Source organism: Clarias gariepinus, chromosome 1 (genome assembly GCF_024256425.1).
Source record: "Clarias gariepinus isolate MV-2021 ecotype Netherlands chromosome 1, CGAR_prim_01v2, whole genome shotgun sequence".
NCBI lineage: Eukaryota > Metazoa > Chordata > Actinopteri > Siluriformes > Clariidae > Clarias > Clarias gariepinus.
Genome location: NC_071100.1, coordinates 42,274,246 through 42,402,069, shown reverse-complemented (window position 1 = coordinate 42,402,069; position 127,824 = coordinate 42,274,246). Strand labels below are relative to the sequence as shown.

General features: G+C 36.9%; 2 protein-coding genes and 1 long non-coding RNA gene across 8 annotated transcripts; all 3 read left to right on the top strand.

Annotated features, from left to right (window-relative positions):
* The first annotated feature begins 9,392 nt into the window (after positions 1-9,392).
* chd8 (chromodomain helicase DNA binding protein 8) lies at positions 9,393-71,867 on the top strand. 2 transcript variants are annotated; one of them, XM_053482809.1, is made up of 38 exons: positions 9,393-10,335; positions 15,212-15,490; positions 21,006-21,122; positions 23,360-23,823; positions 24,340-24,454; positions 27,147-27,350; positions 31,495-31,563; positions 31,654-31,709; positions 31,796-31,913; positions 32,652-32,735; positions 32,848-32,985; positions 33,982-34,103; positions 35,839-36,082; positions 37,183-37,359; positions 38,657-38,800; positions 38,894-38,992; positions 39,543-39,702; positions 43,745-43,955; positions 46,824-47,019; positions 47,798-47,968; positions 48,057-48,347; positions 49,372-49,592; positions 50,056-50,258; positions 61,173-61,329; positions 61,414-61,503; positions 61,596-61,699; positions 61,814-61,937; positions 62,025-62,100; positions 63,091-63,371; positions 63,482-63,714; positions 63,920-64,555; positions 64,671-64,786; positions 65,417-65,638; positions 65,740-65,835; positions 65,970-66,071; positions 67,726-67,836; positions 68,099-68,209; positions 70,954-71,867. In XM_053482809.1, exons 1-38 carry the CDS (start codon positions 9,394-9,396, stop codon positions 71,323-71,325), a joined length of 7,656 nt encoding a protein of 2,551 aa, XP_053338784.1. In that variant the 5' UTR covers position 9,393; the 3' UTR covers positions 71,326-71,867. The 2 variants fall into 2 exon arrangements, with proteins under 2 accessions (XP_053338784.1, XP_053338868.1); XM_053482893.1 differs by lacking the exon at positions 65,970-66,071.
* A 12,612-nt stretch (positions 71,868-84,479) lies between these two features.
* gpr25 (G protein-coupled receptor 25) lies at positions 84,480-86,154 on the top strand. The gene has a single exon (XM_053502961.1). It carries the CDS (start codon positions 84,517-84,519, stop codon positions 85,645-85,647), a length of 1,131 nt encoding a protein of 376 aa, XP_053358936.1. The 5' UTR covers positions 84,480-84,516; the 3' UTR covers positions 85,648-86,154.
* An 8,074-nt stretch (positions 86,155-94,228) lies between these two features.
* On the top strand, positions 94,229-98,181 carry LOC128533910 (uncharacterized). 5 transcript variants are annotated; one of them, XR_008361443.1, is made up of 9 exons: positions 94,230-94,488; positions 94,558-94,701; positions 94,925-95,073; positions 95,159-95,671; positions 95,776-95,881; positions 95,965-96,066; positions 96,215-96,270; positions 96,550-96,638; positions 97,960-98,181. It is a non-coding gene; the product is annotated as an uncharacterized LOC128533910 (long non-coding RNA). The 5 variants fall into 5 exon arrangements; XR_008361439.1 differs by having other exon boundaries at positions 94,229-94,488; positions 96,215-96,396; positions 96,550-98,181; XR_008361438.1 differs by having other exon boundaries at positions 94,231-94,488; positions 96,215-96,358; positions 96,550-98,181.
* The last annotated feature ends 29,643 nt before the right edge of the window (positions 98,182-127,824 follow it).

Here is a 127,824-nt window from a genome sequence, read left to right as displayed (position 1 = left end):
ATAGCAAATATAAAATGGTATGATGTTAATTGTGCTAGCATTTCTGTGTGATTTGTGATGTTAGTATAAGATTTAAGATTTAAAAAACTTTATTAATCCCAGAGGAAAATTGCTTATTCTTGGTTACAGTTGCTCACAGTTGTTATCCGTTGATGTAGTGTTATAGTGCTAAGATGTGGCTAAGATGTGCTGAAAGCTAATGTTAGGTGGTAGTAAATATTACATTTACTTATTATGTAGTAAATGTTACATTCAGCTTATATTTTCCAGTTGCATCAATAATATTTATGTGGTCTATGTGGTTTATCTGTCAGATTGGATCAACCTACCTCACTTATTCAAGAACAGAATAGTATTAGATTATAATGTGCATGAAATAGTGATTATGAATAATGAAAAAGTATAAAATAAATTATTTTAAAAACAAAATACTAACATTGTATTTGTTTTGTTTTTAATAATTCCTGGCTTATTCTTTTTAACTGTTTTGTAATTAAGCAAATTTGTTTATTATTGCCTGCTGGGCCCTGTTGTGGCAGGCTGTGGTGCACTGTGAGTTTTGGTGCCTTTCTGTCATGGCCAGCATGATTTCTGTGCACCATTGTTTTTTCTGTGGGCAAGGGCATGGGCATAGGCATGGGTATGCCCATGATCCTGTCACCAGTTGTGACCAACAGTGTTCATTTCACCTGTGATAAGTAATAATGCTATGGCTGATTAGTGTATGAAAAAAGTGATTGCAAAAAAAGACTTACTGACAAAGTGTCCAAGGCCACAGCCGTGTAAATTAATATATTTCAGCAGGAGAAGCACTCACACTCATTTTCTATTGTCTCATTAGAGAAATTCTCAGCTACAACTGCTGCTGAATGAGCAGGAGAGGGCACTGCAGTACATTTTTACATTTATTTAACAACTTTAAATGCATTGGTTTCTACCACAGCTGGCTTGACTTCACTCCAATTGCAGGATGTGGCTGCACCTTGTTAAGTCATGCTCATTCCTAAAAAGGAGTAACGTGTTTTACCTACAGTGGCAAGTTACTAACTTCAGTATGATAGGAATTATACAAAATTATGCGAAATTAAATATTTTTCCTGGTCTTTACAATTAAATGAATGAGTGTGACACACACATACATTTCAAGTAGATTGCAGCAGACAAAAGTAGGAGCAATGATGATACAAATTTGTTACTTAATCATTTAGAGCACAGCCTACTGTCCAACACTCTAGCGAAATTTATAACATTACTATATCTTGATATGTTCATGATAAGAGAATATATTAAACATGTTTATAATAAGGGGAAATTAGCCTACTGTTAGTCGCTTCATACAACTGCTCAAACATTATAGTGCAATGTACTGTAAAATTCCATATAATACATACCCTCAAAAGAATGAACAAGGCAGGATGTGCACTTTACAGTACATAAAATAATTATTTTCAGTATACTCACAATAATTGTATTTATTGACTTAAAATGTTTTATTTTCGATTAAGGTTCACGTAATTATGTCTCAACTCAGTGGCGGACTGGCCATCTGGAGCACCGGGAGTTTTCCCGGTGGGCCGCTGGCCAATGTGGGGCGGCTCAGTCAGTACGCAAATATATGAAAAATTACGGACACCATAATATTGCATCTCTTTTCTACGCATATGGATGAATGCGTCGATCGCACGAGCGCCGCCGACATAGAGCGCGTGTTTATGTTACTGCGCATGCGTATGTATCGCCCTTCCTCAATATTAATTAGTTTGGTCTGTTCCATCCGTGTTGAAACAAGCTCGACCTCTTCACTTTCAATTTACGGAGGGAGAGATATTTATCCTATCTCGATGCAGCGAATTTCTCTGAGCAAATTACCAATAATTTCCATGAATGAAAAGGTGGAGCTGAAACTTACACGAAAAGAAGTAAAAAGCTTTAAAGGACACTGTGAAATGCTTTTAATGAACAGATTATGGCTTTGGCGGGAAGGAACGTTTACAGTTCTGCAGGCGCTGACGGCTTTAACATTACGGTCACGGACAGCAAGGCTGGATCCAGCAGACCACCACATCCCACATCATAATACTGTACATTGGCTCATTAAAGTGGAGATTAATTTTTAAAACCACATACTAGTATAAAAAATATAACACAATACAAAAAGGTTAAAAAAAAAAAAAGGATATATCGGGTCATATTTGTAAAACAATGTTTCTCAGCATTATTTCGAATTAATATTGATTACCATAATAATTACTAGCACCAGTTGATGCTGCTTCTGATTTTATTTCAACTTACCTTTTCAGAGTTATTGCCATTTTTTTATATTGTCTTTATTTATATGTTGTTTGTCCTAATGTTCTTTCCTTTGTTTCTTTGTTTTACTGATATGGTCCAATATATGTCCAGTAATACTTCAAATAATAGCCAAATAATAATATGTTTAAATAGCATTGATTTGTATTGTATTATATTTTTATACTAGTAACTGATGTTAAAACTATCTCTACATTAATGAGCCAATGTATTATGATGTAGGCTGCTGTGGGCCAGGAAGTCTTTCCCCCCCATCCACCCCCCCCCCTCCCCCCGTCTCAACTTGACCGTACAAATTCCTAATACGTTGTCCAATCACAAGCTATTCATGTTAAGTCAAGATTTCATACAAACTGCGAGACGCCGGCTGTCGTGAAACGCTAAAGAAACAGAAGAAGAAGACGCATCAAACTACACCTGCGCTAAGTTAATTGACTGTGAATCCGTTTTGACAGAGAGGGTAACACCCGAAAAAGTTGTTTTGCATGCAATATGTTTAGAATTTGCAGAAACTTGGGGGGGAAATTTTATTTGATAGCAAAACATAGGGGTAAATCTTGTTAATTTAATGTTAATATGGTAAATTAACTAATTTGTAGTGGGTAGTATTGACCTTAAGGACAAGGTTGTGCATTTTCCTTTTACGTTTTTTTTTAAGATTCGTACAGTGAGAACCTTTTTTTATTTTTTTGTGCGTGACAGGATTTTTTTCCTTATTTGAAACATGTCCAGAATACTGTTAAAAGAAAAGTTATACCATGATAACCATGCTGTTTATTTTTTAAACACTACACATTTCCCCCCTCTTTAAATGTGTCAAAGTTGCCAGTAAAGTTGAAAAAAAATATGTTGCATTTTGTGTACAGTACTTATTTTGTATTGTTGGACCATAATATTCTCAAATTCTTGATTTCTGTGCTGCATTTCTAACAGTGCCAAATGATATTAAAATGCTTGTGACAGTAATGTTGTTGTGAATAAAGGCCCTTACAAATGTTAGTTGAGTTTACTAAAGTCATTTGTGTGGAACTTGTTGACAAATTAAAGTTAATTTAACCTAACTAATAAAAATTTAATTTAGTGAAAACATTCTGTTTTGATTGATTAAGCCTAAATTAAATGTTTTGTTGTAAAATAATTATTGTACTTTGAATTAAAAAAAAAGTATTTTATATGCAACTTACAAACAATTTTGTTTTGTCCGTACAACATGACTGACTCTTGTTAGTTAAACTCAAATTTCTTTTGTTAAGCAAAAGTTATAGATAATATTTGGCTTGAATTAAAAAGATTATTTCTCCCTAAAACAACTTCATCATATTTGATAAACTTAAAATAAATGCTTTTAACTTTCATAATTCATTTTCGTGGAACTTGGTGGCAAGAAAAATGTAAATAAACCCAACATTTAATTTTTAAAAGTGACACAGTTTCAGCAAAAAATTACACCCTGATTATCTTTTTTATGCATGTCAGCCATGTGTCCTGGCTGATGTGAAGTGTTGTTACAGGTATAGTGTCAACAATTGATAAGAATCCTAACATTACACAAATTCAGTGACCGCTAACCTTAGTTCTCATGGCAGTCATGACAATGATTTTGAAACAATAAATCCTCCTCAGTTCTCACTGGTCCGGCTGCAGCTATTGCTGTTCTACAGCAACAACATTTGAACAGACCACACACAAGTATGCAGTTTAATACTTGAAGCTGTAATAATAATAATAATAATAATAATAATAATAGGCTAATAATAATAATAATAATAATGTCTATTTGTTAAGTTAAGATATGATCGGATTACATTTGCAAATAATTAAATCAGAAGGTGGTGCGAGGGGGGGGGGGGCATTTTAAGTGTGTTTTAATATCAGGGGATGTCTCCCGAGTATATTATAATTATCGCCATGAGACTTGGATCATGTAGAATACGTTTCTGTCATTTCTACTAGTCAGAAATAGAGGTATAAACGGCAGTTGAGTCAGCATGGTCTGCATATCAATCAATCAGTCACTCAACTTCTTATCACACAAGAGATACGGTTGCATGTGTAAAAAAAATCTAGCAATAGACATCCTCCTCTTTTTAACTATTGAAGTTTTTAAAATCATATACGGTATGTTCTAAAACCTTCTGATTTATCTTGCTTTCTTCTTTTGCCTCACAGGATACTGATACTTGTGATTTATTCTCTGTTAAGGGGAGTGGTCCCAAATAAACTGACGATTGCTGAATAGTCCTACATGGTCTGTTATTTGTCTGAAGTAATAAAAGCAAGTAAATATGTAAATATAAATACATGAATATAAAAAAAATATGAAGGGTTTTCATTCCTAGCTGCTTACCCCACAAATACTCTTAGAACAAAACAAATAGTATTACTGCATGTAGTAGAACTAAATCTGAGGCTGTCTCCATACACTGCTGGTGTGATCAGTCAGTAAAAAACTTCAGCTGAGTCCTTCTCTAGTAGCAAAACAATTACTGATTTAAACACAGCGCAGCACAACTGAAAGCCTGAATCTGATTGGTCAGAAAGTGTTAATTATATATATATATATACATACATATATAGATACATTACAAAATTCTTTTTGTATAAAGCACCATAAGATCAAAGACTATATAATAATACAATACAATATTATAAACAACTTATTACACAGTATTAGCTAAAGATACAATCATAAAGTTGAACAAAACAATAAAATTATGTATTGTGTATGTATTCTCCATGCACATATTATATAATAACAGTTAACACAGTTTATGCTACACATGATGTCAGACAAATAATAATAATAAAAAAAGAGTTGTTTATTAAAGTTTTCTTGAATTAAATGACACAATTGTCATTGTCTGCATGTGTTTATGTGTGTATCTTTTAAGGAGAAAGAGAGAAATAGTAAGAGAACACAAATTAACTTGTGTCTGAACTTTCAACATTTGATTTTAGTGTCTTGTATAATTGAGTAGTAAACAATCTGTTTTATGTGCCTAAATTGTGCCTAAATATTAAAGGAAATCTTTTTTTAAAATGTGACATCATCAAAGCCTATCTTCTCCTGTGCAATTTATCTATGTGCACAGCACGTGCTAAACGAATTCTCTGAAACACCTGGCCATAGCTTATAAAATAGCAGGGCAGGAAAGAACATCATGTATTCTTGTACAGGTTGGCCAGCTGGAGGTGTAACCATACTCAGGAACACTACAAAGCAATCATGCCTATTGTAAAAACACTCTAAATCTACCGTAACTATAAACGATTGAAATGTGCAATGTCTTTCATTAATCAATCTAATATTAAAATTGATGGGAAATTACTGTGGTATCATGTTGTTCTATTATCAGATCATGCTGTTATATTAACACACTATAACACACTTCAGAAGGTTAGCAGCTTTCACCTCATGTCCCATCATATCCTTCTTAGGATGCATTATTTTTCAATAACATTGTGGCTTGTTATGTGTCATTCCTTACCTATAACTGAGGTTTAATATAGTCTGTTATATTTGGAAATAATGGACTTTAATCAGTAACTCCAACTTCCAAGAAGCCTACAAATATTACTAAATTTAATTTAATTGTATTATAACTATACAGATATAAAAATTATGGACATAAATAATATATATAAAATATAAAATATATATATAAAATATAAAACTATATATAAAAATATATCCATTTGTCCCTTACAAGCAAGCTGGAGGTGAAGATGGCAAGGAAACATGCCCTGACATGACATGAGGATGAACCGTATAGACACAACCATAACCATATAGGTGAATACACACAATCTCTACCCATTTACCCAGTTTGGCTAAGGTGCCCCTTTGAAATAAATAAATAAATAAATAAATATTTGCAAAAATATGAAAAGCCCATAATAGCTAAAGTTAAATGTTTAATGCTTTTTAAAATACATGCCATGTATGCAAGGTATACAGTATTAATTTATTAAGATATAAGTACAAGCAAATACTTGATTTAGAATGAGGCCCTTTTTTAGGGCTCTTAAAAAAATCTGTGCACAGCCCTGAACACTAATATACATTATTAAGATAGTTAATGCTTTCAATTTTACCAGCGGTAATATTTCTGTTGTGTAGTTTAATAAAATAATAATGCAGTTTGGTATCATATCCAGCTAGGAGCTAACAGCTTACATTAGGATTATGAATAAATCTAATACATATCTATTGAATTAAGCTGAGGAGTAAAAAAAAAATACAGTATATCCCTTCCAGAGACAAAATTAGCATGCTGACATACAGTTCAAGATAGATGTCTTTTACACCCACTTTCAAAAATACTAAAGTTAAGCTAAAATACGTTAGTCTTCTAGCTGACATGGAGATTAGTTTAGTAGTTTTGTCTAATAATATTTCTTTTTTCTTTTTTTGCCCAGCACATCCCACGGAAACTTGATAAGAGTGAGATCTGGAAAATTTAAAAGCTGAGTCGACACCTTAAACTCCTTGTCATCTTCCTCAAAATATATATGAACATTTGTTTGCAGTGTGTGAAAGTGCATTATCCTGCTGAAAGTGGTCACTGCCATGAAGTAATACAGTTGCATAAAAAATACACATATTTTCATGGCGGTGATACATGTCAAAGAAGCATCCACACGAATTTTAAGACCCAACATTTCCCAGCATAACATTTCCCAAAGCATCACACTGACTCTCCTAACTTGTCTTCTTCTCATCCTTGTGCTAGCGCTTACACAGGGCGCCCAAATAAAGCTTTTTCCCAATACTTTGAGACGGCACCCACTTCAGTATTGATGCCATCTACCTCCACAATGAAGGTTAGGCAGTATGGTTGTCGTGAACTGTGGATGGAAAAGATGAGAATAGGCTCAGCAGGTACTGATTGATAATTCTTATCTGTGTCTCACCTGTGTGCGGTAGCATGATTACCTATTTGTGTCTGTTTGTTCTTTCAGTGACTGCTGTAACCAGAAATTCAGTTGAAGGTTTGCAAGACTTGCTGGAACACAAAAACAAACACAAACATTGAGTTTTTAAGTGTGAACTTAAAAATTAGGATTGAATTACACCTGCCTTCCACGTTTCCCTCCACACACATACACACATGCACTCTATAGGTTTACTCAGGTCCGGATGCTTTAGAGTGTGTTCTGGAGTAAACATTTTGGAGCTTCTGCAGAGCTTGATCAGCCACTGAATTCCATGTTAACATGGCTTAGTGGTTAGCACTGCTGCCTTGCATCTTAAGGGTCCGGGTTCAAGTCCCACCTCAGGGTCTGTGTGCATGGAGTTTGTATGTTATTCCCGTGCTTGGTGGGTTTCCTCTGTGCACCTCAGTTTCCTCCCACAGTCCAAAGACTGCTAAGTAGCCTTCCTATGGAGGTCCTTCAACGGTTATAAAAATGGAAATAAATATAATGATCACCATTTGTCTCCACGGTCCCTAGCTGGACTACAGATGTTCTTAGATGAATGAATAGTTTAATCACCCAAAACAATGACTTTTAAAGCATAGGTTGCACACTGCTAACCTGGTGTGTGTATGTGTGTTTTCCAGGCCAGATATTAGCTCTGTAAATTCAGTGCAAAACTAATGACTCGATTTCTACTTTATTTGGTCAATTGTGTGCCTGATTTTGGTCTAAGTGTCTTTACTATAGTATCTATCTCTAATTTGTGCTTTTTCAAAATAACGTTGACACGGGTTACAGGTGGGAACATTGTGTTCAGTGAAGTATTATAATGTGGTTTATACTATAACATATAATACCGGCTTGAGATCTATATGGTATATATTCAAGGAAAACCAACGACGATAAGCCGACTGCTCTTACTGCTTTGTCAACCAAACTTTGGTCCTGGGCAGAATTCGTTTACGCGTCCCACCCAGTAATTTCACGCACCACAATGATGGACATTTGTTATAACCAATGAGAAAGGACTATGTAGCCGGCCCCTCGTGCTATTGGCCAATCAACGTGAAAGACTGAGGATCGGGCACGCGCTTTTCCGACGTTGGTGTTGGCAGGGTAGTTCCTGCTCTACGCTAGCTGTTTCCAGTAATCGTGTTGTGAGAGGGAGAAAGCCATGTGTGTCGATGCAAAGGTAAATTACTATAGTGAAATTATAATAGATGACATTTTATAAGTGATCGTTGGCGTATTTGTCTTATTTAAATGAAAAAAGTCTCTGGCCGATCGTTACAGCCATGCGGCCTTGTTCATGTATCTACTCATGCTATGTTTTTTGTAGCACGTTGTCTTTGGTCCGGTTTGTTGATGAGACGAATTGAAAGAGTCCGAGTGAAAGAGCGGTGAAAGTAAACGATGAAAAGTTACATTTAAACATCAATCATCAACTAAAACAAAAGCAATCTCCAGCAATTTTACTGAACATAAACAATGATCGTCCCCTGAATGGAAATAGGAAACATTTAATAGATTTGTGTATTGTCGGTGTGTTAATTTTAGCCCGGGATCTTGCTAGTCATTGCCTGGATCTTACTGTGAGTTCATTACAGGTAGTCTAATTTTATATATATATATATATATATATATATATATATATATATATATATATGTGTGTGTGTGTTGAATCTGAAAGTGTTCCATCATGTTCGATCCTTGAGACGAGGCAGGGTCATATCGCTGTGCGGTGCTATGTACTTATCACTCAGGTAACATGTAATATTGTATCTTTTGTGTTCCGCTCTCAACCTGAATCTCATTCTTATTTGTTAGCGCATCTAAGGAGACTTTTGCTTTTGAGCAGCAGCGTGTACACTGAGGGGAAAGTGAAGAAAGTAGGTTTGAGGAAGTAGGTTTGGGGTACGGGGGGGGGCGCTTGGACTCACTACCCCCCCCAACGTTTTCATACACACCTGCCGTTCACCCCTGTTTACAAGATGGATGGGTAAATGACTGTAGGGCTGGATTTACCATCAGAATAAAAAAAACGTAAGTATACCCCAGCCTATACTGGGTTACATTTGTTGCATTGAATTTTTGTATTAAGCGATTTACATTTTAGTCGTTTTTCCTGATTTGGAATTTTATTTCCATTTCTCTTTTTACAACATGTTTGAAAAGATGGCAGATCCCATTATGGACCTATTTGATGATCCATCACTGTTTAATCTGGATTCCTTGCCAGAAGACACCTTTTCCCAGGGTTCTTCCGACCCGGTTGAAGAGGCTCTGAAGTTGGCCCTTGGCCAAGTGGATCACTCGTTAGTTTCAGATTCAACCCTGGAGACCAGTATCCCCAGTGTCCTTAGTGACAGTGCCCAAGCAACAGCACCACCACCACCAATAACCATCTCTTCTGTTGCTTCTAAGACACAACCAGTAAGTCAGGTGCCGCTTTCATCCGTCGTTTCAACTTCAGTTCCCATACAGACAATACCTCAGACCTCTGTTTCAATGGTTAGTAGTAGCAGTGGTTCGACTGCTGTTCTTTTGAGTTCCCCTTTGGCAGTGTCAGGGTCTCAAGTTGCTACACAACAGCTGCAACCACAGCATCTTCTTACACAGCAGACAGCAGGGCAGGCAGCCCCCAAAATAGTGATTCTGAAGAGCCCCCAGGGTCAGACCCAAGTACTACAGAGTGTTGCAGGAACAGCAGGCACTCCTGGGAAGCTAACTATTGCGAGAGTTCTGACTGGCACACCAGTAAGACCTGGAATGTCAATTGTTTCAGGAGGGACAGTATTAAATGCTACACAGCCTGCACAGGGACAGGTTAAGGTGGGGACAGGTGTCCAGAGGTTGGTCCAGACACCTAATGGACCTGTAAAGCAGGTGCTTTTGACCTCTTTGCCCCAGACACATGTCCAGCTGCCTGCACAGACACAGATTACCCAAGCACAGACAGAGATGCCGAAGCTGCAGCTTCAGACTCAAGTACAGCCAACCCAAGTCCCGATACAGGCACAGGTCCAAGAGCAGGTTACTGCATCGACTGGAAGTACAGTGGCAGCCCAAACGCAAGGTGTCACTTTGTCTACAGTAGCACAACAGGTAAGACAGTTTTTTTTCCCCCTTTTCTTTTTCTTTTTACAATCTACTATATTTCTATATACAGTACTTACTCATAAAAGAACGTTCAAGGGAACTAATATCTAACCTTAAATAATGAGAATTGTGTATTAAACAAACTATTTGTTTTTGTAGCTTTTGACAGTCCATGTCACACCACATTTTGCATGGCTATATAGCGATTGCAACTAATGAGGTATAATTAAATAACAGATCACTAAATGGACTACAACATTGCTTAATCTGTTTTTGCAAGTGTACCTAAAGCATAAGAGTGCGCTCCTTTTTTTTTTTTTTTTTTTTTTTTTTTTTTTAACTAAAACTAAATGTTTTGCTTCCTTTTACAGAGAAATGAGCGTGTGCAATGAACAGTGCTATTTTAGCGTATTCATGTACAACACTAGCATTCTCTGGTCGAAAGCTAAAGCAACATGCAAACAATATCTAAAGTTACATGAGAATCAAAGTTTAACTGACCAGCAGCACAACTAATACATCAACGTTAAATTTAGTAAATAACCGTTTACAGATTAGTCAAGTTGGCTAAACATTACCTGCTAAACCAACAGTCACTGCGTCGTTTTTAATGTTTTGTGAATATGAATTATGAGAGGAACATGGCTGTGGGGGTGTTTTGTTCTTGCTGTTGAACATGGAGCAACATGCTGCTCTTAAAGTTATTCCACAGATTTTCAGGTGGTATTAATGTCATTGTGTTGACGGTCAGGAAAGTGATGTCCTTGTATATACAGTGGAACCTTGGATTATGAGCATAATTCGTTCCGAAAGTGTGCTTGTAAACCAAATAAAATTTTCCCACAAAAAATAATGGAAGCAGGCACGGTGCCCAATGACGTACATACACACAGACACAAAGAGCAGGCTGATAGAGAGAGAGAAAATTGATTTTTAACCCCTCCAATGAGACTTGCTTTTGCTTTACACGCGCACATGTGGTCACAGTCTTATAGTAAACAGTACACGCGTGCACGGATGTTGATTATACCAGTAAAAGGCGCGCACTAAGACCCAGCAGGGAAGGCGATTACCCACAATTCCACAGCACAAGAGAGTGAAAAACTGTTGGCTCAGTTGTGATCACGTTACGCTCAGCATCAAAACAAGAAGCGCATGCCTGATTCATGATACTCGGTACTCATAAACCAAGTCTTGTTTAAGTCAAAATTTATAAAACAAATCTTTGCTCGTCTTGCAGAACACTCGCAAACCGCGTTACTCGCAATCTGAGGTTTCACTGTATTGCATTACGCACAGTGTGGTCAAGCCTCTTAAAACATAGCACATGTGAGACTTGTCTCTGAGCGCTTAAATCAGCATGCTAAGTGCTCACTAATTCTGATGAAACATACTCCTAAGCTATAAAAATTCCGTATCTAATGATGAGGTAGTTGTTTCAAAGCATTTTGTTAAATGCTCTAAAGGTATTAAAGTTTGATCCCAGCTCTGGACATGGTTGTCCTGAGGATACTATTTTACATATTCCGTTGGGTTAATAAAGCATTTAGGTCTTTTTATTGTTAAATTTTAAATCTTTGCATTTCATACATTGGAGGACCCAAAACCAGTCTCAGAAAAATTTGTCTGTCCGGCTAAATTACACAGTCACAGCATCTAGCGGGCTAAGCTGTAATTTGCCATTTGTAATTATTTAAAACCTTGGCATGTCTGACAAAAGAAGTTGGGGAAACTAGCCGAGGTATTCTCATTTGCACAAACATTTTCGTTTGCTCTTTTAATTATGATTTTTTTTATTTATTTATTTATTTATTTATTTAATACTTTGGCTTGCTGTTCTCGATAAAGTATAGAGGGCAGCATTAGTCTTAAAAAAAAATCTCATATCATTCATAAATTTGCAGTGGGGGATGGGTAGGATCAATTCCTTTAGGATCAAAAACGAAATTCAAGCCTAATTGGGATGCAGTTTTAACCAGGCACATGCTTTATAAGACATAACATGTATATGTTTATATATAAAACATTGCTTTAAAAGAATGCATGGCAAAACAAAGATGATGCTAAGTATGTACTGTACAGGAAAGTTAGTTGATCACCACCTGCGAAATTCACCCACTAAAACCTGTTAAGCTTGGCAGAGATGGGAAGGGAGTCACTTGGTGCTTTCACAGTAATTACGGTCCTATGGCTAATCAGAGCGCCTGTAAGCTCACGCCAGCGAAAGGAACGAATAGTGCTGTCCTCAGAGTGTGTTTCGCTGCCCCCAACGATGCGTGTGCGAGCAGTTCGAAAAAAATGCAGTCTGTTGGTGTCACGTGGTTCGGAGAAAACCCGTCACAGTCTTCGGCCCTCCTACATGAGTGGTCGTAGTAACCTTAATGTGGAAGCTTCTAGTCCCGGGGAGGAATTGGACACGACTAAATTAGTGAGAAAATTGTGGGGAAATAATAATAAAGACCATTAAGCCTTTAATGTAAGTAACATCTAAGTAAAAGGAATTGGGTGGATGCTTAAAGAATAATGAGGGCATGTAAAAAAATTTTGTTTGTTGAGTCCGAACTCGTGTATGTATTATTTCTATATATTTTTTGTTGGTTTATGATTTGCTTATTATAATGTGGTGTTATTGTTCTGCATTGTTATCGTTAAATCTTTTAGGGTGACATTTTATTGTTCAGGGACTGCAAATGAAAAATTTGGCCCAGGAACACCCGTCATATTGAGAAAAGGGTCAATGCAGCCAAATAACAAAGCCACCATAGGCGATAACTGACTAGGGTGAATGTTCACTTTAAACCATGAGAATATCCCAAAGCATACGTAGTGTATGCTTTGGGATATTCTCATGGTTTAAAGTGAACATTCACCCTAGTCAGTAACATGGTGCTAAGCAACATGGTGCTAAGTGGCTTCTTAACCAGCCTTTGAATTAGCATAGTCAACGCCCAGACTCGAACCTCATAGAAAACCTGTAGAACTACTTAGAAATGAGTCAATCGATGACTGAGTCCAGTAATTTGAGTTTAAGAATGACACAAATAATGATTGAAAATTTAAATCCAAGAGCACATAAATCTGTAAATGCATTTAAAGTTCCTTAAGTTAAGCCTTTATTTATCATATAAACATTACTGCACAGTGAAATTCTTTCTTCGCATATCCCAGCATAATTGGGGTCAGAGCACAGGGTCAGTCATGATTGAGCACCCCGGGAGGGTTAAGGGTCTTGCTCAAGGGCCCAACATGGCAACCTGGTGGAGATGGGGATTGATCTGCCAATCCTCCGATCAGTAACTTGGTGCCTTAGCCTTCTGTCCCACCACTGTCCCACACTTTTACTAAATGTTAACAACGGCCCTAAATGCAAAATTTTGTTTTTAATTTTGTAACTTCATAAATAAATTTGAATAACTTTTTTTTACTGCGTTGTTCTCATGGGTTGTGTGTATATTTATGGCAAAAATGTGCATTTATCTAATTTAAAATCAATCTATAAAGAAATAGGGTACAAGAACTGTTCTAACTAGTCTAAATCCCCTTTTCTGACTAATATTGTATATTTATTGTTTTCCTTGAACTTGAGCACAGAATTTGGCATTATGACAAGTTAGCAAATATTAATTCATAAACAGTATTCATTAATACAATATTAAGTTCTTGCATCTATAGCTTTACAGAACAAATACACTTCTTATATATAAATTTTAATATTGTATACATTGTTAATCCACCCCATGCTTTGGATAGAAAAAAAATCCCCCCTTGGTTGTAACTGATAATTTAATCACGCAGACAGAAAAAGAGATTTTAACACAGGTGGTTATACATTTTTCCACTGGGGTAAGATGCTGTTAAGTAATAATTATAAATAGAATATAAAATAATTATTTTATTTATGCAGCACTTTTACATGCATATTTATGCTCTAATTTGACCCTTTTTTTTTCTTTTCTTTTTTTTTTACACTTGCATTTTTGTCTCATATGCCATGTTAATCCTTTTTTCCATATTGCACTTAGTAAACCTGTCAGGATTTTACCTGCTTAACTGGAGTAACAAGGAACATGTAATGTACAAAACCATAACTTGAGACTAGATGAATAGACATTTAACAATGAGTCAAAAGTGTGAAGCAAAAGTGTCTGAGGCCATCTAGTGGCTGGCTGCAATACACATTTCTTAACCCTGCCTTTATTCATTCCTTTTCAGAAATACTTTTTTTTTTTTTTTTTTGAAAATAAAAGGTGGTGTTAATGGGGGTATTGTTTTTATCAGTAAACATTTCCCCAGCGCACTGCAAAAAATATCATGAAAATAGTGGTCAAGTTTCAGTTAGTACTTACATCAAACATCAGAATGAGAAAAATGTGATCTTATTTGGTTTAAAAGCTTAGCATTAGGAGACGATTGGTGTGTCTCAGTCAGGCGGCTGCATCTGTTGAATGATTTATTTAAAGGCAGCTGTGTCTAAGTTGTATAGGAGAAAAGTTCCAATCAAAACTGGGAATACAAGAAGTGGATTTCACCTTTAACATTGTATTTGTTGTGTTAATGAGTTTAAATTTCTAATATCTATTGCATCTTATTGATGTTATGTGAATATACCAACTGATTTTCTTTATTTGCTTGCTTTATTTAATGTTACTCAAGGTAAGATCATTCTATTATTCGTATTTATTGTTATTAACTGATTCGGTTGACTAATGGAGTTTTGTCTTACTCTTTGTGAGATGTTGTCCCCCCCCAAGTTTGAAGCAAGTTTTTGAAAATTTCTGCATATGTTTGTGGAACACTGTTCTGTTGTCAGTGAGAGTGAACAATCTTTATAGCTACTTTCTTTTCTCTCTTTTTGTTCTGCTATTGCTTCGCCACCACATAGGCTGAGCCTAAAAGAATCACACTGGTGCTGCAGCCACCTTCTCAGGGTGGGACAAACCAGGCTGGCACAGTGACAGTTGCTGGCAATCCATCAGCAGGAGTTGGACAACAGGACCAGCAGCCCAGGCTTGTATTGGGATCTCTGCCGGGGAAATTAGTTCTTCAGGGTGGCCAGCTGGCAGCACTTACCCAGGCTAGAGCAGGCCAGACAGGGGCACAACCGAAGGTGCTCACTATCCAGCTTCAAGTACAACAACAGCCCAACCAGCAGGGAGCAAAGGTGAGTCAATACCTTTACAGTGGAACCTTGGATTACGAGCATAATTCACTCTGGAAGCGGCCTTGTATTTAAAACATTTAAAAATCAAAGAGAATTTTCCCATAAAAAATAATGAAAATTAAATAGTCTAATAAAAAATTAGGAAATTAATGGTTCCACAGTTCAAAAAAGTAAATACATAAAAATAATTAATACAAAATATAAAGTAAAAATAAAACAAATTACCCTGCACTTTACCTTTTAAAAAAAGTGTGTGTGTGTGTGTGTACACACAGTGCATCCGGAAAGTATTCACAGCGCATCACTTTCCACATTTCATGTCACAGCCTTATTCTAAATGGATTTAATAAATTTTTTTTTCTCAGAATTCTACACACAACACCCCATAATGACAAGGTGAAAAAGTTTACTTGAGATTTTTTGCACATTTATAAAAAAAGAAAAAGAAGCAAGCACAAGTACATAACTATTTACAGCCTTTGCAATATTGAGCTCAGGCGCATCCTGTTTGCCCTGATCATTTTTTAGATGTTTCTACAGCTTAATTGGAGTTCACTTGTGGTAAATTTAGTTGTTCGGACTTGATTTGGATTTAGAAATTTTTCTGTAACCTTCCCCAGATTTGAACCTCGACACAATCCTGTGTCGGAGGTCGACAGACAATTCCTTTGACTTCATGCTTGGTTTGTGCTCTGACTGTCAGCTGTGGGATCTTATATAGACAGGTGTGTGCCTTTCCAAATCATGTCCAATGAAGACGATTACCCACAATTCCACAGCACAAGAGAGAGAGAAAAATGACCATGCTAAAAGCGCTATACAAATAAAATTGAGTTGAATTGAAATTGTCTCCGTTGTGATCACGTTGGAAAAGTTTTTATTTTTTTATTTAATTTTTTTTTAAATACCCACTTCAAGATTCCATATTAACAAACTAAGTTTGGCAAGCCAGTATGGCCATTTACTTCAGGCATGACCCTTTTTCCAGTTTTTTACAAAAACATTATTTCAATAAAAATTCACTATGTAATGATTCCTTATGTAATGAGTCTTTAAAGAGCTTAGAAAAGAAAAAGGCATGGCTTTATATTCATAGTAAAATGAGACATACTAACACAACCTGAAACACTCCTCTAAAACTGAGGCGGGGGTGAGCTGAGTGCGGTGCGAGCAAGGAGGTTTACAAACCTGACCCAGTTACACCAGTTATGTCGGAGGACTCGGCTAAAATTCCAGCCATTTATTGTAACAAGCTTGTGGGAACCTGTGTGAATGTTAAACAATTTAAAGGCATATAAGCAGATGAAAGTTAGCCAAATAAATTTACCTTATTACTGTACTGATGTTCATATTTGATGTATCTGTATTTTACTTTAACATTTTTATTAGTGGATTCTTTTTACTTGTACTCCTTTACATCCTACAGAAATATATATTCTTTGTACTCCAGTACATTTCTACATAGTATTAAGTTACATAACCACAGTGACGTGTAGTATTAATTAGTGTTAGTATTAATTAGATGAAGTGTTAATATCGCCATCTGGTGACTATTCTGTATACTTTTTTTCCTTTTGATTAAGTAATATATTTTATCTAGGGTATCTCTACTTGTACTTAAGTAAATTAAGTACATTTTAAAAATTAAAATTCAAAGTTTTTAAGAAAAGAAGCAAAAACAGTTTTTTTCAGATTCAACATCACACTCTTTTACACAGACTAATTATATCAAAGATTATTTAATAAAAATACTTAAAAATAATAATAAAAGTACTCAAGGTAGTTTTTGTCGTTAGTGTAGCCTAATGGAAAGCTTCTTTAATGGAATATCTGCCGTGCATGTTTGATTTTAATCATGTATGTGCCCATGAGCATGTTATGTGCACTCCTGCTTATATAAACTCAGCAAAAAAAGAAACATCCTCTGACTTTCAACTGTTTTTACTTTCAGTAAACTTAATGTGTAAATATTTGTATGAACACTAAAAGAGTCAACACCATAAGACATAAACTAAAAATGTTTCACAATGTGTCCCTGAATGAAGGGAGGCTCAAAATCAAAAGTACCAGTCAGTATCTGGTGTGACCACCAGCTGCAGGAAAAGTACTGCAGTGCATCTCCTCCTCATGGACTGGACCAGATTTGTCAGTTCTTGCTGTGAGATGTTACCTCACTCATCCACTAAGGCACCTGCAAGTTCGTGGCCATTTCTGGGGGGAATGGCCCTAGCCCTCACCCTGCGATCCAACAGGTCCCAGACGTGCTTAATGGGATTGAGATCCGGGCTCTTCGCTGGCCATGGCAGAACACTGACATTGCTGTCATGCAGAAACTCACGCACAGAACGAGCAGTATGGCTGGTGGCATTGTCCTGCTGGAGGATCATGTCCGGATGAGCATGCGTAAAGGGTACCACATGAGGAAGGAGGATGTCTTCCCTGTACCGCAAGGCATTGAGATTGCCTGCAATGACAACAAGCTCAGTCTGATGGTAATGTGATATACCACCCCAGACCATGACGGACCCCCCACCTCCAAATCGATTCAGGGTACAGGCCTCGGTGTAACGCTCATTCCTTCGACGATAAAAACGAATCCGTCCATCACCCCTGGTGAGACAAAACCGTGGTTCATCAGTAAAAAGCACTTTTTTGCCACTCCTGTCTGGTCCAACCCTGGGCATCTTTCTTTGGGTGTTTTTCACAGTCGGTAGACAAGTCTCTTTAGTGTCCTGCGCTTTTAGAACTGTGACCTTAAATGCCTACTTTCTGTAAGCTGTTAAGGGTTTAACGACCATTCCACAGGTGCATGTTAATTAATTAATTATGGTTAATTGAACATGCATGGAAAACATTGTTTAAACCCTTTACAATGAAGATCTGTAAAGTTATTTGGATTTTTACAACATTATTGTTAAAATACACAGTCCTGAAAAAGGGGTGTTTCTTTTTTTGCTGAGTTTATGACTGAACTAGTTACAGTTGCTCTTGTAACCCGTGTTGTCAACCATGCACCATGCTATTGTCAAAATCTGTAGTTGGACAGAGATTTATGAAAAATGGGGTCTCTCTAATGCCGTGGTTCTCAAAGTGGATTACAGACATGACAGGTGGGGCGCAATGATCGGGAGGGAATTAGTGGAAAATAATAGCAAAGTACCTATTCTAATTCATGCTTTTCTTTATTGACAATAAAGATCAGACACTCGAAACTAAACAATCACACGCAAAGAAATGGATCATTAATACAAGTAAATTAAAATAACATCAGAGAAATAGTGGAACCATAGTAACGGTTAACGTAGTAAACAATAACGGTTTAATGTTGGCATGTTAATTGCAGAGAAACAATATATAAGGAAACATTCGGTATTATATATGTCATTTCATTTATTCCTATGTGTATGCTGATGTTTCTGTATTTTTGTTAAAAATTAATATTTTATCAGGCAGTACTAGTCTGGCAACAAAGGGTCAGTAGCGAACTGTATGTAGTGAGCATATTAACGTTAATGGATACATTTGTTACATGGACCACAAAAAAGCAGGCGATTCAGCACTATCAGCCTAATCAACCAAAATGCCAGCTGAAAGGAAAATATGATGAAGCCTATGTTGCGCTTTGATTCATGGTGGTGATGGTGAGGGCAGAGGAGAGACCCGTGTGTTTTGTGTCTTAAATCGCTGGCAGCAGACAGCACGAGACCCAACAAAGTAGGAAGACACTTAGAGACAACACACCCCAGTCACGTTAATAAGCCACTCGACCTCTTTAAAGGAAAGCTCTAGATGAGTGACGAAGTAAGCCTGTTATAACAATTGCACGTGTATTCTATCTGATTTGAACTTGGTATTAATTGATCTTTTTGGTTTAGAAACTGATATTTCAATAAATAGTAAACTTGGCCAATTTCGTTATCATTTTGTTGAGAAGTGGGGCTTGAAAATTCTCCCACCCCCTTAAGTTGGAAATGACAGAAAATGTTTGAGAACCACTGCTCTTATGGCTTAAATGTGGTTGTTGTGAAAAACATTAAGCTAGGATGACCAGATTGGTTCAAGCCGACCAGAAGTCTTTACAGTGTAAAAAAAAAAAAACTTGTTCATTGTTAATAAGGAATGGAGCCCGATGGGGTATTCTGCTGTTGAAACACATTCATAGCATGGTTTGTTGTTTTATTCATACTAAGATTTACCATTTACCAAGGTAATGGTGATTGGGTTACAGTATTCTTCCTGGTGGCTCTAACCAATAACACCACTTTTTTTTTTTTTTTACCTTTTTAATCAACAGTGCTACTCTGTTGCTGTTGCTCTTTTACTGCTTTTTGTTTTTTATTTGAACAATTTTGTTTAAATTCTAGGGACTGATCTGCATGAAATTTCCAAGAGGTCGGCAGTATCTAAAATACTGAAACCAACTTTGGTACCAGCAACCATGCAATTATGAAAGGGATTACATTCTTTACACATTTCTGTCCATCTACAGATTTTGACAACATCGTGCCAAACAATTCAACCTCTTTTAATTATATGGAATTGTTTTGAAGCTTTATGCAAGGTCACAACATTTTACTTTCATCCAGAGTTGTGTAAAAGTCAAAACACTATATAAACGCTTTTTCAACACATTCCAAGGACTTTCAGGTGGGGTTAGTGTTCCCACATATGACAGCCACGTCTAGACCTGTTGAAGCGAACCCAGATCAAGCCACTTCCTCCTGAGCTTGTACGGACACTATGCCTGATAAGTGCATCGCTTCGTTCTTACTGTGACACACATGCTTCACTCTGGAATGGGGTCAGAGTGGACTCATCAGACCACCTAATCATTTTCAAAAGTCCAATCTTTTTGCTTCCCAGCAACCTGAAGTTTTTTTTTTTTTTTTTTACTAACAAAAACTTTCCTTATGGTGTCACAGCTGTTTAGTCCAAATTCTGAGAGTTCTCGTCATACATAATATATTAAATATAGCTGTGATTTCTACTGTCAGTTTTTTTACAATGCTATTTTAACCTGATTCCATCATTAATATCCATAGTTGTTTTCTTTTCTTGATGCAGGCCAATAATTTGACACTTTTAAAATACATTAACATCTTTTCTATGGCCATGTGCACATATCTTGTGAAATAGTCATTTAAAGGTGTGTTCGGATCTCTTGGTTCAGACCTGTCCAACTTTACCAGCTGAAAATTTAAAATAAGAGTTTATAAAATCTAATGTTATACATTTGAAAACAACACTAGCATGGCTCCAGATGGTGAATAGAATGACTCCATTGCGCTAAATGGTTTTATTTTGTGTCCACCTTTTATCTGGACAGCAGTCAGTGATGACCGCCCCCCCCCCCCACACACACACAAAATAAAATAAAACAAATATTAAAAGATGCAACACCCATTAAGAAATGCAGACCCTGACTACATCAGTTAGAATTGCACTACATACTTTCTGTAATATGAGCCAGAAGCTATTTAGACATGAACCCCAATTTATGATTGTTATTTTTCAGTTTCAGCTACTATCTGGTACCACAAATGCAAGTGGCTGCCACCAAGTGGTCCAGGTTTCTCAAGGCCAAGGAGGACAAAGACTGGCAGTGCCTGTTAAACTCCTGCTGCAGCAGCAGGTATGTGAGACAGTTTATACATGTTATAATAGAATCAACTACAATAAGTAGTTTTTTTTTTTTTTTTTTTTTTTTTTTTTAATAAATCAAATCTCAATAAGAATTGGAATATTAATTCAAGCATGGATTTTCAATTAAATGTTCCTTATGATTGTGTGCAGTTGACTGATGCGTTTAGATGTGCAGTGCCTGGCATGCTTATTTCTTTATTCATTAATTGCTAGAAATCTCTCCCAATGAAATTTTAAGGAGTGGTGTGTGTGTATATACACTACCGTTCAAAAGTTTTAGAACACTTTCTTACTCCATGATCGTTCCTGATTTTTATTTCTTTCTACATTGTAAAGGAATGCTAAAGGCGTCCAAAAATGCATTTATCTCCTTTGAACAGTTAATGGTGAGATGTGTCTGCTACTTCTGCTCTGTAAAGACTTCATAACGCCTCTAATCTGAGGTGCTGTTAATCGGTCATTTTTCAGGCTGATAACTCTAAATGAACTTTTCGTCTGCGGCAGAGGTAGGTTTTGGTCTCACCCTTCTGGGATGGCCTTCATGAGAGCCAGTTTCATTATGGTGCTTGACGGATTTTGCAAATGCACTTGACAATACTGTTCTTGCAAGAACTATTACAGAAAGGCTGACCTCTGTGTATTAAAATAACAACTAACTCTTGTTTTTCTTGGTATGTAATTACCTAATCCCATATGTGTTATTTTATAGTTTTAAAATCCCCAGTATTGTTGTAAAATGTAGAAAATAAATCACTAAACAAAAACAAAGAAATGTGCAAATAATCTAAAACTTTTGAACGGTAGTGTATATAATATATATATATATATATATATATATAGAGAGAGAGAGAGAGAGAGACAAAAGTTAACGTAATTGAGAGAATGTGAAAAGCAGTGAAAAGACAGACGTTGCTTGTTCTTTTAACATGAATTGTTCAACTATCGGCACGTTTCGAAAAAAACAAGATCATGGAACTTGTTAGTTTTGTACTGTGTATAGCCAATTGTGTTGCTCTCCTAATATGTAGACAATGTTTATTAGACTTACGGACTAGCTCTTGAATCAGAACTTATTCGTATGTGGGGATTTACTGTATGTTGGGGCCTTTTTTTCTATTAGCCTCACTGGTTTTCTTAAGGCAACACACCTGTTTAGTCCCAATTCCTTTCTCCTTTCTCCTCCTTTAACCTTGTGTGTGTGGAAATGCATTTGTTTTAGTTTTTTTGTTTGTCTGTTTATTTATTTAGGCTAATAATTTAATCTTTTTGAAACAGAGTAACATATTTGGCACAACCACAGGATATGTCTTCTGACATTTTTTATTTAATGTTTTTAAATTTTTTTGATTTCCCCCAATTTTCTCCCTATTTTTACTTGTCCAAATCCTCCCCGTCACTAGGGGGCTCCCATGTTAAGCTACAACTGCCACTCAGTCGGGAGAGCCAAAGACTATAACGTGTTTCCTCTGAACCACGTGACATCACTGACCGCATCTTTTCGACCTGCTCACTCACACACTGCTGGGGGCAGCGTAACACATTCAGAGGAAAGTGCTATCCGCTCCTTCCGTTCGCGTGAGTTTACAGACACCCCTGATTGGCTGTAGAGCCATGATAAATGTAGGACCACTAAGTACCCCTCATCCCCCCCCCCCCTCCGGCTGTGAGAGATTTCAGCATCACCTGGGGATCGAACTCGCGATCTCCCTTCTCCCATATTTAAGAAATAAGAAACTATTCACTGCATCAGTTAGTGTAAAATAACTTGGTCCAAGTACTGGAGAAACAGGGAATGAATGTTTGGCTGCTTTTGTGCCTTTTAGGAAGGCATTCCAATAAAATGTGATGTTGCTTCAACAGTCTTCCTATAAACTTGGATTGACAAGTGTAGCTTGTTAACCAAAAAAAAATGTGAATGTGCTTACAGTGAAGTTTACATCAGGATAAAAGTGCAAAATAAATAAACAATTATTGCTATAACTTTCAGTTGGCATTTATACACTGAAAATAAAGCCTCAAATTGACTTTCTGTTTAATTTTGGCAGTCACTGTAACAGGATTTTTGCAAACTGTGCACACTGATTAAATGCTGTTTCAAATCCTGACATAATAGTGTCCACTTAAAAGAAATTATAGGTTAATATAAAAGTATTTTGTAAATTTTGGCATAGACAAAATAATTTATATTTACATTATTTCTTTTCTTAATGACTTGCAATTTCCAAGACAAGCTCAGCTTCTTGTTCCGGGGGTGCTGTTTCAGTGGTGAAGGTCATCAATACCTCAGCTGGATCTTCTGCTAACTCCACAACTGCCTCACAGGGTTTACGTATTGTCAAGGCCACTGAGCCCTTGCGGAAAGTTGAGACTCTGTGCAAGCAGGAGAAAGCCAATCGAATTGTGGCTGAAGCCATTGCTAGGGCTAAAGCCCGTGGTGAGCGAAACATCCCAAGAGTACTCAGTCAAGATGAATTTCCCGCTAAACAGACATCAGCAGACCCAGATAGTGCTGTAAGTCCAACTGGGGCCAAAAAGAAAAGTGCTGGAGGGAACAAAAAGAAGAGCCCTGCCTTGAGTACAGCCAATGTGAAAGCTATAGTTGGAGAAAAGAAAGTAAAGGTGAAAGGTACTGGATCTGCAGTGATTGGAGGAGGTGGAAGCTGTAAGAGTAAAGGAAAAACCAAGCCCAAGTAAGTGCATGTGTACATGTGTGTGAGAAAATTAATGTTTTCTCTCTCTCTCTTTCTGTCTTGCTTCCCAAGCATATTTTGAAATTACCAGGCAAAATGTTAATGATGTTAAATCTCTTAGTGTTCTCAGTGTCTTAAAAGGTTGGGTATCAGTATGTTAAAATGTGGAAGTTTGGAAAATTTGTTTAATGAATTGGTCTATTCATCTATTTTATAGATTATAAATGCTTTGTTTGTGCACCTTTCACATTAATTCCATTAAGCTTAAGCACTTAAGCACAAAAAAAAAAAAAAGATTTGATCCTTTAATGATCTGGTAAACATTTTTGGTCCATTTTACTTAACATTGGTCTGATTGAAACATGGCCCTTTAAGTAGATTTGACACTTCTGGTATTTAAGCGTTTAACAAAAAATACATGATGCATTTTGATGTTTATGGTTGATGTTAATAAACTCTTAGTAATTTAAAATCTCCTTTTGCTATCTTTTTGTTCTGTTACTTTGTTTTCTTCAGCACTATCACTTTAGTGGGTGGTAAAAAAAGGAAAAGAAATGCATCTTCAGACCATTCCGATGGAGAACTGAACAATCCTGCCACACCACTTACACAGGAAGAAAATTTGTCTCAGGTAATGCCTGGTTTTCTAGTTCCACTTCTCTAATTTTTTTAAATATATAAGCGTGCAATATCCAAACAGACTTGTCTATGTTCACATTATACTTCTATTCAATATAAATGTCCACTAGAGGGCAGAAAATGGCCATTTAAAGTCTCATTTTGTAAATTAATGCAGAACTCGGGTTACCAACTGATGTCTTGGTGTTTACCTCCTGTTTGGCAAATTTTAGTGTTTTATTTACTATAACACACACACATTAACTCAGGAAGGATGGTTAAATTAGCTAATTAGAATTCATGTGGGGGCAGCACAGAAAACATTTGCAAGACATGTTGTACTGCATTAACAGCTTTAGAGAACCTGGGATTTGGAAGAAGTCGATCAAGACTGATTAATTATGGGTTATTATTATTATTATTTTTTTAAGAGAGCTGCAAAAATCTTCCTTACCTATTTTTTCCCTTGCATATCAGTGGTATTCATAAGCCTTATACTAAATTAGAGTGATGTTTGCTTTGTAATCAGGTGAACTTTTAACAGTCACTTTTTGCCAGGCAAGTACAAGGAATTACATTTGGTATTTGGTATTATAAGTCCAGTCTCTCCTCAGACCCTAAGGAGTTTCAGTGCAATGTTTGATTTTATTTTTTTATTTTTTTTGTCTTTTTTTTATTATTATTTGGTCTTGTCAAGCCACACAGTGAGTCATTCAAACATTAAAAAACATCTAACTTGAGGCATGAACCAGGGAGAAACAGGTGCAGATGATGACAGATGATCAGGTCGGTGATTAGTATACTGGTGATGCTGAATGCTGAGTGGTTAGAAAAGAAGAGAGGGGAAATGAGGTTGCTGCTGAGGTTATTACATAAAGAACAAATTTTTAAATGATAACTTTTGGCAAATTGCAGCCTAACACAGTAAAACATTTGTTACTGTTACTTTAATCTACATAATTTAATCGAATACAGTGGAACCTTGGATTACTAGCATAATTCGTTCCAGAAGCGGGCTCGTATTCCGAGACACTTGTAAACCAATTTTAGTTTTTCCCATAAGAAATAATAAAAAAACTCAAATTATTATTTTTTTTTATTTCCCTGAGATGGTAATAGGAAGAAACCTTGAGAGAAACCAGACTCAACAGGGAACCCATCCTCATCTGGGTGAAACAGAAAGCAGGAATTGATCTGCATTCATACAGTGTGTTAGGTTGCAGCCAGTTCAGCCATAACGGTTGATGTTAATTGATGTTAATATGGAGTCCAGGTAGTTATTGGAGACAATTGCTGTCTTGAACTATCGAGCAACCGCAGCCAAGTCAAGTCCTTAGAGAAACAGCTGTCGACACCAGTCGAGGCCAGAACTGTCTTCATGGTAGAGTGAAACCATCCCCAGACACCAGATGCATCCCAAAGAGATACACGGGGCATCCATGTGACGAGAACTCCAACCAGAAGTGGGGCATCAGGATGGGTCAGACAGGTCCAGGGGGCAGAGGGAGTCTGGATTACTGGCAGCTCAGGAACGACATGTGTAGCTCAACAGAGAGAGGGAAAGAGAGAGGGGGGAGAGAGAACAAAAGAGGGGAGAGCGGAAGAAGAGAGATGACAGTTAGGATACATATACACACACTTTACCTCTGAAAAGAATCACAACAGAGCAGTGTTTTTGTGTAGGGCAAAGTGCAGGTTGACACGCGCACACACGCGCACACACACACACACACACACACACCGCGCGTGGGTGAGAGGGAGGGAGAAAGTGTGTGTGAGAGACCTGGCACGGTGTCAAATTACGCGGCGCACACATAACAGGCTGAAACAGGGAGGAAGAAAATGGATTTTTAACCTTCTAATGAGACTTTCTTTTGCTTTACGTGCGTGCACACCCGTGTGTTATAAGAAACAGTACTCGCACGCTGTACGCATGCGCTTACAAACAGAAAAAAACAAAATATGTTCTACACACACACACGTGGTCACAGTGTTATAGTAAACAGTACACGCGTGCACGGATGTTGATTTTACCAGTAAGACTAAGACCCAGCAGGAGAGAGACGATTATCCACAATTCCGCAGCGCAAGAGAGAGAAAAACCGTTGGCTCAGTTGTGATCACGTGACGCTTGGCGGCAAAACAAGAAGCGCATGCATAATACATGATACTTAGTGCCAAGACTTGCTCGTTTTCCAAATCAAAATGTATTAAAAATCTTTGCTTATCTTGCGGAACACTCGCAAACTGCGTTACTCACAATCCGAGGTTTCACTGTATAAAGAAATGTGTAGTGGCTTGAGACTTGTATATTTTTAAGTGCTCTTTATTTTTGAGCGTTAAACACTGACCTTGGACTGAATTTGCTTGGAAGACTGCCAATTGTTTTGACAGCTCCACAATTTTTTCCAGTCCTTCAGACTGCAGAATAGTGAATTTAAATTGTAACCCTTCCCAGATTGATTTGGATTCGACACAATGTGGTCATCAAAAAACAATGGTTTACTTCAGCCAGGCAGCTTTCTGCAGGCATGATTGTCAAACATGACAAAAACATTAAAAGCATGTTAATCTATGCTTTATTTATGACTGTGGATAAAAGCCAGACAATGTGGTTTATGCCATAGGTCTTTCCTTGTGGACAAGTTTGTATGTATTATAACTTAATTGTATTATGTTGTGCCATAATTCTGGCCTTCCAACAGATGAGACGTTCTAATCGTCAAGTAAAAAGGAAAAAGTACACAGAAGATTTGGACATTAAAATCACAGATGATGAAGATGAGCCGGGTGAAGATATTGATGTGATCACCCCAGTAGCCGTATTGTCTACAGGACATTCTCAGACATTGGGGACTTCATTCCAGGAGCTAGAGGGGGATGGCCTTCCCAGCATGCAGTTCTTTGTGGTAAGGTTAAGTTGTTTTCTTGTGGTAGCGCGTTTTACAATTGGTTTGCATTTACTTTCTAATTTTATGTAATTTGACACATACATGCAGTTCTGATCAAGCAGATTTTTTTTTTGCTATTAGTTATAATTAAGTTACTTGTTAAATGTTGGGTATCTGTTTCTTGAATGTACAGTTATTGATTGCTTATTAAATGCCATGGGGTGGTGAAAGTTCCATGGCTACTTCCTCAGGCATATGTATACGCATACAACCTTACAACGTCCCATATGTCTTTTTTTCCTTATATGAAATACATACATTTTGGAGCTGTTCCTTTAGAGATCTGCTTGACAAAGCAATGGTTAGACTCCTCTCATTGTCTTCTGCCAGTGAGTGTTCTTACTGTGGTGTTGTGAGGATGTTACTCAAAACATTGCAATACTCCATAGTGGCTGTTAACTTTGACCTCCAAGGCATTTCAAGTTTGTATAAGGGTGGGTCAAAATTGATCCCCAGTTAAATTAAAACTTCTGTTTGGCCGTGTTGTCTTGTCAAGGCGACTGTCTCCCCAGTCACTGTTATGCAGGTGTGAATGGGGAACAGAAATGGATGCCCTACTTGTAATTTGCGTGAAAGCAGAGCAGTGTGCAGTGATTACATTTTGTGGTCTAATGGTGTAACTTATGTGGAAACCACTCACAGAAGAGCATAAAAAAGCATTTGGATATCTGCAAACAAAATTTGAACCAACACTCTGAGGAAGGGAAGTTTCTCAATAAGTATTACTGGTGAAGTTCAAAAGTCAACCATCCGCTTGAAAATTGATGCTTACAGTTTTCTGGAATTTCCTGTATTGGAACATTGTTAGGAAAAAGGTCCAACAATCAACAGTGCTTATTAAAATTAGATGCTTATTGAAAAGCTGAAGCCTAAACTTTGGATTAAACACAGCGGACTGCCAGCCTTATCATGTTCATCAGATGGGAGAGTGTTTTGATTTGGAAATTGATACTTATTTCATTAATATTGAATTATTTTCTAGTGCTTAAATTCAGTTTTAAATATTGCGAACTAGCTTTTATTCAGGCACAACAGTTTAGTCACAGCAAGAGGCCTTTAAACTACTGGATTTTTACTGGCCCTCGTAATTGTCGCCACTCTTCAGCCAACAAGTAATGGCCTTGGTTAAAGATCTTGGTTCTGATCGCAGCTGCAGTAAGAATCCTACACATTCTAGTCAGAATTAAGTCAGTTTCAATCTTAACATGGTTGAGAGGTGCAGTAAGAGAATTTTCACCTGTTAATATTTTGTGAGCAACAAGCTGGGAAGCTACCTCTAAAGGCCAATTTTTTACTTCTGTGTCAAGTCCATGCCAGTTGGCTATGCAAATGACCTACAGCATTGTGAGCATTTATACTTGAGCTCTGGTGTGTCAGTGTTGTGACTTGTGGCGATTCTTTATATTTTCGTGATATTTTCTGTCATGAATGACATGCTTTCCATTTACTAAGTTAATAGTACTTTTTATTGCAAAAAGTGAAAACTGTGCTTTCTTTAAATATTTGTGTTTTAAAGAAGGAAAATTTAGTAAGTAGTATGAATTTTAATGTGAAAGTGCAACTCCAACCTGCATAGTCAAACCTCACCAGACTGGACGCATGTCATATTAGCAATACCTGAGGACCATCATAGGCCACAGCTGGCCAAAACTGCAACTCTCTACCCCTCTGCACCAAAATAGGAAATGAAGATTAAACCCGACACCAGGAGTTAGTATTGGGGTATTGTTTGAGCTTTTTGAGATGAAAAGCAGAGGTCAGAATGAACTACCCTATCTAAGGACAGCTACAGGAAGTGACTGACCACTATTTGTATTCTACTATTACTACTACTATTTGCAGTATTTGCTGTAGAAGTATGGAACTCCAAAGTGTTCAAAATGAAATCAATAAATAGGACATGATAAAATAAATAACTCTATGAATAAATAAGACACATATATTTAATATGAGAGTGATACTGTTTTTATTTCAAAATGTCATTTTTCACGATGGCCTATTCATTTCATAATGCAACTTTTCAGCAGAATGACTGTCTGTCAATCAAGAGCAATAGTGCGGAGCCAGCTGTATGATTGGTTGCTCCTTTATTCAGCTGTAAATTTTATCACATGAGGTATCGAGTTAGGTCTAATAATGCAATATGTATTCTATGCAGTAGGTGGCAGTACAGTGTCTACTGGTAAATTATCCTATCCTATCTCTATCTGATCTGCATAAATAAATGCCTCTGCAATAATCTCTGTTATTGGGAAAAAATAATGACCATGAAATATTATTACATAATAATAAGTAAATTTATATAGCTGAGAGCAATATATTTCACAGTAATAAGCTTTTTTTTTTTTAAAATGTGTCCTATTATTTCACAATATCATTCTCGTATTAAATATCTGTGTATTATCTATTCATAGAGTTATTTATTTCATCATATCCTATTTATTAATTTAATTTTGAACACTTTGGAGTTCCATATAGGTGGTGCTGTTAATAATTTTTGCATGATGTGTAAAACCTTATGTAAAAGCAACAAAACAGTGGAAAGCATAATACTCATAAAATGCTGAAAAAACAAAAAGTTTAACAGAATTTCACAGCCCTTACTTGAAATTAAAAAGAACCTCCATTTAACGTGCATTTGTGGTCATATTTAAACACTATGCTCTTTATGCATATTTTTCTTTTTAACCTTTTTTGTGCTGTGACTTCCAGAATGAATTATAATACTTGTTTATAGTTAATCAGCATAAATATTCATAGTTAACATGTGATTTAAATAACCGACTACAGGAACAGTTTTATATTGTACAACTGTTCGGAAAACTATGTGTAGACTGTAATACATTTTGTAAAATCTTTTGAAACCATTTCACCATATACCAGTTTGCTCATGACAGTTTAGGTCCAACACAATGAATATAAAGAAATCTTATTTAAACACTAGTAAAGTTTTTTTCCTTTCTTTTAAATGGAGACATAAAACAAATGTGAATGAATGTTGCTTGTCTAGATTACATGTCACAAGGTCAGACCAAATAAGCAAAATATGTTTTGTTTTGTTTTTTTTGTTTGTTTTTGGTCAAGGTTCATTTAAAATTTGGCTGAAGGGTCACTGTTTAAAATGCCTTTTTTTTTAAACAGTTTGAAGTCTGAAGCTCCAGGAATCTACCTTTTGTAGGTGTGTCCCCCCCCCCCCTTTTTTCCCCCCTCTAGTTCCTAGTAGGATAACATTCCCCCTCCCAGTGATACAAGTACAGCCGACATCTTTGAGCACTACTCGGAGTAGTCCTTATACCCCTATCTCACCTACGCGGTTTCGCGCGGTGGCCATAAGTACGGTTCATCATGATTCACTGCAAGTTTTTGCCACTGCGAGTAAGTTTCCACCTTTCCGTTCAAAAAATTACACATGTTTATTAACATGTTTAATTTTTTTGCCGGTCCTCGTGGAAGCTTGCGGTCCTTACAGAACTTTGCGGAACGTTGGCGGCATTACTCGGCATTAGGCACCGCGAGATAGGGGTATTAGGGGAGTTATGTTCCTCAGAATATCTGCATAAATTATCTAGGTCATTTTTACCATGTCTGCTGATTAAAAGGGGGGAAAATGCAGTGTGTTCCAGAAATCATAGTACATAAATAATTTTTTTTGGAGCTCAAAATTACAAAAATCTTGATTACTTCCATTTCTTTGAAAACACACACAGTCATCTTTTCCACTTTTGGTGAGTTCATGTTAACTTATTTGGTGTTATAGGTGTAAATACACTTCATATGCATTCTTTTAAATAGTCTTTCCTGTGGCAGTTCCTGATCTCAAGAATGTGTAACTCTTTCATAACGAGTCATCCCCTATCCAAGGGGATAAATATGGGACACCCTGGAAAACATTAGTTAAATATGTAGTAGTCCTGGTTAGTCAGTCTTCCTAGTCATTCTTATCCATATGTTAATATATAAGTTTGTGCAACATTTTTGTATACATGTGTTTCTCAACAACCCTGGTGGTTACAATATATTGATGGAACCTTGATGAAATGTATATAAGTGATTTTAATATACTTGAAGTGAAATGAAATGTATTTTTTTTGGCATAATTCAGGAAAACCCAAGTGAAGAAGATGCAGCAATTGTAGATAAAATTTTGTCCATGCGCCTTGCTAAAAAAGAGGTGAGTTATTAAACATGACACTACTACTGGGAACTAAAAAATGTTTCTTATATTAGAAACACAATAACTTATACACTGTACTTGCTATAGGTATCTCCAGGCCAATATGTCAATGTGGAGGAATTCTTTGTCAAATACAAAAACTAGTAAGTACTCACTTTTTATTTCGGAAAACCTATAATGAAAATGTGTATATAGTTGTATTGAATAATCATATATTCATACATTGTAGCTCATATTTGCACTGTGAATGGGCTACTCTGGAACAACTTGAAAGGGACAAGAGGATCCACCAGAAGCTCAAAAGATTTAAGGCTAAACAGTCTCAAATGCGAACATTCTTCCAAGAGGTCAGTATTTATTTGAGCATACACACATACAGGCTGATTTGTTAACCATCTGAGGTTTAAGAGGAAAAATTTAAAAGTCCAGGATCTTGTGACCATATTTTTTTACAAAAAATATTCATTCTCTTTACTAAATTTGATTTCAGACTTGTATTTGAAGTTTTCCGATGATATTTTCAGTTCCAGCTCAACTACTGTAATAGTATGTAAACATGAATAAATAATTATGGGATGCTGTAAAAACAGACAGTAAAATCTGAAATTCATTTGACCCAAAACCAGTATGGGGATTCTGTAACTGGTGAAATACAGTCTCTTATTCTTGTACCAGGAAAAAAGTTTGGCATTTTGTCATTTTCAAGGCTGCCTGAATAACTTTTAAAGAAAATTGCATTAATCAAGGTGTGATTATAATAAAAGCATACAAATCTACTTCCAAATAAGTTTACCAATATGTCCTAGCTGATGAACTGTGCTCTTTACAAAAGAATTTGTTGAGTTTGAGAAATTAATCTAAAATGGCCACAATTTCTTTTTTTTTCAGTGTTAGTGTTTATTTAGTTTGTGCTTTTCAGCAACACTTTTAAAAACAAAAATTCTGCACAAAAGGTGCCCAACTCGGACTTGCAGCCTTCACATCACACATGCCACAGAGTGTGAACTTGTCGCTGTGTCTGATGACAAGCCTTTCCTTTTCTCACCCGAATCCTTTATGTTCTTTATATTCTCTGTTTGTCTAAGGATGAGGAGCCATTTAATTCGGATTATGTAGAAGCGGACCGCATCCTGGACGAATCCCATAGTGTGGACAAAGAAAATGGAGAGGTTAGACATTGATTTGGACTTACAAAAAAAAATATTGCTTTGGTTTGGCTAAACTGTTATAAAAGTCCTTTGTCTGTATTATGTTAATTTCTGTTCTTTTGTTCTGTAATAGCCAGTGGTGTACTACTTAGTAAAGTGGTGCTCTCTGCCCTATGAAGATGCCACGTGGGAACTGAAAGAAGATGTCGATGAAGGGAAGGTGGAGGAGTTTAAAAGAATCCAGAGTCGGCAACCCAGAATCAAGAAACCTGTGAGTTACAGATAGATGCTGCCCTTCCAGTCAATTCAGCTTTACTTCAATTCAATTCAATTCAGTTTTATTTATATAGCACTTTTAACAGTGGTCATTGTCACAAAGCACCTTTACAGAGTCTAAAAGTGTGAGGAAATGTGTATAAATTATAATTATCAGATTGTCCCTTATGAGCAAGCCAAGGGCGACAGTGGCAAGGAACAACTCCCTGAAATGGCAATGGGAAGAAACCTTGAGTCACCAGACTCAATAGGAAACCCGTCCTCATTTAAGTGATATTGGATAGCAAAAGCTATAGAATATTTTTAAAATTCGTGTTTATTTTTCCATGTACTGATAATCAACCTGCAGCTTTTAATTAGTGTTCATTTTGAACAGAAATTGTAGATTATAGTTGACCAAAATGTTGCTTTAGTTGGCTAGATAGGATGGGGTCTGTCTGATCAACTTTCGGTTCTAATAAGAACCCTGACTGGTGCATTTTTCAGTAACACTTATTTATAAATATAAGCCTAAAGACAAGCTATGAGCCTAGAATAACAATGTGGACATAATCTCGATGTATGTATAGTGAAGTCACAACATTTATGGTAAATTAAATGAGACCGGATTTACAGTAGGAAAGGGACATTTAAAGCCACAATATTATTTAAGACAGATAAATGGTTGATAAATGCTATCAAAGGCCAGACTGAGATCAAGTAACTTGAGTGTTGAGACAGTCCTGATCACAAAGGCTGGTAATGGATTATTATTATAATTATTCCTATAAACAGTGCTATCTCAGAAAACACTGCTTAACACTGAATTTGTTTGTGGTAGTTTTATTCTTTGTTGACTTTACCAGTATATTAAACATGAATATTGAATTGTTTTTGTTTGTTTGTGGTGAAGCCAGGGTATATGATGATGAAGTGTACTGTATTTAATTGCTATGTTTGTGATAAGACAGATTTTGTTTTTTTGTAAATATTTACCCTTTTTTTCTTTTAGCCTCGTCCACCTGCAAGTGCATGGAAGAAGCTGGAACAGTCACGAGAATATCTTAGCGGAAACACCCTCCGAGAGTATCAGCTGGAGGGAGTCAACTGGCTGCTTTTTAATTGGTATAACAGGTACTGAATTTATATTTAATTACATTTAAATCAATCGTACCCTTACACACTAATAAATAAAATGTGATATTGGGGATATTAAACTTTATTAGTTTGTCTTTATCCATATTTGAACGGTGGAGATGAGATAATGTAATAGTTAGATTGTATGAGGTCATAATTGGACCAGGCTGTCTTTAAACTTAAAAAAAAAAACTTTTTGATTAAACTCTTTACTTTCATATGAGACTGAATCATTCAGCTCAGTAATTTTTATGGATTGTTTATCATGTCTGGCAAGATTGTTCTATTGTTTTTTCTCCTCCCTAAGAGGGATCTGTAGACAAAACCTTACAGACTACACACTGTATAAGTCATTCTATAGTTTAGGGTACATTTCACACTCGTAAAAATGTACAAAAACATTCTCAAGTTAAAGTTGGTAAATTTAAAAATTTCAAAACTCTTTTCTCCCAATGCCAAGTAACCAGACCTAAATGGTGCATACATTTTGATCACACTTTTGCTGTCTCTCTGCTTCTACTTATTTCTGCAAATCTATTCACCTTCCTGTATTATTAGCATTCCAGCGAGCCTTGTTGTTCCTTTTTTTTATCTATTCAATTAAGCAATTGGATTTTAAACATGTGTTGGGGCAAAAGGGAAAAAGTACCCATATGAATTGTGTGTGCTGTGACCTATGTAGACTAAGCAGTAATGATGAAGAAATGATGGGTGCATAGCGGACAGGTAATAGAGTTAACAATTTTCTTAATTTGACCCATAATGTCAAACTCATTAATATCATATTTGAACAAATAAGTTAATTAAAACCATAGTTGTTTATGTAACGTAGTTGACGGTCAATTAATATAATCTGTAAAAATGGGCTATTATAGATCATTGCAAATCATATGAAAAAAGAGAGAGAGAGTGAGAGAGAGAGAACACTTACCACAGTGTGCTTAAAATGTATGCTACAGAAACGAATAACGTCATTGGATGGTGGTCACTTGGTGGTCACAGTATTGAATTTTCTAGTGGGAGTAACTTAGTTGACAGAACCTTTGTGGATATTAATAAGTTTATATATATATATATATATATATATATATATATATAGTGTAATATTTTTATATTTTTTTTTTAACACACACGCACAGTGGAACCTCGGATTACGAGTAACGCGGTTTACGAGTGTTCCACAAGAAGAGCAAAGATTTTTAATAAATTTTGATTTATAAAACGTGCATTGTCTTGGTTTACGAGCACCGAGTATCATGTATCACGCATGCGCTTTTTGTTTTGACGCCGAGCGTCACGTGATCACAACTGAGCCAACAGTTTTTCGTTGAGAGACGAGCACTAAGACCCAGCAGGGGAGACGATTTTATATAAAATGTGTGTATATATGTGTATATGTATATATATGTTTTATCTTATTGGTAAAATATTATATTTTTAAAGAAAATATTTAGAATAAAAATACTTGTCAACAGATCTGGAAAGTACCCCAAATTATGTAATGCCTCACATACAGTATGTGGATATGCATAGAGATCTTTGCAAAGTAGCTTAGGTCTCTTTAATTTATACAGTGATTGCATGATCCATGTATACCATAAATCTTAATACATAGTACTTCAGGCCCTTTTTTTTTTTTTTTTGGTAATGGAATTATTCATTTGTTAAACATGCACCTAATTTATTTGTAACAGACTTTTCCTGATTTAATTTTTTCCCACATGAACATTAGGCAGAATTGCATTCTGGCAGATGAGATGGGTCTTGGTAAGACCATCCAGTCAATAGCCCTACTGTCTGAAGTATTTGCCACTGGAGTCCAGGGACCCTTTCTAGTAATTGCCCCTCTCTCCACCATCACAAACTGGGAAAGAGAATTTTCCACATGGACGGAAATGAACGCCATTGTCTATCATGGTAGCTTGGCCAGCAGACAAATGATCCAGCAGTATGAAATGTATTGCAAAGATGAAAAGGTTGGTCTTAGAGTATGCACACACGTGATTTTCAAAGGTTTTTGAGTTTTTCTATTAAAACCTTTACAAACGGTAAGCAGTATACTGTAATATAGAGTACACCTAGATTGCATTATTTTGAATGAATCGTATTTATACTTTATTCAATATAATAAGCATAAAAGTAAAAGTGTGGATAATGGGTCATTCTTAATTAAATTAGAAATATTTATGCAAGAATTTACTCAAGTAAAAGCTGTTACTTCTAAAAAACACTCAAGTATTTAAAAGTAAAAGTTGAAAATTTCAGCTGATTAAATTAGATTAGGTAAAACTATTAGAAGAATATTAAATTTTTATGGTAATTACATATGTGACAACAATTTTGTAAGTTTGCAGGTTACTTGCAATACTAATTGTATGTATTAACTATTACAACTATCCAGAATGTAACTTGCTGCTTAGCCACCTTTAGTTATTAGAAGCTATAGTAGTCTAATTTAGAAATATAATGACAGCAAATGGCTAATAAAATCAGCCAACTTGGTTGAACCTGTATTAATGATCAAAAGTATACATTGTTTTTGTTTTTTATAGTTCTCAGGCAATATTATTAATTACTTTGAGCCTATTCAGCTTAAGAGTTGAGTAGAATAAGCTGGTTTAGTTAATGGATTGCCACCACTGTAGAAATGGAGTAAGAGTATTGTGTTTCAATGATAGAGTAATGTTTGAAATCACCAACATAATTAAGTATAGTAAGAACAATTACTCAAGTATTTATAACCGTCCTAAAATTAGTTACTGTTAATTGCATAATTAGAATATATAAGAATTTTAACACAGTTGTTTTTATTAGCTTAATGCAGTTATGTTGAATAGTATGCTGTATTTTGGTAAATAATTAAAGGTTTTGGTATTTGGGTGTTGACAAAAATGTTCTGATTTGTATACATATTACATTCTGGTCTGCTTTTTTGTATAGGTTTCAGAGTTTGTAGTTGATTAGGGGTCAAAAGTTCTGAACAGTGCTGTATTGCCTTTTTAGCTGTATTTGTATATATTTTATAATTACGTTTATGATGTACACTATCTTGCTAACTTTTTTTCTTTATTTTAAGGGGCACCTCATTCCTGGAGCTTATAAGTTTGATGCTCTGATCACCACCTTTGAGATGATTCTGTCTGACTGCCCAGAACTAAGGGAGATTTATTGGCGTTGTGTGATCATTGATGAAGCACATCGCCTGAAAAACAGAAACTGTAAACTGCTTGACAGCCTCAAGATGCTGAATTTAGTGAGATGACACAACACACATTATTTTTTTAACTATTGTTTCATTGATGTTCTTTGCTTGCACCCAACCTGAGTTTGTCAAAATAGAAAAAGTCCAGAGTTTTTCTTTCTTAAATGCCTATAGTTGGGGACAAATCTAAACAAATTCAGTCTCTGCCTGTTTCAACTTCACACATTTAATGTTTACATACACTTATTTTGTCATGTCTCTTATGGAATCTTTGTTGTTTACATCAAGGTCATTTAAGCAATATCGCACAAGAAGGAGTGCTGTTGTGCTGTTTATCAGAACAGCTATGATGTGGTTGTAGGCACAAGGTCGTAGCCCAATATCCATCATAACAACAGTACCACAAATGGCATTTATTATGAACTAATTAAGATTTGTTTGTTTCTTTCATCATTTATTTGCTTCGCCAACACACACCCTCCGCAAATTACTGATCTAATTAACCGCGACTGCAGGGCTGACAAACAACAGTTGGTGACTGACCGTGTAATTTACAGGGCTGAAAGTAGTTTTACATTCCTACTGGTACTTTGTAGTACAACAAGCATTTTGCAAAAACAACTATATGCAAAAGGACAACAACAAATAACCTTGTGAAGGAGTTTCTTTCAATTCCTCAGTTACCAAAGTGTGTTCACACATCGTTAATATCGTCCTATATCATCAGACCTGTTCCGTAGGGAGAATGCAGACAAATTCCAGTATATTTTATATGTATAAAATATATATATATTTTATTAATTTCATTTAAGTTCAAGCAAATAAAAAGCAACATCTTAATAAAAAGGTACATTTGTGAAAATCTGATTAAGTAAAGAAATGCCTTGGCTTTCATTTTGAAATTACCTCTTATTAAAATTAAGCAGATGCCCTTTCTGACCTAAAACTTAAAAAGTGGCAGCATGAAATGTCAGGAGTTATGAATATTTTATACACTCGCTGCTTCAGTCTGTACATCTGTCGTAGATTTCAAAATTGATTGGGTGTTATCGGTGATGTCTAACCTGAAAGGGCAAGACATGAGTCCACAGAGCAGTGACCACAGACAAAGTGGTTGCATCAGAGTCAAAGTAACATTTTTTGATTAATATATTTAATTTGTAATCGAATCAAAACATTTACAATACTGATAATTATAAACACGCTAAATACCGGCACTGATAATCGGCCAGTCTGACACGTAATCGATCGAAGCATAGTGTATATTTGTCATGCAATGATTATTTTTTAAATTATTATTTGCCAGAGTATAATGAACTGTCACTGTTATCTTACTTTCTAATTATAGGAGCATAAAGTCCTGTTAACAGGCACACCTTTGCAGAATACTGTGGAAGAATTGTTCAGTCTGTTGCACTTCTTAGAACCTGCACAGTTCCCTTCAGAGAGCGAGTTCCTGCGTGAATTTGGCAATCTCAAAACAGAAGAGCAGGTACATGGTTAAATGTGCATCACTTGCATGCATATTATACATATTTTTAAAAAGGACATTAACGGGTATCTGTGCATACGTTTGTCACATTAGGTGCAGAAATTGCAGGCAATTTTGAAACCCATGATGCTACGCAGATTGAAGGAGGATGTGGAAAAGAACTTGGCGCCAAAGCAAGAGACTATTATTGAGGTATGAGTTTTGATAGATCCCACTGTGTGCTTTCTGCCTAATTTTAATGTTGAAATCTATTAAGAACGTCCAGGTTACTGAATATGAATTCAATACGTTATGTTTTGCCATCAGTTGAAGTTTAGTTTAAAACCTGATTTAATATATTCAGACCTTTTTGTATTAATTAGTGAACTGTGCCAGCACTTCTATAGCATTGTGCAGTACAGTGTCAGAAAGCAGCTGTAAACAAATGTAGACATTTTAGATATACACAAGTGGCGAGGAAAACTTCCCTGAGTTGGCATAAGATACCTTAAGGAACCAGAGTCAAAAGGGAGTTGTTGTTTTTATCTGGGTGACACCAGATTGTACACTGGTTTAAAGGAGAAAAAGAAAATAAATTTAAAGGAAGAAAATGCCGTGAAAGTATAACCTTGTTTTCCAAGTCTTAAAAATAAAAAAAGTTAATAATTTTTGTAACTCATTAAAATGGTAGACACTATATTTTAATCTGAATTACTATATTTAGTATACTAAAAATTTAAGTGCTAAGTTATTTTTCCTTTAGGTGGAGTTGACTGATGTGCAAAAGAAATACTACCGTGCTATTCTGGAGCGTAACTTCAGCTTCTTGAGTATGGGAGCTAATCAGAACAGCAACGTCCCCAATCTTCTTAACACCATGATGGAGCTTCGCAAATGCTGCAACCACCCTTATTTAATTACAGGTCTCTACCTTAAACCCTGTTAATTTCTGGTCAATTTATGCATCCTGTATCAGGCTAGTCTTCTGTTGATTGTTTTAACACAATATTTTCATAAATGCTTTCATGTCTAAATCTCACCTACTCTCAAAACTACTGCTCACAATGGGTGATATGGTATTGGAGCTACACAGTTCTATATATGAGCTTTCAGATGTAGGAATAGTAATGCCATTCTTCCCCTTAGGTGTCTTTTATATCCTATACTTGTATCCACAGATATATCGTACAATGGTTACCCAATCGGAATGTTGGTTTTCCTGTTGCGGTGCTCGACGGCAGCATTTGAGTTTGTGCGTTTGCTGGCTTTTACCGCTGAGTGGCGCTATATAACTACAGACGGACGCCTTATGCCTTAGTTCATTCTCTGCAGAATTAGTGAGCCACAGCTCCTTTAAAGCTGCATGTAGTAGCGGATAAAAGCAAGTAAAACATTATAGTTAAACAAATTCATAATTACAGTACTAAAATTACAGTACAAATGTAGAATTTGTATTAAATCTTATTAGGATCGAATTTAAGCGAAATAAATGTTAACACAGTAAGCCTTTAAATTTTATCACGTGTAATTAGAAAAGCTACGCGTGTAGGGTTTTGTCATCTTATATCTGTTGTTCTTTAAATTTGTAGTAAATTTATTAACAGAAATAAATGACCATTAAAACATTGTCAGGACGTTCTACTGCGTCGGCAGATGTCGGTCATTTAGCCCCGCTTGTGTTTTTGCATTATTATAAGAATGAAATAACGTAGGCTGTTATGATCTGTAACGGGTTCGACCCATTTTGCACGGGCGGCACCATAAAGCGCGGACATGAGGCGAGGTCCTACGGGGAAAAGGGTCCCTGGAGAGGGCCCCACTCACATGCCACTCTCCTATTCTTTACCACATCACGTAGTTCCTGGACCTCGGACTAAACTCTGCGCCTTACTTTTATAATGCGGAGCAAGCGCGAGATTATATTAACAATAATTATCGCCAGCCAGCACAAATTTGCCGGAAGGTCCCTTTGCTGCCTATTTAGGGAGCCTACAGAGTGAGCGAGTAGTGATAGTAGATTTGGGCGCGCGCCTGTGACCGATCATCATAATTTTCTTTAATAGTAAATAATGACCTCTGTTGCGCTGTACCACTGCTGGCAAAACCTTATGAAATACAAGTTTAACATTAAACTAATTTACAAAACTTTATGCGTGCGCTTAAGCGCTGATTAGACTACATAGAAAAGTAAAGTTGAGGATCACGATGCTCAACATCCCGGAGCCCAAACCCCATTTAAATTAAATTAACAAATATTGTAAATAAATAACAATAGCCCATGTTTAGAAAAGCACTTATATTTAGATTATAAAAATAATCCAGCATCTGTTTTAGGTGTTCCAGCTGCCACTGTTCTTATGGCTCTGTCAGAGTAAATCATTCAGTAACAAGCCTGTAAATTTCCATGTAAAACAGGAACATTTTTATGAATAAATTGATATGATGAGCTATTATGTAAACGACTCAGTTCAGATGTAAGTAAATGCTCATTGCTAAATATAAAGCCGCTTGCACGCCGCACTTCTGCATTGTAGCACGTGCGTCGCACTTACACTGCGTGGTAAAATCCACTGTAACCCAACAGACCCTGAGTATTTTATAGCCTGGGGTGCAAGCCCGGGATCATTAGCAAGGATAGCTCACCAGCCAGGCCTAATACCGTGGCCTCGCGCCTTCGCATATCTGAAGGGGAGGCCGCCTAACCAGTGAGCGAGGGGCGATATTGATTTGGGCGCACGCCGTGACAGATGAGGACTCAGATTAATGTGCAAAAAACTATAATATTCAATTCAATTATAAAAAAAATATATATTCAATTAAATTTTATTTGTATAGCGCTTTTAACAATTGTCATTGTCCCAAAGCAGCTTTACACAATTAACAGAATTATTTAAGTTTGTATGGAATTTGAATGTGTATGAATCAAAATGGTCAAATAGTCCCTGATGAGCAAGCCGAGGGCGACAGTGGCAAGGAAAAACTCCCTGAGATGGTAGTAGGAAGAAACCTTGAGAGGAACCAGACTCAACAGGGAACCCATCCTCATCTGGGTGAAACAGAGAGCAGGAATTGATCTGCATTCATACTGTGTGTTAGTTGGCAGGCAGTTCAGCATACCAGTTGATGTTAATTGATGTCAATATGGAGTCCAGTTAGTTATTGAAAACTCAGGTAGACTTATATGAAGTTCCAGTCCTGAACTATCGAACGGTCAAGTCATGAACTATATAATAAAACTATATAGGACTGCATAGCCTTTATAAGACTCAACTTTTATTTAAGGGCACTCACAATAACGAAAACGCGTGTCAGAAAATGAACTGAAACTGTATACTCGCCTCACAGAGGTGAAAAAATATATACTTATAGAAAGTAAAATGTCTGCTTTTATACAAACTAATAATAAAAAAAATTGACAATGTAATTCGTATGAAAAGTGGATTTTTGGCGCATCTACTGCTGCACTCATGCGAGATGACATGATTACCATCATCACCACAGCCGAAACCAAAGACACAATCACTAATTTCTCAATAAATTTTTAGAATGGTCAGAGTCAGTCTGCTTGCTGTTTTTCCCAACCCATTCATAATCATTAGTCTACTTCTGCCACTGCGCTCTGGAAAACTTCATGCGTGCGGCTGAGCGCTGATTAGACTACGTAGGAAATTAAAGAGGAGAATCACGATGCCAAATTGAAGTCCTGAGCCCAAACCTCATTTAAATTAAATTAACAAATACCATAAGTAAAAAAACAAAAGCCCACATTTAGAAAACGTTTATAAATTCTTTCCGACATGAGTTGGCCCGGTGTTATGCTTCGAAATCGCTGGAGCATTTTTTCTAAATAGGTGCTATCTTTAATAACTGATGGAGGTTTTGAGCTGTATACACACGCATTCCTGCCTATACAACTCTTAAAACTACACCTGTGACACAATAACAGTTATTTTTGCAGGCTGCTATTTGGAGAAACGAAAGAATAATGAATAAATCAGTTGTTGGGTCAAAATAACCCAACCAGGTGTTCCTTTGTAAAACTACATTTCATATGACCCAACATGACCAACCCAACAATGTGTTTAAAGTACCCGAAATGACCCAGAACTTTAACAATAAACAGATATGCTTTATAACAGTTTATTCTTTGTACAAATAAAATTGTCAGTTAGTGAACTTGATCTAAACAACATTTGTTAAATAGCTCTGGTTCAGATTTTTCATGTTTGCGCCACCTGGCGGCCATTTTATGAATGACTTTGAAGTGCAACTGATTTATTTTGGCTGCTGTCGTATTTACGTGGCGGTGAGTGCGACGGTATTAACCATTCCGATTGGGTACCTACTGAAGACTTGTATTCACAATGACTGTGACACTTTTAGTACTTGAGCTTGTGCTGTGTTACAGATCAAGCTAATGCTTTTCTGTTGAATGTTTCAGAATTTATCTTAAAAATCTTAAGATGAATTCTGAAATTCATCTTATGTCAGCCACATACACGTTTCTTTATCAACTGTATCTACAATAAGGCAGGTCTCTGCATCAGGCAAAATTAAAAAATCTTTTAACTTATGTTTGCTTGACTTCCTGAGCTGGTCAACTGATATCAGTCACTTGATGCGATATAGTGTAATGTAATGTGAGTAGTTTTGATCAAATGTGGCATGGTAAAATGGCCACAGTAATTTGCTCGATCTGTGTATACATTGTCTATCTATCTTTGGGTAATCCTGATGTTTAGTCGCATGAAGTGACTAACTATAAATGAGTTCTATCCTTTTTAACTTAGTTCTTATTTTTTCTTAGTGTCTTATTTTTTTTAAACAGAGCAAATTTGATATGATTGGGCAAGGATGTATTTGGCAATTAATTACTGCTAGCACAGGTTATACTCTTTGTCCTTTCAAGTATAAACGTGGTAATTTATAATGTAATATTTTAACACTTCAAATGGATCTGTTTAGGTGCTGAAGAGAAAATAGTGGCTGAACTTAGGGAGGTGTACAATGCCTCAGCTCCAGACTTCCATTTACAGGCCTTGGTACGCTCAGCAGGGAAACTGGTCCTTCTAGATAAGTTGCTGCCTCGTCTCAAGGCTGGAGGACACAAAGTACTTATCTTCTCCCAGATGGTGCGCTGTCTCGACATTCTAGAAGATTATCTCATCCATAAGAGGTAGAAAAAATAATTTAAAACATTTCATTTCAACCTGATGTGGAAAGATTAATTAGGCTATATCTATAGTTTACTTTATGCTTCAGTTAAAAAAAAAAAAAAAAAAATTAGGAATTATGGTCAATTTACATAGACTCTTCATGAACAGGAGTGTCATTTGGCTTTCATTGAATTTTTAGCTGGTCTAATTGCAAAATAAAAAATCTTTAATAAAAAAAACTCCAAGAGAATGGTGCACCATATATATTTTTTTTGTTTCAGTTTTCTGAAATCAGCATTTGGTCAAAATTATACGTATAGTGTCAGTAATTAGCCTTAGGCTTTTTTACCACTGGTCCCGAAGCATGATGCTACTGCTACAGTGGTCCCAGATAGCACACAAACGTTATTACGTACGTGTATGCGACGTCGTCTTTTTCATCTGGCAGATGTCGCCGAGACGTCCATGTCCGATGTTAGAAAGACGCTTAGCCTACGTATTTAAGATGTAAATGAATTAAAACGTCCCTTATCCGCTCTTTAGACGATGTTAACCAGATGTTCATACATCTTCCAAAGGTCTGATTCATGTCGGATAGACGTCGTTTTATTTAAACACCCCCCTTCTATTATTTTAATTAAATATATCCTCGGTTAATTATAATTAACCATGATCAACAGAATACTGTGAAGGAAGGAAGCATAAGACAAACAGGATAAAACAGAGATTTTTATTTTATATTTAATAAAAACACTGTTTTACACCAGCAGCAACTTTCAAATGAGGTCTCAATTTAAAAAGATGTACAAAACATAAAACACCACAAATAAGTATTAATCATAGAAAAAAAAATTAAACACCTACAGAAACGTTTTGTACTTTAACTGTACGTTATGACTTTTAAATATGACCGTTAGATACGGTTGGTCAGTAAATTCCTGAAGTCAGAGGCAGACAGGACACTTTTTAGTAACAAATTACTGTGAAAAAATACAGAGAGATATTCAATTAAAATTCATGATACTTAATTTAGCAAATTAACAATATTTATACCTTGTTCCTCTCGCTACACAACTCATGAGAACAGACCGAAACCAGAACCGAACCGTAGATTAAGCACGCGCATGTAACCGTCGGTATTTTAAGTGTGATTTTAAAAATACAAGAAATAGTTTAAACCTAAACAACGTGACTGAACATCGCTAAACAGCATGTGACATTTATGTTCAGTATTTCGTTTCTATTTAGAAAGATGGGAATGAATTCCTGCTAACCTTTTCCACACGCGCGCTAAACGTTTGTCTTCTCAACAAACTATTCTTCGTCTTCTTCTTCTTTAGAGTTTTACGGCGACTGCATCTGTAAGTGTTGCACTACCGCCGCCTTATGGTTGATTTTCCTTTGGTGTTTCTACTCTATACCAGCAAATTTCAAATAATAAAGATACGTCGTATAGACGTCGTATAGATGTAGAGACGATGTATCATTTAACAGCTCAAACAGGCGATCTACAGACGATCAAAATACGACTATAAAAAAAACGAAGACGATGTTTACCAGATGATACGCTCTTTAGCAGACGTCTCCCCGACGTACCTGTGCTATCTGGGGTTGAACACCTCGCTCTTACTTCTCTAAACATACTTCTAGTAAAAAAAAAAAATAAAAATAAAAAACATCTCCAAAAGTGTTTTCTCTTTGTCCAAGTGGGAAGCTATAAACTTTAGTCAAGCTTAAAGGTGTTGATTTTGGATCAGAGATTTCTTTCTTGGACAGAACGCTTTTGGTTTATGGTATTGTAAAACAAGCTGCAGACTGTGACACTTTTGTTCTAGCAGCTTCCAGCCCTGGGTGGGTTTTTTTTGTTTGTTTTTTTTTCCTTTTTTTAATGACCATCCAAACCAATTTTCTTAGCTAAAGGTGACTGCAAAGGTCTGGAAGAAGACCTAAACTAAGTGGCTATAGAGTGCAAACTATACTGTACCCTAACATTACCTACACCAGTTAATTGTTTCAGCTCATCAATTAGGATTATCAGGCCAGAAAACACTATAGAGGTCAGAATGGAAAAGATTTTCTCCCTATTAATGCTTTCTGTTTTGATTAATCATGTGAAGACATGAGATAAAAAAAAAAAAAAGTTAAATTATGTTTAAAGACTAATTGACAGAATTTGGGCCACTGTATTTTGAACAAACATTGCACAGTTTTTTTTTTTTAAAAAAAGATGGTTTTCATGCAAGTAACAAATGTTTATGGACAAAAGTTTGTGGACATCTGACCATAACACTTGTGTGCTTTCCCAAAATGCCATTCCAGATTAAGTCCTGGCTTTGGTGGTCCAGGTTTCTGGAAGGACTTTCCTCTTGTTTCTGGAACATTCCTGTGGTAATTTGCTGTTTTATCCATGAGAGCATTAGTGAATTCAGGCACTGATATTGAGTGAGAAGGCCTGGGGTTAGGTCTGCATTTCAAATTGTTCCAAAGGTTTTTAGTGATGCTGACTCTAATCTTTGCAAATGCCGCACAAGTTCTTACAATTCAACATTAAATGCCCCTTGAGGTTCATTTCAAACTATTTCTTCATGGACTTTGCTTTGTGCAAGGCATTGTTATGCTGGAAGGTTTGGGTCCAGTAAAGGAAAAATGTTATTCTGCAGCATACAAATGTACATCCTATACAAATGTATGCTTACAATTTTGTGGCAACAATTTGAGGAAGAACTATAGATGATGGTAAGGTTTCCACAAACTTTTGCCCATATTTTGTAGTTGTATGTTAAAGTAAACTCTGCTTGAAAGTTGTTTTACATGCAATGGCACAATACTGTGGTGCGCAAGATTTATTTTATTGACTAGGATGACAGTTAGTTACTTAATTTTACCAGATATCTCTACGAACGAATTGATGGTCGAGTAAGAGGAAATCTTCGTCAGGCAGCCATTGATCGCTTCAGTAAGTCAGACTCTGACCGGTTTGTCTTTCTGCTGTGTACCCGTGCTGGAGGACTGGGTATTAATCTCACTGCTGCCGACACATGTGTTATATTTGACTCTGACTGGAACCCACAGAATGACCTTCAGGTGAGAGTTTGCACTTCTCCTTTTTTTATATATAGTTATGCAAAAAGTCAAATTGTCCTTTATATTTTCATTTATTGTTTTCAATATTTAATCTGCAGTTTGATTTCCAGGGTCCTGGAGCACAAATGCTCCAATGTTTATTAGGTCACTATGCAGATCCAGGTCAAAATTTGTTTTATAAAATTTGTCTGAAAGTAGTTCTAACCATACTATGTATCCAAAAGGTGAGGGGGAAAACAAACCATTGAGGTGGTGGACAGTCCTGTTAATCTCGTACATTTATATTTCTGCTTATTCAGTTTTAGGATATCAGCTACCTTTTAGTTCCTGAAAGATAGCAATTCAATTATGGAGTGTGTGTAACCCAGTGTCTTCCATTGCATTTAATGTAAAAGTGAGTGCTGCTTTTTGGCAGTTTTTTTTTTTTTTTTTTTTCTTTTTTTTTCTTTTTTATGAAGCAGTTAGGAGACTAGGCTGAAGGTTTTGATATAAATTTTGTGAAGGAATGTGCAACATTAAGCAAGATTTTCATATTCTGCATGTTGCAAGGGACTGTGTATTCATATTGGTTCTGATATCATGCATAGTTCAGCAATGTTGTGCAAAAAAACGTGCCAATGTTATTTTAATCAAATATTTTGGTCAGGAAGCAACCATATTGGATTTTATGTTATCAGAGTTTACATTTTTAGTAAACCATGTAACCATTTACTGTAAAAATACTGTATACATTTTCAAAAGCACTACAAATTTATTTCTCTGGTGGTTCTTTTTTCAGGCCCAGGCACGCTGCCATCGAATTGGCCAATCCAAGGCAGTAAAGGTTTATCGTCTCATCACCAGAAACTCCTATGAACGTGAGATGTTGGACAAAGCTAGTTTAAAGTTGGGACTAGATAGGGCTGTGCTTCAAAGCATGAGTAGCAATAAAGACAGTAGCGTCAATGGGGTAAGTGTTTGACTTCTGTGTGTATTTTCTTTGTTTTAAATATGTCAAAACATACATAAAATAGTAATGACTGAATTGAACAAATAAGGTTCACCAGTTTACCAAAAAGGAAATTGAAGATTTGCTAAGAAAGGGAGCTTATGCTGCTATTATGGATGAGAATGATGAAGGGAGCCGTTTCTGTGAAGAAGACATTGACCAGATCCTTCAGAGAAGGGCCACCACCATCACCATTGAGAGTGAGGGCAAGGGATCTACCTTTTCTAAGGCCAGCTTTGTGGCATCTGAAAATAGGACTGATATTGCTTTGGATGATCCAGAGTTTTGGCAGAAGTGGGCTCAGAAAGCAGACATTGACTTGGACACCATAAATAGGAAGGTAGGGATGTTTTCATTGGTAAATATTCTTTAATTAACAGTATTGTATATAAAAAATGTTTTTCTTTCCAACCAGAAACTATTACCTATGTAAGGATATACAGTATAGTGTATCTGTCCATCTATATACACACAATATTGCCAAAAGTATTCTCTTACCAGCCTTCACATGCAAAATGAACAACATGCATTCAGTAAAATCCAATTCTTAATCCATAGGATCTAATATAATGTTGACTCACCCTTTGCAGCTATAACAGCTTCAACACTTCTGGGAAGGTTTTTCCACAAGGTTTAGAAGTGTATTTATGGGAATTTTCGACCATTCTTCCTGAAGCGCATTTGTGGGGTTAAACACTGATGTTGGACGAGAAGGCCTGGCATGGACCTTGCTTTGTGCACTGGTGCGCAGTCATGTTGGAACTGGTATAGGGTCATTTTTTCAGTTATTCTGCTCAGCCCCTTACTTCCAGTTTAAGGACCCCCTAAGGCTTCAGCATACCAAGACAATTTGTGTGAACAGTTTGGAGACGGCCCCTTCCTGTTCCAACATGACAGTGCACAAAGCAAGGTCCATAAAGACATAAATGAGCGAGTTTGGTGTGGAAGAACTTGACTGAGTTCTGACCTTAACCCGATAAAACACCTTGGGGATGTCAGTTCTGACCTCACAAACGTGCTTCTGAAGGAATGGTTAAAAATTTTCATAAACACACTCCTAGACCTTGTGGAAAGCCTTCCCAGAGGAGTTAAAGCTGTTATATTTGCAAAGGGTGGGCCAACATCATATTAAACCCTATGGATTAAGAATTGGATGTTACTTGTGTATATATACAGTATATTAAAACATGTACTGTATATATACACACATATATGTATAAAACATATGCCATGCTCGATAATAATAAAATTACATTATGCCAATAAGAATTATGTCAGTATATTTGATCACCAATAGCATGCCATATCGTACACTGCGATCCTGTTTCTTTGCTATTCCTTAATTTTTGCTACTTTCTTTATAGAATACCCTTGTGATTGATACTCCACGTGTAAGAAAGCAGACACGACAGTTCTCTTCTCTTCGTGGGGAGGGTGGTGATCTTTCAGATTTAGACAGCGATGATGAGTATCCACCCCAAAATTCTCGCCAGGCCAGAGCCTCACGCCGTGCTGAGCGTCACTCTGGTGGCGGCTATGGTCGCACTGACTGCTTCAGAGTGGAGAAACACCTGCTGATTTATGGGTAGCCAACGGTTTTTTTGTTGCAAAAAAAAAAATGCTTTTGTTTATCTAAAGCACTGTGACATGTAGTAGTCACAGTGTCACAATTTTTAAGGCTTTACGTTACTTTTTAGACAATAACTCTGCAAGATTAACTATTAGGTGTCAAGTATTTTTTTTACATAGTTTTTTTTTTTTTTTTTTTTTTATAGAAAAGCAGTTTTTTTACTCGCATTGCAAACATCCAAATGCACATGTATTTAGTGGGCTAAAAAGAAGTTATCTGATTTTAAGTGTAATTGCAGCTTTATCAAATGACTACAAGAAATAACTAATATGTGTCTGTTTGGATGGCCAAAAACCTTTAACCAAATATTTTCTAATGCATTCTAGTCAGGACTAGTTATTTCAGGTTTCTTTTTTTCATATCTATTTAGTTTTTTTCCTATTGGAAAGTTCAGGCTTTTTTCCACTTTTGTTTCCAGATGGGGACGTTGGAATGATATCCTGTCCCATGCTAGGTGTAAGCGTCGTCTTGGAGAAAAGGATGTGGAGACTATATGCAGAGTCATTCTAGTCTTCTGTCTGCTACATTACCGTGGAGATGAAAACATCAAAAGCTTCATATGGGAGCTGATCACTCCTGCAGAGAATGGCCAGGAACAAAGTACCCTCCTCAACCACTCTGGTACGAGTTTAAAATCCAAAGTTTATTTTTAAAGCCAAAAACAGTCAACTAGTTTATTTAATTAATGAAAGTAAGTTTAACAATAAGAATATGTTCACATTTTTATAGGCTTCAATCAAACTTGTTTAAATATTCAATCAACAAAGTTTGAGGTGAATGGTTGCTAAGAGTAACCTTGCACCATGTAGATACAAGAATTTCCCTTCACTTGAACTAAAGGCCTTGCCTAAATCTGTTATGGCATGACGGTCCTTTTGAGCACAAGGGGAGGTTCATAAAGACAATGCTTTACAAGGGTTTGTTTGAAAGCACTTACGTGACATGTACTGAGCCCTTATCTTATTCCCATAAAGTACTTTTGGGATGAAGTTCAGTGGCAGGTGTGTATCAGGCCTCCTTACTCAACATCAGTGTACAGATTAAATAATGTTTTTGTAGCTGAATGGGGGGGAAAATCCACAAACATTTTTCCTTTATGGTTTGCATTTTATTTGTATGAACCGCTTGTGATAGAAATTTCAGGTGCACATAACACACACAGTACTGGGCTGATAAGTATTTACCCCAAAATTCATGCAGGCCCAAGCAAAAGTCTTAGGCACGTACAAAAATATGGCATAAGCAAAAGATGTTTATTTGCTCTTTATAGAAAGTTCTTTTATGCAGAAATGTTTTTAAAAAACATTGTTTGCTTATGCCATATTTTTGTATGTACCCAAGACTTTTGCACAGTACAATAAGTAAAACAGTTAGGTTTTACTGAGCTTGCTGGAGAATATGACTTCTTTTGGTAACTTTGTCACACTCGCTTTTTCTATTTTTATTAATTCAATTCAATTGAATTTTATTTGTATAGCGCTTTTAACGATTTACATCATCACAAAGCAGCTTTACACAATCAAAAGAATTAAGTTTGCATGAAATGTGAATGTGTATGAATCAAAATTATATGATTGTCCCTGATGAGCAAGCCTAGGACGACGGCGACAGTGGCAAGGAAAAACTCCCTGAGATGGTAATAGGAAGAAACCTTAAGAGGAACCAGACTCAACAGGGAACCCATCCTCATCTGGGTAAAAACAGATAGCAGGGATTGATGTGCATAATAATATGCGAGACTGGAAGTTCAGTATAAGAGGAGATGTGTAAGATTGAAGTCCATTTTGTTCCTGGAGGCTCAGGTAGACTGTGAGAAATTCCAGTCCTGAACTATTGAGCGACTGAAGTCACAGGCCCTCAGAGAACAGCTGTCTGCATCAGTCGAGGACAGGACCACCTTCATGGAAAAGTGGAACCAACCCCAGTCACCACACGCATTCCAGGCATACCACACGGGGGTATCCATGTGATGAGATCTCCAAACAGAAGCAGGACTCCAGGATGAGTTAGAGAGGTCCAGCGGGCAGAGGGGGTCTGGATCACTGGCAGCTTAGGAGCGACATGTATAGCTCGACAGAGAGATAGGTAGAGGAACAAGGAGAGACAGAGAGAGGATAGAGCAGAAAATCAGAGAGCAAAAGAGATGGAGAAATAACACTTGGGTATGGTCACAGTCGAACAATGTATAAGGTGAATGTATATTTAGTGCAAGCAGAGACTCCGGCAGGACTAACTGTGACAGCATAACTAAAAAGGGAGAGCCAGAAGGAAACACAGACATGAGGGCGTCCAGAGATGTAAAGCAACCGATCACCTCACCGTCAACAAACCTGAGTGATCAATGAGAGTGGGGAAGACAGCATCTAAACATACCAGTTCACCTAATACTCTACGTCCATGAGTCCCCCAGATCTGCTCCTTTACCTAAGGCAAATCTATTTATAAAAATGCCTGGACTTAAACACTGAGACTGTGTCTGAGTCCCGAACACTATTTGGAAGACTATTCCATAACTTTGGGGCTTTGTAAGAAAAAGCTCTGCCCCCTGCTGTAGTTTTAATAATACGCGGTACTGACAAGCAGCCTGCATCCTTTGATTGAATTAGGCGTGGCGAATTGTAAGAAACTAGCAGTTCACTCAGATACTGCGGCGCGAGACCATTTAATGCTTTATACGTCAAGAGTAGTATTTTAAAATCGATGCGAAATTTCACAGGAAGCCAATGCAATGTGGATAAGATAGGGGTGATGTGCTCATATCTTCTGGTTCGAGTGAGGACTCTCGCTGCTGCATTCTGGACTAATTGAAGCTTGTTTAAGCACCTTGTTGAACAACCAGACAGTAAGGCGTTACAATAATCCAACCTAGACGTGATAAAAGCATGAACTAGTTTTTCTGCATCGTTTGGTGACAATATATTTCTTATCTTGGCAATATTTCTGAGGTGAAAGAATGCTATCCTGGTAATATTATCTACATGTTCTTCAAATGAAAGGCTTGAATCTATAATCACACCGAGGTCTTTTACTGTTGCACTTGATGGAACAGAAAGGCCATTTAAAATCACAGTGTGATCAGAAAGCTTACTTCTAGCTGCTTGTGGTCCTATGACTAGAACTTCTGTCTTATCAGGATTAAACAGAAGGAAATTAATTAACATCCAATCTCTTATGTCCTGCACACATTGCTCAACTTTAGTAAACTGTTTTTTCTCATCTGGTTTTGCTGAAACGTATACTTGTGTTTCATCAGCATAACAATGAAAACTAATACCATGTTTACGAATTATGTTGCCTAGAGGAAGCATGTAAAAGGAAAAAAGCAGTGGGCCTAAAACAGAACCCTGTGGAACACCAAACTCAACTTGAGAACATGAGGAATGGTCACCATCTAAATCTACAAACTGATAACGATAAGTCAAATAGGATCTGAGCCATAAGAGGGCCGTTCCCTTAATTCCTACTACATCTGTGAAGGAGAATACTATGATCAGTAGTGTCAAAAGCTGCACTGAGGTCGAGTAACACAAGTATAGTGACACAACCCTGATCAGAGGCCACTAGGAGGACATTTACTACTTTAACGAGTGCTGTCTCTGTGCTGCGATGAGGCCTAAATCCTGACTGATACAGTTCATGTATGCTATTCCTATGTAGATATGAACATAGCTGCTGTGATACTACCTTTTCCAGAATTTTAGAGATAAAGGGGAGGTTTGATATCGGCCTGTAATTGGAAAGCTGACAGGGGTCAAGATCAGGTTTTTTGATTAGTGGTTTAATAACTGCTAATTTAAGGGATTTAGGAACATACCCACTGCTGAGTGAACAGTTAATTACTTTTAACAGGGGTTATTGCTGGAACTATCTGCTTGAGAAAATGTGTCGGTATAGGATCTAATTCACAGGTTGACGATTTTGAAGAGGAGATGAGTGAAATTAGTTCTCTCGCTTCAAGGGGAGTAAAGTATTCTAGGTTCTGATGTAATGTGATTTAATTTATCATCTGTATCACTTAGATTGTCTGGTTTCAAAGCCTGAATTTTTTGCCTAATATTTTGTTATTGAAAAAGTTCATGAAATCCTCACTACTGTATGTTGTTGTTGTAGAGATTTCTGCAGTGGTCTTGTTTTTAGTTAATTTAGCTATGGTATTAAATAAAAATCTAGGATTATTTTTGTTATTTTCTATAAGAGTGGAGAGATACATTGACCTAGCAGCACTGAGAGCTCTTCTATAGTTCAGGATGCTCTCCTTCCATGCTATTTGGAAAACTAACAATTTAGTTTGACGCCATTTGCGTTCTAATTTCCGAGCGGTTTGTTTTAGAGTGCGTGTGTGATCGTTATACCAAGGAGCGAGTTTCTTATCTCTAATCATTTTTCTTTTAACTGGAGCTACATTATCTAAGCTATAACGAAGTGTTGACTCTAGATATTCAGTCGCTTGATCGAGTTCTGTGGAATCAAATGGCGATCCAATCAAAGTTGATAACTCTAAAAGATTATCGATAAAGCTCTGTGTGGTATTTGATGTGAATGTACGTTTAAGGCGGTAGCGAGGTGCTGTGCGTACTTTATTACTATGAGACACTTTAATCATGACAAGACAGTGATCTGATATAACTTCAGACTGTGGAATTGTAATTATGTTTCTTATACTTAATCCGAAGGATAATATTAGGTTTTTTGTTTCCATCTGAAACTGGTCTGTCTTGTACTATATATTTTTTTCTTTACAGCCATGCGTATATTCAGCTGTAATGTTATTTATATATAAATTTTTAAGTTATATATGGAATACTAAATGATTTTGTACATAATTATGCAGACATGATAAATATGTATAACAAAATTGGTACAGTATATAATATGGTGCCTAAGACTTTTGCACAGTACTGTATGTATATATTCATTATCATAAAAGAAAACACAGCCGTTCTTACAGCACTTACCATCACTGGGAAAACCATATAAAAGTTAAAATCAAAGATTAACATTTATACATCATTAGAAAAACCTAATAGTTGACTACAAAGCAATGGAAAAAGACTCTAAATAGTTAAAATTGGACAAAATCACCTTGTAAAATGTCAACACAGTCCTTATAGACAAACCACAAAACCATACCACCCAATTCAAGCATAATAGTCACAAACACATGAAACTAAATTACTTTTGCACACACACACCGCACCCACAAAAACCGATGTTGGTGTTATCCTAATCAACTCAACCAACATTCCTGCTGCTGTTTGCACAACCCTTAACCGTTTGTCCTGATACATTTCATGCTTGTTGCATCTCCTGTTTCGTATATTTTTTCATTAACTGACCTCTGTTATGTCTAATACTATATTAACCCTTGCATACAAAGAACATTTAAGTCAAACCAGTTTACATTTGTGGAGTTGCATATTATCTGATTATTGGTATTAATTCAGTGATATGTTTAACTCATTGGACTGTTAATGAAATTGCTTATTTTAAGCATTCCATGGAAGGATTTTTACTTTAATTTTTTTATTTTTAAGTAGTTGAATGTTAAGGGCATTGCTAAAAAGCCCAGCAGCCACAGATTTTTGGTGCTGATATTTAAACTGACAATTTCCTGATTCGTATCCCAGAGCCTTAACCACTAAGCTACCACTGCACCCATATAAACCCCTGCACTTGCACAGCAGTATGTAAATTCTGCCATGCAGTGCTTGGGGAGATGGCTAGGACTATGTAAACTTTTATTGTCACTTAAAATGGAAGCATATTAGTCTCTCGGTCCAATGTAATGTAAAAGCAGAGTGGGGAGACCACCTGTTTATTAAACAGGACGTATTATGGAAAAATAATGGACAATTTAAGCATTTTAGGAATAATAACCTTTGTGCCCTGCCACAGTGCAGTAACTAGTAGTTACATGTAAAGTCATCATGTCATTAGCTAAAATTCCAGTCAAAGTTTGATTTTATGTAAGTTACTGTAGATTGGAAAGTAATGTAGCACCTTGGTGTAATCAAAACTGTTTGTTGCTTCAACAAAGTTTTTTAATCACTCATAAGAATCTAGGTCATGGTTAGGGATGTGTTAGGGAAGTAAAGTTACCTCTACAAAACATGAAAATGACTGAGCAATGAGTAAGTGACTAAAGTTCACACTGATCCACTAAAAAATATTTAAAAACAGTTGTAATTAAGTATCTTTTTTCAAATGATTGAGCATTAGAGATGGGTGGGGGGGATATTCAGTTATGGATCACGATTTGTGTGGCGATATCATGTATTGCCACACTGACTCCAAAATCACTGATGAAAAAAAAATTATAATGGAGATAAACCAGTTGTTAAGCTAATCACCAGAATTAGCTGGTTTCAGTTTGGTTGGCCAGGCCGGTAATCGATTGATCAGCCATATATATAAAAAATTAGAAGCTTCCGAGTGGTGCAACAGAAATGCATTTTACGGCATTTTTATTCTCCCAACACTGAGAGCTAATTAGTATCAAACTCACTTAGATGCTGCCCTTGTTTTTATGTAAGAAAACTGTTATGAGGAAGGGGCATATTCTATTTAATCTAGTTAATTAATCTTTTTTAAGGTTTAAAATGGTAACAAAATTGGTGTCTAAACAAGCTTGGCAAATAATTTCACTAATATCAAATTAGGACATTTATAAAATTATGATACTTATAGAAGTGCAACTTTTTTTTTGTTTCATCTTCAGTGCCCTTGCTGATGGAAGGAGGTTTTTACTCAAAATCTCACGATACATGGCCCCATTCATTTTTTCCTTTATACGGATCAGTTGTCCTGGTCCTTTTGCAGAAAAATAGCCCCAAAGCATGATGTTTCCACCCCTATGCTTCACAGGTGGTACTTGTGAAGCATAGGGGTGGAACTCAGCATTCTTCCTCCTCCAAACACGAAGTTCTATTTTGGTTTCATTTGACCATATGACATTCTCCCAATCTCCGGTGGATCATCCAAATGCACTCTAGCAAACTTTAGACAGGCACTACAGGATTTGCGTCCCTGGCAGCGCAGTGTAGCTGGTAGCCTTTGTTACTTTGGTCCCAGGTCTCTGCAGGTCATTCACTCTGGGGGGGTCCCCCGTGTGGTTCTGGAATTTTTGCTCAAAGTTCTTGTGATCATTTTGACCCCACGGGGTGAGATCTTGCGTCGAGCCCAGCATTTGGTTATCAAAAACCTCCGGTTGTGCTGCAGGATGGCAGAGCTCTGAGGGAACATATTAAACTTTTGTTTATCTGTCTTTTCTTTTTATTCTGTTTTGTTTATCCCGCTCTTTCAATATAGTCGCAACTATGGAGTATGGTTTATGGTTAATTCTGCGTGAGCTACAGATGTCTGTATGCTAATAACTCACTGCTCGTTAGACCTAGAGCTGCTGGCCATTAAAGTTAGGCCATACTACCTCCCCAGAGAGTTCAGCACAGTACTCCTCGGAGCTGTTTACATCCACCCGCAGTCTGATTAATCATGAGCATTAGAGGAACCCAAATGTGCTTTTATTGTTTTTGGGGACTTTAACAGCACATTACTTTTACCACCAGAGAAGAGCAAACTCTGGATCACTGTTATACTCCTTTCAGAGACTGCTATAAACCTGTCCCCCAGCCTGCTTTCGGAAAATCAGATCACTGCTCAATTCTATTGTTGCCAGCATACAGACAATAGCTAAAACAAGGTAAACCAGTTTTCAAGTAGTCAAGTAGGCTTTTATTATTATTCCAACCATATACAGTTCAGTACATATTGAAACGAAAATAACCTTCATCCAGGACCAAGGTGCTACATACATGCAACAACATAAAACAACACCACAACTCTACTGGAACCAGCTAGCTAAATAAGAGACCTAATTAGCTGACTAGCTCAGATATGACAGATTATTTTTTACTTTTAAGTTAACCTAAAAACTACTTCTGTACAGAAAAGAGACAAAAATAGACAACAGACAACAAAGTGCACTTTCATAGACATTTACAAGTGGACCAGGGAGACAGATGAGGTGTTAATGGACTGCTTTGAAACAACTGATGGCATCTGTATGGATAGATGCATTTGATGGCAACATTAATGAATACACTGACTCTTATGGGCTACATCAGTAAGTGCATTGATGACGTTGTTCCTAAATCCACTGTCTGCTTCTACCCTAACCAAAAGCCGTAGGTGAATCATGAAACTAAGCTGAAAGCACGGGTCTTCAATTCGGGGAACCCTGATGACTACAAAGCTGCCAGATATGACCTCAGGAAGGCCATTAGGGATGCCGAGAGAGAGAGTATAAGGGGAGGGTGGAGTCCACTCACCACAGTCAAGATCCCATACTGTATCACAGATTATAAAGGAGCAAGCAAGAATGTGTGCCACTTAGTGCAACACTTCCAGACGTGCTTAACACCTACTACACTCGGTTTGATGTGAGCAATACAGCTCCTGCCACTAGACCACACGTAAATAGGGCCAACCTTATTGCGCATTATACTGTGTATGGTTGTGTATGTGACACATAAAATGAAATTTAAAGACCCTATACTTATTCTGGCGATGGTCGAGGTGAGACGAGCACTCAAAATAGTTAATCCACACAAAGCCTTAGGACCCGATGGCATCCCGGGCTGGGCCCTGAGGGCATGTGCCGACCAACTTACAGGGCTACTCGCCAGTATCTTCAAAATCTCTTGAGTCAGTCTGTGGTCCCTACCTTCTTTAGGGCATTCACCATTGTTTCTTTTCCTAAAAATCAAAATATTTCTTGTCTCATCTACCATTGGCACTAACATCAGTCATCATGAAGTGCTTTAAACATCACTTGAAGCATGCTCCCGTCCATATAGAATGTACATCACACACGATGCCTGCAGAAAGCACATGGCATCATCCAGGACCACAACCACCCCGCACACAGACTTTTTTGCACGCAGACTCTGTTGCCATCTGGCAGGTGGTACAGGAGCCTGTACGCATGCACGCACAAGAGACTAAAGAACAGTTTCTATCACTAAGCCGTTGGGATTTTTAACTGGAATGGATAAATAAGTGATGTTATAAATACACCACACATGTTTCCAGACACTAAAAATCTTGTTTAAAGATATAGCTCTAAATAAAGCTTTAGACACTAAAATTCTTGTTTTAAAGGAATGGCTGCACTAAATATAAAAGTGTTTTGTTTAATGTACAGTATGTTATCATGTGCAACACACACACACACGCACACACATGAACTTGGTTGTCATGATGCACACTGTGTTGGTCTACAAATTTAGTTTCTTCGTTTTGCCCTTTTTGTATTGTGTTGATTCACAAATTTTAATACAGTATGCAGATTTTTTTGTGACGTTTTTAAGATTACCTGTGAGATTTTTCATTTGTAGAGTCCCCGTAATTTTATTTAATCATAAACACATAATGCCCTTTACACTCTGGTCTGGTTTTGCTCCTGACTGTCCCACCCACCCTTGGCTTTGACTTCATCTTAACTGCTTAAATTCTAGGTCTTGTCTTGGTCTCGGTTTAGGTTTACTTGACTATAACACTACGACTTGGAATGATAAGTAAATTATTAAACTTGGTGTGTAAGGCAATTTTATGCCAAAAAATCCTAGTTAAATCTTCTTTAAAGCCAATCTAAATATGAAAAAATTATGTTCTTGTATGCACCCCGCACTTGGCTAAGACTCCTATAGCTTGAATTACTGCATCCACGTGACATGTTATGGAGGTGATCCAGGTTATGAAGGTGTTATTCAAAAAAATATTCTTTGATGCCATTTTTCAGCTCCTCTTTCAAGTGTTTCTCATCTTCCTCTTGAAAATAGCCCTCTGGGGTTCAGGTCATGCATTTTGGCTAAACAATCAAGCACAGTAATATCATGGTCAACAAAGCTGTTAATTTGTTATTTTGGCAGAAAAAGTATCTGCTGAAAAACTTAATTAGCATTTTCATGAAGCATCAGCTTTATCAGTGTAGGCAGAAGGAAACATGAAGTGCTCTAAAATCTTCTGGTAGACAGCTGCGTTGACTTCGGACTTGATAAAACACAGTGCACCAACACCATCATATGGCCTGGCCGCTGTGGAAACTTGAAGCAACTTGGATTCCGTACTACTCCAGATTCTATGATCTGATTTTCAAGTAATTGCAAAATTTACTTTAATCTGGTAAGAGGGCTTTTGGCCACTGATTAACGGTCCAGTGTTTCCTTTCTAGCTCATGTAGCTCAATACACCACACTGCAAATACCTACATCAATTAACTCTTGTGACTATATTTTGGACAACATTGCAGTATTTCCCGTTTGTACCGATCAGTTTGAGACATGTACAGTATTTAACCATATGAATAAAAATTTACTTAAAATTAAATATTCTAATAGTTTGAGATTTTTAATTTTTACATTTTTTGAGTTGTAAGCTGTCGTAATAGAAATGAAAACAAAAAAGCTTGAAATAGTTCACTTTACATGTATTTTTTAAACACTAGAAAAAACAGGAAGTATTTCAGTGTATCAGTTTCTCAGATAAACTGAAAAACAGGAAACATCTTGGGTGTGCCAGTAATTGTCGCACATGTGGTTTTATTTGTGTGAGTGAGTTGAGTATGAGCTAACTGACAAAATGCAGTGCCTTGAAAAATATTTATACCCCTTGAACTTTTCCATGTTTAAATGCGTTACACCCACAAACATAAATGTATTTTATTGGGATTTTATGTGATAGACCAGCACAAAGTGGAACATAATTGTAAAATAAAAGGAAAATGATAAGTGGTTTTAAAATCCTTTTTACAAATAAGAATCTGAAAAGTGTGGTGTGCATTTGTATTTTGCCCCCTTTACTCTGATACCTCTACCTAAAATCCAGTGGAACCAATAGCCTTCACAAGTCATCAAAGTCCACCTGTGTGTAATTTAATCTCAGTTTAAATGCAGCTGTTCTGTGAAGCCCACGGAAGTTTTAAAGAACATAAGTGAACAGACAGCATTATGAAGCCAAAGGAACACACCAGACAGGTCAAGGATAAATTTATGAAGACATTTAAAGCTGGGTTAGGTTATAAAAAATATTCCAAACTTTAAACATTTCACAGAGCACTGTTTAATTCATTATCCGAAAAATAGCAGGAGCTGTCTGGTGTGTTCCTAAGCATGTACTATTAACACTACATTTACACTATTGAACCTTTGTCAGGTAACATTTCTTATTACGTTTTTTCTTTTCCATCTATTTCTGAGGTGATTTAGCCATGTATGTATGTCCACAGCTGAAATATTGCAAAATTTTATATGGTCTTTATATGCTAACCTATGGCTGTCTAGGAGGCATTTCACAGAATTAGCATTGAGCTGTCATTGCATAACGTCAATGAATGTTCATCAGTGGTCGCTTAATTATTGTATGTGTCTTGTCAAGATCTGTCAACTGCGGGGGCACTATTTGTTAGCCGTGCTTATACCCTGCAGATCACAGCTTGTGACTTTATTTAAACTTTTTTTTTTTTTTTATCGTTTACAGGCCTGTCCATTCCTGTGCCCCGTGGAAGAAAGGGGAAAAGAGTCAAGGCTCAGAGTTCTTTTGATGTGCAAAAGGCGGATTGGATACGCAAATATAACCCAGATACTCTTTTGCTGGATGACGGCTATCGCAAGCATCTCAAACACCAGTGTAACAAGTATGTGTTCTTTTTTTAATGTCAATCCTTTTTTAGGCAACTTTTGATCATGTGCCATCTCTTTATAATAACACTTGTTCCCAGGGTATTGCTGCGAGTACGTATGCTGTACTACCTGAAGCAGGAAGTTATTGGAGAACATGTCAATTCTATACTTGAAGGGGCTGACAGCAGGTCTCAGGCATCACTACTACATTTCTTTTGCAAGCATTTATCCATATCAAGGTTTACTTATACGCATATATCTAATATGATCCTTTATTCAGGGAAATTGACATTTGGCTGCCTGAAATGGAACAACAGGATGTCCCATCAGGCTGGTGGGATGCAGAGGCTGATCGATGTTTGCTTATTGGAGTGTTCAAACATGGTAAGCAGATTGTTTTGTTAGTGTGTTTCTAGTTGAGGGGATATTAAAGAAAAGAAATCATATGCATCAGAGTCATTAAACTGCTGCCGTCCCTCTCTCTTCCATCTTCGTTAGGATACGAGATGTACACCACAATGCGTGCTGATCCCTGTCTGTGTTTCCTGGAGAGATGTGGTCGCCCTGATGACCAGGAAATAAAGGCTGAGCAGCATTCAGCAGATCCAGATTTGAGAGATGGGTAACCTGCTAATTTTTCTTTTCTCCGTGAATAGCAACTTTTCAGATGCATCAAAGATTTGATTTGATTTCATTACTTGTTTTATAGAGGTGTCTATGATAGATTTTCAGAGGATCCAGAATTCAAGCCTTTAATGAGGCACAGCAAAGAAGTGTTTGAAGAGGTAAGGTCTCTTATTACATTGAAATAGGCCATCAGATCTGATTCTGCATTCCAGCTACATGACTTTTTCCTTTTCACAGAGTCCAACACATTAGTAATGTACCAGTATAATATTTCTGTATTTGGCTGTTAAAGGCTGCTGTATTAACAGCAGTAACACAAATAATTGTGCATACATGTTTCCTTTTTTTCCTGTGGTCATATGTTTGTTGTAGAACACTGATGGTAAGCACTGCAATTATCTTAACGAAGCTTCTCAAAACAGTTACAAAGGGAAATAAAACAATCAGTGAAATACGTTAACAACTTTAAATTACAACTTAAAATTATTGAGAATTATACTGTATATGCTGTATGTAAATTGTAACCACAAATTTGCTGTTGATCTTAGTTACAGCAACAGGTTTTTGCCTAATTTGGATCTTTTTGTTTACAGACCATTATTATTTTCTTAGCATCACTGTTGAAGTCTGAGAAGAACAAATTGAGGCCAGACAGTCCTATCCTCTTTCCCTTAAATTAACTCTGTTAGAACAATGATTTGTCAGCAAAGCTATGAAATATGTAAAAACTGTTAAATCTTTATTTATTGAAGGTTGGACAAAATCCAACTTCTTGAATAAGTACAGTAAAAATGTAAGTGTGTATATGAAGGTAAGGAAATGAGCAAGGCAAGGTGATATTTAGGAACTTAATGAACGTACACATAAAAACTTAGGGGATGGGGAATAAGCCCATTCTGTGTCTAATGTATCAGATAAATAGCATTTATTTAAATATGCTTTATACTTACACCTGTCTTGGAAAGCAAGCATTTCTTTTAACATGTAAGTAGCTTCTAAAAAAATGTTTTTATATTCATATATTACTTTATAAGTTGACTGGTTGTCAATCTAAACTGATCAATATATTATCTGATAAAAGAATACACTTTACTAAGCAAAAACACACATCTGCTATAATTTGTTTGCTTTTTTGTTCATCCCTCTAGACTGATCCTGGCAACATGGATGAGCTCTTTGTGGAGGATCACTCAACATATTCCACTACTGTGCCAGTTGAGGCACAATCCTCAGGTCCAATGGGGAGCAGTTTTTGGCCAACAAGCTCCTCTCTCACAGCTCGATTACGGAGGCTAATCACAGCATACCAGCGTAGCTACAGACGAGAACAACTCAAGATGGAGGCAGCAGAAAAAGGAGATCGCCGCCGCCGCCGCTGTGAACAGGCCACCAAGCTTAAAGAGCTTGCGCGACAAGAAAGGCAGCAAAGGTAATTCTTAAATTTATTGTTTTTTTTTTTGTTGTTGTTTTTTTATGGGACACATTTTTAATGACATCCACAATAATATTTGCCAAATAAAATAAATGTATGTTTTTCAGGTGGACTCGTAGAGAAGAGTGTGATTTTTATAGGGTAGTGTCTACCTTTGGTGTGGAACGTATAAAAACTGAGTTGGAAGCCAAAGAGAGCAGCGAGGCCAAACTGGACTGGACACGTTTCCGTACATATGCGAGACTAGACAAGAAAACAGATGAGAGTCTAACCCGATACTTCCATTGCTTTGTGGCTATGTGTCGCAGGGTCTGTAACTTGCACCCTGGCCATGGAGCAGGTACAGTCCTTTTTTAATTTTTTTATGATGTTATGAGTGTTTTAATTACTTTGATTATAATTAAATTATAGGTATATAATAAAAATTTGTAATAGCCAGGATTAGGTGATATGACGATATATGCTACATTGCATTGCTGAAAATATTATGACACCAATTCCCCAACCATTGTTTTTATACATTTTCTTTTTTTTTTTTCTGCCAGAATCTCCAGACTTGGCCAATTCTTTAGCTCCCATTACTGAGGAGCGAGCCTCACGAACACTTTACCGAATAAGCCTCTTGTCCCGCCTACGTGAGCTTGTCCTTACTCACCCATCTCTAGAGGAGCATCTTGCCCTGGCACCACTCAGCTCTGATCTACCCAACTGGTGGAGTACCCCACAGCATGATCATGAACTGCTTTTAGGTGCTGCCAGGTGTGGCGTAAGCCGCACAGAGCATTTTATATTTTCAGACTCAAAGTTCTCGTTCATTCAAGCCCGTCATGAATATGTCCAGCAGCAGCAAGCATGCCTTGCTGCGCAAACCCTCACACACAGCCCACTACACCAGGAAGACATTGTTAGAGAAGTCAAAATTGGTGATGAGAGCCAAGTTTTGGAGTCTATTTGCTCATCAGGGCTTCCAGGTATATCATTTTCGCACTCTGATGGCAAAAGGAGAGAACAAGTAGGCTGGTCCTGGGATAAAATCAGAAGTGGTGGAAGGAAACAAGGGGAGACGGATGGAGTACCTTCAGACTCTGACTCCGATTCTGATTCTGAATCATCTACCTCTTCCCATCGCTCTCCAAGTACAGATGTCAGTGGGGACAGTGATGCAGAGAGAGATGAGCAGGGTAAGGTGTGGTGGGTGGGTTCGTGAGTGCGTGCGTGCGTGCGTGCGTGCGTGCGTGCGTGCGTGCGTGCCTTTAATGATGATATCTTTGCCTGAATCCTGGAGTCTTTCTGCAGAACCAGTGAAGATCTGTGATGCAGATGAAGAGAACAGCACCCATCCATTCACTTCATCTCAAGATGGTGCCCGACCAGAAACACTAAGTGATCCAGTCAGAGTTGACTGGCCTAAGGTATTCCCTTTCTTTTATTATTTTCTCTCTCTCTCTCTCTCTCTCTCTCTCTCTCTCTCTCTCTCTCTCTCGCGCTCTCTGTTTTGCTCTTTTTCATATAGTGCCTTCAGATAATAGAGTCCCCTTCAGTTTTTCCCCTAAGTAATAAAACAGTTTTTAACTATGATAAACATTTTTCATTAATTTAAAGAAAATATTTGGTCATTAAAAGCAGTGTTTTTCAAAACATTTTGAAACTGTATTACACTTATAGTATGGAGGCATCTGTCTGCTATCGCTTAATTAGATTGCAAAAGACATGGGAGTCAGTTTTGCATATTGATAATAAACAAAGCAATCAAATTACCCTACTGATGAAAACATAGGCCCAGTCTAAGTTAACTGTTCCAAAGAATTACATTTAAAAAGCACTTAAGCGATAGCATACAGATGCCTCCATACTATAATTTTAATACAGTTACAAAAGCAAGGCTGTGTTTTTGTTTTTTCATATAGGAAAACTGTGGTGGTTTAATTTTTGGATCATACTGTAAATGGATTTATGGTTAATCAGCTGATTAATGTCGAGAGATTAGTTGGGCTGGACATGGGGTGAAAATTATGATACTTACAACATATTTTTCTATGTAGGATCGTGTATTAATAAACAGAATCGACAACCTTTGTACTCTGGTTCTGACGGGGCACTGGCCAACTGGGCGACGATATACCTCAGATCCTCAGCTTGCTCTAGCTTATGATGAGCAGGGTCTTGGAGATGACTTGAGCCACATGCGCACATCCCGCAAAGGCAACAGTACCCTTTCTGGACAGGATGTAGGAGAAACAGAATTTACTGTCAAACTCTTGAAAGTGAGGAAGAGTCTTGTTTTAAATTGCTGGTAAACTGTCATTGATGCCATATTTACAATATGTATATTATTGAAGAAAATTCATTTTAAATGCGCTTTTAGGAGGAAGGACTGAAATTGACCTTCTCCAAACAAGCTTTAATACCTAATGGATCAGCAAGAGGGACAAGTGTACGACGACGGCGCAAAGATCAAGAGGTATTGTAGGCACTCTCCAGGACTATCAACCGTCCTTAAATTTTTTCACCACCATTAAATCATATCAAACATGGCACATGCCTTGATGCAGATTTTTCTTTTTTTTTTTTTTTTTTTTTTTTTTTTTTTCATAGTCATCAGATACAGAAGGAGTACTCTGTACCCCTCGTAAGAGGGACCTGCCCAACTGGCTCAAAGAAAATCCTGAATATGAAGTTGAGGGTGACATGCTAGAGGTGTGAGGAGAACTTGACACTGTATAAGCACTAGTGTGTGTGTGTGTGTATACACTCACCGAAAGGATTATTAGGAACACCAAACTAATACGGTGTTTGACCCCCTTGCGCCTTCAGAACTGCCTTAATTCCACGTGGCATTGATTCGACAAGGTGCTGAAAGCATTCTTTAGAAATGGCCCATATTAAGGAGAGCATCTTGCAGTTGATGGTGCACAAGGATTATTAGGAACACCTGTTAATTTTTCTCATTAATGCAATGATCTAATCAACCAATCACATGGCAGTTGCTTCAATGCATTTAGAGGTGTGGTCCTGGTCAAGACAATCTCCTGAACTCCAAACTGAATGTCAGAATGGGAAAGAAAGGTGATTTAAGCAATTTTGAGCGTGGCATGGTAGTTGGTGCCAGACGGGCCGGTCTGAGTATTTCACAATCTGCTCAGTTACTGGGATTTTCACGCACAACCATTTCTGAAGTTTACAAAGAATGGTGTGAAAAGGGAAAAACATCCAGTATGCGGCAGTCCTGTGGGCGAAAATGCCTTGTTGATGCTAGAGGTCAGAGGGGAATGGGCCCGACTGTACGCTGTAGAGTTACTGTACTAAAATGGCCCCCACAGTCACCAGATCTCAACCCAATTGAGCATCTTTGGGATGTGGTGGAACGGGAGCTTTGTGCCCTGGATGTGCATCTCCATCAACTGCAAGATGCTATCCTATTAATATGGGCCATTTCTAAAGAATGCTTTCAGCACCTTGTTGAATCAATGCCACGTAGAATTAAGGCAGTTCTGAAGGCGAAAGGGGGTCAAACACTGTATTAGTATGGTGTTCCTGATAATCCTTCAGGTGAGTGTGTGTATGTGTGTATGTATATGTATATTATATATATATGTATATTTTTATATATATATATATATATATATATATATATATATATATATATATATATATATATATATAAAATTAGGAGATTGGGTACAGTACATATAAATCTCAACTGTACCTCTAGAGTTACAGTTCAGGCTTAGATTATCACAATAATCTCTTGGAGTGACAGTAACTGACTAAAGATGTCATTAGCTAGGTATTTAACTATGGAAGATTCATCTTTCTTAAATGTAATGAAACATAAATGTAATGTTCAAGACCTCCTTTTATGCATTTGGTTATGCTGAGTGACATGCCCATAGAGTCCTAATAATTGATTGTGGTATCTCCACTCAGTTGTGCTAGAAACCTATTGTTCTTACAGTGTGATCAACTTAAATTAGGAAAAGTCTTTCATTTAGCTCACATTTAGCCACAGAGGCAAACTGTGCTGGAAAGCACTGTGTGGGCTTGAAGGAGAGGTGGCATGAGCCCATGTCTAACTAGTAATATTGTCTTACTAAATCAGACGAAAGAAAACATGAGATAAATAAGAAAGTTATAAATTGTAGTCATTGGTAAATTCAACACCTTACCCAAATTTTATAGTTAAGCTAATGTTAAAAATGAGTGACAGCAAAAATTATGTTGCTTCTGTAACACTTAACCCAAATATATACTTGAGCCAGCATATCTTAAAAAGTGACTGTGTCCCATTTCACTTTACCACCACATTAACTTGAACATTTATTCTGATAAGCTCTCTCTTGATTTATCACAGCTGCTGGTGAACAGGACCAAAAGGAAAAGGAGAAAAAAGAGAACAGAAAAGGAACCAGCATCAACTGGCAGCGAAAGGGTTAAGGTTATAGACATGAAGACTGGCAAGAAGGTTAAGGGAGAGTATTTACTATTAACCAAACAACTATTTTATATATTAGGTTTTAAACTTTTTATAAAAATACACTTTTTGAATATAAAAAATATGCAGTCATCAATGTGAATGTTGAGATGTCTGTCACCCTGGACTTGTTTTCTTTTAATTTTTACATAAGTAAAACTGATGTGATTAGTTAGAAGAATTTGTTATAACGGTAAGCAGTCCTATGTTAAGAGTTTCCTTAATTTATCTAATATTTGTTTATTTATCTTAGGTTCAGTATGGAGGCGTGTATGGACCTGCACTGCAGGACCTAAAGGAGTATCTTGAAGAGCATCCTGACCATGCAGTAGCACCAGAATGGGCAGACACTGTTCGCAACTCGGTTAGTATATTGCATATTAATTAAGTTTTAAATTACTTGAATGTAATGCATAAAATGCATTAAACACTAATGCAAGTACACTCAAATTAAATCTGAAAGATTTTAAATCCCATTATACTGTACTAAACATGGCACCTAAAATAATAAATTAGTTATTTAAAACCTGTTTACAAAATCAGAAAAGATTAGGAGTATCATGTGGCATTGACCTTGTTACTATAGATGAGACTACTGTTGTTGTTTTTCTTGTCTTTTGTGAATAATTTAAACAGTGATTGTTTTATACAATAGCAGTCTGCATTATAAACATTATTTTGCAGATATTTTAGCTGTAGTATAGTAAAATAATGTTGATTTTACCTAATTGTCTTACTTCCCACTGTATATGGGGAACCACACAAGACCTGCCAATCTGATCTGCTCTTGGCAAAGTTGCTTACATTCTTCCAGTTGCTTATTTTTTTCTGCTTCTAGCACATCACCTACAAACTCTGTTTGCTTGCTGCCCAATACATTTCTTGACAAGTGCCACTGTAACAAGATAATCAATATTATTCATTTTCCTTTTGAGAGTATTGGAATATCCCAAAACTATTTTTATTCTTGCTTTAGAGTAAACATTTTGTAACATATTGTACTATATGCATTACTACTGCATTAATAAAAAAATTATCAAAAACCCTACTTTTGTCTGGGTTTTTGGTAAATTTTCTTTTTAAGTCATTCTATTTTTGTGTTTACTGAAATATAAGTAGATGTACTGTACGTGAATGTCGCGGTTCTGTGGGTCGAGCCTCAGTAGTTGCAGTGTCATCAAAGGTGCACAGGTGTGTGCAGAGCAGGTGAGACTAGCTGCGCTGGGCAGGTGGCAAGGTGTAGGCAGAGACAGTAGAGCATTAGCGTTCAGTATTCTCCTAGGGGAACAGAATTTGGAAGCGCTTAAATCTATGGAGACAGGAGGTCCGTGTAAGTTATGGCTCTAGTTGCTACTCTCTGAGTAGAAGCAAGAGAGCCTTTTAAAAGGCTGCACGGACACTGAAAGCCAGGATTGCTGATGACCACCTGCCTGGTGTGTGCAATGTGTGTGTGAGAAGCACACGTGAGTGGCCCCTATTACAGCCTGTGACATTTGGAAGGAAAAAATCGGCCAAAAAATTTAACCCTTTTAAAATAGCAACTTCTTTTCCACATCTATAGGATATCTTCAGACATTGTGTAAGTCTGGGTATTAGATCATTTATAAGATTTCTTCCAGGCAGTGTATGTTGTGTCTTTGGACTTGCATGTTTAGGAAAATTATTTGTTTATTTATTTATTTTGTAGTTGGGGCGATCAGGATGTCTGTGTGTATTTTGGGTGCTCTGGACTGACTAGGATAGTCTTTCTTTTTTTTTTTGATGTTGGCAAATCCACCTGAACGACAAAGTACTTTTATAAAAATTAAGTACAAAATTAATACTGTTATAAAATAAAATAAAAGATTCCCCCAATTATTTCTTTTTGCCTTCCTTTGTGGTACTGGGGCTTCAACTCCCAAGATTATGAACAGTAACTCCAAGCCAAAGCCTTAATGTTGCCACCGCTGCCCCAAAATTAACAAAACCTCCTGTAATTTTCAGTGTATATGACATTATTATTCACTATCATTAATATGAATCACTTTAAACAAAACTGACACAGTTCTAGCATTTATGGCGGTCTAATCTTGAGTTCCTTTTGCAGTTCCTTTATCTACTTTTTAATCGTAAAGTTTTCCATATTATTGTGGGGTAACAAATAGATGATATGTTACTGTTAAAAAAAAGTGAAAAAATAAAAGTTGAAGTTGAAAAATCAAATTTAAACAGAAAAGAAAACCCAATTTTATTATAACAATAAATCTATTAACTTTTTATTCTTTGTCTTTCGGCTGTTCCCTTTCAGGGGTCGCCACAGCGAATCATCTGCCTCCATCTAACCCTATCCACTGCATCCTCTTCTCTCACACTAACTAACTTCATGTCCTCTCTCACTGCATCCATAAATCTCCTCTTTGGTCTTCCTCTAGACCTCCTGCCTGGCAGTTCCAACCTCAGCATCCTTCTACCGATATATTCACAATCTCTCCTCTGAACATGTCCAAACCACCTCAATCTGGCCTCTCTGACTTTATCTCCAAAACATCTAACGTGGGTTGTCCCTCTAATGAACTCACTCTTGATCCTATCCATCCTTTTTACTCCCAAAGAGAACCTCAACATCTTCAACTCTGCTACCTCCAGCTCTTCCTCCTGTCTTTTCTTCAGTGCCACTGTGTCTAAGCTGTGGAGCATTGCTGGTCTCACCACTGTCCTGTACACCTTTCCTTTCATTCTCGCTGATACTCTTTTATCGCACAACACACCTGACACTTTTCTTCACCCATTCCAACCTGCCTGTATCCGCCTCTTCACCTCCTTTCCACACTCTGCCTTGCTCTGTACCGTTGACCCTAAGTACTTAAAGTCCTGTACCCTCTTTACCTCTGCTCCCTGTATCCTTACCATTCCACTTTGGTTCTTCACAACGATCACCTGTTTATTATGCTAAGATTATGCAAATGCTAATTTTAATTTCCAAATTAAATGAATTAAAATATATATTAAAAAAGAATCTACCAAATTAAAGAGTAAAAATTAGATTTGGCCATATACAGCTTGAATGAATAAAGGTCAGTAACAATTAAACAGTGCTAACTTTCTTTTTCATTATTATTACTATACCAGGGCTTCCTGCCAGAACATTTCTTCCACCGACTGCTGACTCTGCACACCACAGTGTCCAGACAGAGCCACAATTACCTTATCAACCCTTCAGCCCAATCTGACACTCATGTAGAGGATGGTGAAAATGAGACACTGGTTTCTGATGGGGTTTATATCATGGATGACGAAGATCTGGACAGTAGTGCTTTTACTACTTCACACCACTTCATAACTTCTGCATATAATACCAAGATGGAGTCTAGTTCTTTTGATATGGACAAAGAGCATGCTGGGTCACCAATTGGATATGATAGCTCTGATAGAGAGGCTATTTTGGATGATGTAATTATGGCACCAAAAAATTCTGATTCTTCCTCATGCTCAGAAGATTGACCAGATCTCATTCACCTGAGATCATATAATTATTTTATTGTGTCAGCCCCCCAATTTTTTTTTTTTTTTTTTTTGTAGCTGCTCATGAAAAATTTCAAGTTCTTTTGTTTTTGCTGATTTTTGTTTTGTGGCAGCATCATCAAATAATTTAATATGTATGATTACCCCATCATGCTGACTTTAATCCCAATAAATTGTGTGTACTCCTCATATGTTAATCTGTTGTTCAGCATTCCCTTCATGTTCTGTGACTGTGGGGAACCTCTGGCTGGACTGTCTGTGGAATGGCTTGCTGAAGAGTTCATATTTATATTTTAAGCTGAGCCACGGTGGTACCTCAGTCTGTTTTAACCGTGCCTATGTCACAAAGAACATGGCTTTAATTTTTTTTTTTCAGTGAGTACTGCAACCAAGACTTTTTGATGTAATGTACAATGTATAGTTGGTAATATTAATGCGAAAATATTCTTTTTTTTTTTTTTTTTTTTGATGAATTGACTCCAACTGTCTGATGTAAACATGAGTAATAATCTACCATGAAATCAGTCTTGTGTGTTTTTTGTTTGTTTGTTTTTCTGGTGGCCCTGAAATTTGCACTGCACCTTTATAATGATGCAAACATTTAGAACAACAGAAAAATGTAAAATTTTTATGTTTATGATAAGTAATTAGGTTTTCATGACATTTTTTTGTCTACATCAGAATATTTTTTTAGCCAAGCAATTTTGGAAAAGGTCATGTGCATACTTGATTAATGTGGAATTAATTTTAAATCAGGCATATTGTAATATAATACAGAAAATGGTTACCAATGGGGAGAGGCATTCAAATGTAGGAATACACATTTGTGATTACAATTTGTGTATGATTAAGAAGTATCCTACTCAAGAGTGCTGTTGTGCTGAATATCAGTTTGGCTGTGATGCAGCTGTGGCGTAGCTGTCGACCAACAGTTTGCGCAATAAAAACACCTGATGCATATACTGTATAAACACCCCACTGTGGCTACCACCACTCAACACCAATATTGGTCATGTTAATCAGAAATTACGGGCTTTTACAGTTAAAAAAAAAAACAAATTTCTGTCGCTGTGCAGTCTTAAATGAACACGGACAATTAGTTTTATCTGGTCGTATTCAGCTTGATAAAACTAAAAATATCCAAGTAAAAGATCTAACAGCATGTCAGGAACAAATGTAAAAAAAAAAAAAAAAAACCCTGTTGGAAAAGGATCACCTCTTGTGTCAGTATTTTATTGAACCAACTTTGGTTTGCAGTGAAAAACACTCCATGCTTTATTTGAATGGTGAGCTTTATTGGATTTCTGCCAGATATTTATTGTTGTAACCAAATAATTAAAATTTAGACTCGTCAAACACGTTTTTCCATGTGGCCTCAGAATCAAGCTGTGTGCAAAGGACAGTCATGACTGCATACATTTCTTGTAACCCACAAGCCTTATTTGTGGAGAAAAATCCATCTCCTGACTTTATCCCGAGACCTTTTGACAGTACCCTGCCACCCATAGTTGATTATTTGCTATTATTGTCTAGTATATTATTATAATCAAGAAGATAGCTGATCACAGTTGAAAGTCAAATGGCTTTGTGTGCCATTGAGAAGGTAATTAGCTTCACTTGATTCACTACAAGACATTTTTAGGAGGGGGCGATCCATTTCCATCTCTGTGACTACTTACAGCTGCATAAAACTGTCACTCTTCATTTAGGATTGCAAAGCAACAAAATGCAATTATAAGGGGTGGTGATTCTTTTCTATACCCACAATATATACTCAAAGTATTTAGTCAAAATATCTTTTTTTAGCATATGCAAAGTCATTCCACATACTGTAAATCATAAAACTTCTTAAAATATATGCTAACAAAAAATTTAATGTTTATTTTCTTTTCCAACTGAGGTTCGATATCCCCATTTTTTCCAACAAATCTTGGATGCCTTCTGCATTATTATTATTTGCAAGAATTCAGTCTCATTTATGATTGCTTTAGCATCTGAAATAAAATTCAATAAGTATCGCTTCCTCTGCGATAAATAAATGTTTGAGGTCTGAGTTTGCTGATCAGGAATAAAAGCAAAATTTCCCTCTTAGAAACTCATCTCACTTAATGTTCTCAATTCTGCAAATGTGCAAAAAGTATAACACACATTTCTTCCAACTAGAAAGAAATGATTGGACCAAGTCTTTACATGGCTAACATTTTCCTCTGGAATGGATTGGTTCACAGCACCCCTTTCATTCTGATTGAAAATTGGTGGTCACATTTTTATAAAAAAAAAAAAAAATTGCTGCTATTCTGACTTTAGTGGAATATTGTGGTCCATGTAAATGCAGCTAAAAAAACAATGGTATGTACATACACAACTGTGCAGTTGAAATAAAAAATCCTTAAAAACATTTCTTATTAGTCACTCCACATAGTTCATGTTAAAAAAACTATAGTTTGGGCTAGAAGGTTAGGACATTACTTTTTGCATGACAAATATTCGTTTATTGGACGATTCTTTTTGGTTTATCAGTAAAAATATTTTCAGATACAGTACATTTCAGAAAATTGTCAAAGCTTTAGCAGTTCTGATTGATATTTTGATTCAATGTAGTCATTATTTATGCCAGTCAATAGATACAAGAATAATGACAGGAAATATTTACTAGGATATCATTTCAGGAATTTAAGTTTTAATGTTCTTGGCTATGACAATCGTTCTGTCGTATCTAGTTCAATTCAGAAAAGGCTCTTAATTAGCTGATTTTTTTTTAAATCAGGTATACTGGAAGCTGAGAACACTGGGCAGGTGGTCCTCCAGAAATTGGGTTGAAAACTAAGTGTTGAGGACTAAGGTGTATTTAAATTTCTGACTTAGAACTGTACATAAAACACACTGTGAACAGTTAGGAGACATGGGATGGAAAAATGAGAATACAGAGGTCTAAGCACTGACTAACAAACCAAGTGTGTGTGAACAATTTTATCTCTAGCAATGTTCTAAACCTAGGTTAGTTGTTGACTGAGACAACTAGGTTTCCCTCACAAAAGAGCAACATCTGCTTTCATGCCAGTCTAAACAAAAACGCACACAGGAAATGTTCTATTTTCATCTTGCTGAGCAAAAGTTATTTCCTGTTTCAGTACCTAATAAGCAGACACTTTTGCCATTTGAGCAGAAATACCCCATTAATGAGTTAAACACATTACAGCTGGTCTGCCCCTTCCTGTTTAGTATTAAGTCAACTCAAGAGAACTGAATTAGGCTTTTATTGTCATTCTAACCATAAACAGATTAGTACACAGTGAAACAAAACATCGTTCCTCCAGAACCAAGGTACTACATACAACATAAATTACCAACATAGATAATGTTAGCTGGCTACATTGGGAATAAAGCTCTTGGCGTCACTGCCACATTCGGAGATGTGAAAGTGGGATAGTTTAATAAGCAGAGTAATACCACAGTTTTGCTTAAAATATTGCAATGCACACAACATTATGGGTGACATATCAAAGTGCAAAAGAGGACAAATTGTTTTTGTGCGTCTCACTGGCGCATCTGTGACCAAGGCAGCAACTCTTTGTGTTGTATCAAGAGCCACGGTATCCAGGGTAATGTCAGCATACCACAAAGTAAGATGAACCACATCCAACAGCAGTAACTGTGGACGCAAAAGGAAGCTGTCTGACAGGATGTCCGGGTGGTAACCAGGATTGTATCCAAAAAACATAAAACTACAGCTGCTCAACTCATTGCAGAATTAAATGTGCACCTCAACTCTCCTGTTTCCACCAAAACTGTTCATCAGGAGTTTCACAGGTCAATGTACATGGCCGGGCTACTATAGCCCAAAATTTGGTCACCCGTGCCAATGCCAAACATCAGTTTCACTGGTGCCAGCAGTAAAAATCTTGGGCTGTAGGCAATGTGAAACATGTACTGTTCTCTGATGATTCCTCTTCAGTGTCTTTCCCACATCCGTGAGAGTTACGGTGTGGAGAAGCCCCAAAGAAGAGTAGCACCCAGACTGTTGCATGCCCAGAGTGAAGCATGGTGGTGAAATCAGTGATGGTTTGGGCTGCATTTTCCTGGCTTTCCCTTGGCCCAATACTTGTGGTAGATGGGCACGTTACTGCCAAGGACTACCGAACCATTCTGGAGGATCATGTGCACCTTATGGTTTTAACATTGTATCCTGAAGGCTGTGCTGTGTATCAGGATGACAATGCACCAATACACACAGCAAGACAGTCCCATGGCCTGCACAGTCACTAGATATATCACTGTATAGATCTAAATATTATTGAGCCACTTATTGGAGTGTTTTGGAAAAGTAAGTCAGGAAAAGTTTTCCTCCACCAGCATCACTTAGTGACCTGATTCTGCAAGAAGAATGGCTCAGAATCCCTCTGGCCACTGTGCAAGAATTGTATCTGTCATTCTCAGGATGAATTAATACTGTATTTTCCACAAAAGGAGGCCCTACACCATACTAATGAATTATTATGGTCTAAAACCTGGCATTTCAGTTTCAGTGTCCAACCCCTGTATGTGCCCATACTGATTTATCGTTGTTATTTAATTTTATTATTGTTACATTGTAATAGTGACATCAACACAATGACGACATGACAATGAAGTCATCATCATCGCTCTGATGCTGTTTTAATAGTGTTGATGTCATAATGTTAAAAATTATCATTATAGGGCTCAAGCACAATGACATCAGCATGATGATGTCATGGCAATTATGTCATTGCTATGAAGTGTTACATCACTGTCATTGCTATGGAAGTGCTGATGTCTAATAGCGATATGTCATAGTTTGTGAAGGGCCACCTTGTTCTTCTAAGGATTATTATTAGGGCCCAAGCACTATGACATAAGCATGATGATGTTATAGCTATTATGTCATAATCATTGCTATGATAGGGCTGATGTCATACCGTTCTGATTTCTGAAAGTGCTGATGTCATTGTGTGTGAAGGGCCCTTTTTTCCCACCATCCAGGGCATTTTGGGGGTCTTAACATGCTAAAAAAATCATGAAAATTGGCAGACAGGTCTGCTGCAATTAGAATTCCTGACATGATTTTGCATAACTCATACACACTTACACGTATGCACACAAAACTCGGTACACATTTAGAGCTCATTGAGCTGAACAACTTCCACACTGCATGTCATTGGCTCTACGCAACAAGTTATTTTGGGTCGTTTGCAAAACGCACCCAATGGTTTTTAATGTTTTCCTCCTAGGGGATTTATACAATCACCAACAAACTGGGCCTATGTGGCCTCAGTACATTGAGAATGCAAAGTTGCGGGGTATCTCAAACAGGTTAGCCGTGATGATACAAAAGTGAAAGACCGATTCTGAAAAGTGGTTAATAACTTTTTGTGTGACATTATATTAAGTGTCATCAGATTGAGTGGTGTCATATTGAGTGACATCATAGTGTGATGCTTTTTTTCCAGCATCTGGGGCTTTTTGGAGGTCTGAACATAAAATTCTTCGTATTCTACACGCTCACATCTCTTTTACACACACATACGCGCACAAACATGCTTATACATAACACACATACAAACTCACACACACACATCACACACAAAAGCACGCACAAACACTCGTCACACACAGACTAGATACACGTCTCTCTCTCACACACACACTACCCTAACCCACCCAGGTCACACTATATTTAGGTTCTATTTACACGCACACATGGTTCGAAGGTTTAAATTATGCTCTATTGACATGATAAATATTTAGGGCCCAAGCTGACATCAGTCCAATTACATCATTAATTTTACAAATTAATATTTGTATGAAGATGCCAAGATGTTTTTTTGAAGGTATTAACCTGCTCAAAAAACACACAGGTTCAAAGATTTAAGATTCAAGATTCAAATAACTTTATTAATCCCAGAGGGAAATTGCTTATGCTCGGTTACAGGTGCTCACAGTTGTTAACTAAGAAAAGGTAATAAATAATAAAGGTAATAAATAATAATAATAATAATAATAATCTTTAAAAAAACAGTTCCCAAAACAGTAAGTACCATCAGAATATGACTCCACTTGTAAGTATTGCACAGTAATCTAGTATATTTAAGTAATATTGTATTATTATATGTAATCTTGTATTACATATTTTATTGGGAAGTAGGCAGTAATCAATATTATTAATATGGTAAGTGATAATGTCCTGTTGTGTAACAGTTAGTGAAAAATTCACATACATGTGTGTATGAGTTACAGAGAAGAGTTGTAAACTTTTATGGTCGTTGGGAAAAAGGATCTTCTGTGGCGCTCTGTGGAACACTTGATAGTAATCAGTCTCTGGCTAAAACTGCTCCTCTGTTCAGCGAAGACACTGTATAGCGGGTGAGAAGGATTGTTCAAAATGGATTGTACTTTGGATAGAATCCTCCTCTTCTCACCGATCCAGCCTTTTTAATTGACTTGTCCAGTTTGTTCTTATCAGACACCTTAATGTTACCACCCCAACAGACCACGCCGTAAAAAATGACACTTGCCACAACAGTTTCATAGAACATCCGCAGAATGGTGTTACAGACGTTAAAAGACCTGAGCCTTCAAAGAAAGTACAACCGACTCTGTCCTTTTTTGTAGAGTGCCATTGTGTTGAGTGACCAGTCAAGTTTGTTGTCCAGATGGACTCCCAGATATTTGTATTCAGAGACCATGTCCACTATCTCTCCCTTTACAGATATAGGAGTCACAGGGGATACGCTCACACCAGGAAACAAAGTCATCCACTACAGACTGGTACTCTGAGGTGTCACCCTCCTTTATACACCCAATAACCACAGAGTCGTCAGAGCACTTCTGCAGGTGGCATGACTGAGTTATATCTAAAGTCAGATGTATATAGGGTGAAAAGAAATGGAGACAGTACAGTCCCCTGGGGAGCTCCAGTGCTGCAGATCAAAGTCTCGGACACACAGTTCTGTAGTCGGACATACTGGGGACAGCAGGTCAGATAGTCCATGATCCACGAAACCAAGCGGGTGTCAATGTTTATGTTCATTAGTTTCTCCCCCAGTACTGCCAGTTGGATGGTGTTGAAGGCACTGGAGAAGTCAAAGAACATCATCCTTACGGTGGTCCTAGGCTTGTCAAGGTGAGAGTAGGTACGATGCAGCAGGTGTATTATGGTGTCATCGACTCCCATGAACGGCTGATAGGCAAACTGAAGATGGTCCAGAGATGACTTCACCAGGGGACAAAGTGTATCCAGGATCAGTTTCTCGAACACCTTCATAATGTGCAATGTCAAAGCAACAGGCCTGAAGTCGTTCTGGGCACAAGGACGTGATGTTTTGGGTACTGGCACAATGCATGATGTTTTCCACAGTGCAGGGAATTTTTGCAGAGACAGGCTCAGGCTAAAGAGGTACTGAAAGACACCACATAGTTGGGGAGCACAAGATTTTAGGACTCTCGGATTGATCTTATCTGGACCTACAGCTTTTGTAGGGCTGATCTTCTTTAGGCCATGTTTTACCTGATCCACTGAGATATTGATTGCTGGGAGTGCAAAAGTAGTGACACGTTCCACATTTCCCTCAATAGCCTGGCTTGTCTTATAGCCAGTGATGCTTCTCATGCCACTCCACACCTCTCTCGTGTTGTTCTGTTTCAGCCTTTGTTTCAGTTTTTTTCCTGTATGACTCTTTCCCATCCTTGATTTTACCTTGATTTTAGGTTGTGTGGAGCCCCTGGGAGGCGATGGTGCAACTCTATTTTATTAATCTTTTTTATTTTTCTTTCAATCATCCAGGCCCTTTTGGGGTTCTTATCATGTTTAAAAACTCAAGGAAATCTGCACACAAGTTGGAATCTGCTGCAATTAGGATGTCTGCAAGTCTGGGCTTGGACATGGCTAGGGCCTTCACAGGAGATTTTGCTACATAGCTCATACACACTTGCACGTACTGTATACATGTCAAACCCGATACACTTCTCTATCTTATTGAGCTGAACACTACAGAAGGATCAGATATTTTGGGTCATTTGCAAAACGCACACAATGGACACACATTACAAGCATTACATTACACACACACTACACATCCTACACACACACATACAACATATTCTATATTTACACACTAGATGCACACACATATAAAACACACTACACACACAATACACACACACTACAGGTAGTACTCGCACAAATGGACCGCGATTCTATTTCTATCACAGAAATGGCTCACGTGTATTGTACAACAATAAATAAACACTGCAGAGATAGCTGTAAAGCTGTCCTGATGGTGAATAATCCTAATTTTGGAACAGTCTGAAACAGTGGAAAACAACTCTGAAATAAAATGTACAATATGTACAAGTAATAAAAAATATACATTTGAATTGGGATGTAATTGAAATGGAAATGTCCAGTCAAGAGCATAGCAGCATAACAGGTGTGCAAAGTATGTGGTAAAGTATTTGGTCAGCCATCAATTGTGCAAGTTCTCCTACTTAAAAAGATGAGAGAGGCCTGTAATTTTCATCATAGGAATACCTTAACTATGATAGACAAAATAAGAATAAAAATCCAGAAAATCAGGCGTGTGAAGAGAAAGAGTGTAGCCCCTACACTTAGCCCTACCCCTCCGTTTGGCGCGTTCACATGAAGGGGTAGGGGTGTCTCATTTCTCTTTTGGTTGGAGGGGTCGGGGTAAGGGGAAGGGCCAGATAGCTCTCCAAACGAAGATTTTTCGGGACCTCATTTCAAACAAAGGGCTAAGCGAAATTTTCAAGATGGCTGCTCACTCGAGCAAGCAGACCCATATGTGTAACTAATTTTTGCCATGAATAAGGATTTTTATGACAAGTTTTCATTATATGTATATTACCTTTAGTCTCGTGTTTGTATTTATGGTGATGTTCTGTAAAGAAACGTTTGCAAAAAATCGTTAAAGTTTGCTACCGGATAGCACAGATTGAACGATATTACAAAAAATATATTTTTATGTCATATACACTTTACTGCATGCTACAAACAAATATAAAAGTTCAGTAGCACGGCAGTTTGCCGAACATTTGATAGCGCATTGTTTGTTTTGCTTACGGCCATATGTGTACATGTAAATGAACAGATACGTATGATGACGTATAACAGTGTTGTAGTGGTGGCCCATTTCTTAGGGGAAATATTTTAACCCTTCCCATTTTCACTTCGTTTCAAGGGACAAGGGGAAGGGGCGAGGGGTAGGGGAAGGAGTAGAATATAGAATTGGGATTGGGCTTAAATGTGCTCCAAATTCACAAACAGAGCTCTTGGGTTTTGCTTTAGCAGTCTCGCTTGCACTCCTTGACTTTTACTTTTCATATTAGCACCATTATTGTAGGCCTGGCCTCTGCAAAAGAAATCTGAAGCTCCTGAAGCTTGTCCAGTATCACATTTGACAGATTCAAGCCAGTGGTTTCGAAGACCTCCACATATCCTAGAAAGTATTCTTTAAGCTCTGGCTTTGGGTCCAAGGCCACAGTTCGCAATATGACTGACATTTGTTCTTTATGACTTGTATCCATGGTGCAGTCAAGAATAATTGAATAGTATTTTGCCTGATGAATATTGGACATGATAGTCTTCAGTATTTTGTCACTTATAAGTTGTATCAGCTCATTTTGGATTTGCTGTCCAAGGTAATGTGTGCGAGGGCTTTTGTCTTTGACTCTCGACAGATGATTTTTTCCATCACAAGATCAAGTAGTGCAAGAAGCTCGACTTTCTTGAGAAAGTTGCGATTGTTTGCTTTGTAGAGACGATCTGAGGAGCCCCTAAAAGCAAGATGGTTTGTGTCTTTGGTACTGAAGAGTTTACAAGCAAAACAAAACACAGTTTTTCTGCTTTGAAAAAATTAGCCAACTTCTTAACACCTTCTCTGCGATAGCATTGCAAACTATTAAAACCTCATCCATCTTTGTCTTTGGGGAAAGAAAAATCAGATTCTACTTTAAATGGTCCTCTCTGTACAATTTTAAGGTGATCAGAATTTGTTAGACGTGACAGCCAGAGAAAAGGATCAACTTGCAGAGCACTTACGGGACACCACATCAGTTTCTACTTCTTTAGTGAGTGACAGTTTCTCTATGATTATAGAACTACTCCCAGACTGTAGGTTGTCACCAGTTGTGGCAGCAGCTGTGACCACCGCATCTGTACCTTCATAGCTGGTTGATGGACTGGCTTCAGTACTACATACTGCATCAGTGACTGTGCAGCTGCTAAGTCCCTCTGGATCAGTGCTTGATGGTACCACTTTATCCTCTTTTGTAACAAATTTTAGCATTGACCCTGCATTAAATGAAGCAGAAGATATTATTTGAAGAATTACTGAGCGACCTTTAAATAAACAGTTATTTTTGGTCAAAAAGATAAACAAAAGAGCGAAATATCAAGATCTGTGTAATAAAACAGTTTTATTAACAACAATGAGTTACCTCCAATGGCTATGATTTTATTAATACAGTTGTCTGATTGATTTAATAGTCTTAGAATTGTACAAAAGGAAATTAGGCAGTGATAAAACCATGGTTATCTGCCTTTTATCTATCTTTCTATCATATCCATGCTTGTAAATTGTGTTTTATAGAATATATAATATTTGTATTTGTCTGTATTTTTTAAATATATTTTTATTCTGTGTTTTTACCTGTTTGCACCAAGGGTGTGAGAGAAATGAAATTTCAAAACTCTTGTATGCACTGTAAATGTGACAGTTTTGACAATAAAGCAGAAAAGGGTTATGATGTCTACATATTTTTGTTGAGGAAATGATAGGAAAAATTATGTGGATATTTTAATTAAATGTTTGGTCGATATTAAACAAGGAATTCAATCATCATGCGAGTGTAACAACTGCATTTACCAGACCTTTGGTGCCCATTTCAGGCATTTCTATTAAAAATGTTTATGTAAACTGTTAATTTTGTATTAGATCATCTATTTTAACGCTGTTATTTAATGACACCATATGGTCATTATTAATCAATAATCATAATTGCCTCTGTGTCTTAATATAATGCATTTTAAGTCATTTTGTTTATTTAGATCTGCTTGTATTCATATTAAGAAAGATGCGTTAGTCGTGAAATTATTACCGACATTAAAACACATTATTAACGTCGAGAGAATAAAATAAAGTTTCACAGGATTATGAACGTACCTAAAAGTGATGCACGGGCTTTATCTTGGGCTTTTTTTCTTTCGTTTCTCGGCGCCGGACTGTTGATGTCTCTTTCCAGGACCAGGCATATTGTTCAATTATTATCATTTTTGGCCAAATAGGCAGCCGTAACAGAGGTGAGGGTGCGCGCGTCATCACGTGTGCTTAGACTACTCTGTGTTCACCGTAAAATGCAATATATATACGTTTATATTTTTGTTTATTTGTATATGTATATTCTTAATATTAATTTATTTATGTATTATATAGAACGATTTTTTTGAGCAGAAGGGATAGTTTCCCCCAGGGAGTGTCTTACGCAGACTGCGTATGCGTATAGGGAGCGGCGGTACTGATCATGACCTTACTTGAGATGTGAGGGTGACCTGGCGTGCCATGACAATTATAGCAGTATAGCATTAAATACTGAACTGTATTTGACAAAGAGCATTTTAACATAATTCCCTCTCCTAGTGTCCATGTAAGTGAGTGATGAGTGAAGGAGGTGTAAAATGGCATTATCTGTAAATGTAAATCTGGGTTTAAATGTAAATGTAAATCTGGGTTTGGACGGTATGCAAACTGTAGGTGGATCTAGTGTGTCAGGTAGTGAAGAAATGTTGAGTCACTGACGAGCCGCTCAAAGCATTTCAACACCACTGAAGTCAGGGCTACAGTGCAAAAATCGTTGAGGGAAGCAGGATGGGGTTTCCTTGGGAAAGGAACAATGACTGACTCTTTAAAGCATGCGGGGATTACCGACTGGAATAAGGAGAGATTGAATATTTTGTGAATGCAGGCACTAGTTGGCCTGCGCGGGTTTTGATGACTTGACCTGGGATGCTTGACCTGCTGCTTTACTGGTGTTCACTCCTTCCTCATGTCATGCTCCAAGATGATGGATGCGTTTCTGGTGCTGGCATTCTCTTCATGACTGCAGCCATTAGCGTTAGCATTAGCTTCCATCCGGTATGACAAACGCGGACATATTTCTAGCAGTCAAGCTGAACTCCTTTTACGCTCGTTGCTAGACTGCAGCTAACAATACTAGCTAGACTTACTCTGTTTCACCAAAAATTAATTGTACAGATTATTTTTTTTAATTACCAAATCTAAATTGTAAATTGTAGTGGTTGTAATTATTTTTTGGTGTGTGTGTGTTTCTGTGTGTTTTTGTAGATGTAACAGTAGCGATCGACTAAAATGTACACCGCCTGGTCAAAAAGTACCACACTAAAAATTCATTCAATGACCGTTAGGTTTGATTACAGCACACTCTGCGAAGGCCAATTCATAAAATGTTAAAATGGTTAAATCCGCATAAGTGAACAGCAAAGCACAAATGGCACAAATCTCTGAGCAGCTCAGTGATAATGCACTTATACTTGTATTTCTATTTTGAACTTGGTGTTATTTAATCTTATTGATTTAGAAATTGATATTTCAATAAATGTGACATTTTAAAGTTGGTCATCATTTTGTTGATAAGTGGGGCTTAAAAATTCGCCCACCACTTTTAAATGGGAAATGACAGAAAAAGTTTGATAATCACTGATATAGCTATTAATATGGATTTAGATATCATTTATAATTATAGATTTCCAAAATTAAAAACTATATTACTGGTTCTCAAACTTTTTCTGTCATATTCTCAAACTTGAGAACACTCATTTTGTGGAAATCTTTCTACAGAAAAAAATTGGAAACCACAACCACAGATTTAAAATATTTTAAAATTTAGTATTTTTAAAATAATTTTTATTGTATTTTTAAATTTACATGTAGTATATATATATAGTAACATATTTCAAATTGTTCAATAGGGGAGCTTGACTTATGGTTTATTCTGGAGAACTGCAGATCATACATATCAGATCAAAAAGAGAACCTACTGCTGCGGTTTGTGGTTGTGTCACAAGGCAACTGTGTAACTGAATAGATTTTATATGCTTTGCCAGTCAGATGAGTACAGATGGCAAGCAGCACTGAGGTGCCATACTTTCATACAACGATGGAAAATGTTACTGATTTTGAAATCTATTATGACTATGAGTTAAATGGCACAGAAGTTACTGCAGTGAAGGAGCATCCTCTTTCCATGTCTCACATCTATCTCCCAATGTTGTATTTCATCATGTTCTTTGCTGGATTCACTGGGAACCTGTTTGTCATCATAGTCATTGGTAATAGGCACAAGAAGAATGCACGACTGGTAGATACCTTTGTGCTAAATCTTGCTGTAGCAGACCTGGTGTTTGTTTTCACTTTGCCCTTATGGGCCATTGCAGCTGGGCAGCATGATCATTGGCCATTTGGGGCACTCCTGTGCAAGATCAGCAGTTATGTCATCACCGTCAATCGTTTTTCCAACATTTTCTTTCTGACATGTATGAGTGTGGACCGCTACCTTGCCATAGTGCGCCTTATGGACTCCCACTTTCTCCGAAGCAGCAAATGCATACATCTCACCTGTGGAGTGGTATGGGGATCATCGCTGATCCTGGGTACACCTTCACTGGTTTATCGAAAGCTGAATGGTGAAAGTGGCTCTTGTATAGATGACCTGGAGTCCTCCTTCTTCCAAGGAATGATTCTGTTGACAGTCTTTCTGACCTTTGTGCTTCCCGTCCTAATTATCCTCCTGTGTTATGGCTCAATCATGGTCAAACTGGAGCACCACTGTGTCACTGCTGGAAATTCACGTGCTGAAGCCCGATGTCGCCACTCGCTTAAAATTGTTTTCACTATCATTATAGTCTTTCTGGTATCTTGGCTGCCCTACAATGTGCTAAGAACAATTCAAGTCATCTTCAAAATCAGCAACGGCAAGCTGAATTATGACACCTACTTGGTTTTGGCTAGTGGGCTCATCATCTCCTCCTGCCTTGCCTTCCTGAACAGTTGTTTGAATCCAGCCATTTACTTGTTCCTGGATAGGCATTTCAGACGCAGTGCAGCTGCACAGTGCAAATCCTGCATGAGCAAGGGGGATATACAGCAGATTAACATGTCCTCTAACTCAACTGCTTCGAATGCCATCTCAGAGAGCCAGGGAAGCACTGGAATTCGAGGCCAAAACATCTCCCTCACTCAGAAGAAGTGATCTCTTCTCAGCCACATCTGTCTACAGGTTACACAAGTTATACTTAAATATATTTTGATATATTATTTTTATGAATGCATTAAAATATTATAATTGCAGCAGGATATGTTAATGTCATTTCATAGCATTATGTTTGTGGTTACTCTAATTTGTAACAAAACTTTCTTGGCTTTGCTTGAAAATAGTAAAATCTTTAATTATTGTTTCTTATCTATCTATTTTATAAATATTTACTGTTAATTGCTGTTTGTGTCATTTTAATTTTCATGTTTATAAAGGGTATATGTGTATTTGTGGCATAAAAATATTTTCACCATTTTAGTCCAGTTTGGCCATGTTATAGATTTAGAGAAGCCAATAGGATTTTTTATTAAATGTGCTGTTTTGCTTAACAGAATCTGTTCCCGAATGTTAGGAAATGCACCCAGTTGTGTCTTTAACTGCTTTAGATAAATCAGTGCTTAAACTGCTTATTACTGATTTTAGGATAACATAGAAAACATAATTTTTGTAATGCTTAATGTTAACAAAAAATAAATGTAGCAATTTAAGTATTATTATTATTATTGTTGTTGTTGTTGTTGTTATTATTATTATTATTAATAATAATAATAATAATAATAATAATATTATTATTATTATTATTATTATTATTAATAACAATAATTTTGTATAACAGTGATGTGTTTGTTTTAGCTGTTAACAATTAAAAGTAGAGTTATAATAATTTTCATTTTTACTTATTAAAGACATTTCATAATTTTTGTGATGCCATCAATTGATTCAAATTTAATTTCTCAGCCTTCCTACCGTGTACAAATCACACAAGCTCATTTTTGCTTTTTGCTTCAAATGTAAAAAAAAAATAAAATAAATTAAAGGACAAGACAAAAAAATAATGCCTGATATTTTAGCCATTTCCCTGTAAAATTAAATGGACATGATAACCAACACAACAGTGCTCTTAATGAGAAATTTTCCCATGAGAAAATAAGTGGTAGCTGCAACACATGAGAGGTCAATGGTTCACACTTGGCAACACAGTCTCTCAGTTCTCTTTACAAATGACTCACACGGCAGTTTTCTCAGTGGTTTCTGTATGTGCCAGCATAAACTTTCAGCTTTAGTTAAATCCCAGACCATAATCATAGCTATAGACAAAAAATTCAGGGATATGCAGTTTAAAAAATAAAATATTAAAATTCTTGTTAACTGTTATAAATAAATAAATAAATAAATAAATCTTTACAATATTTTCAATTATTTATATTTATTTCTTATTGTTTTTTTGCCATAAAAATAACAAATTGTAAACATCAATTTATTGTAAACATCTAATCTGGATCGTCTGAATAAAATTCTTTTTAAGTAGTAGAAAGGGAGAAGTAAGTAAACATATGACCAAATACTGCAGTGATGTGACTGCCAAAATATGCACATATAATTTGAAAAATATTAAAGTAATTTTTTTTATATAAACTGAAAAAATTATGAACCGAGAAGATTTAATCTGATAAATTATAGATATTATATAATTAGTGATGTATGTAGATATACTTTTAATGAAGTGCAAACTAATTATTAGATGTGGTTCTATTGGAGTTTAATAATTTATGTTATGCAGGACAGGTTTAAATCAGTAAAATTTAAAAGCATAAGGTAAAAGAAAAAAAAATACAAAATCACAAAAAAAGTCAAAGATTAAATGGAACAGGAAAGAACATTTGTTTTTGCACATTTATTTTTTCACCAATAATCAATTACGTATTAAATCGTAACGAATTTTTACGTAGTTACAGTAGTATTACTAACTAAGTAATTAATAATAAGAATTTTGTAAATATATTTATGCACTAAATTCACATCGGTCAGCTTAAATGTAATCACCAACACTGTTATAAGCTGTTATATTGGTTGCCTGAGAATAGGTGTCTAGCCCAAAATAATTTCTGACTATGACACTGCTAATTGTAAAAACATATGTGATGAAAATCTTTATTAGAAACAAGTACACAATGTATATCTAATCTTATCCTAGATAGACAAAAGCAATCTGTAATCACTCAGCTGGCAAACAGTTTTGTTTGAGTTGGGAGATAAGAGTGGTTTTACAAAAACTTTTACATTTGCATTTTTCTTCTTGCCATTACATTGTCATACTCTTGATTGGATTTTAAAACCTTCTTAAATTTTATGATATGGAGTTGCATTTATTTAATGCTTAAACCACATGAGATTTATTTTAAGCCCTTATTCAGCATTGTTTTGTTATGGTGTTTTATGATGCATACAGTGTCACTGTCTCTATTTAATATAAAGTTATTATTACTTATACAAACTATGTTAGAAAGAATATATTTATCAGCAAATAGTTCTTAAATTTAGCAAGCTAAACTCTTACGACATGCTAGTCTGTATACACTTTAATCTAAGTCTTTTAAATGAAGTTCTGAAACATGGTGAGACTTTAAAAGTTAGACTGTCAGACACTGTAGTTTTTACCTTCAAATCTTTACTTTCAAACTCTTAACAATTCCTGGATATATATATATATATATATATATATATATATATATATATATATATATATATATATATATATATATATATTTCCAGGAATTGTTATATCCTGGAATAAAAAATAATAACAATAAATACCTAGGCCTACATAATATTTGGCCAAATGAACAATAATAAAAAAATCACACTTAAGCTTTATCAAACTCTGACTTTTTCTTTAAAGACACTTAAAGTGAAAATTAAAATAGAGTAAAAACTAATCATTTTCCTGTGTTTTTAAGCTTTTTTAACACACCAAAAAATTTAAATTATTACTGAGTGGAATACTGTAAACTAATTTAGTCAGTATGTAAAATTGCAAATAGAAGTTTAGATACTGAAATCACACTGATCTACCTAATTTCCCTATAAAACAGGTGGTAAACTATCTGTAAAATGTTGTACAAAAGGAAACAAGAAGACCTATTCAAAACATTCAAATAGCTATTCATATGAATTTAGATAATATAGTGTTATATAATAATAATAATAATAATAATAATAATAATAATCAAGAGACTTAGAACATGAGGTGGGGTACAACCCTGGGGTACAACCATGCCAATCCATCACAAGGCACACACACATTCACACACTATGATCAATTTGGGAATGCCACTTATGCATTGGGCATGCCTTAAGATTGTATAACGAAACCAGAGTATCCAGAGAAAACCCACCAAACACGGGGAGAACATGCTAACTCCATGCACATGGGCCCAAGGCAGGACTCAAACTTGGACCCTGGAGGTGCAAGGCCACAGGCATGCAGGCTAAAATGATAGACGGCATGGTGGCCACCATGCCGTCTCTCATTTTAGCCATTTGGCTGTATGATTACGTTGCCGGTATAATTAATAAAATAATCAAATAAAATTTGAATTTGAATTATATAATAACTAACACAACAGTGCTCTTAAAGATAAATTTTCTCATGAGAAAATGAGTGGTAGCTGCAACACATGAGAGGTCAACAGTTCACACTTGGCCACACAGTCTTGCAGTTCTCTTTACAAATGACTCACCTAGCAGTTTTGTTAGTGTAACGTATGTGCCACCTTACAGCTTTAGTTTAATCTCAGAAATATCATATCATAGCTACAGTAGAGAGTAAAATGTTTTACTTCGGACTAAAAGATTTTAATTATTATTTGATTATTATTGTTAATTATATATTACATAGCTAAATATTTAAATAAATACATTTATTCCTTATTGCTATGAAAAATATATTCTGTGCTATGAAAATTATTGTATTCATTAATTCATTGTAAACATCATATAAACTAAACAATAAAATTATCCGGAATTTTAATTAATAGAGGAAAAAGGTAAATACATTTATGAACAAATACTGCAGTGATGTAACTGCCAAAAAATGCACTGAAAAAAAGTTCATTGAGATTATATTAGGTTTTTCATATAAAGTGATTTTATCTTATAAAATCTATTTTATCTATTTTATAAAATGTATTTTATATTACATATATACATGTACTGTATATTATATTATATCATTAATGATGTATGTACATGTACTTTTAATGAAGTGCAAAATAATTTTAAGAACTGGATCTGAGAATTTAATCATTCCTTTCATTTAAAAATAACTTCAAAGCATAAGGTTATGTCATTGCAAAAAAATTGCCAAAATAATATCTGATTATGACACTGCTAATCATATATACATACGTATGTGGCTAACCCCTTTATCAGAAACAAGCACAAGAACAAACACAAACAAGTTGTTATTCATCATATATGTTGTAATACATACATTTGTGTTCTAATAGACGAGTCATTTATTTTTTTCTGCAGAGGATGCTCAAATAAACTGTTTCCAATTGTCTTAGTACAAGCTCAGGATTGTGCAAATTTGCAGAACTAAAGTAGACCATGCAATGTGAGTAAACATGCAGTTTTTAAAGGAAAAGGGTTTCCCAAAGGTCTTAGGTTTGTACAAGTCCAGATGATAAAATTGTCATCATGAATCTAGCTGATAGTCCGTTCATTACTTTGTGCAGCAAATGCACAAATTAAGTCTTTGTGCCAAATATTGACACAGTTTAAAAAGCAACATTGTGAAAATTTTAAAAACTTCAACTTCAGCTCACACCACAACAATATGCCACACTACGAGGGCAGGACAAGTCCATGCCACAAGGGCGCTTAGGGTCCATGGCAAAGCTGGCCACCCAACCGACCTATCTTGAAATATGGACCAAGGAGGCCCAACAAAACCCCACATTACAGTAAAAATGAAGGCCAGGATGGGGGATTCCCATGCCATGCATGGGTGTCGCACCTCTGGCCTGCCTCTAGCTCTTATTGGTAGGGTGAAGCTACTAATGGTACTCAACCAAAATAGCAGTTTGACAGCATTACGGGCGTGCGTTTCCTCACTTTACCGTTAAGTGGCTCTATAACTATAGATTAGAGACTTATTTCCCACAGCTCGTTGAGAGCTGCATGTAGTAGAATATAAATTCAAGTGAAAAAGTGTAATAAGGAATTCATAATCACAATACTAAAATTACAGTACAAAATAAAAATTTTAATTAAATGTAGTTTTGTACCCCAGGGAACAAACCCATGCACAGTGAAGGTACAAAAGTGTTGTTGTTTTTTAAACACCCTCAGGGGACTTCCGCATTGTGATATTTAAATAAATGCATAAATAAATAAATAAATAAATTCACATCTTGGCTAACATTACCGCACTTTTATTTTAAAATCTTCTTTTTTATTACATCTCATTAAATTCATTAAATCTTACAACTGTGATTGTGTCAAGAAAAGTATAAAACAGTTATGTGAAACAGTAAAAAAAGGTTTCAAAAAAAATATATAAGCAACTTGTAAAATTCTCCAAAGGCATTAGAGGAAAAGAACAGGTGTGGCATTTTTGCAGCTGTTACTGTAAGAGGTTGATTACTTTATTACTCTTACACAATAAGTTTCAAAACATACTGCTGAAGAAACTCTTCAAGTTTGAAGAAAGTCTTCAAAATGATGGTACTGTCAAATTGAAAATGAAATTTCACATTCATGCAAAAGAAAAATTTATATACACACCTCCCCAAGCACAATGGAATGTTTCTTTCTGAACAAGGCTGGCAACATGAGAAGTGCTGCTTTAAAATCAATTCCTGGAACAGATGTGACATACAATCAAATATGTAGAAATCCATCCGGAGCTAGAATCTGATAGGTGTAATAAAGTGGAGAAAGTTTAGGAGTCAATTAGCAAGACGGTGTTCACTGAGAGATTCTTTTCTAGCTTTTTTGTGCAGCTTTGCTAAAAGGGATTTCCCTTGAACTATAGCACGCTAGATGTAATCTGTCCAAATTTTCTTGAAACTGTCGGCACAGATTTATACAGGAAACCAATTTCTTGATAAAGCTGCAATTAATAAAAAAAAGACAAACATAAATAAATCTGGATTTTATGCAATTTCAGTGTGCTACATGTTAAGTGGTATGTGTATTTCAGAATTATAATTGGCATACTAAACCCTAGACACGGGTCAAGAATGGATATGGATATTTTTTATGGCATCTTTAACAGTCAAACCACTAGTAATATCATTTTTCGCCTGCATGCAAAAGTCCTCCTCATTTGCTCTTCAAAAACACAAGTATCTGGCTGTGTCCTTCTATACTGGTTCTGCAGGACTTTCACATGTCCATTATTGATGTAGCATCCTCTCCAACAGCATCCTCTCTTCTATTGATGTAACATCCTCTCCAATAATGGAAATGTTTAAATCTTGTCATGTAATAATAAAACATTTAAGAACAATATACTGGCAACAGGTGCAAAAAGATTATAGAAATATGCTTTCATCAAAGGCTTTGTAATTTGTTTCTAACTACTTCCCTCAGGTGGCAGAGACTTTTTTGAATGACCAAACTTCTGTTTAAGTCTTTTCACTTCTTCAACATCAGCCAAAGGTTCAAATTTAATCTTGCGTTTCAGTGCCATGTGTGCTATTAAATAAAAAGGTTAAACAAAATAAACTGCATGAACACAAGATGAACCCAACCAAGAGTAGAGCATTTAGTGTAGAGCAGTACATATCACAGTGTACATAACCATTGCCCTCTTTGTCCCTTAAAAAGGGGTACCTTTGAGTCAGGGCCTGAACCGAGGTAGCTCATTAGATCTTCTATAAATAGCTGTTAGTTCTGGAAAACTGGGTCGAGCATTATTTATAGTAACCATCATGTCATGTGGGCATTTTGTTTTGTACTGTATTTTGTTTTGTTTTTTATTTAGTTTACGTTTGGTTCTGTATGTCTGTTCAGTTAAGGAGGCTCTAGTTTTGTTATGTTTATGTTCATTAAGCTTTGGTGTTGTGGAGCTGTTTCTTCAACTCTAGTGAAGTGTTGTGTGTTTGTCTCGAGGTTTATGTAAGTACTGTTTGGTGTGTCACCAGTGTTTGTGTAGCCCCTTGCAGGTTTAGCCCATAGTACGGATTAGCCTCATGTGTGCTTAGCCTTTGTTACACTAAAGAGACTTTGTTTAGCTCTAGATCCTGTGTTTATAGTTTGAGTTCTTTGTTTGATTCTTTGTTTTTGTTTAGTTATTATGTTATGTTAAATAAAGGACTATTATTTACCTCATACCCTCTGCACCTATGCCTGCCCTTTTAAGCCCACGGCAGTAACATCAGCCATTACCACCAGAGCATGACAATATAGAGCCATGCAATGTCTTAATTTTGTTTCAATCAGATGCAGTTAATTTGGATCCTTTTTTGTCCAGCTTTGCCTAAACAACTTTTGGAAGCTCATAATAGTAAATCAGTGGAAAATCAGTTGAAAGGAAAATACTATGAAAGTACCAATACTAAAAAGACAAATTATTACATTGAAATATTGTACATTCCTAGATAGGGCACATATTAAAAAAAACTTTTTGAAAAATGCTAATGTTAGTGCCTGCAATAATTTTGTAATCATTTAAAAAATGTGCAAACATACAACATTAAGCATATCTGTAGGGGTTAACCGCTAGAGGGCGACAAAGCGCCCAAAGACTCCTCTTTTGTTGTGTTTTTTTTTTAGTTTTTTGACGGGAAACTTCATGTCCCAGACTGCACCTCGGTCAGGTGAGGGGAGCACTTACCTGAATCGAGGTGAATCATTAGAGAGATTAAGAGTATAAATACCTTGGTTAAGTTCAATGTTTTGTCTAGCATTTGTTACGATCTCGTAGTAGTTGTTACATTAGAGTATTATTGGGTAGTGCTCTAGTTTATTTGTGTTTTTCTTTTGTGTGAAGTCTCTTTAAAATAACCTGTATAGTGGCATAGCGGAGGTCTCTTCCCTATATGGGAAGCCAAACACATCAAAAGTGGGACGAAACTGTGGCACCCGATTGTGAACTGTGGACAGCGCAGCGCGACAATCTAGATAGCGCAGAGATGATCTGGTTTATTTGCGCAGCACGGACCAACTTGAGCAGCGCTGCTCGAATCACAAACCTGCGCGACTCTGATAGAAATAGACTCCGCCCATCATCAATTTACATTTTACCCACAATTCCCGCTGGGATGCGCAAGTACAAACCAGGTATGGCAAGGCGCATAGTGGAAACGATATTAAGCAGTCCTGACATTTTAAATAAAATTGACGAGGCTTTGAAAAATAGAAACATTTCACAACATACAGAAAATGAGGTTAGAAGCCTGTTTAATTCTCAAGTTTTACCACAAACAAGACCAGCAACACAATTAAGACCAGCTTTTCAGTTCTCAAGGAACTTCTGTGGCGAGGCTTCACGTGGGACTATTAACATGAGAAGGTAAACTATATAAATATACTAAAGCAATATCGCAATATACTGTTGTATAAATGTAAATATATGAGTAAAACATTACTTTTGTAAATGTAAATAAATTTGTGCAGCTAGCAAATTATTTACATTAACCTGTTCTTCTGGTTATTGCAAGTATTCATTATAATTAATAAATAGTCATTTTTGAAGCAGCTCACACCACATTTATTTTTAGAATAATGTACAGTATTTTACAGCATGAGAGAAAAATATGACTTCAAACTTTAGTTTCTATATTTTAGGTGCTGTTGAAAGGCAGGTGCTCCTTTTTGTAGAGAAGTCTTTTGACCTCTCCTGAGACCTCTGTTGTCCCAAGAGTGCAGCTCTTGAATGATGGCTATATTATAAATGGTGTCCAATTCCAAAAAACGTTGTACTGCGCAAGAAGTCATGAAGCACATTCGTTCCATATATGAACTGAAACTTCAGAACAGCACAGAGTATGTATATCAAAAGGGTGGGTGGGGTCTATATAAATTCTTCAAGTAATCTTTTATTTTCTGTTTAAGAATAGAGATCCTGAGAGCATCGAACACACCTTGAAAAACCTACGCTACAACATGGAACTGAAATGAGTGGATCAGTTCTGTGCATGCTTTTTAAGGACAGTCATTTACATTCAACCTTCTGTTAACCTGTCTCAACTCGATCAGGTAAGGTTTGACATTTTGAAAATATATGGACAGAATATTTATTTATCTGTTTCATTTACATGTAATTTTAGGGAAAACAATCCTAATAAAAATGAATGAAATGAAGTAAAACAAATAAAATTAAACCACTTTATATTAAAACTTTAGATTTTTGTATTCACCGCTGGGAATGACTAGGTACTTTTAATGTACACTGTTTTTTGTTCTCTCTTGTTTCTTTAAGAACTCAACACCTCCATCATCACTAGCTCAGACACCAACTGTAGCACTATACATCATGTCCAGCAATCATCACCATCCCAGTTACCAACAGTCCAGCATTGATCGACTTCTTTGCCATTCCAGCAATATCGCAAAATACCCAGAATCCGGGTACTTCATGCTACATGATTAAAAGCATACCAATCTTTTTCTTAATGAGGGCAAAACTAATTATTTTTACTCATTTATTTTTTAGATGGACCCATTGTCATATGATTTTGTTGTGGGTATTATAAATAAGAGCGGACACTGGATTCTGAGCATATGTATGTATGTATTAAGTCAATCCATATTTATACAGAGCATGTAAATCATGCCCATAAAGACACACAAGCTGATCATTTGAAAGACATGCAGACTAGATTTCTTATAAATATTTGTAAGTAATTATTTACATTTAACAAAACCTTGGTTAGCCCCCACAGTGAATCTGTGTTTTGCTAAATCATTCACTATTTTTAAGGTTTAAGACACTACGCTGAAATAATAGCAGTCTTTAACCAATTGCATTGTGGGAAGATAGCCTTACCCCAAACTCCTAAAAAACACATTAGACAGCTAAGATGGTCTATAATATGTTTTTGATTGCATTTATGATTGACACGTTTATATTTAAATTTGACTAATATGTTCTGTATCCTCATGAGAAATGGTGCCTGCTTTTGAATCCTCTGGGAGAATCTCGGAAAAGATGTCAAGAGACCACAAGGTAAATTTGTCACTGCCTGGTATCTTACTGACAATTAAAAGAACAATTATTCATTTAATACTTTAAATCACATGACAGCATGACGTTTTTCTTTTGTATGCAAGGGCATTTATGTGAAAGTGTGGCCACAATATTTTAAGGTGGTCATGTAGCAGCCTGCCTCACTCTCTGCAGCAGGACTCTGTATCTTGTGGTGTCCTAGCATTAAAAGTTAGTACATGATCCTGTGCTAAGAGTGTTTTAAACTGCTGATCAATGTTACTCGTTTAACTAAAAAAAAAATCCGTTTGCAGAAAAGATTCTTCGGGGTGAAAATTTTGAATTTCACCACATCAGAGAAAGAGGTGAGAAAAATGTGGCACCAAAAATAGCCACCACCCTCCTCCAGAATTCAGGTGTGTCTCTTTTTTGGTAAACAGACCATTCTTTTTTTTTTTTTATTGTTCGACATTAAAAAAAACTAAACTTACAGTGAAAAGAATATATCTTTTAAAATAGTTTGTGAAAATAGTATATAGAATGCATTTCTTTTTGTGTTTACAGAAGATCTCAGCAACTTGTGCTACTATTGTGGTAATGGCAATGAAGAAACACAATGGGTAACTTGGTTCTGTTTCCACCTCATTTCTGTGTGCATGGAGTTTGCATGTTCTTCTCGTGCTTGGTGGATTTTCTTCTGTTACTCTAGTAAGGAGGAACCCAAAGTCCAAAGACATGAACAATAGGTTAATTGGCATAGTAAACTAGTTACATATTTTATGGTAGTAAATGTTAATTCAAAATAATGCCGAGAAACATTATTTTACTGTTGCACTGTACACAAAATAAGCATGTTGGAAACGGTTTGTGTGTAATTATATATATTTTTGTTCCCCTAGATTTGCTGTGATGGCTGTGACCAATGGTTTCACATCAGCTGTGTTCAATGTCCTGCAGTTGTAAAGGAATGCTTCTGCCCAGCCTGCATGTAAAATACTGACTGGAATTTTTTTTTTAATGGTTTCTTTTTTTTTATTGTTTGGGTTATTTTTTTTTATGCTATGCTTAAATCTTTCTATTTATAATAAACTTGTTACTATTCTTTGGTATTGTTGGTAAAAAATAGTTTTTAATATTTAAAGAGCTGGTTGTTAGTTAAATTTTAAATAAATATAAAGAGCTGTCTAAAGAATTTAAATCCATTTAGAGAAGTGTTTGTGTTCCATTTAGAGAGGTGTGTTTTTTTTTTTTTTTTTGTGTGTGTTTTAAAGTTATTTAAAGAGCTGTATGTAAATAAATTCTTAACACAGGGCATATACCAGTAAGTGCTGCGGGTTTAATGTCTATAACCTTTTCCTAATTAGAGTTAGACAGGGAGGGCATTACATACGACTTACATTTTTATCTCATTACACATCTGAGCAGTTGAGGGTTAAGGGCCTTGCTCAAGGGCCCAACAGTTGCCACTAAGAGCCTAAATGTCAAATGCCTAAATGTAGGGCATTTCATGGCACAGCTCTTTGCCATAAAAAACGTCTTCTAGGTAGAGAGAACCATCCCCAGACACGAGACGCATCCCAAAGAGACACACGGGGCATCCATGTGACGAGATCACAAACCAGAAGCGGGGCACCAGGATGGGTCAGACCGGTCTGAAGGGCAGAGGGAGTCTGGATCACTGGCAGCTCAGGAACATGTGTAGCTCGTCAGAGAGAGAGAGAAGAGAAAGCAGGAGAGAGAGCAGAAGAGAAGAGATAATAATTAGGTCTGGTCACACTCGTATAATGTATATTTGTAGCATAACTAAAAGGAAGAGCCAGAAGGAAACACAGACAGGTTTTCAGATGGCTCCCTGAGATGAAAGCAACCAATCACTTCACCGTCAACAAACCTGAGTGATCAATGAGTGTGGGGAAGACAGCATCTAAACATACCAGTTTACCATAATACTCTACGTCCATGAGTCCCCCAGATCTGCTCCTTTACCTAAGGCTAATCTATTTATAAAAATGCTTGATTAAATAAATAGGTTTTCAGCCTAGACTAAAACACTAAGATTGTGTCTGAGTCCTGAACACTATTTGGAAGGCTATTCCATAATTTTGGGGCTTTGTAAGGAAAAGCTCTGTAGTTTTCATTATACGTGGTACTGACAAGCAGCCTGCATCCTTTGATTGAAGTAGGCGTGGCGGATCGTAAGACACTAGCAGTTCACTCGGATACTGCGGTGCGAGACCATTTCATGTTTTGTATGTCAAAAGTAGTATTAATATTATATATATTAAAAGTAGTATATCTTCTGGTTCTAGTGAGGACTCTCGCTGCTGCATTCTGGACTAGCTGAAGCTTGTTTTTGCACCTAGTTGAACAACCAGACAGTAGGGCATTACAATAGTCCAACCTCGAGGTGACACGCAGCGCAGCTTCCCGACACAGAGCAGCAAGCGCTCCAGTATGGAACTCCAAAGTGTTAAAAATTGAAGAAATAAATAGGGCATAATGAAATAAAAAACTCTATGAATAAATAAGACACATATGAGAATATGAGAATATGAGAATGAATGATATTGTGAAATAATGGAACATATTTTGAAAAAAAGCTTATTACTGTAAAATATATTGCACTCTGTTATATAAATTTACTTATTATTATGAAATAATATTTCATGGTCATTATTTTTCCCAATAACAGAGATTATTGCAGAGGCATTTTATTTAATCATGCTGTTTATATTTTAAAATGTCATTTTTTCAAAGTCAGTTTTTATTTTAAAGTCCCGTTTTTCACAATGGCCTATTTATTTCATAATGCGACTTGGACCTGCGCGCCTATTGGCTGATCCTTTAACATCGATTAGTTTCCCTGGATACCTGCTTCGCGGACCGCCGCTACAGCTAGCAATAACATGCTAGGCAGTGGCGGAATGGCCGTCTGGAGTACCGGGCGTTCTCCCGGTGGGCCGCTGGTCAATGTGGCTGGCCCAGTCAGTATGTGAATTTATTTTAAAAATGACGAAAACTATAATATTGCATCTCTTTTCTTACGCAAATAAATGAGTGCGTTAATCGTACGGCAAAAAGTGCGTGTGTTTTGTAACGGTCATCACTATGTTGTATATCACATTATGTATGTACAATATGTTGCCCTTTATGAGTTGCAGCGCGTGTCCACTGAGGAGGAGTGCGCGTGAGGAGGTGAATGTGTGCGCGTGAGGAGGAGAGAACAGAGCAGGAGCTTAGCTGTGCTGCTCCCCACCAAAATGCTCTATTGTTTTACCCTTTTCTTTACTTTTTCCGTATGTTTTGTATTATAATTTTGTGACGCTGAAAAAGGCTGATAAAGTTTTTGTGCTGAACACTATTGTTGGCTCTGAGCTCTTTTTCCCCCGGCTATCCGGCCCAAAGTGGCACAGTTATAGCAGGTATACACCAATCAGTGTAAGCTGCAATTGCAGCAGGTCAGTGATGATGAACTAGTACCTGCTGATGATGACCAACACCTCTCCTCTTCTGTGCCCAAGCCAAGTGAAAATCAACTGAACAGATAAACTGGAATAAAATCAGAGGCAGCATTAGCTCGGGCTAGTAAACTTACTCATTTTAATTAATATTGTAGACAATATTAATTCAAAATAAGGCTAAGAATATATTATTTTGAAATAATATTGACTACAATAATAATTACTAGCATGAGCTGATGCTGCTACTGATTTTTTTCCAGCTTACCTGTTCAGTTTGATTGGCATCGTTTTCACTCTGGTAGAGAAGGGGAGAGGTGTTGTTCATCATCAGCAGGCACTGGTTCATCATCACTGACCTGCTGCACTTGCAGCTTACACTGATTGGTGTATACCTGCTTGCTGATACACTGAGTGGTGTACCACCTCTGCCGCAGACAAGAAGTTCATTTAGAGTTATCAGCCTGAAAAATGACAAATTACGAGCACCTCAAATTAGAGGCGTTATGAGGTCTTTACAGAGCAGAAGTAACAGACACATCTCACCATTAACTGTTCAAAAGAGATTAATGCATTTTTGGACGCCTTTAGCATTCCTTTACAATGTAAAAAATTAATAAAATTCAGGAACGATCATGGAGTTAGAAAGTGACCCCAAACTTTTGAACAGTAGTGTATGTTCAGTGATACTTAAAATAATATTTTTAAAAAGCATTTATTTCTATATTGCATTATATGTTTATACTAAGTTGTGTGATAAGTCAAAAGTCACAGAAGAGGGCGGACTGGTGTAAACTTCGGCCAGTTCTGCTCATTTTAGCAGTTCAGATAGAGAGGGATAATTTACCAGTAAACACTGTACTGCAACCTACTGCATAGAATGCATATTGCACCATTAGATGGCACAAGATTTCCACAAATGTACTGCAGCCCACTAAAGAATACTCAACACCTAGCACATCCTAATCCTTCAGCCTTCACCGTATGCTTCTCATTTCTGTGCTACAACCCCTTCTCCTAGCAGGAATACAGACACATCCTTTACAAACACACACACACATAAACAAACATATTGTACACAAACATAGACACACAAATACACACTCACATTGACCCACACATAAGTACACATAAATTCATAAATTCCACACATACAGTACACACATGAGACCCACGAGTGTTCCTCGTCTGAGTGCGCATGCGAGAGCCCCATCATGATGTGGCAGTGTACCCACCAAAGTGTTACAGGACTGACTTGAGTAAGCTTGAGGTTGGGTTAATCTTCATCGACCAGAGAATGACTGGTGGTATGAAACCAAAATTTATCCTCATCTTATCTTCAAGATGTACTTCTTGGCTTCCAGATTGATCACACAATCCTGGGTTCATTGTGGAGGTGAGACTGGCAGTTTGTCGCCTACCTCTTTGAGAAGATCTTATATAAGTTCACTTGTTTGTAAAAAAATATGGAAATTGGTTGTGGGTAGTCTTGAAATTTCATACTTTATGAATCTATCTGCTTGACAAGATGTCACGAGTAACTCATGCATTTTCACAAACTTGCTGCCAACTATAGAACGCTTACCACTAGGGATGCACCGAAATTTCGTTATCGAAATTAATAGCGTTATCGGTTTCGGCCGAAACGTAAGAAAGCGCCGAAAATAAAAGCCGAAATTGTCGCCACGCCTCTCCCATCCTCCCGTCTCGTTCGCGCTGTCATTACGCATCAAACACGGAGTATGTCGGCGGTTTGGAAGCACTTCAAAGTTTCAGATGAGGACAGCAAAGTTGCAATATGCAACATTTTTTTAATACAAACAAAAAGAAAATATTTTAAACATGTTTTTTAATGAAGCCATTTTCGGTTTCGGTATCGGTTTTCGGCCAAGTGCATCCAAAAATTTCGGTTTCGTTTTCGGCCCAGAATTTTTATTTCGGTGCATCCCTACTTACCACCTATCACATCATACAGCCATTCTGCCTTGTCTGTGTGCTTTTCATTTCGCTGTGCTTTTAACTTTTTGCGGGTTCTAGCAAAGGTGAGCCGGGCATACTTGGAATTCCAGAAATATCTACTGTAGCCTAGCATGGTAAATGTATGTCATCTATCATGTCTCCCTAGATGTAAAAGGCTTTGTGTTCTTGATCAGTTGATGATTCAGGGACACCTGGTTCTGAAGTAGATGAAAACCTGGCCAATAGAAGCCATCTCTGCTTTTCAGGACTGTTTTGAAAACACTGACTGGAACCTGTTTAGGAAAGCTGCAACTTATGGCAACTTCACCGACTTGGAGGAGTACACGACATCAGCAATTAGCTTCATCCAGTGCATCGATGGCGCCAGTGTCTCCAAGAAAGTCCTCTCACCAGAAACTGTGGATTACTGTGGAGGTGCGTGCACTTCTGAAGACCCGAGACTCCGCCATCAGAGTGGGGGACAAGGTGGTCCTAAGAACAGCAAGGGCCAAACTTTCCTGGGCCATGAGAGAGGCGAAGCACACACGCCCAGAGAATCCTCAACCACTTCAGGGACAGCCGTAACATATGGTGCATGTGGCCGGGCATACAAGACATCACCTGCCTGTGACAGTGACAGCTCCCTTCCAGATGAACAGCTTCTACCCTCAGTTTGATGTGCAGAACGACCTGTCGGTGAGGAAGACCTATCTCCTCCCAACGACCAGGTGCTGTGTCTCACCACAGCTGATGTGAGGAACACTCTGTGCAGAGTAATGTTAATAAAAATGTCAGCAATATTTTATTGAAGTCTTAGTTTTAGTGACGAGATAAATGTCCCTGATAGTTTTTATCATATTCTTATCCTATTTTTCAATCTTTATTAATCTTATCCTATTTTTATTTGGTCATGTTTTAGTCGACAAAAATTCTGGACATTTTAGTCTACTTATAGCACCCTGTTGCACTTACACCCATCATCATCAAGTGCTTTGAGCGGCTAGTCATGAGACACATCAAGACTCCTTGCAGATTTCACTTGGGCATTCAATATTATCATGTCCCAACACCTGACCGGAAGGCTGAACCCGTTGTGCCTGAACGCCTCGGTAACTGGATTCTGGACTTTCTGACCGAAGCCCTCAGTCAGTGTGGATAAGCAACTGCACCTCCCACACCACCACACTGAGTACTGTGGCTCAGTCCCCTGCTGTTCACACTACTCGATTATAACTGTAAGCGACACACAGTTCCAACCACATCATCAAGTTTGCTGATGACACGACTGTGGTGGGTCTCATCACCAAGAACGACAAGTCAGCATACGGAGAGGAAGTACAGAGGCTAACAGACTGGTGTAGGGACAACAACCTGTATCTGAATGCTGCTTAAACAAAAACGATGATTTGGTGACTTCAGGAGGATGTGGAGCGACCACTCTCCGCTGAACATCAATGGCTCCTCTGAGTAGAATGTCTGTCTGGAGGAGAACCTCAGCTGGTCCTTCAACACCAGCTCCGTGCACTCTTCCTGAGAAGGCTAAGGAAGGCCTAGCTTCCACCACCGATCCTTACCACTTTCTATAGAAGGACTATCAAGAGCATCCTGAGCAGCTGCATCACTGTCTGGTTTGGGAATTGTGCCATTTCGGAACGCAAGACCCTACAGCGGAATGTAAGGACAGCAGAGGAGATTACTTGATAAACTGATAGAGCACATATTAGTTTGACTAGGCACACACACACACACACACACACACACACAATAAATCAGATGTATCCATTACTTGTTATTTGTAAATAGTTATTTGATTTATACTATTTGATGTTTTTTTTCTCCTCCCTCTAACTCAACTCATTACCTCATTGCCACAAAGTTTTTAAATGTGTCACTTTGTTACTCTAGTTTGCACATTTGCATGAGAGCAATTATATATATATAGACTAATATTATAGTCATATTCTTTGTTTTAATACTCTATTTTCTCTTTTTAATGGTCATGGCCGGTTATAAAAGCATTTTTGAAACAAAGATTCACATTAATTAGCATGATCTATTAAATAATTCTCATGATAGCACTTCTGTCATTTGTTTTTAACAGTATGTCAAAACATAAGGGTATAAATCAGCTTATGTGAAATGAATGTGAAAATTAGATTTCATTTAATGATTTATTATGAACACGTAGAAACGTCATATAATGGAAACTTCTTAATTTTGGAATACCTGACCTGTGGTTTAATGATTGCTTTGTAAACAATCACGTGTGTAATCCTAATTAACTGTGTCAAAAACAGTTTTCAGATCTTAGTTTATTACAAGAACTTAAAAGTATTGCAAGATCTCCGTGGTTCTGAGCTTGAACAACACGAAAAACGCCTGCTTTGTACATCCGCTGAACAAGAGACAAATAATTATAAAAGGCACAAATGTATTAAAGAATGAACATTTTTAAATTTTCAAAAGAAAAGCATGTCAAAACACATTGGATTAAAAAATAATAAAAATGACATAAATGTGTTTAAGATCCAAAAAATTAATATATGACTTTTAAAATAATTTCAGTTAAAAGTTGTCTTTCAAAACGTAAATCTATTTTCACATTTTGACCATGAACGAAGAATATAAACTTCTTTTGTATGTTTTGTATGACAATACATAAGTAGTAGCAACTATAGCGCTATGAACTCGGCAAACGGTTTATCTCAACATAACGTGCATGAAAGTCAAAGGAATCATACTTTCCAACACATTAATGCATTTAGGCATACATGTTAAAAAACAATTTTTTTTTTATTGTTTTTCCCTTTTTGAGCATGAAAAAATGAATATAAACTTATTCTGTATGTTTTATATGACAATATATTAGTAATGTCAGAAACAGCTTTCCTGAGGTCCTACAGCGCTAAGGACATGGGAAACGCTTTATCTCAACATCAGGTGCATAAAAGTGAAAGGAATCATCCTTTACAACACATTCATGCATTGTGACATACATGTTTAAAAACAACTTTTTTGTTATTGTTTTTTACATTTTGACCAAGTAAGAGGAATATAAACTTATTCTGTATGTTTTATATGACAATACATTAGTAATGTCAGAAAACTGCTTTCCTGATGTCCTACAGCGCTAAGAAGACGGGAAACGCTTTATCTCACACATCAGGTGCATGAATGTAAAAGGAATCATACTTTCCAACACATTCATGCATTGTGACATACATGTTTAAAAACAACTTTTTTCTTATTGTTTTTCACATTTTGACCATGAAAAAATAACAAACTTATTTTGTATGCTTTATATAACAATACATTAGTAATGTCAGAAAACCGCTTTCCTGAGGTCATACAGCGCTAAGACCAAGGGAAACGCTTTATCTCAACATCAGGTGCATTAAAGTGAAAGGAATCATCCTTTACAACACATTCATGCATTGTGACATACATGTTTAAAAACAACTTTTTTCTTATTGTTTTTCACATTTTGACCAAGTAAGAGGAATATAAACTTATTCTGTATGTTTTATATGACAATACATTAGTAATGTCAGAAAACCGCTTTCCTGAGGTCCTACATTGCTAAGAAGACGGAAAACGCTCTATCTCACACATCAGCTGCATAAAATTCAAAGGAATCATACTTTCCAACACATTCATGCATTGTGACATACATGTTCAAAAACAACTTTTTTGTTATTGTTTTTACATTTTCACCATGAATGAAGATTATAAACTTATTTTTTATGTTTTATATGACAATACATTAGTCGTGTCAGAAAACCACTTTCCTGAGGTCCTACACCGCTAAGAACCCAGCAAACGCTTCATGTCAACATCAGGTGCATGAAAGTGAAAAGAATCATACTTTCAGTCACATCTGGATCTTTTAGATATAATCGAACTGACACTTTTGACTGGTCTTTGGCCTAAGTAAAATGGAGGTCAGATATTTCAGGTCATTTGTAAAACCCATTCAATGGACACACATTACATACACTACTACTACACAAACATAAACGCACACGCACACACTGTACTTTATACTGTATACTGTATACTTTTAAATTACACTTTATTACTGTAAACATAAAACACACTATATTTCTGTATTTTATACAATTTACAGTAGAATTCTGGCAGCACAGACACCAGCAATTTACGGTAAATTTACAATATACAGCTAGTACTTATTTTACAGCAAAAATGCATCACTGATTATCCCAGATTAACTTTTATGGTCTCTCTAAAAATCTACAATATAAATCTTATTATATTAAAAAATACAAATAAAAGAAAAGTATTGCTATGTAAATATCTATAAAATATACAATAAACACGTTAGAAATTATATACAACAAAAACATTTATTAAAAGTAAGAGTCAAAAGATGAACTAAGTAACCAAAAAAATTATGTACAGAGAAAACAACAGGCAGAAATAATTCTTAAAATGCATATCAGAGGCATGATTATGCCAATTAATATGCCAGAGTACCACTACAATAAAGCAGTAATTTAGAAACTATCTTTAGAATTGTCAAGCAACGATAACAACTCAGATAGTAAGGTAATATGCACACAGCATTGTCTAACAAAAACATGTCTCAAACCCTTCCTAACATTAACAAAATTTGCTTAACAACATTTATGAAATTTTAAAATTTGCCTCATTAAAAATCATTAACTACTTGATTAACTCTGTACATAGTACCTGATCAGTATAAATAATAGTATAAATTTTGTAGTTATAAATAACTATATAGATAATAAATATCTTTAAACATGCAATATTTTATCAATTCTGATAAGTTATATTCAAGGCCATGATACTTCTGGAATTTGGGGATGATGACACTGTTGTAATAAGCAGGTTTTTTATATCAAATATACACAAATATATTTTATACGCAAAAACAATCTGCTCCCTTACATTTTAAACATAAGCCACCAAAATTATCTCCGTTAATAATGATGGTTAACACTTAACATGAAATAATTAACACTATTTACCATTCAAAAGGCAATTTAAAACAATGTAATAAGGCTTGATGAGAGCAAAATCCATGAAAATTTAAACGCTCGAGTTACATGTCAGCACTGAAGTACAGTCCAAACACATTTTCACAAAGTTGCTAAGCATGAACATCATGTATTGCTTCTGGTAGTACAAACTTTATGAATGAAATACGTTCAAGAAAATAAAAAGTTTTAAATTACCGTTCAGTTTGATGGTCCAGATGCTGATAATCAAAGAGTTGAAGATGAAGGACTTCCTCCTCTTTAGAATAAAACCTTTATAAATAAGTAATGACGTTTGCAGGAAGTACAAATATACTTGACTGAAAATTATATTTTAAATTGATGCTTCTATAACTTATGTTTAAGATAACACAAAACAAATTACTTCAATAGAACAGTAATGATATTTAATCAGGTTTGCACTTATACACTCACACAGTTTTCAACAAAATATTGACATGTACCTTTATTTAAAACATTAGCAAATAGGACTAGACCACAATGCATTGCAAAATACAAAAGACTACTGTTAAAAAGTGCTAAATATTTTCCAGAATACATTGTGTTCTATAGCACATTACTGCGTTGATAAAAAAACATACATAACTGTCAGATTGTGCCTGGTTTTAACAGCAATTTTTTTGTGCACACTCATACTACACACACACATGCACAAAAACACTCACACGCCTGCATTTCTGGGCCCTGAACATCAAACTGAATAATTTTCACTAAATACTATTTTCCTAACTCAAGAGGAGGTCAAATATTTTGGCACTATTGAAAAATCAACACGCACTACACAGTCACACAAAAACACTACAGACACATTCTACAAATGAACACATACTACAAACAAACACACACACACACACACACACACACACACAAACACAAACAGGTGTTTGGACATGCTCATTGTTGCTTGTAACAATTTTTCTTCTTTTTATTTTAAGAGCCTACAGGAATAACTTCTTGACTTCAACCTTCAGAGGATGGTCCTTGGGGAACTCCTAGACCCACTGTTCTGGGTGAGGCTCTGGGCCCTTAGAGCTTGCTCTGAGAACACTGTACCCAAATTGGCTGCAGGGGGCAGATTTATCACACAATCCTAGGATCTTAATGATGGGGGAGGGCCAGTTGTTGGCCCAACCTCCTTGAAAATAGCTCCTATAAGTCCATCTATATGTAAGACGCTGGGGTAAATGATTGTGATTGGTTCCGATAGCTTAGACCCTGCCTATCTGCTTGAAAAGATGGCACATGTAACCCACGCATTTTAACAAACATACTATTATGGAAAGCTCACCAACTAGCACATCATACAGCAGTTCGGCCTCCGTGTGCTTTTTATTTTTGTGCCATAAGGGTGGCTCCTAGCAAAGGTTGTGGCAGACAGCAGTGATACGCTGAGCCGGGCAGTTCCAGGAATACAGACACATTGTAAACACACACGCACACACACACACACACACACACACACACAAACACGACAGAAGCATATCGTATACACACACGTTTTACACACATCAGATATCCTACACAAACACCACCTGTTTAAACAATTACAGGCACCACCAAACCCGTCCCACATTAAGTGACAGGTAGCAATGGCGCACAAGAAAGAAACGTCCAGACATGACGATGCATGTCATACTTGTTTAAGAGGTCTTAGTGTGCTGAACAGGCACACAGGTTATAAGGTGCGCAAAAGTGGGAAGGACACAAGTGCTTGGGCCAGCTCATCATTGCTTGTGACTATTTTTCTTCTTTTCTTTAAAGACAGCAGGACCAACTTAGTTTTTATCCTTAAAGCGATCCTTGGTGGACTACCAGACCGGGGTATAGTATGTGCCTCTCTGGGACCCATGAGTGTTCCTCACCTGACCGTGCATGCGGGATCCCCATTCAGGAGCTTGAGGAGGTGTTTATCTTCATCGATTGGAGAGTGACTGGCGGTATGCAACAGAAATTAAATCTTCGTTGTATCTTCAATGGCCCAATGTACTTTCTAGGCTTCAAAGTTTAGCGGGTGGTTCTTGGAGAATTCCTTGACCCACTGTTCTGGGTGAGATTTTGGCCTATTGGGGCTTGCTCTGAAAACATGGGTAGAGGGTAGCCAAATTGGCTGCAGGGAGCAGATTGATCCTGCAATTGTAGGATCTTTGTGGTGGGGAGGGGGCAGTTTTTGGCCCTACCTCTTTAAGAAAACCCCCTTTAAAGTCCACCTGTTTGTGAAACACTGGGGTTATGATTGGTTCAGATGGATCAGACCCCATGACTCTATCTGCTTGACAAGATGTTCTGTGTGACAAGATGTTCTGCGGCTTACTATGGAACACTTACCACCTAGAACATCATACAGCGTTTCAGACTTATCTGTGTGCGTTTCATTTCTGTGCCACAAGGTTGAAAAAGGCAGCAAGCAGCGATAAGTTGAACCAGTCAGCTTAAGTCAGAGTCCATCATTGTTCCTGTTGCGAAGAAACCCCACCCTGCTTCTCTCAATGACTATCGCCCTGTAGCCCTCACCTCAGTAGTGATAAAGTGCTTTGAAGGCCTGGTCAGAGACTTCATCATTTCTTCACTACCAGACACACTGGACCCACTACAGTTCGCTGACTGTCCAAATCGTTTCACAGCCTCTCTCATCTACTCCACACATCACTTACTCACTTGGACACTAGAAGGGGGATATATGTTAAACGGCTCTTCATCGACTACAGCTCTGCATTTAATACCATAATTCCCTCCGCACTCACCATTAAGCTGGAGTACCTGGGACTCCAACTTCCTAACTGGCAGACCACAGGTAGTAAGGATGGGCGGACATGTCTCAGCCTCCATTACTCTCAGCACTGGAGCCCCCCAGGGGTGTGTTCTGAGCCCCCTGCTGTACTCTTTGTACACATATGACTGTGTGGTCGCTACCAGCTTCACCACCATCCTTAAGTTTGCTGACGACACCGTCGTGGTGGGCCTGATCTCTGATAACAATGAGACCTGCCTACCTGAAGGAGATAAGGAATCTGGAGAACTGGTGCCAGAGGAACAACCTCCTTCTAAACGTCAGTAAGACAAAGGAGTTGATAGTGGACTTCAGCACTAAGCAGGAGAGGAACTACTAGACCCCCGTCATCAACGAGAGCCCAGTGGAGAGAGTGGACAGCTTCAAATACCTCGGTGTTCACATCACGCAGGACCTGTCATGGTCCTGTCACATCAACACCGTGGTGAAAAAGGCCCGACACCGTCTCTACCACCTCAGATGCTTGAGAGACTTCCGACTGTCCTCCAAGGTGCTCAGGAACTTTTACTCCTGCACCATAGAGAGCATCCTGATGGGAAACATCTCAACCTGGTTCGGGAACAGCACCATGCAGGACAGACGAGCTCTACAGAGGGTTGTGCGATCAGCTGAGCGCACCATCCGCACCGAGCTCCCTGACCTGCCCTCAATCTACAGCAGGCGGTGCTGGACCAAGGCCAGGAAGATTGTGAAGGACCTCAGCCATCCCAACAATGGACTGTTCTCTCTGTTGAGGTCAGGAAAACGATTCCGCTCCCTGAAGGCCAACACAGAGAGACTGAGGAGGAGCTTCTTCCCACAGGCGATACTGTCTCTCAATCACATCACCACACAGTACTGACCCACGCATATGGTTTTTACCCACACACTTATTTATTTATTTTTTAACTTTAATTTTTATATTTTATTTTATTCTTTCCTAGTTTTATTTACCCTTTTTTAAAATTTTAATATTTGTTTCCTATTACTATTCATAGTCTTCTATTTTTAGGTCACGAGCAGTTGTCTAAACATTTCACTGCATATCGTACTGTGTATGACTGTGTATGTGACAAATAAAATTCGAATTTAAATTTGAATTTGAACACACACACACACACATATGTGCACACACACACACACACACACACACACATACGACACACACACACATACTACATGCACACACTGCAAACAGAATCATTACACATCCGTATTACACACATATAAACACATTCACTACACACACACTACACATACATATCGTAAACACACACACGCAAACACACACACACACACACACACACACACACACACACACACACAGACTACACATACATATCCTGCTCAAACAATGACCTGCTCAAGCACCTGTGGCATTACTGGCACCACCAAACCTGGTCCACATTGAGTGACAACTAGCAATGGGCCACCAGAAAGACACGTAAAGCCATGATGATGGCTTAAATTTATGTCATATTTATTTAAGATTTCTTAGCTGGTGTTGTACCCGCCAGAGTGCTGCACAGGACTGGCTTGACCAAGCTTGAGGAGGTGTTTATCTTCATCGACCAGAGCAGTACACAACCAAAATCAAATTCAATTTATTAAATTAAATTTTATTTGTATAGCACTTTTAACAATTTACATTGTCACAAAGCAGCTTTACACAATAAAAATAATTAAGTTTGCATGAAATGTGAATGTGTATAAATCAAAATGATATGATTGTCCCTGATGAGCAAGCCGAGGACGAGTGGCAAGAAAAGTGGCGACAGTGGCAAGAAAAAACTCCCTGAGATGGTAATAGGAAGAAACCTTGAGAGAAACCAGACTCAACAGGGAACCCATCCTCATCTGGGTGATAATGGATAGCAGGGATTGATGTGCATAATATTATGCGAGACTGGAAGTTCAGTATAAGAGGAGATGTGTAAGATTAAAGTCCACTTTGTTCCTGGAGGCTCAGGTAGACTGCAAGAAATTCCAGTCCTGAACCATTGAGCGACTGAAGTCACAGGTCCTCAGAGAACAACTGTCTGTATCAGTCGAGGACAGGACCACCTTCATGAAAAAGTGGAACCATCCCCAGTCACCACATGCATCCCAGGCAGACCACATGCATCCCATGCGATGAAATCTCCAACCAGAAGCAGGACCCCAGGACGAGCCAGACAGGTCCTAAGCGGAAGAGGAGGTCTGGATCACCGGCAGCTCAGGAGCGACATGTATAGCTCGACAGAGAGATAGGTAGAGGAAAAAGAAGAGAGGGAGTGAGAGAGAGGAGAGAGCAGAAGAGGAGAGAGCAAAAAAGATGGAGAGATGGCAGTTAGGTATGGTCACAGTCGAACAATGTATAATGTGAATGTATATTTAGTGCAGAGTGCAAGCAGCGACGCCGGCAAGACTAATTATGACAGCATAACTAAAAAGGGAGAGCCAGAAAGAAACACAGACATGAGGGCTCCCTGAGATGTAAAGCACCCAATCACTTCACCATCAACAAACCTGAGTGATCAATGAGAGTGGGGAAGACAGCATCTAAACAAACAGTTCACCTAATACTCTACGTCCATGAGCCCCCAGATCTGTTCCTTTACCTAAGGCTAATCTATTTACAAAAATGCTTGGCTAAATAGGTTTTTAGCCTAGACTTATTCACTGAGACTGTGTCTGAATCCCGAACATTAATCAGAAGGCTATTCCATAACTTTGGGGCTTTGTAAGAAAAAGCTCTGCGGCCTGCTGTAGGTTTAATAATACATGGTACTGCATTCTTTGATCGAAGTAGGCGTGGTGGATTGTAAGACACTAGCAGTTCACTCAGATACTGCGCCGCGAGACCATTCATTGCTTTACACGTCAAGAGTAGTATTTTAAAATCGATGCAAAATTTTACAGGAAGCCATGTGGATAAGATAGGAGCGATGTGCTTGTATCTTCTGGTTTGAGTAAGGACGCTCACTGCTGCATTCTGGACTAATTGAAGCTTGTTTAAGCACCTTGTTGATAAACCAGACAGTAAGGCGTTACAATAATCCAACCAAATGCAATGTACCGATTTACACTCTTACCTTCAACCTTCAGCAGGTGGTTATTGGGGAACTCCTAGACCCACTGTTCTGGGTTAGTCTCTGGTCCCTTAGGACTAGCTTTGAGAACATGGGTAGATGGTAGCCAAATTGGCTGCAGGGAGCAGACTTTTTTGGCCCTACCATCCTCGTGGGTGGTTCAGATAGCTCAGACTCTATAACTTTATCTGCTCGACAAGATGGCATGAGTAACCCATGAATTTCCGCAAATGTACTGCAGCCCACTAACGAATACTCAACACCTAGCACATCCTAGCCCCTCAGCCTTTTCCCTGTGCTTTTCATTTCTGTGCTACAACCCCCTTCTCCTAGCAGGAATAGACACACATCCTTTACAAACACACCTATACCTACACCCACAGACACATACACATACATATTGTAAACAAAAATAGACACAGAGACAATCAAATACACACTCATATAGACATACATACACTAGCATACATTACCCACATTACATTCTATACACACTATACACACACAAGCACTACACATCCTACCCACACACACACACATACACACCCCCACACACACAAACACACACACAAACACATACTATACACACACACAACTAACACACATACACATTTACTACACACACCCTACACCCACACATACACACACACTACACACACTGCATGTCCATATCCTAAACACACACACAAACATTTTACAAACTACATCCACACAAGATACACACACACATACACACACACACACATACACACACAGTAGAGATAAACACAAACACACCCAACTACTTTTGCTAAAAATACAGTCCACATGCTACACACACACACACACACCTCACACACAGTGCAACATCCTAAACACATCCTACAGAAATGATGAATGGCCCAAGCACCAGCGCCTTTACAGTCGCCATTAAGCAATCGCTAACTATGAAATAACAAATATGGCATAAGTTTAAGGTTAAACTTAAGTTAATATTTAAAATATTTAAATATTTAAAAGTTGCCGGTTAGCAGCCACATGGAGTAGACGTGTGAGTTAGGTGCTCCGACAATTTTTAATTTCTTTACTCCCTTACTCGTCTTTAAATGCTGAATTAAATCCTTAGTTTACAATAACTTTATACTCTACCCCACAGCTAACTACTTTTCATCTATAATGGCTACCAGGAGTGTTAAGGCCGGGAAAAAAGACGACACCACTCTAACAGTCGAGACTATCTCAGCGCTGTTAGATAAACATCGTGAAGTGTTAGCGGCTGAATTTAAATCATTGTTTAGTTTACTGAAAAGTAAACTGGCCCAAGTAGAGAACCATGGACAGCGCTTACCTTCACTAAAACTCGCTACTGATGACCTGAGCCAGCGGGTGAGTGAGTTAGAGAACATCTGCTCCGTACTTCGGGAAAGTAACTCTAAGGTAAGGGCCAAAGTCGTAAACCTAGAAGGCCGGAGCAGGGTCCTGGGTCCTGCGTGTCCTGGGTCTTCCGGAGGGTACTGAGAGTGGACTCCCCTACCCTTGCAAGGTTAGCTGCCCGCGTCATTTAATGAGGCTTGCATCACCCTCATAGCAAAGAAGGATAAGGACCCAACAGAGTGCTCTTCATATAGGCCAATCTCTCTTCTCAACGTGGATGTTAAAATCCTTGCTAAAGTCTTGGCTCGTAGATTAGAGAATGTTCTACCCTCAATTATATTTGAGGACCAGGCCGGTTTTGTCAAAAATCGTTTTTCTTATTTTAACATTAGACGCCTTATGGATATCCTGTACACACCATCAGAGGGGATCCCTGAGTGTGTCCTTTCTTTGGATGCTGAAAAGGCTTTTGATCGTGTGGAATGGGAGTATTTATTTAGGGCTTTAAAAAAAATTAATTTTGGTCCAAGTTTTATCACTTGGGTTAAATTATTATATTCAAGCCCTACTGCCTCAGTTCTGACAAATGCTCAGCAGTCCCAACCATTCAGCCTTCAGCTGGGAACTCGTCAGGGGTGTCCTCTTAGCCCATTGCTCTTTAACCTTGCCATTGAGCCACTAGCAATTGCATTCCGCAGTTGTAGGGATATATCTGGGATTTGGAGGCAGGGAGAAGAACATAAAGTTTCCCTTTATGCAGATGACCTTCTACTTTTTATATCAAATCCAATCTCCTCCCTTCCACCTGTGCTGTCATTGCTCAGTGAATTTAGCTATTTTTCAGGATATAAGCTGAATTTGCACAAAAGTGAACTATTTCTGCTAAATAATACAGCAGCTAACTAAAACTAACAACTGGTATGCACAATTTTCCTTTCAACATAGTGAATAATCAGTTTACCTATCTCGGTATTACAATCACAAGAAAACATAAACACCTTTTTAAAGAAAATTTCATTAGGTTGTTGAGCCAAACAAAAAAGGACTTGGGACAATGGTCACCACTGTCCATGTCCCTGGTGGGACGCATTAATGTCATTAAAATGAGTGTTCTTTCCTAAATTTTTATATCTTTTCCAGTCTGTAACTGTTTTTATTCCCAAATCTTACTTTGGTGCTTTAGATTCAATTATATCTTCTTACCTTTGGAAAGGTAAACATCCACGATTTGAATAAGTCCCTACTTCAAAGATCTAAAAGAGATGGTGGCATGGCTCTGTCAATTTTTCGTTTCTACTACTGGGCAGCAAACATTCGATCTGTCATCTTTTGGGCATATTTTCACAACCAACCTAATCGGCCTGCCTGGGTGGAAATGGAGATAAAGTCTGTAAAAAATCTCTCTGTCTCTGCACTTCTTGGATCCGCACTCCCCATCCCCTCAATTAAATCTATCAATAACTCAGTTGTTAGGCATACCTTGAGAGTATGGGCTCAGTTCAGAAAGCACAGCGGTCTTCTGGGCTTCTCTCTGTCCAGTCCTATTGTCTCTAACCATCTCTTTCAACCTTCTTTACATGATTCAGTGTTTCAGGAGGGGTACAATAAGGGCATCAAGCTTTGCAAAGATCTGTTTGTTAACCATAGGTTTGCATCATTTGAACAGCTTTCTGAAAGGTTTAACCTACCCAATTCTCATTTTTTCAGATACCTGCAAGTAAGACACTTGATTAGCTCTTCAATACCAAATTTCCCTGAAGCTCCTGATGTAAATATTCTAGATAATCTCCTCTGTTTGTCCCCGTTGCGTATATGCCTAATATCCACTATTTATGGTGGATTGATGGGTTTGAGTTACGCTTCTTTGTGTAAAATTAAAACTGCTTGGGAGAAAGATTTAAATTTGTCGTTATCAGATGATACTTGGAATTTAATTCTTAAACTGGTCAACTCAACTTCCTTATGTGCCCGCCACTCTTTATTACAGTTTAAGGTTGTACACAGGGCTCATTTTTCTGAGGCTAGGCGTTCTATTTTATTCAAGTGGAAGGATGTCACGTCACCCACTCACGCCCAGTGGCTCAGAGATATTATGTCCTGTTTGTCCCTGAAGAAAATCCACTACTCAATCCGTTATTCAGACTTGAAATTTCAGCAGGTGTGGGGGCCCTTCCTTCGCTTTTTTCATATACATTCATACTTTGATTCCATTCTTATTTAATTGTTTGTCTGTTTGTTTTTCTTTTCCCTTTTTTTTTGTATGCAGAACTAAAAAACTTCCAGCTCCTGGATATATGTGTGTGTATGTATATATGTTTTTTTTTTCATTTTTCTCCTGTTTTTTAGATGCCTGGCGTCTAGCCTTTCTTATACATGTAAAGCTGGCTTGGAGTCAGGGAGGGGTGGGGTGGGTGCTATAGGGTTTATAAGGGGGTCATAGAATCTACAGTATATTGAAACTTTATAGGTTTACCCTGTTATATCCCTGTTTAAAATCAATAAAAATATTGTTGAGCTAAAAAAAGTTGAACTTATGACTGGTGGTACGAAACTGAAATTAATCCTAATCTTATCTTCAAGACGTACTTCTTGGCTGCCACCTTCAGCAGGAGGCTCTTGGGAAACTTCCAGACCCACAGTCCTGGGTGAGGCTCAGGGAACATGGGTAGACCGTGGCCAAATTGGCTGCAGGGAGCAGATTGATCCTGGGTTCTTTGTGGAAGTGAGGGTGGCAGTTTGTGGCCCTACCTCTTTGAGAAGATCTCAAATAAGTCCACTTGTTTGTAAAAAAAAAAATAGGGAAATTGGTTGTGGGTAGTTCTGAAATCTCAGACTCTATGAATCTATCTGCTTGACAGGATGTCGCAAGTAATTTATGCATTTCTGCAAACTTACTGCCTACTTTGGAACACTTATCACATCATACAGCCATTCTGCCCTGTCTGTGTGCTTTTTATTTCTCTGTGCTTTCAATTTTTTGCAGGTCCCAGGTGAGCCGGGCATACTTGGAGTTCCAGAAATACCCACTGTAGCCTAGCATGGTAAAAGTATGTCATCTATCATGTCTCCCTAGATGTGACTTGATCAGTTGATGATTCAGGGACACCTGGTTCTGAAGCAGATGAAAACCTGGCCAATAGAACACTGACTGTAACCTGTTGAGGACAGCTGCAACTTATGGCAACTTTACTGACTTGGAGGAGTACACGACATCATCAAATAGCTACATCCAGTACATTGATGGCGCCAGTATCTCCAAGAACGTCATCTCACCAGAAACTGTGGGTTACTGCGGAGGTGCGTGCACTTCTGAAGACCCGAGACTCCGCCATCAGAGTGCGGGACAAGGTGGTCCTAAGAACAGCAAGGGCCAAACTTTCCTGGGCCATGAGAGAGGCAAAGCGCACACGCCCAGAGAATCCTCAACCACTTCAGGGATGGCGGTGACATATGGCGCATGTGGCCGGGCATACAAGACATCACCTGCCTGTGACAGTGACAGCTCCCTTCCAGATGAACAGCTTCTACCCTCAGTTCGATGTGCAGAACGACCTGTCGGTGAGGAAGACCTATCTCCTCCCAACGACCAAGTGTTGTGTCTCACCACAGCTGATGTGAGGAAAACTCTGTGCAGAGTAGTGTTAATAAAATTGTCAGCTATTTTAAATTGTAGTCTTAGTCTTAGTTCCGAGATAAATGTCCCTGATAGTTTTTATCATATTCTTATCCTATTTTTCAATCTTTATTAATCTTATCCTATTTTTATTTGGTCAAGTTTTAGTCGACTAAAATTCTGGACATTTTAGTCTACTTATAGCACCCTGTTGCACTTACACGCATCATCATCAAGTGCTTTGAGCGGCTAGTCCTGAGACACATGAGGACTCCTTGCAGTTTTCACTTAAGCATTCAATATTATCATCTCCCAACACCTGACCGGAAGGCTGAACACGTTGTGCCTGAACGCCTCTGTAACTGTATCCTGGACTTTCTGACCGAAGCCATCAGTCAGTGTGGATCAGCAACTGCACCTCCCACACCACCACACTGAGTACTGTGGCTCAGTCCCCTGCTGTTCACACTACTCGATTATAACTGTAAGCGACACACAGTTCCAACCGCATCATCAAGTTTGCAGATGACACGACTGTGGTGGGTCTCATCAGCAAGAACGACAAGTCAGGATACGGAGAGGAAGTACAGAAGCTAACAGATTGGTGTAGGGACAACAGCCTGTATCTGAATGTTGCTTAAACAAAAACGATGATTTGGTGCCTTCAGGAGAATGGGGCTCTCCGCTGAACATCAATGGCTCCTTTGAGTAGAATGTCTGTCTGGAGGAGAACCTCAGCTGGTCCCTCAACACCAGCTCCGTACACTCTTCCTGAGAAGGCTAAGGAAGGCCTAGCTTCCACCACTGATCCGTACCACTTTCTATAGAAGGACTATCAAGAGCATCCTGAGCAGCTGCATCACTGTCTGGTTTGGGAATTGTGCCATTTCGGAACGCAAGACCCTACAGCGGAATGTAAGGACAGCAGAGGAGATTACTTGATAAACTGATAGAGCACATATTAGTTTGACTAGATACACACACACACAATAAATCAGATGTATCCATTACTTGTTATTTGTAAATAGTTATTTGATCTATACTATTTGATGTTTTTTTTCTTCTCCCTCTAACTCAACTCATTACCTCATTACATCATTGCCACAAAGTTTTTAAATGTGTCACTTTGTTACTCTAGTTTGCACATTTGCATGAGAGCAATTATATATATATAGACTATATATAGACTAATATTATAGTCATATTCTTTGTTTTAATACTCTATTTTCTCTTTTTAATGGTCATGGCCGGTTATAAAAGCATTTTTGAAACAAAGATTCACATTAATTAGCATGATATATTAAATAATTCTCATGATAGCACTTCTGTCATTTGTTTTTAACAGTATGTCTAAACATAAGGGTATAAATCAGCTTATATGAAATGAATGTGAAAATTAGATTTCATTTAATGATTTATTATGAACACGTAGAAACGTCATATAATGGAAACTTCTTAATTTTGGAATACCTGACCTGTGGTTTAATGATTGCTTTGTAAACAATCACGTGTGTAATCCTAATTAACTGTGTCAAAAACATTTTTCAGATCTTAGTTTATTACAAGAACTTAAAAGTATTGCAAGATCTCCGTGGTTCCTGCATTGTGCATCCGCTGAACAAGAGACAAATAATTATAAAAGGCACAAATGTATTAAAGAATGAACATTTTTTAATTTTCAAAAGAAAAGCATGTCAAAACACATTGGATTAAACAATAATAAAAATTACATAAATGTCTTTAAGATCCAAAAAAAATATGACTTTTAAAATAATTTCAGTTAAAAGTTGTCTTTCAAAACGTTAATCTATTTTCACATTTTGACCATGAACGGAGAAAATAAACTTCTTTTGTATGTTTTGTATGACAATACATTAGTAGTGTCAGAAAACCGCTTTTCTGAGCACTTATAGCGGCAAACGCTTTATCTCACACATCAGGTGCATGAATGTCAAAGGAATCATACTTTCCAACACATTCATGCCTTCTGGTACACATGTTGAAAAACATCTTTTTTGTTATTGTTTTTTACATTTTGACCAAGTAAGATAATACAAATATAAAATTATTCTGTATGTTTTATATGACAAATGTCAGAAAACCGCTTTCCTGAGGTCCTACAGCGCTAAGAACACGGGAAACGCTTTATCTCACACATCAGGTGCATGAATGTCAAAGGAATCATACTTTTCAACACATTCATGCATTTTAGCATACATGTTGAAAAACAACTTTTTTGTTAGAGTTTTTCACATTTTGACCAAGTAAGAGGAATATCAACACATTCATGCATTTAGGCATACATGTTGAAAAACAACTTCTTTGTTATTGTTTTTCCCTTTTGAGCACGAAAAAATAAATATAAACTTATTCTGTATGTTTTATATGACAATATATTAGTAATGTCAGAAAACAGCTTTCCTGAGGTCCTACAGCGCTAAGAACACAGGAAACGCTTTATCTCACACATCAGGTGCAGAAGAGTCAAAGGAATCATACTTTCCAAAACATTCATGCCTTCTGGTACACATGTTGAAAAACATCTTTTTTGTTATTGTTTTTTACATTTTGACCATGAAAAAATAACATAAACTTATTTTGTGTGTCTTATATAACAATACATTAGTAATGTCAGAAAACCGCTTTCCTGAGGTCCTACAGCGCTAAGAAGACGGGAAACGCTATATCTCACACATCAGCTGCATGAATATCAAAGGAATCATCCTTTACAACACATTCGTGCATTTAGGCATACGTGTTTAAAAACAACTTTTTTCTTATTGTTTTTCACAGTTTGACCAAGTAAGAAGAATATAAACTTATTCTGTATGTTTTATATGACAATGTGATAGTAATGTCAGAAAACAGCTTTCCTGAGGTTCTACAGCGCTAAGAACACAGGAAACGCTTTATCTCACACATCAGGTGCATAAAAGTGAAAAGAATCATCCTTTACACAACATTCATGCATTGTGACATACATGTTTAAAAACAACTTTTTTGTTATTGTTATTCACATTTTGACCAAGTAAGAGGAATATAAACTTATTCTGTATGTTTTATATGACAATACATTAGTAATGTCAGAAAACCGCTTTCCTGAGGTCCTACAGCGCTAAGAACACAGGAAACGCTTTATCTCACACATCAGGTGCAGAAGAGTCAAAGGAATCATACTTTCCAACACATTCATGCCTTCTGGTACACATGTTGAAAAACATCTTTTTTGTTATTGTTTTTCACATTTTGACCAAGTAAGAAGAATATAAACTTCTTCTGTATGTTTTATATGACAATACATTAGTAATGTCAGAAAACCGCTTTCCTGAGGTCCTACAGCGCTAAGAAGACGGGAAACGCTATATCTCTCACATCAGCTGCATGAAATTCAAAAGAATCATACTTTCCAACACATTCATGCATTTAGGCATACATGTTAAAAAACAATTTTGTTTTTATTGTTTTTTCCTTTTGAGCACGAAAAAATAAATATAAACTTATTCTGTATGTTTTATATGACAATACATTAGTATTGTGTGAAAACCGCTTTCCTGAGGTCCTACAGCGCTAAGAACACGGGAAACGCTTTATCTCACACATCAGGTGCATGAATGTCAAAGGAATCATACTTTTCAACACATTCATGCATTTTAGCATACATGTTGAAAAACAACTTTTTTGTTAGAGTTTTTCACATTTTGACCAAGTAAGAGGAATATCAACACATTCATGCATTTAGGCATACATGTTGAAAAACAACTTCTTTGTTATTGTTTTTCCCTTTTGAGCACGAAAAAATAAATATAAACTTATTCTGTATGTTTTATATGACAATACATTAGTAATGTCAGAAAACCGCTTTCCTGAGGTCCTACAGCGCTAAGAACATGGGAAACGCTATATCTCACACATCAGGTGCATAAAAGTGAAAGGAATCATCCTTTACATAACATTCATGCATTGTGACATACATGTTTAAAAACAACTTTTTTGTTATTGTTATTCACATTTTGACCAAGTAAGAGGAATATAAACTTATTCTGTATGTTTTATATGACAATACATTAGTAATGTCAGAAAACCGCTTTCCTGAGGTCCTACAGCGCTAAGAACATGGGAAACGCTATATCTCACACATCAGGTGCATAAAAGTGAAAAGAATCATCCTTTACACAACATTCATGCATTGTGACATACATGTTTAAAAACAAATTTTTTGTTATTGTTTTTACATTTTCACCATGAATGAAGATTATAAACTTATTTTGTATGTTTTACATGAAAATACATTAGTAGTGTCAGAAAACCGCTTTCCTGAGGTCCTACAGCGCTAAGAACATGGGAAACGCTATATCTCACACATCAGGTGCATAAAAGTGAAAGGAATCATCCTTTACAACACATTCATGCATTGTGACATACATGTTTAAAAACAACTTTTTTGTTATTGTTTTTCACATTTTGACCAAGTAAGAAGAATATAAACTTCTTCTGTATGTTTTATATGACAATATAATAGTAATGTCAGAAAACCGCTTTCCTGAGGTCCTACAGCGCTAAGAACATGGGAAACGCTATATCTCACACATCAGGTGCAGAAGAGTCAAAGGAATCATACTTTCCAACACATTCATGCCTTCTGGTACACATGTTGAAAAACATCTTTTTTGTTATTGTTTTTTACATTTTGACCAAGTAAGAAGAATATAAACTTCTTTTGTATGTCTTATATAACAATACAATAGTAATGTCAGAAAACCGTTTTCTTGATGTCCTACGGCGCTATGAAGCGGGGAAACGCTATATCTCACACATCAGCTGCATGAAATTCAAAGGAGTCATACATTCCAACACATTCATGCATTTTAGCATACATGTTGAAAAACATCTTTTTTGTTAGAGTTATTCACATTTTGACCAAGTAAGAGGAATATCAACACATTCATGCATTTAGGCATACATGTTGAAAAACAACTTCTTTGTTATTGTTTTTCCCTTTTGAGCAGGAAAAAATAAATATTAACTTATTCTGTATGTTTTATATGACAATGTGATAGTAATGTCAGAAAACAGCTTTCCTGAGGTTCTACAGCGCTAAGAACACAGGAAACGCTTTATCTCACACATCAGGTGCAGAAGAGTCAAAGGAATCATACTTTACAACACATTCATCCCTTCTGGTACACATGTTGAAAAACATCTTTTGTTATTAATTTTTACATTTTGACCGAGTAAGATAATACAAATATAAAATTATTCTGTATGTTTTATATGACAAATGTCAGAAAACCGCTTTCCTGAGGTCCTACAGCGCTAAGAACACGGGAAACGCTTTATCTCACACATCAGGTGCATGAATGTCAAAGGAATCATACTTTTCAACACATTCATGCATTTTAGCATACATGTTGAAAAACAACTTTTTTGTTAGAGTTTTTCACATTTTGACCAAGTAAGAGGGATATCAACACATTCATGCATTTAGGCATACATGTTGAAAAACAACTTCTTTGTTATTGTTTTTCCCTTTTGAGCACGAAAAAATAAATATAAACTTATTCTGTATGTTTTATATGACAATATATTAGTAATGTCAGAAAACAGCTTTCCTGAGCTTCTACAGCGCTAAGAACACAGGAAACGCTTTATCTCACACATCAGGTGCAGAAGAGTCAGAGGAATCATACTTTCCAACACATTCATGCCTTCTGGTACACATGTTGAAAAACATCTTTTTTGTTATTGTTTTTTACATTTTGACCATAAAAAAATAACATAAACTTATTTTGTGTGTCTTATATAACAATACATTAGTAATGGCAGAAAACCGCTTTCCTGAGGTCCTACAGCGCTAAGAAGACGGGAAACGCTATATCTCTCACATCAGCTGCATGAAATTCAAAAGAATCATACTTTTCAACACATTCATGCATTTTAGCATACATGTTGAAAAACATCTTTTTTGTTATTGTTTTTTACATTTTGACCAAGTAAGAGGAATATCAACACATTCATGCATTTAGGCATACATGTTGAAAAACAACTTCTTTGTTATTGTTTTTCCCTTTTGAGCACGAAAAAATAAATATAAACTTATTCTGTATGTTTTATATGACAATATATTAGTAATGTCAGAAAACAGCTTTCCTGAGGTCCTACAGCGCTAAGAACACAGGAAACGCTTTATCTCACACATCAGGTGCAGAAGAGTCAAAGGAATCATACTTTCCAAAACATTCATGCCTTCTGGTACACATGTTGAAAAACATCTTTTTTGTTATTGTTTTTTACATTTTGACCATAAAAAAATAACATAAACTTATTTTGTGTGTCTTATATAACAATACATTAGTAATGGCAGAAAACCGCTTTCCTGAGGTCCTACAGCGCTAAGAAGACGGGAAACGCTATATCTCACACATCAGCTGCATGAATATCAAAGGAATCATCCTTTACAACACATTCATGCATTTAGGCATCCGTGTTTAAAAACAACTTTTTTCTTATTGTTTTTCACAGTTTGACCAAGTAAGAAGAATATAAACTTATTCTGTATGTTATATATGACAATGTGATAGTAATGTCAGAAGACAGCTTTCCTGAGGTTCTACAGCGCTAAGAACACAGGAAACGCTATATCTCACACATCAGGTGCATAAGAGTGAAAAGAATCATCCTTTACACAACATTCATGCATTGTGACATACATGTTTAAAAACAACTTTTTTGTTATTGTTATTCACATTTTGACCAAGTAAGAGGAATATAAACTTATTCTGTATGTTTTATATGACAATACATTAGTAATGTCAGAAAACCGCTTTCCTGAGGTCCTACAGCGCTAAGAACATGGGAAACGCTATATCTCACACATCAGGTGCATAAAAGGGTACAACACATTTATGCATTGTGACATACATGTTTAAAAACAAATTTTTTGTTATTGTTTTTACATTTTCACCATGAATGAAGATTATAAACTTATTTTGTATGTTTTACATGAAAATACATTAGTAGTGTCAGAAAACCGCTTTCCTGAGGTCCTACAGCGCTAAGAACATGGGAAACGCTATATCTCACACATCAGGTGCATAAAAGTGAAAGGAATCATCCTTTACAACACATTCATGCATTGTGACATACATGTTTAAAAACAACTTTTTTGTTATTGTTTTTCACATTTTGACCAAGTAAGAAGAATATAAACTTCTTCTGTATGTTTTATATGACAATATAATAGTAATGTCAGAAAACCGCTTTCTTGAGGTCCTACAGCGCTAAGAAGACGGGAAACGCTATATCTCACACATCAGCTGCATGAAATTCAAGGGAATCATACTTTCCAACACAATTATGCATTATGATATACATGTTTAAAAACAATTTTTTTGTTATTGTTTTTACATTTTCACCATGAATGAAAATTTTAAACTTATTTTGTATGTGTTTATATGACAATACATTAGTAGTGTCAGAAAACCGCTTTCCTGAGGTCCTACCGCTAAGAACCCGGCAAACGCTTCATGTCAACATCAGGTGCATGAAAGTGAAAAGTATCATACTTTCCAACACATTCATGCATTCTGGCATACATGTTGAGAAACAACTTGTTTGTAATTCTTTTTCAAGTTTCCATTCTGAAAAATGCACATATATTCATTTTGTATGGTATACGTGTTCCTGCATTAGTTGTGTGAGAAATCCGCTTCCCTGAGCTCATACATCGCACAAAGTCACATCTGGATCTTTTAGATATAATCGAACTGACACTTTTGACTAGTCTTTGCCCTTACTAAACTGGAGGTCAGATATTTCAGGTCATTTGTAACACCCATTCAATGGACACACATTACATACACTACTAGTACACAAACATAAACGCACACACTCACACACACACTGTACTTTATACTGTATACTGTATACTTTTAAATGACACTTTATTACTGTAAACATAAAACACACTATATTTCTGTATTTTATACAATTTACAGTAGAATTCTGGCAGCACAGACACCAGCAATTTACGGTAAATTTACAATATACAGCTAGTACTTATTTTACAGCAAAAATGCATCACTGATTATCCCAGATTAACTTTTATGTTCTCTCTAAAAATCTACAATGTAAATCTTATTATATTAAAAAATACAAATAAAAGAAAAGTATTGCTATGTAAATATCTATAAAATATACAATAAACACGTTAGAAATTATATACAACAAAAACATTTATTAAAAGTAAGAGTCAAAAGATGAACTAAGGAACCAAAAAAAATATGTACAGAGAAAACAATAGGCAGAAATAATTCTTAAAATGCATATCAGAGGCATGATTATGCCAATTAATATGCCAGAGTACCACTACAATAAAGCAGTAATTTAGAAACTTTCTTTAGAATTGTCAGGTAATATGCACACAGCATTGTCTAACAAAAACATGTCTCAAACCCTTCCTAACATTAACAAAATTTGCTTAACAACATTTATGAAATTTTAAAATTTGGCTCATTAAAAAACATTAACTACTTGATTAACTCTGTACATAGTACCTGATCAGTATAAATAATAGTATAAATTTTGTAGTTATAAATAACTATATAGATAATAAATATCTTTAAACATGCAATATTTTATCAATTCTGATAAGTTATATTCAAGGCCACGATAACTTCTGGAATTTGGGGATGATGACACAGTTGTAATAAGCAGGTTTTTTATATCAAATATACACAAATATATTTTATACGCAAAAACAATCTGCTCCCTTACATTTTAAACATAAGCCACCAAAATTATCTCTGTTAATAATGATGTTAACACTTAACATGAAATAATTAACACTATTTACCATTCAAAAGGCAATTTAAAACAATGTAATAAGGCTTGATGAGAGCAAAATCCATGAAAATTTAAACGCTCGAGTTACTCACATGTCAGCACTGAAGTACGGTCTAAACACATTTTCACAAAGTTGCTAAGCATGAACATCATGTATTGCTTCTGGTAGTACAAACTTTATGAATGAAATACATTCAAGAAAATAAAAAGTTTTAAATTACCGTTCAGTTTGATGGTCCAGATGCTGATAATCAAAGAGTTGAAGATGAAGGACTTCCTCCTCTTTAGAATAAAACCTTTATAAATAAGTAATGACGTTTGCAGGAAGTACAAATATACTTGACTGAAAATTATATTTTAAATTGCTGCTTCTAAAACTTATGTTTAAGATAACACACACAAAACAAATTACTTCAATAGAACAGTAATGATATTTGATCAGGTTTGCACTTATACACTCACACAGTTTCCAACAAAATATTGACATGTACCTTTATTTAAAACATTAGCAAATAGGACTAGACCACAATGCATTGCAAAATACAGAAGACTACTGTTAAAAAGAGCAAAATATTTCCCAGAATACATTGTGTTCTATAGCACATTACTGCGTTGATAAAAAAACATACATAACTGTCAGATTGTGCCTGGTTTTAACAGCAATTTTTTTGTGCACACTCATACTACACACACACATGCACAAAAAAAAAAAAAGGACCTCAGGGCCCTGAACATCAAACTGAATAATTTTCACTAAATACTATTTTCCTAACTCAAGAGGAGGTCAAATATTTTGGCACTATTGAAAAATCAACACGCACTACACAGTCACACAAAAACACTACAGACACATTCTACAAATGAACACATACTACAAACAAACACATACTACACACACACACACACACACACACAAACACAAACAGGTGTTTGGACATGCTCATTGTTGCTTGTAACAATTTTTCTTCTTTTTATTTTAAGAGCCTACAGGAATAACTTCTTGACTTCAACCTTCAGAGGATGGTCCTTGGGGAACTCCTAGACCCACTGTTCTGGGTGAGGCTCTGGGCCCTTAGAGCTTGCTCTGAGAATACTGTACCCAAATTGGCTGCAGGGAGCAGATTTATCACACAATCCTAGGATCTTAATGATGGGGGAGGGCCAGTTTTTGGCCCAACCTCCTTGAAAATAGCTCCTATAAGTCCATCTATATGTAAGACGCTGGTGTAAATGATTGTGATTGGTTCCGATAGCTTAGACCCTGCCTATCTGCTTGAAAAGATGGCACATGTAACCCACGCATTTTAACAAACATACTACTATGGAAAGCTCACCAACTAGCACATCATACAGCAGTTCGGCCTCCGTGTGCTTTTTTTTTTTGTGCCATAAGGGTGGCTCCTAGCAAAGGTTGTGGCAGACAGCAGCGATACGCTGAGCCGGGCAGTTCCAGGAATACAGACACATTGTAAACACACAGACACACACACACACACACACACACTACAGAAGCATATCGTATACACACACGTTTTACACACATCAGATATCTTACACAAACACCACCTGTTTAAACAATTACAGTCACCACCAAACCCGTCCCACATTAAGTGACAGGTAGCAATGGCGCACAAGAAAGACACGTCCAGACATGACGATGCATGTCATACTTGTTTAAGAGGTCTTAGTGTGCTGAACAGGCACACAGGTTATAAGGTGCGCAAAAGTGGGAAGGACACAAGTGCTTGGGCCAGCTCATCATTCCTTGTGACTATTTTTCTTCTTTTCTTTAAAGACAGCAGGACCAACTTAGTTTTTATCCTTAAAGCGATCCTTGGTGGACTACCAGACCGGGGTATAGTATGTGCCTCTCTGGGACCCATGAGTGTTCCTCACCTGACCGTGCATGCGGGATCCCCATTCAGGAGCTTGAGGAGGTGTTTATCTTCATCGATTGGAGAGTGACTGGCGGTATGCAACAGAAATTAAATCTTCGTTGTATCTTCAATGGCCCGATGTACTTTCTAGGCTTCAAAGTTTAGCAGATGGTTCTTGGAGAATTCCTTGACCCAC

Excerpts from the sequence above, each read along its gene's own strand:
- gpr25 (XM_053502961.1), top strand. The coding sequence starts at position 84,517 with ATGGCAAGCAGCACTGAGGTGCCATACTTTCATACAACGATGGAAAAT.
- chd8 (XM_053482809.1), top strand. The coding sequence starts at position 9,394 with ATGTTTGAAAAGATGGCAGATCCCATTATGGACCTATTTGATGATCCA. Across the intron at positions 15,491-21,005 it reads CCAACCAGCAGGGAGCAAAG|TTTCAGCTACTATCTGGTAC; the intron begins GTGAGTCAATAC and ends GTTATTTTTCAG. Across the intron at positions 68,210-70,953 it reads CAGACACTGTTCGCAACTCG|GGCTTCCTGCCAGAACATTT; the intron begins GTTAGTATATTG and ends TTACTATACCAG.